The following is a 144,179-nucleotide window of genomic DNA, read 5'->3' as shown; positions in this document are numbered from 1 at the left end:
TAAGACTCAGTACGCAAGGGCGCACTAGAGGTTTGACAAGAAGTAGACTAGAGGCTTGGGGAAGACGAAGGCCTGAAAGTTGATAAGGAAACTCGTCAAAAAGAATAAGAAAAAAGGAGAACAAAAGCAAAGAAATAAAACCATAATTCACTTACCCAGCTATCTTCTTCTTCATAAAGCCAAAAGAAGACCTCGCAGGGGGAACCACAGCAACAAAAACATCACTGCCACCCTGCGACAAGAGCGGCGTAGCCGGTACTAGAGCCCTAGAAGAACTCAGTAACGAAGCTACAGAAGAACTCAGCGCTGGACCTCCAGAAGAACTAGTACCCGACAACCGATTACTACAAAGAAATCAAGACCAAAGTCAGAACAAAGGAGGGTTTCAACAACAGGAAGACGAAAAAAGAACTCACCGACGTGCAATAAGAGGCACATCATCAACCTCGTCCTCCTCACTCTCAACCAAGGCCACCATGGCTCCAGCTGAAAAAGGACTAAAGTACTCGATCAAAGATATAAGCAAAAAAACAAAAGCACAGAGCGTATTAATATGCTCACCTAAGAGCATGCTAGCTACGACTGGAGTACATAGATGAGTACTCGTCTGACAGGACTTCTTAGCAGCAGATGGAGCAGAAGAAGAACTATCCGCTCGCCCCGCTTGCCGACACTGTGAGGGCCTCGAGGAACTAGACAAGGAAATACTCTTCATATACGTCAGAAAATGTGAAAGAAACACTAGGAAGCATTATGGCGGTTTGACTTACTAGTTAAAGAAGCCCCAGCAAGACTACCCCCAGCCCCCATGATGGCAGGGAGGTCATGAAGGGGAATCGGGTCAACGAAGTTACGCCCCAATTCCTACAAAAAGAATAGAAAACAAGACAAGGAAGATTAAGCGAAATAGATACAACAAAAAGAAATACAAAAGTACCCACGCCAAGAGAAAACAATTACAGCTAGAGGCGGGTTCTTCGCACAGAACTCGGAGATAGTAAGCGGGACAACGCTTGCTCCTTTCAGCATCTTCTGAAGACACTCGAGTACCTCCTCGTCGGTCAACTCAATGACAGGGACCATGCGTGAAGGATCCTCAGCCCTAGAGTACTCGAAGCCAAAGTTCTCTCGCTCCTTCAGAGGCTGAACACGATGGCGAAGAAAACTCGAGACGATTCCAAACCCGATCAAGCCCCGCTGCTTCAGAGTGCTTATTCGCTTAAGGAACGGCTGGATAGCCTAGAGCTCGTCCGATGTCAGGGAGTTCTTTTCCCACCGGTCGTTAACCGAGGGACCAGATCCAGAATGTACAGCGAGAGAAGGAATCAAAATGGTGGCATAGAACCAGTCTGCATGCTAATCCCTCACAGAATCAACTAGGTCATAGTCAAAGAACTTGCTTTTAAGACCCTGGTGAAACTGAATCCTGGAGTCGCCAAGAACATTGGTGTCTTTATAGTGGGGTTAAGGCTTCAGACGAAAGAAGTGATGGAAGAGAGAAAGAGAAGGAGGAATTCCAAGGAAAGCTTCACAGAGATGTACAAAAACAGAAAGATGGAGGATGGCATTGGGAGTTAGATGGTTCAGACTAACCCCCAAAATATCTGAGAAATTGATGAAGGAAGGCAAAAGCAAGAAGGCAAAGTCCAACATGGATAAAAGAGACAAAAAGAATAATCTCACCAGGAACTGGAGCAGGGACCCGATGCTCGCCCGAAACTCTCCATTCAGCAATGCCCTTGCTCTGGATCAGACCATCGCCGGCAAGCTCGCGAAGCTGGTCTTTAGTCATTGTCGGAGCTGGCCAAGCCTTCTAGGCAGCCCTCATGGCCACAAACTCTTGGTTCTTGATCATGGAAAGAGACGACTCCTCATCCATGAAGGTTGCTTGGGACTTGCTCATGGCTTTCTTCTACCCATGAACTAACGGAGGCAAAAAGGTACTAGGGAAACAGAAAGCTCGGACGACAACACTCAGACAGCGGCGGCAATGATGATGACGGAGGAGCAAAGGCTAGGGTTTTGAAGGCAAAAGGTAGGGTACCAAAGAAAAGGAGGAGAAATGTGTTTAAATAGATTTTACACCGGTAAAAACACGGCCCACCAGGCCCATTTTAACATGGCATGAGGATGCAATGGTTCATTTACCGATGCAGCTAAAATGATGGATGGCTCAAATCCACACAACGGTACAGTTCAATGGGTAGATTTTGGACTTATCCATCCAACACCACGGCATAATTATCATATCACCACAAAAGAACTCATCAACAATGAAGCAAAGAAGGGTAATCGCACAAGGAGCGCAACAACCCGGTCCTTACAGAAAGAACTCAGAAATCTCATCAACAACCAGGACAACAGGAAAATAAGGAATTGCAACTTAGAAGACAAGATTCTTTCCATTATAACTAGTTTCAAAATAGAAGATTACACATCTTATAAGACCCAGCGAACTCGGTACCACGAAAAGCAAAGTAGCAAAGAGGAACTCGGACACGGCTAGGCTCTGGAACGACTACGCGTTCCAAATTGCTACTGGGAAGGACAAACCACCCTTGGCTACACTATTTTCTTCAAAGGACGGACGCAGTGCATCCAAGGTGGAAATCAGCAGCAAGGCGGGACAACATAGAGCAGAGAAGGCCAGTAGGCATCTGTCTACCCAAGACCGATGTGATGCTGGATATGGTGGTGATCTGCACCGAACAGTCTCAGGACAGGCGACGAGGATCAACCAAGAACTGCCAGATGAAGGAACGAAGCCCACATCACAAGACTTCCTCCAACTACCACCACATACATCCTGGTACATTGCTGCTGCAGGATTAGCCTACCTCTAATCCCTATCACAAGACTCCCTCCAGCTATGGCAAGACATACAAGAATTGCAAAATACACCCGGGGGCTGCTCTACTTCACAAACTACCATATTCATGACTACAGAGACTTCAGAACAAGCAACAAAATGCTCAATGAATCAAACAACACTCTAGGAGGGTATTTATAGACCGAAGGAGCGGTGCACGTGGACCAGGAGCACAAAAGAAACAAGCCTAACAAAGGACATAGTGAAAAGACAGAATTCAATGAAAAAGGACTCAGAGATGAAGGAACAGTACTCAAGGACAAGCATATTCAAAAGGATATACCAACACTGTACAACTCGTGAACAAACAGCATTCACACTCAACCACCACCATACGACTACATCTGACAACAATAGACTACCAGAGAATATGCTAAGACCCTGCATCTAAGTTTTTCCTGAACAAAACAACCCGGATAAATGCTCGGGGGCTTGCAACAGGAGAAGTTCTCAGTTCTTTTCAAACAACACAAGATTCAAGACCCTCCAACTTTTTGTTTCAAATAGCAAGAGGCTCGGGGGCTACACTCAGTGAGTGCACTTTTTCCTTCAAAAAGCGCACATCACTCAGAAGACTTCTTCAAGACAGATGACTTCAAGACCACATGATAAAAAGAACCCGGACATAACTATATCCGAGCTCTTTTCGACAAAGAACCCGGGTATATGCTCGGGAGCCTTTCGACGAAGAATCCAGACGATTTCAAGAAAAGACCCTCAAGCTCCTTGTGCCAAACAGCAAGAGGCTCGGGGGTTACATCCAAATGGGAGTATTTTTTTTCTTCAAAAAGGTACACACCACGCAAAGATCTCACAAAGCGCTACACGGTTTCGCTCAAGAAAGCACTCAGACGACGCTTGTTCCTGCTCGACGAGACTTGAAGGAACAAGATGAGGCTTCCAGAACTCAACCATGAAGTGCTCGGGGGCTTGTCAGTGTGGGACCCATGGGATACCCCGCAAGGAAGGGAGAAGACCTAGTCTAATTAGGATTCTTCCCCTATAATCTTAGTAGCAGTATTACCCGGTAATCCTACTAGGAACTCTCATTGTAAACCGACTAGGACTCTAGCCTCCTGACTATATAAAGGAGGGCAGGGCTCCTTGGATCGGGGGTTCAGAGGACAATTGTACGACACAACACTTTACGATCAATCCAACGCAAAGGCTAACGCCGATTGGACGTAGGGCTATTACTCGATCATCGATTGAGAGTCCAAACCAGGATAAATCAACTGTCTCTTGCGTTAACCATCGAGTTCTGCATACGCTAAAGCCCAAACATACTGTCCTAGGGACCCCCGTACGCACGACGATTTCGATGACCTAATGAAGTTTCTGAAATGCTTTTGTAGATGGATTGTTGTGTTAGAGTTTTCTATAGAGAAAGTGTTAGGAGAGAATATGGTATGTTTGAGGTTATGGAAGAAGAATTGGAATGGTTTGATGAACCTCCTAGCTTCAACGACCCTTGTGTCCGTTTGAATGCAAAGTTTGACAGTGATTTCACACTTAAGGGGAGGTTTGATACTAGGAAGACTAGGGCACACTATGTCCTAATGCCCTTGCATGACCCTGCTCACTGGTCTCGCTACAATAGGGTGCTCTAAGGTTCCAATGTGCCCATAGCTGAGGTGGTGGTGGAGAATGGGTATAGGATGCATGGTGTCATGGACAGGCCATCCATTGACGGTGTTGGAGGCAATGAGCAAGAATTGGGGGTCGAAGGGGAAGCAACTCAGGGTAACATGGATTTGGATGGTAGTTTTCATTCAAGTCAAGTAGGATGTATAAGCAATGACTTCGATGTGAACGAGTTCAATCTGGAAGAGGAGTATGCGGAGGAGGATAGGATCGATGATGTAGTTAGCAGTGATTCGAACAATTTAGATGATGACAAGGGAGGTAGACATGCTATGCCAGTACCTGTTCATGGTATGCCATTACCAATACCAACTGAGGTTTTGCATGCTATCCAGGCTCAGGGGAGACTAGTCACAAATTTGCCATCAGATGATACCCCCTATGATTCATGGGGTAGAATTAGTGAAGCGCAACAGTATGTTTCACCACCACCTTACATAGCGACTGAGCTTGAGCAACTAAGGTCAATGAACATACCTTTCAGGGGCGTTCCAAACTATAGGGGTGTCAGCATGATAGATATGGCAGTTTGTGATACCGGTCTCCAAATATGTAGGAAATCATTGTATGACCTTGAGAAAGAAATCCTTAGGAAGGGGATGATATTCAATACAATGTCACAGATGAAGCTCTTCCTTTAGGACTATGCTATGTATCACCATAGGCCGTACATCGTCACTCATTCGGACCAGGAGTTGAGGTACCACATGATATGAAAAAATGGTTGTATGTGGAGGTTAAATGCATGAAAGAGACAAAGTGATGGCAAATGGAGGATAAGTAAAGTGGTCGAACCCCACACTTGCCTAACAAATAGGGGGAAGGAAAATCATCAATAGCTCACTACACATTACCTTGCCCATCGTACATTGGGGCTCGTTGATGACAATAACGACATTTCAGTGTCTTCTTTACAACAGTCCATATCTAGATTCGTTAAGTATGATGTGAAGTACGGAAAGGCTTGGCGTGCTAACAAAATTGCCTTGGCAATTCATTGGGGTAGTTGGGAGGAAGTGTACAACAGGGTGCCCCGCATCTTATGTGTAATGCATTACTACAACCCTGGCTTGAAATGGTTTGTGGACATCGGAGGGATGTATTTTTGAGACCCATCGAGGCATGTCCTCTATCATGTGTTCTGGTCGTTCGCATAAACGGAACATGCATTCTAGTTTTGTCAGCCAGTCATACTTGTTGATGGCACTTTTCTAACAGGAAAGTATAGGGGCACCTTGATGTTGGCTACTGCTATTGATCCTGAGGACCAGATAGTACCCATGGCATTTGCTTTAGTAGGGGGAGAGAACAATGAATCGTGGTCATGGTTCATGTGGCTCCTACATGTACAAGTGCTTGGCCCATCTTGCACTATATGTTTGATCTCAAACCGTCACCTAGGGCTTCTTAATGTTGTAACTGAGCATATAGATGGGTTTTCGCCTCTAGTGCATAGATGGTGCATGAGACACTTTGTCGCTAATTTCTAGTGGCGTCAGAGGAAGGAGGTATGTGACAAGGTAAAGGCTCTATGTTGTGTACGTACAGAGCACCAGTTCAAAAAGACAAAGAGAGAACTAGACAAGATGCTAAATGAAGTAGGAAAGGCCTAGTTAGAGGCACAGATGGAACAGAATGCTAGGTGGGTGTTAGCATATGACGATGGGGGTTTCAGGTATGGCATCATGACCACTAACTCCTCAGAGTCTTTCAACTGTGTATTCACTGGAGTTCGATCGTTGCCTGTGTCTAGAATTGTTGAGTTCTCCTTTTATAAGTACAACAAATATTTTGTCAAGAGGTGGGAACTTACGCAGAGGAATATAGCTGAGCAGGGGCATTTTGGAAAGGCCAAAGCAAAACTTTTGAAGGAGGCTGAGGAATTAGCCACGCAGCACACCGCCGAGTCGTATGGACCCTGTCGCCATATCTTTAGTGTATGGGGCAAGGGTGGCACAAGCTTGGGCGGCGAACATTATGATGGACAAAACTACCGAGTTGATCTTGAAAAAGTAGAGTGCAGTTGCAACGTCCCTCAGATCATGCATGCCCCTTGCTCTCATATGATCATGGCCTGCAGGGTTTGCGGGTATAACTATGAGGATCTGCCATATATGTCACCCTTGTATCTCTGTTCGAACACCGTTAGTATTTGGAAGAGGAGCTTCGAGCCATACCTTGACTCGACACAGTGGCCACCTTATCATGGTTATGACTACGTGCCGCATCCGGATCTAATGAAGGTAGGCAAGGGTAGGAGGAAGAAGAAGCGACTCAAGGGGGACATGGATGCTATGAGAGGGTACGACGAAGACATGTACAGAGGGGGAGACTTCAACGAGACCCGTGGTAGGAATCTTTGCTCCGTTTGCAAAGAACCTGGTCACAAGGCTAGCAGGCATAGAAGACAAGGGGGGCAGCAGGTGCATATAGCATACATTATATTATATTAATGTTAATTGTTTGCTATGCTATTTAAAACTACTATGTTAGTACATTGGAACCTTGGAGCTATGTTTATTATGATATATGTTTATTCTCTAATTTTGCATAATACTCCCTCCGTTCCTTAATATCAGCCATATAGTTTTTAGCACCAATATTAACGCACAGCTTGGGGAAGGATGTGAGACTGAGGAAAAAAAGGAAAATCAGGTCATCTTTTCTCTCCCAATCAGATTGCTTCCTAAATCTAAGGGATTGGTTGGGGCATGTGCTATGTACGGTGGGAAGGTTTCCAAACTAATCAGCGTGGGAGCTGATACGTACCTATATTTTGGAATTTTCTTTAGAAATTTATATGGCTTATATTAAGGAACGGAGGGAGTAGTTTATTCCTTTTACATTTACTTTGTTTTTATGCACTAATGTTCCATCATATTATAGTACTCTTAATGTTTGTTCTAACATATCGATTTGAAATTTGAACCAGGATGGGGGATCATTATCCGTAGTACCCCTTTCTTAAGGTGCACTACGATAAGGACCACTGAGCCAAGCGCCTATCAGAGCTTTCAAGAGGACTTGGAACCTCTTAGACTACGCACGCACCAGCCGCACCGCTGGGACAAGTGATACTGGCCGTACATACAGCGTGCCGGCTTCCTTGAGATCGTTCGGGTCTTCAACACTAGGCTATCGATCCTCGACCCTACACTTCTCACTGCTGCTATTGATAGGTATGATTTGATACATGTTTGTGATAGTACAAAGCATTGATTTGTCTCATTGTTTGAATTAAAAAAAATTTGTATTGAATTAAAAACCAACAGATGGAGGCCAGAGACCCACACCTTCCACCTTCCGTGCGGTGAGATGACTATCATAATGCAGGACGTGAAGATGATTATGTGTCTGTGATTGGGGGGGTCTTCCAGTGACTGGTGTTGTGAGCGATGGCCAGTTGGGAGGCCCATTGTTCATGGTTTACCTATAAGTGCATTGATTTTTTATTTTCCTCAAACTTGATGCCACACTTATGACTGACTATCCTATTCAATGCAGGCATGGAATCACGTGGACATAGGACCGACTACTCTGTACGTCTGGCAAGAAAGCGAATAGTTAGAGGGAACCCGAAGCAGCCATACAGGTAGTACTTGGACACGCTAGACGTCTTGACATAGCACCAGGTAACGACCACTTTGATACTGCTAGTCGGTGTTGTTGCTTTTTTATTATTCCAAAAACCTAACTATAGTTACCTAACTTTTAGGTGAATTGGTGTCCTTGGTCTAGATTCGAGCTAGAGGGGTACCTGAGTCCTCGCACTGAGGAAGAGTTGGGCGAGTGGCTTTTTAATGGGCCACTAATTTTCTTCCATGTGGTCGAGATACACTACCCTATAAGGGTGTATAAGCAGTTCGGAAGATTGCAGCCAAGCCCACCACCGTTGTACACAACCAATAGAAAGTTGCACGGGTGCGGCAACTAAAACATAATAATTTAGCAGTCATGTGCATACATACAACCACTAACTTATGTTAAACTTGTAGGTATGATTGAAGGAACAGGTACAAGCTGAAGAATTGGGCCATGACGCACACCATGTTCATCCACTAATGGGACAGTCGACAAAGGGTCCTGATCGTCGAGATACCACCGCACGACCAATGCAACTTTGACCGCCACCTCCAATGGTTGCATAGGAGTATCCGCACACATATGCATGCCCCCTACACTAACAAGCCAATTGATGAGGACAAAGATGAGGATGACATCACTAATGCATACGACGAGGCGACAAGGAAGGAGACACAGCTTCAGAGAGCCCCGCTACAGAGATACGTGGTAAGAAATTTGAATTTCAATACAACTGCACGTTGGCGTTCCTATGAATTGTAGTGATACGAACTTAGCTAACTTGTGTATGCAGTCATCACAGTTGACAAGTTTGTCCAACGAAGCAGCCATGCGACTTCACGAGACCAGAGGGAAGCCGCATGACATTCTACACGTCTTCGTCGATGTACGTTCTATTCTCAAAGCCATGACAATGGTTAAATGGTTCCCATGACTCATTCATCCATGTTTTCTTTTTTTGTAGAAAGTGAGGAGGAGCTGCAAGAAGCTAGCACAGAACCTCAATTGCGTGGATACTCCATGGGAGATGCCCTATGACTGGACCTATCTAGTTCCTTACGCTCGAGCACTATGCCGACATGAGCAGGTTCCTCCAACATGATGGCTGGTGGGACCTCTTATGTTTGTACTCCTGGTAATGTAGGCAATGGTCCTATGGAGTACGACGTTGAGGAGGACGAGGATGAGGACGAGGAGGACGAGGATGAGGAGGACTATGATGAGATTGGGATGTCTCAGCTTAGTGATGCACCATTTCCTACACAGTTCAACGAACAGCTACTTGAAACAACCCTTCATCATATACGTCACAATTACTTAAACATTGTGAGCAATGATGCCTATATTATAATTGCAGGGTCCTAGTTACACTCAGCAGTATCGCCGGGTGTACCGCTAGCGAGACCGTACCGACGTTGGGTTCACCCCTAACGTGCTGCCTTCACGTCCAAAGAGGCAGCGGCATCCGCGGTACCCATATACTCCTGGGTCGTAGGAGTTCTTTAGGATGACATGATGCACTTGTACTCGGACACCCATATACTGATGGAACATGTAGTATGTCGAGTAATGTCGAACTTATGTATTGATGAACTTGTGTCGTAGTTATGACTTGTTGAACTTATGTCGAATAGTGGTATTGTCGAACTTGCGATGAACTTAGGACGTGTACAAGTTAGTATTGCTAAACTTGTGTATTGATTATCTTGTGTACTTAACCTTCCTGTTGACCTATTCATTAAACCGACACGACAACATAACAGAAGTGCCTTGTTCCATTTGCTGCCACTTTGACCGCCGTGCCATGGCTGGGGGCGCGTCAGCCTTGCCACGCCATGGCTGCTAGCACGTCAGCCTTGCTGCGCCGTCGATGGTGGTGTGGCAAACCCATGTTGGGCGCTGGCCAGACTCCCTTCTGAGCGCATCATCAGCAGCAGGATTTTGATGCATATAATTTAGGGGGTTTCGAAAGATCGCAATGGTGAGAACAACTTTTTATTTATCTTTTAAAAAACAGAGCATAAACATGACATAAGGTCATTAGTGATTGGTATGGTCTTCTAGATAATGTTTGGACAAGATGGGCACCAAACTAAGACCCAAAATTAATACCCGAATGTGTGACAATGACAAAAATAAAAGCATTATATACCGAGAACGTAACAAATACATGCAAATTACAGCATTGTAACACCATTTTTTGTGGCAAAAGTTTTATGAGATAACACAATGTCCGTAACAAAAATAAAACAGTGTTTGTTACATGGGTACAATACATAAATAGTTTAAATGAAACACAATGCAGCACCGAGAAAGTTCTACTATAATACAAATACCAAATCTAAAACATTGAACTAGCAAACATGTACCAATCCTCAGTCTAAAACATACTAAGTAAGCAACTCGTCATCCGAGTATCAGTCCTCTACCACAACCTTATTGTTGTGGCTAGGCTCACCTACATTGCCCTAATCTGCCTGTTGCCTGTAGTAACTTGCCTCCGCTTCACCTATGGCCTCTGCGGCCTGAGACAAGAATGTGTCCTCCGTCTGGCTCATGTGGCTAGGCTCACCTACATTGCATTGATCTGTCTATCGCTTGTAGTAAGCGGCCTCTGCTTCATCTACGGCCTGAGTGAAGAACATATCATCATCCTCCTTCGCCTGCAAGCCCGCCTCTGCTTGAGCGATGAGCTCGCTTAGTCTGCTAGTGTCGTCCTCAGCCTTCTCCACCTGCAAGCCCACCTCAGCAAGAGCGATGAGATCGCTCAACCCAGCAGTGCCATCCTCATCCTCGTTCCCTTCATCAGACAACACAATCAGAGATTGAACGGTGCGACCAGCTCGTGTTCTGTGCTCATGTAACTTCTTTTTCTCAAATTTTGCACTAGCCACCTCTGTGGCATGGTCCTTGCTACATCCAATCCCTTCATGTATGAAATGCAACAAGTTAGTAATGCGATTATATTACATTTAAAAAGTAGGCAACAAAAATAACAAGGCTTCTAATGACTCACAGACACACAATGCAACAACATGGTCATTCAAGACCTACATCTATACTCTTTCCTCCTCCCTTGCCTCCTTCCTTGCCCTCTCCTCCTCTAACGCCCTCCATCTCTCCAATCCCCATTTGTCAAGCCCAACATCGATCAGGTTACGAATACCGTGTTGTCTAGCAAACTGGCGCATCTTATTTTTGTGATGTTTAATGAATAGGTTGACATAGTCAGGTCCATATCCCCTCTTCCATGCAATTACTTGCCTCCCCTTCAGTTGATCCAAGAACTTAGCTTGGCCATCATAACATTCCCACCTGCATTTCCTAGTGCTCTGTTCAAACGAAAAATTATATCATTTATGTCTTAGCAAAAGAAACAAAATACGATTTCATGTTTACCACAAAAATAACCAACCTCATCATAGTCAACCATATGGCCACAATAGTGGTTTATTCCAAGCTCCAAAGGGACTAGACCGTAGTTGGATTTAACACCACATTCGCACTTGACTGGAGGTGCTTTGTAAATTAACCTTTCTTCTTTTCTTTTGCCTTTGGTGGCTCCGGCCATTGATTCTTAGGACCGTAGAGCCACTCATTGAAATGACACTCACAAATCCATAATGCTACAAGAGAATACATTAGTACATGCACACATATAGAGATAAACATTTAAATAGATACACTTTCCACTTACTTTGTGTTTGTTGAGACACACAAACTCCAACGTATTCTCAGGGTTTGTCACAGCTCGATCTCCACATTCGCATAGAGGAGGTTCCTCGAGTCGTCTAACTACGACTAGGTGCTTCTCCTTAGCCATCATTGGTAGGGGTTAGGGGGGTGGAACCCACCGCTGGAAGTGCTCATGTGGATGTATCCCTCTACACCAATCGTTGAAAAGGAGGCACCTAGGGTCAAACTTGTCTGCACCGTTGATCCACTAAAAAAAGCACCTCTCATGGGCCTACACAACAAGATTCCAAAAAAATATTAGTAGCCTACTTACACAAATGAAGAAAAAAAGATAGTGGAAACAATTACTTAAATTAAAACAACTACATGTATAGAAGCAACGCGCCGTTGTGCCTAGATGGCTCGATTGAAACACTCGGCTGGGAAACCACAGTCATAGTTAAGGACAGGAAGGTGAGGAGGGACAGGGGCATCTTTGCTAGATGCGTCGGGGTATAATTCTCGAGGATGACCCCATTTTCACCATGAAAGGATCAAGATGCCCAAGAGGGGGGTGAATTAGGCTAATTACAAATTTCTTTGCAATAATCAAATTCTATGGTTAGCCCAATTAACCCCTTATGCCTAGAAAGTGTTTCTATTGATCTAACGCACAAAAGTTTAGCACCCTAAGTTCCAATCCTACTCTAGCATGGCAATTCTAGGAATGTAAAAGACAAATATTGAATTGCTCAAAGTAAATGCTTAAAGTAAAGAGAGGAGAAGGAACACGGCGATGTTTTGCCGAGGTATCGGAGAGTTGCCACTCCCCACTAGTCCTCGTTGGAGCACCCACGCACGGGTGTAGCTCCCCCTTGATTCGTGCAAGGATCAAGTGCTCTCTACGGGTTGATTCTTTGACACTCTGTCACGGTGAATCTCCCACAACTGCTCACAACTTGAGTTGGGTCACCCATAAGCTCCGCCGGATGATCACCAAACTCTCAATCACCACCAAGCCGTCTAGGTGATGGCGATCACCAAGAGTAACAAGCATGGACTCCCACTTGACCATGACAAGCCTAATGAGAAGGGTGGATGCACACTTTGCTACTCTTGATCTCACTAATGAGGGCTCTCTTTTGGATTCTCAAATCTCAATCACCTCACTAGGACTTTGCTCTTATTGGCACTCTCAAAGGTGTTTCTCAGCTGTTTGAATGAGCAAAAGTACCCCCACACACGAATGGAGGTGGTATTTATAACATGGGCTAAAAAACGAACCGTTATGTGCCTCTGTGGGGTGACTGGATGCTCCAATCATGTTGACCGGACACGCCGGTCAGTTTACCCTGAACTCCAGTGTTTACAGTGTGACCGGACGCTGGCCAGCGTCCGGTCGCAATTTTCCCTCACTGGAACCTTACTAATGTCGACCGGACACTAGACCTCCAGCGTTCGGGCACTTGCTAAGCAGCATTCGGTCAGTAGCCGACACCTGACCAACATTCGGTCAGCACTGACCGGACACGTCCGATTAGGATTCTCCCTCTCTAGGACCTTACTGGAGTCAACCAGATGCTGGCCCTCAGCGTCCGGTCACTTCACTTCTCAGCGTCCAGTCACTTCTAGACAATTTCACCTTGATCAAATGAACTGACCAAACCCTAAACCAGCATCCGGTCGCACCGAAGCCAGCGTTTGGTCAGTATTTAACCCTCCATTCACTTCCAACCTTCAAACGTACGTGAATGAAGTTTGCTCCATTGGATCTAAGGACTATTTTGGAGCTAACTTGTGCTAGTTTTAGCATGTGTGTACCACACCTAACCCACTAGACTCACCTAGGTCAAGCTACCCATTCGTACCCCTCTTAATAGTATGACCAAAGGAAAAACAAAGTCCTAAACTACTCTAAGTGTCACTCCAACTCCAATCGATACTTAGAACTAGTCTATCCTTATCCTTGTCGTCCATCATTTGAAAACCAAAACGATTTCCATCGTAGGGGCATGACCACCATGATAGCCCAATCGATCTCTATTATCGTGACCTAACTTAATTGCCTCTACAAAACACATGTTAGTCACAGTAATCATGTATTGTCATTAATCACCAAAACCCAACTAGGGGCCTAGGTGCTTTCAATCTCCCCCTTTTTGGTGATTGATGACAATACCACCTTGAGTATGTGAAAGAGATGAGGTTTTTAACATGTTTGGTTCATATAAGCTTTTGGCAATAAGAACAAAAGTGTTAGGCAAGCTTATATGACCCAAGCCAACATGATGTACTCAAAAGATATGAAATAAGCATGAGTACAAGTAATAAAGCTCATTCGCATCGGAGTAAAACGTGGAAGCAAAGCAAATGAGCATAGCACAAGTGATATGACATATAAATAATTCAAAGTAGAGAGCACACATGTCATATATCATGATCACGTAGATATCACTATCACATAGATATAGTTTAATGCATAGAAGTAAACACACGACGAATGCATAAAAGTGTATCACACATAAAACTCCAAATGTACTAGATAATAAGCTACTAAATAAGCTAAGCTCCCCCTAAATAGTCGCTCCCCCTAAGACTATCATACTCAAACCCTCTCCCCCTTTGGTGTCAAACACTAAAACCTAAGGGTCGGTTGACGAGGGCTGTAGTGGACGAGCCGGGCGCTGAGGTATGAGGAGCGAGCTAAAACTGGGCACCATCATCATCAGACCCTGAGCTCTGAGTAGTCTGACCCTCTATAGCTGGTAGTGAAGCTAAAGCAATCTAGGTCGGATCAGGGACTAGAGTTGCTGTAGACTCTACAGGGATAAGTGTAGCAGCTGGCTCTGATGATGCCACTAAGAAAGGGAGCGTCTCTGTAGTCCCGGTAATAGGTGCAACTATAGAAGGACCTGAGACATGTAGATATGGAGGAGTAGACTGCCCTATCAACTCACTGAAGGATGCACCAAGGCTCCTAGACACTATAGTCTCTAGCACTAGCAGCGAGGACATCTCAGCCGATGTGAAGCCCATCTAAAGAGATGTGAACTACGGGGCTATCACTGGCGAAGCAAAATACTAGGACACCTGCTCTGTAGGTGAAGCAAACTATGCTGGTGGTTGTCCCTGACTCTAAAGCCTACTAAGCTATAATACTAGAGTCATCGAAGTGGTGGCAGGCTGACCAAGCTGGGACAAAGGCTGTGGCGATGGAGCCCCAATAGGTATCACAACATGCTGCATAAATCTAAGTAGCTGCTACTGCATGAGGATCTGTTGTTGATGCATGGCCTGCTACTGCTGCTGTAGAGCCTACGTTTGCTGCTGAATAGCCAGCTGCTGTCTCTAAAACTCATCCTGCTGAGTCTGGAACTGTGCAAAAGTGGCAGTGATCTCCTGAGCCTGGCGTGCCTGATCCTGCCTCATCCGCTCAAGTATAGCAAGGAGAGCGGGGTCTATCTATGATGCAGGTGGAGCTAAACTAGAGCTATCGGCCTCATGATCATGTTGATGTGCAGGCATTTGAGGAATGTCCCGGTAGTCCTCATTTGAGCTGTCACTAGGGTCACTCTCGACCATCCCCTCCTACCGAGCAAGCTGCTCCTCCTCAGTTGCTATAATACCCCTGATAATAGCATCCTACTGGGCTGCAGTCTCTGGTACATCTAGACGACGGCATGACTGACTAGGTGCCTGTGGTGTACTATGGCGGATCATCTGAGTTAGGTTGTATGTAGGGAACTCTGTAGTAGCACCACTGTACTCAGCTAGCATCTCAGGCGGCCTCACTGTAATTGCCTTGTGAATAAGAAATGTGATCCAATGGGCATAGGGCAACTGTCGATGACCTCTGAACCCCTTAGCAATAGTATCCTCCATCTCTGAAAGAAGGAGATCCCAAATGTCAAACACTGTCTACTGCATCAGAGAGTTGAGAAGCCATAGCTATAAGCAAGTCAAGCCCTCATGATACCCCATCCTCGGAATCAAGGTCCTCCTCATAATGGCATCCAACACTCTAGCTGTAGGAGTGAGATCATTGGGAGTCCTGCTCGACCCCTCGCCAAAAGGCTCCTTGAAACAGTGACGAACCAAATCTGTGGGAGGCACCATACCGCCATCAGGGCATCTGTGAGGCGCTGTCTATCCATAGCAAACATCATGTAACCCGATGGGCTGTTCCTGAAGCCTGAGTATCTCCCTGACCCTAGTGCTCGTTAGCCTGTAATCTCTGCCTCTAAATGCAAAGTGAATGTATCTGTGCTATGGGTCAATCCATAGTGTAGCATAGAACTGATGGACCCAAGATGGAACATATAATTCTGTCCATCCAATCAAGTCTATCAGCCCTGGCAGATATGTAAGGTAGGGGCGAATATGCTCTCCAGCTGCTGCAACTATAGACTCAATGTTGCACACCCTCTGAGGTCTAAATACAGCTCTACTGTTAAGATATGTATTGTAAAAATCCTCCTAGAGTGGTGTGTAGAAGTCCTCTGATGCTTTGTCATCCCTCCTCGATGGGAACCACTGCTCAAACTCCATAAACATGAGCTGCTGCACCTGCTTGGCCGTGGCGGCCCTTAGATCAAGATGTGTCACTAGAGGTGGATCCTATGGTCTAGGCGGTGGACGAGAACCCCTCCGCTATGTATCTATCCTCGGCGTGACTGGAGCACGGGTACGACCAGAGCAGCAAAGCTGTGGCTGAGGTGCCTGCTCTGTCTCCTCAGCCTATTGTCCCTCCTAAGTCTACTCTGCTAATGCTGTCTACTGCTATGACTCCCCCTAAGGCTGACCCTCATTGATGGCAACACGTTGTCCTCCAATCATGAGAGTCCTAGCTGGACCACCATGAAGGCGCTCAACCTACTCAAGTGTAGCCCTCGCTTCTGGTGAAAGTTGATCTGCGATCCAGACTCCACTGCGAGCACCTCCTCTCTTAGCACGCTCTGTAGCCTCTGCAACTACGGCTGCTCTAGCTGTCTCTAAATCTAGGTACTTGCGCTTCTTTGTTGTAGTCTTCTTTGTTGCCTTGCCTTTTGGATCTGTAGGCAAGCGAGGCGGACGCCTTGGATCCTCATCACCTGGACCACCTCCGATGTTCTTCACATGGGCCATCTGGAGGATCTAAAGAGAACAACTACCACTGACAAAGATCAACTGTCACTTCCGAGGCTTGGCCTCGACCCGTACTCATGAGCTTGGCCCCGAGTTGACTGACAACTACCACTAAGACCTCAACGGCACCGACTCGCTGCATGATAGAATAGATAGGATATACAAATAATTTTAATTATTCATCTAGAGATACAAAACCCTAAGAAAGCAAGCAATTAGGTACGAAATTGGAATCGAGGGCTTACTACATGACGAACCAGCGATCCAAGGAGAAGAGAAATGAAATGGGGAACACCGGATTACGAGGCTAGGGTTAGGATTAGTGCTGTGCAGCGAATCGATGATTAGGGTTAGCAGGGCTAGGGCACGGTGGTGTAGGCGTGCTAGCCGTGGTAGTGGGTGGTGTTGGAACATGTTGGTGCGTCGGCACTGGAGCAACTATGAGCAGGCGACGCCGATGTGGAGGTAGGGCGGCGCTGTGGTGGTGCACGGGAACGGCAGTGCGGCGGCTCGGCGCGAGCAGGGCTCAGTGGCTCAGGCACGGGAGTTGGCAGAGGCAGTGCACGGGCACGACTGCGGTAGCGCAGGGAGCTAGGCTATGCGGTGGTGCTCAGGCACGGGTGCTGGGCGGCGTTAGCGTGGGCGCAGCAAGCTTGCGGCGGCTAGGGCACGGCAATGGAGTCGGTGGTGATGACGGTGGAATAGATCAAAAACATGCGGCAGCATCCAGTTATATGAGAGTCCCCCGTGGGATTGAATAAGGAAAGAGGAAAAGAGTTCATATGTCGCATGAATCCTATTGACCGGACACTCCGGTGGCAGTGACCGAACGCTGCCACCCAACGTCCGGTCAATTCCAGAGAGGTCCAAATCTCCTAGAATCATGACCGGACGTGTCCGATGGACACCAACCGGACGCAGCCAGAGTTCGGTCACCTTGCCTTGAACGCCTTCATGCTCGACCGGACGCTGAACCTCAAACTAATTGGACGCTGAAACACAAAGTCCGGTCACTCCTTCGTAGCGAGTTCACCTCCTATGAACTAACCGGACGCTGGACTCTAGAGTCCGGTGCAGCGCCCGGTCACTCTTTTTCCAGCAAATCTTCAAAGTTCTTCGTGCTACCTGTTCCCAATCAAGTTCCAACATGAATAAGATCCAAATAAACCTCAATTAGGACTAATGTGAGTGACCTCTCTCAAACCCTCAAATTTTTCAAAAGTATTTTGCCTTAGGCTATGATTCTTTTTAAGAAAATAGGCAATAAGAGGGCAATTTGAAGACAAACGACAAAACAACATTCATGCATATGCAATGCAATACTTGTAAGTAAATCTAGTTGCTTGTCAAGTTTGATCCAAGGTTAAGCTTCTTCACACGCTTTTCGGTAGTTATCTTAACCATGTTAGACAAGCCCTATATGCATTACAAAACATTAAACATGTTGTATATTACAATGCAATGCAATGCAATGCAAGGGACAACACAAGCTCATTTTTTAGTGAAGTCAGTAAAATCAAGCACATTGAGCTCATTCCGCAATCTACAAAATGTTGTCTCATCTAATGGTTTAGTGAAGATATCTGTCAATTGATCCTCGGTCCTTACACCTTCTAGTGAAATATCATTCTTTGCAACATGATCTCTAAGAAAGTGATGGTGGATATCTATGTGCTTGGTGTGAGAGTGTTGAACCGGATTATTTACAAGTTTTACCGCACTTTCATTGTCGTACAAAAGAGGTACTTTTTCTAGAACTACACTATAGTCTAGCAAAGTTTGTTTCATATAAAGTATTTGTGCACAACAAACACCCGTGGCAATGTATTTCGCTTCGGTGGTGGACAAAGCCACACTATTTTGCTTCTTGGAGGACCAAGGCACAAGTGATCTACCAAGCAAATGGCACCCTCTGGATGTGCTTTTTCTATCAACTTTGCAACCGGCATAATCCGAATCGGAATAGCCAACTAACTCAAATATTGCTCCTTTGGGATACCAAAGGCCAATGCTTGGTGTGTGCTTAAGATACCTAAGGATTCTTTTTACAGCAATTAAATGAATTTCCTTAGGATTAGCTTGAAATCTAGCACACATACACACACTAAACATGATGTCGGGCCTAGATGCTATCAAATATAACAAGCTACCAATCATAGAACGGTAGAGAGTTTGATCAACCGTGTTACCTCCCTCATCTAGGTTGAGATGTCCATTAGTTGGCATTGGTGTCTTGATTGGCTTACATTCATCCATCTTGAATCTCTTAAGAAGATCATTTGTATATTTCTCTTGAGAGATGAAAATCTCTTCTTTCATTTGCTTGACTTGAAAACCAAGAAAGAATGTAAGCTTTCCAATCATTGACATCTCGAACTCCTTCGACATTAATTCACCAAACTCTTTGCAAGATTCTTCATTTGATGATCCAAAGATGATATCATCAACATACACTTGACAAATAAAAATATGCTCATCAAGCTTCTTGGTGAATAGTGTAGTATCGACCTTCCCAATGGTGAAACCCTTCTCAATGAGGAAGTTCCAAAGGCGCTCATACCAAGCTCTTGGGGCTTGCTTAAGCCCATATAATGCCTTGGACTACCTATAAACATGATTAGAATATCTAGGGTCTTCAAACCCGGGAGGTTGATCAACATAGACTAGTTCATTACTAAAGTCATTTAAAAATGCACTTTTCACATTCATTTGATAAAGTTTCATTTCATGATGTGATGCATATGCAAGGAGGATACGGATGGCTTCTAATCTTGCAACCAGTGCAAAGGTCTCTCCAAAATCCAAACCTTCAACTTGAGAGAACCCCTTTGCCACTAGTCTTGCCTTGTTCCTCACAACAATGCCTTGATCATCTTGCATATTTCGGAACACCCACTTTGTTCCAATGACTCTTGCACCTTTTGGCTGCTCTTTAAGAGTTCAAACTTCATTGCGGGTGAAGTTGTTCAACTCTTCATGCATTGCATTTATCCAATCTGGATTTTGAAGAGCTTCTTCTACCTTAGTAGGCTCAAAGCAAGAGACAAAAGAGTGATGAGCAATAAATGAAGCAAGTTTTTGTGAGCGAGTCATTACACCCTTTGATGGACTCCCTATGATGAGATCTTGTGGATGATCTTGTAGTAGAGGTGTATTTCTTCTATTGACCACTTGAGAAGGAGGTTGTGGAGCATCAACATCTTGTGCTTGTACCACCATTTGATCATAGGAGACATGAGTGTCTTCATTTTCTACTCTCCCATCTTTATCACCATCTTGTGGCACACTTGATGAAGAAGGTGGATCAATCACTTGTACATCATCTTCATCATCTTTAGGCTTGATGTCTCCAACCGGAATGTTCTTCATAGCCTCTCTCAATGGTTCATCACCTACATCATCAAGATTCTCATGTGCTCCTTGGGAGCCATTAGATTTATCAAATTCCACATCATATGTTTCTTCAACCAAGCCGGGGGCATGATTAAATACTCTATATGCTTTGGACTTTGATGAGTAACCAACAAGAAAACCAATATCACAACGTCTTTGAAATTTCTCTAGGTATTGCCGCTTCTTGTAGATGTAGCATTTGCAACCAAATACCCTAAAGAAGGAGACGTCCGGCTTCTTCTTATTGAGCAACTCATAAGGTGTCTTGCCAAGGAACTTTTGAAGGAATAGGCGGTTTGATGCATAGCATGCGGTGTTGATAGCTTCCGCCCATAGAGCTTCGAGGGTGTTGTACTCATCAAGCATTGTTCTTGCAAGAGTGATCAATGTCCGGTTCTTCCTCTCAACTATACCATTTTGTTGAGGAGTATATGTTGCGAAGACCTCATGCTTGATCCCAACTTCATCACAACAGGCTTCTATGTTTGTGTTGTCAAATTCCTTCCCATTGTCACTTCTTATCTTCTTAAGCTTCACTTCAAATTCATTTTGTGCTCTCTTGGCAAACTTCTTGAAATAAGATGCAACTTCGGATTTGTCATGAAGGAAGAATACCCATGTATACCTTGAATAGTCATCAACAATCACAAGACAATAAAGATTTCCTCCCAAACTCTTGTATGTTGTTGGTCCAAATAAATCCATATGAAGGAGTTCTAGCACTCTTGCAATTGACATGAAAGCTTTTGTTGGATGGGTATTTGCAACTTGCTTGCCGGCTTAACATGCACTACAAAGCTTGTCCTTCTCAAACTTCACATCCTTCAATCCTCTCACCAAATTATTCTTCATTAGCTTCTTGAGTGAGCTCATCCCAACATGAGCAAGTCTTCTATGCCATAGCCACCTAAGTGTTGTTTTGGTGAATAGGCATGTCTTCAAGTTTGCATCTTCAGAGGTGAAGTCCACTAGATATAGGTTGTTGTATCTAAATCCTTTGAATATCACATGATCATCATCCTTCTTGGATACAACAACCTCCTTCTCGGTAAACAAGCATTGGAAGCCAAGATCACACAATTGTCCAATGGATAGCAAGTTGAAACTCAATGAAACAACATATAGCACATTGGAGATGGAATGATCATTTGATATAGCCACTTTGCCCAATCCTTTGACCTTGCCCTTTGAGTTATCTCCAAATGTGATTCTTTCTTGTCCATCTACTTCTTCATCTAGTGAGGTGAACATACGAGGATCACCGGTCATATGTTGTGTGCAACCACTATCAATAACCCAATGACTTCCACCGGTCTTGTAGTTCACCTACACATAAGAGATCAAGCTTTAGGAACCTAAACTTGTTGAGGGCCCTTCACCTTCTCAATAAGTGACTTTGTAACCCAAATTTTCTTAGGCCTATTATTGTTGGGAGGTCCTAAGAACATCACTTTCATCTTTCCACTAGAATCCTTTCTAAGCATATAGTGAGCATTGAAGGCAAAAGGTCTAGCATGCTTGGGCAAGGGTTGTGGTGGTGGAGTTTGGCACTCATGAGAAAAGTGGCCTTCTTGTCCACACTCAAAACATCTCTTTGACTTTGGCTTGGACTTATGTTGTTGTTGAGCTTGAGCCTTCTTTTCTTGGTTTGCCAAGTACCCAATGCCACTTCTATCAATCTTTATGACGGTGTTCATTAGTAGCTCACTTTGAAGATGCTTGCCTCTAGTGAACTTGCTCTATCCAATCTTAAGATGCTCTTTTTCCAACTTGAGCTTCTTGTTTTCTTCCTTGAGAGCATCATTGTTTTTCTCTTCTTTGAGCTTCTTGTTCTCATCTTTGAGCTTCTCATTCTCAAGGATCAAACCATCATCATAAACAATAGTTTCTAGCACAATAGACTTGATGGTTTTGAGTTCTTCAAGATCTTTCTTGAGCTTTTCATTGTCATTCTTAAGCTTGACAAACTCATCATAATCATCGGCTTCAACCACTTGCTTGCCCTTGCTACTAGAACTTTGCTCAATGCTCTCAATAATCAAGTCATCACATGATGTAGCTATATCAATCTTAACAACATCGTTAGTAGTATCATGTGGCTCATTGGATAAGAATTCTTGAGCAATAATAAGATTATCATGATTAACCTTAAGAGTAGTATATTCTTCTCTTAGCTTGTTGTGGCTAGTGATGAGCTCATTATGTGTCCTCTCAAGTTTATCATGTTTTTCTTTAAGCTCTTTCTTAGAAGATTTGAGCTCCTTGAGTTTGGATGATATAGCATCATTTGTTTCTTTAAGCTCAACACTAGTCTTTTCCGCTATATCACATTTGGCTAAAAAAGAATCATTTTTAGCTTCTAGCTTTTCATTTTTAGCTCTAGTTATTATAATGATCTTAGTGTATTGTTTTAGCAATCTAGCAAGATCATCATAAGAAGGTGATTCATATTCATCATCATCACTATCGCTATCATCATCACTAGCATGCTCATCATCACTACTATCATCATTATTAGATACCTTGCAGTCACCCTTGGCCATAAGGCATAGGTGTGTAGAGGATGATGGCGGTGGTGGTGGTGAAGATGATGAAAAGTCGATAACAATTGCGGCCACCTTCTCGTTATCACTATCATCATCAGATGAGGCACTAGATGAATCAATGTCCATGAGCCAATCACTGACAATGTATGCCTTTCCACTCTTCTTCTTCTTGTGGAAGTCCTTCTTGTCATCTCTCTTCTTGTATGGCTTGTTCTTCTTCTTCTTCTTCATTACTTGAGTCATCTTTCTTGCCCTTGTATTTGTTCTTGAACTTGTCTTTCTTGGGCTTAGTGCATTGGTGTGCTAGATGACCAAGTTCTCCACAATTGAAGCAATCCATCTCGAAGACTGGTTTCCTTCTAGAGCTAGTGAAGAACTTTTTCTTCGTGCCATCAAACTTGATGCCACTCTTGTTGAGCTTCTTTAGCATCTTGGCGGTCTTTTTTACCATGAGAGCAAGACTTTCATCATTAACTTCATCATCACTTGAGCTCTCATACTCAAGTCTTGCTTTACCATTCTCTTGGCTAGCTTTGAATGCTAAGTCCTTATCTTTCTTCTTGGTAGAGGATGAGCCATCTTGTGGCGTGATGTGCATGTACATCTCATGAGCATTGATCTTTCCCAAGATTTGTGTCGGTGTAGCGGTGGAAAGATCACCTTGATGAAGCACGGTCACAATATGCCGATATTTATCAATGGGGAGGACACTCAAGATCTTTCTTACAACATTGGATGGTTGCATTTGAGTGAGTCCAAGCCCATTGACTTCCTCTACAAGAACATTCAAACATGAATACATCTCATTAGCACATTCTTTAGGAAGCATTTCAAAAGAGTTGAGCTTTTTCATGACAAGATGATAGCATTCCTCACGCTCACTCTTAGTTCCCTCATGGAGTGCACAAATGTCCGACCATAGTGCATGGGCGTCTTTGTGGTTCCTCACTCGATTGAACACATCTTTGCAAAGGCCTCTAAAGATGGTGTTTCGAGCCTTTGCATTCCACTTCTCATAATTCACCTCATCGCCTTGTAGGTGAGTAGCATCCCGAGGTTTTGGGAAGCCTTGTGAGGGGCTCTAAGAATACCAACATCTAGAGCTTCTAGATACGCCTCCATGCGAATTTTGTAATAAGGAAAATGATCTCCCTCAAAGATAGGAGGAGGTCCATCCCAGTGAGACATCTTGCTCTAGGCGGTTAAGCCTAAATACGTGAGCACAAGACTCTGATACCAATTGAAAGGATCAAGATGCCCAAGAGGGGGGTGAATTGGACTAATTATAAATTTCTTTGCAATAATCAAATCCTATGGTTAGCTCAATTAACCCCTTTGTGCCTAGAAAGTATTTCTATTGATCTAATGCACAAAAGTTTAGCACCCTAAGTTTCAATCCTACTCTAGCAAGGCAATTCTAGGAATGTAAAAGACAAGTATTGAATTGCTCAAAGTAAATGCTTAAAGTAAAGAGAGAAGAAGGAACGCGGCGATGTTTTGCCGAGGTATCGGAGAGTCGCCACTCCCCACTAGTCCTCGTTGGAGCACCCGCGCAAGGGTGTAGCTCCCCCTTGATCCGCGCAAGGATCAAGTGCTCTCTACGGGTTGATTCTTTGACACTCCATCACGGTGAATCACCCACAACCGCTGACAACTTGAGTTGGGTCACCCACAAGCTCCGTCGGATGATCATCAAACTCTCAATCACCACCAAGCCATCTAGGTGATGGTGATCACCAAGAGTAACAAGCACGGACTCTCACTTGACCACGACAAGCCTAATGAGAAGAGTGGATGCACACTTTGCTACTCTTGATCTCACTAATGAGGGCTCTCTTCGGGATTCTCAAATCTCAATCACCTCACTAGAACCTTGCTCTTCTTGGCACTCTCAAAGGTGTTTCTTAGCTGTTTGAATAAGCAAAAGTACCCCCACACACGAATGGAGGTGATATTTATAACATGGGCTGAAAAACGAACCGTTATGTGCCTCTACGGGCTGATCGGACGCTCCGGTCATGTTGACCGGACGTGCCGGTTAGTTTACCCCAAACTTCAGTGTTTATAGTGTGACCGGACGCGTCCGGTCACAATTTTCCCTCACTGGAACCTTACTGATGTTGACCGGATGCTGGACCTCCAGCGTCCAGTCACTTGCTGAGCAGCGTCCGGTCAGTAGCCGGCACCAACACTGTCCGGACGCGTCCGATCAGGATTCTCCCTCTCTAGGACCTTACTGGAGTCGATCGGATACTAGCCCTCAGCGTCCGGTCACTTCACTTCTCAGAGTCCGGTCACTTCCAGACGACTTCACCTTGATCAAATGAACTGACCGGACCCTGAGCCAGCGTCCGGTCACACAAAGCCAGCGTCCGGTCAGTATTTGACCCTCCATTTACTTCCAACCTTTGAACGTACGTGAATGAAGTTTGCTCCATTGGATCTAACGATTATTTTGGAGCTACCTAGTGCTAGTTTTAGCAAGTGTGCACCACACCTAACCCACTAGACTCACCTAGGTCAAGCTACCCGTTCGTACCCCCCTTAATAGTACGGCCAAAAGAAAAACAAAGTCCTAAACTACTTTAAGTGTCACTCCAACTTCAATCGACACTTAGAACTAGTCCATCCTTAACCTTGTCGTCCATCCTTTGAAAACCAAATGATTTCCATCGTAGGGGCATGACCACCATGATAGCCCAATCGATCTCCATTACCGTGACCTAACTTAATTGGCTCTGCAAAACACACGTTAGTCACAGTAATCATGTATTGTCATTAATCACCGAAACCCAACTAGGGGCCTAGATGCTTTCACGCCAAAACTCCTCCCGATACATTTCTTGCATCTAACAAAACGGTTGTAATTTAACAAACAAAAATCAAAATATCACAAATTAATGTTAATGAGAACCATTTGCATTACAACAAATAAAATATAACCTACGCTTTGGTGCAAACTCTATCTTAGATGCAAACATGAAAACTATATAAAAACTATACTTTGGTCAGTAAAAAATAAAATTTGGTATATCAACAGTGTGTTCATATATTTATTCACATATAAAAGTTGAGATGCAAACTCAAACAAGCAAAACTCATATAAAAATTGACCTTAGAATACATGTTAATCATAATTCTAACTAACCAATTAACCTTAACATTGGCAATCCTAATCCTAATCCTTCAATCCAACGTTCTAACGAACTCATATTTTTCTCCATACTCTAACTACGCATTCAAATCCTTCGATCTACCGTGGAGGCCGAGGAGGAGCTTCGTTACCTTGACAAGTCCGAGGAGGAGCTTCGGGGAAGGTAGGGAGGGGCCCGGCAAGGGAGGAAAATTCGGCGGCCGGCCGTGGGGGAGCCAAAGGCAATGGCGCGGCAGTGCGGGCTGGGAGGCGCGGCGGTAGGGGCTAGGCGGCATGGAGGCGGCTGCTGTGCGGCGCGGAGTGAAACAGAGAGGGAAGAAAGGGACTGGGCCGCGGGCCTCTATTTGGCTCTACCGCGCCCTGACGGGTGGCGCGTCACAGCTGCGCCCTGACGGGTGGTGCGTCACAGCCGCGCCCTGATCGATGGCGCGTCACAGGCGTGCCCTGATCGGTGACGCGGTAAAGCCTGCCACGTCAGCGACTAGCAGGCAAGCCGTTGCCACATACACACCCCTGTCGCGCCGTGCAAATAATCTCGTTAAAAAGTGTTAGTTTTGAAAAAAAATAAACATTGTCAATTTTTAAAATAGTTTAAAAAAAGTGTTAAAAATAATAAAAAATTCTCTACTGCAGGTCGGCAGCATGGATGGCAACCATGTCTCCTGGTTTTCATCACCCGTGTGAACTCTCTCCATGTATTCCCTTTCATATAATGATATAATCTGATGGGGGGTGAGGTAGAATACCTAATTTTGCAGATCAAAGGTAAAGTAGACACATTGCTAAACGTCACGGGTTATATAGACTTTTTTCAATATAAATAAATAAAAGGGAGAAGTTTTTAGCATTGCTAAACATAAGGAGTTATATAGATTTGTTTCAATATAAATAAATAAAAGAGAGAAGTATTTAGGGCACCTCCAATACCGGCCTAATCGATGGGCCGTTCGATCCCAACATCATCTTTTGAGTTTCTCTCTCCACCTTTAACTCTCTTTCCATCAATGTGTTACACCTCATCCTAACCTATTTGAGTGTCGAACCAAAAAGTCTTTTATTTTAATTTGGTTGCTCCAATGTGAAATCGACTTTTATTCTCTTTTATCTCTCCCCACAGTTCGATTTTGGACTGGAGCTGCTTTTAGATGGGCACTCACAACTGCCTCATTCATCTATAAATAGAAGCCAAGATAGGAATCAAATATTTTTGTATTCTCTGCTCCATCCATCTTTATTTTCATCTCGTGCTCTATGTATGTACACTCATAGAACGGTATTTCAACAGTTCTATTTTAGTGGTTGCGTGTGCTGTACTGTGCTTCCTTTTTCTCTCCCTTGCATGCACTACTGCACTGCATCCTTCTGATTGACATCTTACGATTAGTCCATTGGGTGCATTTTTTTCTACTCCCAGGAGTAGTTACTCCCTTCCTCAATCAACTACATTGCGTATGTGTACATACTAATTTATCAGTTTGAATATATTTATATACTTAATTTAAGATATTTCAAATTTTACTACAAGAATTTTTGTCAAGAGACCATACTTTCTAATATATTACTAAAATGACACTATAGTAGTATATAAAATAAGTATACTCTCTGTATACTTGCATACTTGATATACATGTTACTCTAGATGGTCTAGTATGATCATATACTTTGGCTACATACACTTCATCGGTCCATATACACCCTAAATCTATATATATATATATATATATATATATATATATATATATATATATATGGAAATAACTACTCCCTTGGGAGTAAGAAATAATTTTCCTTACGTGTTTGTTAACAGACACATAAAAGATATAGGCCATTCTATTAACAGTGGCAGACTGCAAACATGATTAGGATGGCGACCTCTTCAGCTCGGTCAGCCAAAATGCCATCGAGGTTCAGGAACACTGTAAGCTCGTGTTGCCACTTGTTCAACCAGGTGTCTAGGTGCACGAGGACAAATATTTCATCCTATCTGCTCCCTCCTTTCAAAATTATAATTCACTTTGACTTTTTTTTTTTGCATCTGGATGTACCAAAAATATCAAAACAACTTATAATTTGGAACAGAAGAAGTATTACTTATCCATTATGTGACTCTCAAATGATGGATAACACCATGCCGTTTGTTCAGAAACGAAAGTCATCAATGTCCTGTTGCAATTTAGAATATGTGATTTGAACTATGCAGCTGCCTAACAAGAGCATCAACGAAATTACCAGACAGCAGTTATACCAGATTTCTGGATCTTATTACATACTTTTAGTATAAAATAAAACCAAGGTTGTTTCTTACATAATTGCACATTTCTAAGTTGCTCTTATTTTTGCGGAGTAGGTTCACAAATATCCAGACTGGCATATCCTTGGTTCGAAAGTACAGTCCTAGTAAACAGTGCAGTCTTTCTCACAGCATCCTAAACCCTAGCCTAAAGAAGTTCACCAGCACTCGAGATAAGGCCGTCCAAACCTGATGTCGGGCCTTGAAGCTCAGGGCTCTTACTTATTCCCCAAGTTCTCAATACTCTATATGCCAACACACTGGACCTTACATAAGATATGGAAAACAATAATGATGCTTGGTTCACCTCCATATCTAGAGTGTGGTCATTCTTACAAGACTACAAAGGCCAACCTTTTATGGTCCCGAAATAAAAGGGATCTCAGCCAGCGAACTGGGAAGGGATAGATGGAGATTTTGAGCAGCTAGGTAAGAGATTATACCAGCTGCATAACCTGCAAGGGCAAAACCGCTCACCTGCAAACACAAGAAACATGACAAGATGAACAACATGGAATGACACTTGAACTAGGATAAATGTGTGTAGAGACACACCTCACACCCAATATGGGGGGTGACCTTCATATATATATATATATATAGCCAATATGGATGGATATACAAGGAATACAATCAAGTATACATAGTAGGTGCTAATTATAGCTAATCACACATAGACCTGCCTAATACCCGCCCGCAGTCTAAGCGGGAGGATCCCGGACGCATAGACTGGACCTAAATTCAGTAAATAGCTGTACAGGAAGGCCCTTGGTCATAATGTCTGTGAACTGGTGAGAGGACGACACATGAAGAACTCAAACTTGTCCCAAGGCGACCTTCTCACGAACGAAGTGAATATCAATCTCAATGTGCTTCGTGCGACGATGATGATCGGGGTTGGTTGTCATGTAGACAGCGCTGACATTGTCGCAGTAGACAACCGTCGCCGAAGCAATGGAGACGTGGAGCTCCTGCAGGAGCTGGCGCAGCCAGCAGCACTCGGCCACCACATGAGCAACAGCACGGTACTCTGCTTCTGCACTGGAGCGGGAGACCGTGGTCTGACGCTTGGAGGACCAAGAAATCAGATTGTCGCCGAGGTAGACACAATAGCCGGAGGTGGAGCGTCGAGAATCTGGGCAGCCAGCCCAGTCAGCATCGGAGTAGGCGACCAGTAACTGAACAGGGCCGACACCAATGTAGAGGCCGGAGGAGAGAGTGCTCTTCAGGTAGCGTAGAATCCGCTTGATCATCGAGAGGTGCGGCTCGCGGGGATCATGCATGAAGAGGCACACCTGTTGGACGGCGTATACCAAGTCAGGATGACTCAGCGTGAGGTACTGGAGCGCGCCAGTAAGGCTCCGGTACGCGGACGGATCAACAACAGGGGCACCGGCGGTGGCGGATATCTTGGCATGAGTGTCAACATGTGTCGTCGTAGAGTGACACTCAGCCATGCCGGCGCGTTGAAGGAGTTCAACGGCGTACTATCGCTGTGATAAGAACAAGCCGCCGGCGGAGCGAGTGACGGAGATGCCGAGGAAGTGATGGAGTGCGCCCAGGTCAGTCATGGCAAACTCAGAGTGGAGGCACCCAATGATCTGCTATAGAAATGCCATCGAGGACGCAGTAAGGACGATGTTGTCGAGGTACAGAAGCAGGTAGGCGATACTGGTCCCGTCTTTGTAGACAAAGAAAGAGGTGTCGAAAGTCAAGGCGACGAAGCCGAGCTAGCGAATGTATGTCGCAAAACGCTGGTACCAGGCTCGGGGAGCCTACTTCAGGCCGTAGAGGTAGCGCTGCAACAGACATACATGATCAGGAAAAACAGGGTCGACGAAGCCTGGGGGCTGCTGGCAGTTGACGGTCTCCTCCAGACGTCCATGGAGAAAGGCGTTCTTAAGGTCTAGCTGATGAATAGGCCAGGTGCGTGAGGCAACAATGCTGAGGACAGCCCGGATGGTTGCTGGTTTGACCACCGGGCTGAATGTCTCGTCGTAGTCGATGCCGTGGCGCTGGGAGAAGCCACGAACCACCTAGCGAGCCTTGTGGCGGGCGAGGGTACCGTCGGAGTGGTACTTGTGCTTGAATATCCACTTGCCTGTGACCACGTTGGCGCCGGGTGGCTGGGGCACGAGGCGCCATGTCCCGTTGTCGATGAGCGCCTTGTACTCCTCAGCCATGGTCGTACGCCAATTTGGATCAGCCAAACCGCTACGGTAGTTGGCGGGAAGTGGAGACGGAGTGGTTGTCGCAGAGAGCCCCACATACCGCATAACCAGTATGGCCCCGGACTGGGTCCGTGTGATGCGTCGTTCCTGTTGTACGGGAGGTGCTGGTGGAGCTGCGGGCACCTGTGGCTGTTGTACAGGGGCAAGAGGCTGCTGAACAGGTGCAGGAGCCGATCCTGGTGCTGTAGAGGACCCGTCATGCGCCCGGTGACGCTGGCTGTAGACAAGCCGGATGTCCCGAGCTGGTGGAGCGGCGTGAACAACAGCTGGAGCCGAGGCAGCCGCTGGAGGAGCAGCAGGCAGTACGGGTGAAGGGTCGAGATGGCGACTAGAGGGGGGGTGAATAGTCTTTTCTAAAACTTAATCGCGTCGGCTAACCGATATAAATGCGGAATTAAAACTATCGGTCTAGCCAAGACTATACCCCACTATATATGTTCACTAGCACCTTGCAAAGATACTAATTATGCAACTAAGGTGCCGGGCTAGCTAGAGCTCTCCTAAACAATTCTAGAAGCAAGGTCACACAAACTTATGCCACTAGTACTTTAAGCAACAAGGGAGCTCCTACACATGCTAGTAAGCAAAAGCACAAAGCTAACTAAGCTCACTAGCAATGCTTAATAACAAGGCAACCAATGCCTAATTAGAGAGCGCAAATACTTAGTTACACAAACTAAGCAATGTGACTAACAAGGTTACTAAAACCAAATTAGCCACGCAAGGGAGCTACTTCTATGCTACACAAGCAAGAAGGTAATTAGCAAGCTACACAAGCTATCTAATTACAAGAGCAACTACACAAGCTTAATATGTATAAAAGTAATTGCCAGCTTGTGTAATGGGGATGCAAACCAACGGGAAGAACAAGGTTGACACGATGATTTTTCTCCCGAGGTTCACGTGTTTGCCAACACGCTAGTCCCCGTTGTGTCGACCGCTCACTTGGTGGTTCGGCGGCTAATTAGCATCACCCGCTAAGCCCACACGTCGGGCGCCGCAAGAACCTACCCCTTGAGTGAGGGTAGCTCAATGACACGCTTTACTAGAGTTGCTCTTCGCGGCTCCCGCGGGGCGAGCACAATGCCCCTCACAAGCACTTCTCCGGAGCGCCGCACAAGCTTCTTGCGCGCTTCGACGGAGACCACCACCAAGCCGTCTAGAAGGTGGCAACCTCCAAGAGTAACAAGCACCACCGGCTTGCAACTCGACCACCTAGTGCCATTCGATGCAACCTCACGATGCAATCGCACTAGAATCGCTCACTCACACAATCGAATGATCACTATCAAGTATGTGTGTGATGGAGGGCTCCCAAGCACTCACAAGCATGGACACTAAGTCCCTTGAGGTGCTCCACACCAGCCATGGCCGAGGGCCACTTCTATTTATAGCCCCAAGGGCTAAACTAGCCGTTACCCCTTCACTGGGCAACGGTCGGGCTGACCGGACGCTCCGGTCGAGTTGACCGGACGCTGGACCTCAGCGTCCGGTCGCCCATAGACGACCACGTGTCCCGGTTCCAACGGTCACTTGACCTGACCGGACGCTCCAGCTTCAACTGACCGGACGCTGGACCCTCAGCGTCCGGTCATTTCCAGTAAGCTCCCGAGCATGACCGGACGCGTCCGGTCGAATGCGATCGGACGCAGCCAGCGTCCGGTCACACTCCAGCGACTGCTACACTCCACGTCAGCGCGACCGGACGCAGCCTGCCAGCGTCCGGTGCATTCAGATCCAGCGTCCGGTCAGTTGACCGACGCCAGCATCTTCTCCATTCTCTTCACCCTTGCTCAAGTGTGCTAACCACAAGAATTTGCATCCGGCGCAATAGAAAATAGACATTCCATTTTTCCGAAAGCGCCGCCTTTGTAAATGTGCCAACACCATCAAGTGTACACCACCATGTATATGTGTGTTAGCATTTTCACAATCATTTTCCAAAGGATGTTAGCCACTCAACTTGCCACGCCACTCGATCCTAGCGACAATGCAAAGTTAGATCACTTGAGTGGCACTAGATGACCGATATGCAAACAAGTTTGCCCCTCTTGATAGTACGGCCATCTATCCTAAACCCGGTCATAAACTTCTCTACACACCTATGACCGGTGAAATGAAATGCCCTAGGTTATACCTTTGCCTTGCGTATTCCATTCCATCTCCTCCAATGTCGATGCAACACATGCACCAACACGATCAACAATGATATGATCCACTTCATATCATCACATGATCATATTGGTTCATCGATCTTGACTCTACTTGCTCTTCACCGTTGCCATCGTCCATCGGCGCCAAGTCTTGCTCAAGCTTCACCGCCACGCGGTCCATCACTCCAAAGCCTTTGACTTGCCCTTCACGCTTGCAACCGGTCCATCAAGCCAAGTCTTGTCTTGATCTTCTCCACCTTGATCACATGACTCAATGTCATGTCTCATGTACATTTAAGCTCCTTCATCGTCACATGTGTGAGCTTTGCAACATCTCCAAACCATTTTCACCTCCATGGCATATGTTGCTCACACACATGTACCTGTGGACTAATCACCTGTGTATCTCACATAAACACAATTAGTCCACCTAGGTTGTCACTCAATTACCAAAACCAAACAAGAACCTTTCAACGGGGCCGTAAAACAAGATCGCGGGGTCGTCCGTCAGCTCCTCAATGAAACCTTGGTGTGACTGCCCAGTAGCAGAGGGCAAAGATGCAGGACGCACCGGCACTGTAGTACCTGCAAGCAAAAAATCCAGGTCGTTTGGCGAGGACCTGGAGGGATAAAGCCCGAAGGGAAAACAAGTCTCATCGAAGACCACATGGCGAGAGATGATGACGCGCTTAGTGGCCATGTCGAGGCAGCAGTACCCCTTGTGGGAAGAGGGATAGCCAAGAAAAACACAAGCTGTGGAGCGAGGGGAGAGTTTGTGGTGAGCTGTGGCGGTCAAGTTCGGATAACAGAGGCACCCAAAGACACGTAAGTGGGAGTACTCGGGAGATTTGTTGTGGAGGAGAGTGTATGGAATGTTGTGGCGAACAGCAGAGCATGGACGCCTGTTCAGAAGGTATGTGGCTGTGGCGAGCGCCTTAGCCTAGTACTGAGCAGGCATGTGTGCATGTAGGAGCATCGTGCGGCTGATGTTGTTCAATGTGCGAAGAAGGCATTTAGCCTTGCCATTTTGTGGGGAGGTATATGGACATGAGAGGCGTAAATGAATACCACGGGAAGCAAAGAGAGTATGAAGGGTATTGTTTACGAACTCAGTGCCGTTGTCGGCTTGGACAACTTTGATGGCAAGGCTGAATTGAGTGTGGACATAATTGCAAAATTTTGCAATATGTGTGGAGACTTCAGATTTGCGAGTGAGGGGAAAGGTCCAACAGAAATGAGTAAAATCATCAAGTAAAACGAGATAATATTGATACTCGGATACACTGGCAACCGGGGATGTCCATACATCACAGTGAACAAGTTCAAAAGGCATGGAAGTATATAAACTGGAATCTGAAAAAGGAAGGCGCACATGTTTGCCAAGCTGACAAGAATGACATAGCAGTTGCTCTACTTTATTACAGATGATGGACGCATTACGACAAAGAATGTCAATGGTGGCGGAGCTGGGATGACCAAGACGGTGATGCCAGAGGTCAGTGGAGATGGCAATGCTGGTGTGTGGAGCGGAAGACGCAGTAGGGAAGGTGTAAAGATCACCAGCACTATTGCAGCGAAGCATCACGTGTCGGATCGAGATATCCTTGACAGAAAAACCAAGAGCGTCAAATTCTATAGAGCAGTTGTTGTCCCTAGTAAATTGACGGACAGATAGCAGATTGCAGACTAGAGATAGGACAACTAAGACATTATTTAGATGAAAATTGGACTCTGGTGTATGAAGAACAGACTCGCCACGACATGAAATAGGAAGATTTGCACCATTGCCAACTGTAATGGAAGAGTGAGGAGGATGGCGAGAGAGGAGTATACCATCCGAGGAGCTCATGTGGGAGGAGGCGCCGGAATCTAGGACCCAGGGATGCTGGCTCTAGAGATGCATCTGATTGAGTGCAACGACAAGACCATCCTGGTTCCACATGAGAGCTTGTTGGGAGACGTGGAGCGGCGCAAATGTCGTCGGGGGCTGCGTAGGCTCGAAGGCCGTGTGAGCCTGAGGAGGAGGGGCGCCAAGCATGCCTGGGCGCCAGCCACCCTGCTGAGCCGAAGGAGGGCCCTGTGGCGCCCATGGATTGTAGCAAATCTAGGGGCCCATGGGTCGGTATTTGACCAGTCTGGCCAACGCCACCGCGCTGCTGCGCAGAGCCGCTGTTCCAGCCACGCCGGCCCTTGCCCTTGCTGCCGCTGTTGTTGCCACTGCCGCCGCCCTTGTTGCTGCCGTAGCCGGTCACGTGTGGGTTGTGTGGACCTCCAGAGTTGGCTGTGGCAGTGAGAGCACGACACCCGCCCGGGCTGGTGCAGCCAGAGTCGGCGGTGGCGAGGAGGACGATGCTGGCGACCGTCTTTTCGTTGTTGGCGAGACGGAGCTCCTTTAGTGCCAGCATGTCGTGGGCTCTGGCGAATGTGGGAAGTATAGCGGAGTTGGCGATGTCGTCGGCGGTGTTGGAGAAGCGAGGATTGAGGCCACGCAGAAGGGCGAGGACGAGCTGCGAGTCCTGGACAGGATGGCCGCCGTCGCGAAGAGCGACGGCCTTGATCTTCAACCGCTGGCAGTACGCCGATATGGTGCTGTCACCTTGCACCATGGAGTGAAATTCGTTGAGGAAGATGGCGCGCGGCTCCCGGTTGGCGCGGAAGATCCCTTCAATGGCCACCCACAGATCACGAGCGGTTGGATCAGCACCGTCCATGGCGAGGTCGAGGACGGAGTCGTCGACGGAGCCGAAGATCCAGTCCCAGACGCAGCACTCCGCAGCATCCCACTGAGGATCATCAGGTCGAGGGGGAGCAGAGCCGTCGATGTGCGAGCGAAGGCTGAACTTGCCGCACAGCGACTTGAAGAAGAACGCCCACTTGGAGTAGTTGGATTGAAGGTCCAGCGTAAAAGGGATGTGGGACTTGACATTGACTGTGGCGTAGTTGTGAGCCACGATCGAGGCAGCAGCACCGACGCTCATGGCAGGCATGGTGGGAGTGCCTGTCGTGGGCAAGGTGCCGGCACTGGTGGCCGAGGAGGAGGAGGCCGAGGTGTCCATGGGAGAGGAGAGAGGGAGGACAAGCGAGAGGAAGTCTCGTGCGATCACGGAGTCGCGAGGTGGAGGGAGGGAAAGACCGGGAGAATAGGATCTAATCGGCTGATACCATGTAGAGACACACCTCACACCCAATATGGGGGGTGACCTTCATATATATAGCCAATATGGCTGGGTATACAAGGAATACAAGTATACATAGTAAGTGCTAATTATAGCTAATCACACATAGACCTGCCTAATAATGTGCATACTGCAGGCTGGATTTCTGAATTGCCTACAGTTGCTATTGCAGAAAAATACATAAAGGAACATGCTACCAGGATTTATATTATTTTACTGATGCTAATAGGATTTGGTATCCTGAGATGTGCTTGCGTGACACTGAAGTTGTAAGTTACCAATTGATGTATCATCAACATCACATTCCGAGAAAAAAAAAACATAGGTGCCCAGAATACCAGAATACAAGCCTCAAACTGATTACTTGAACATGGGTGAGAACCACCAGGAAAAATAATTCAAGAATGAAATGAAACGAAAAGTAATTCACAAATAGTGTCCTAAGAATAAGAATGAATATTTATGGAACATGGATGTGAACTCATAGTTGGCAGTAGGAAGCAAGATATATTCGTATAGTTACCGTTCAAACTGTAGGTCAGCCTACATTTGCTAAAGCATTTTTCACTTGAAATTTTTAATTTATGTCGCCATGCTTGCAAAAGGTAGACAAACCATAAGTAGCAGCACAGTAACAAGAAAATAGAGGGAAAAAAATCAATGATACTAAACTGAACAATATTTACACAAACAACTGCAATGATCAACTAAGGTAGGTGCAGTCTGAAACAAAAATTGTATTCACATTTCTCGAACACGCAGGAGAGCTGCGTATCATTATATTAAGAAGATAAAAAGGGGGTTAGAGGGTTTAAGCACATGAGTTTTAGTTCCGGCTGGTATTTAAAGTTTTATTAGGCGCGTGAGTTTTAGTTCTACCGAGTGTTTCGTGTGTGGGTGTGTGATCTATTCACAACACTAGACTTCTAAAAGAGAGAAAATCAGCATATACAGATTAAATTCAACAGTTTGTCTGGGAAATATATGGAAATGCAGTTAAATGCACATGACTGATACCATAATAAAGAACTTCACATTGCTGTAATATATCTTTTTTGATAGTTTCTCTTCATATTGGGACAACGGAGCAGTTTACCTTGCGAAAATACCAAAAGAAATCCACCTTCTCCATTCCCATAAAAGCAACGCCTGCTGCGGAGCCAATGATAAGCATTGAACCACCAGTACCCGCACAGAATGCAACAAGCTGCCAGAAGTCCGAGTCTTGAGGGAATGAAGTCAGGTCATACATCCCCATGGTTGCAGCAACAAGTGGAACATTGTCTATAATTGCTGATGCCACACCAATTGCACTAGCAATAAGATCAGCATTTGGAATATTGGCATCAAGATAATTTGCTAACTGCCTCAAAATCCCTGCAGATTCCAAGCTAGTGCCAAAAGAGAGAAAAACTATTAGGAAATGAACATCTTATTGGTAATGGACTGGACTGCAGATAACAGGACATGTGTTTTCTCATCACACTAACGTCACGAAGGTGTACCAGTTTATAAATATAAATGTATATTACATAGAAAACAATTATTCAATACCATATTGCAAACAGAATCTTGGCCATCACTGACATTTAGGGTAGAAAAATAGTGCAACAAAAGAAAAGGCTTCTCTCTCTTTTTTTGAAAACACAGGAGAGTTGCGCTTCATTGTATTAGAGAAGAAAATGGTCCCCATACATCCCACTTATCTCATACGGGGACCAAATATGAGAGGTGGTTTGAGCAACAAAATAAAGACGGAAAACTTGAGCCAAAAAATTAACACGACCCGACTGAAGCTACAAAGAAAACTAGATTCTATGAGCTTCTCTCCATATACTGCAAAACTCGGACATGCAAATATTTTGTTCCTCTTTACATGTCATATCCCTTGTACTAGTTCTGGGGAAGCTGTTCCCCATGGCATCCTTTAACTGAACTACCACGCCAGGAAGAGCACAGTAAGTCATGTTTTTTTTTCTTGAACCAGCAGGAGAGCTGCACGTCATTATATTATGAAAAGAGATGAACAAATACAGCAAGCCCAGCAGAGCTGAACACACCCAGAAGGACACATAAGTCGTGTAAAATAGAGGATTAGAGGGAAATGGTGTAGGAATGTAATAGCGAGAGCTTGAAGGTAGAACAGGGCTTAGACAAGAGTCCCGTTGAAAAAAGGGCTTAGAGAAGATGCACATGGCTGCAGGAAGAGAAAGACTATATATAGTTAAAGATGATGAAACTTTTGCTTACCAAAAACAAGTCAGCCCCTGGCTCTCTTTCTAAATAAAGTTCACCAGTTTGACTTGAGAAGCACCCAATCTAAGAGCTAGAATGAATCTCAATGAAATATCGTATCCAAACTAATTTCATTTTTAAGCCATGCTCCAACAGATCCTAATAATCTAGCCATGCTTGTAGTTGTAGTTCTACAATCTGCTGTGTGGTTGCTAGCATTCAACAGTAACCGTGCCACTGCAGTAGACAGACTTGTAGCTACAATAACCCTGAACATGACAAAATCATTGGCAGCTATCACAAACTTTGTTGTTCCCTCAAATAAAACAAGAAACTACTACATTCCAAATATATGTTTAAGCTTCCTTCTTTACAAAGATAAGTCCACAAGCCAAGAGGACTTTTCATTCTCTGTCCTATTTTGCCCCAATTAAGATGCATCTTAATCAAAAGCATATGACCCATCTCAATTATGACAATGATGGCTATAAGTTGTACTCCAGGGTGATGGAGGATTGCAAGGGTGCTCTCTTGGGCGCTGTAACCGCCATAGTTACTGACTCAAATTCTACATTATTGTTGGTACAAGTGCGCCGAATTGTGGTCCACCTTGAGGAGGCTCCAAGTCATGTGTCTTCCTTGGTGGCACCAGTCAGGAGCATGAAGGATCTGTGGACACACCTTAAGGCTGTCAACAATCAAGAGTTGAATCCTATGGTCAACGGGCACATGATGGAGAGGTGGGATCCAATGATCCTTGAAGCTAGTATGCCATCAGTACCGCCCCTGCCTATGCCTGCTAAGGGTTGTGGCTTGTGACACCGCACTGGATTGTGAACGGTTGGAGGTGACTGTTTTCTTTTATTTAGGTCGTGTTGGTTCTCCTTTGAGGTTTTGTGTCAGTCGTATGGGTGTTTTGTCGTGTTAGGCAAGCTTGGTTATTTGTTTGGTCCGCAGAATGTCATTGCTTGATGACTTGATCGTTGTTGGTGATATTGTGTAAGGTCATGTTTGGTCGTTGTACCTGGCTATTTCGGCCACTCTCTTAATGCAATGACATGCAGATCTCCTGCATATTTGAGGGAAAAAAGTTGTTTTGCAAATATACTTATATCTAGTACAAGAAGTAAAAATAAATGTCTGCCTGAAATGTTTTGCTCATTCATTATTAACAATATTGTATACCAATCATATACAATTCTCAGTGGCGCATTTGCGTTTCTGAAATATTCTAGTAAAAGAAGGGAGAGGAGAAGAATTACCTGCCAATTGATAAAAGAATACCTAAGAAGAATAAAATTCCCTGTGTATCAATCCGTGATAGTGCTTGTGGAACTTTCAGTCGCTGCCTTTCAGAGTCTCCATAATGTATTGCATCTGTCAGGATCCAGAGAATCCCAAGACCAAGTAGCATACCCATGAAAGGTGGCAGGCCAGTGAGAGCTTTAAAGATGGGAACAAACACTAATGCTCCAACTCCAACACCTAATACAAGTTGTTCCCGAGGAGCCATCTGCTCTGATGACAGCAAGTTGGAAGATTTCTGAGACGACCCATTTGCTTCACTGTTCGCAATGTATAAAAATTGTTAGATGAGACACTGTTAACTGTTTCATTTTGTATAGCATAGTTGTCACTGGTTAAGAACCTGGTGAGGGACATCAGAGCCAGTGGGACTGCCAACGAAACAGCTGAGGGAATAAACAAGCCCTGCCAGATCATAAAGTAGCTCATTTAAAAAAAAATGACATAGCATTTTGCTGGCATGCATAAAATAAACCACAAAACTCCACAATATTGAGTTGCATGCACCGACCAATTCAACCCAAAAGCTTCAGCTGATGGAGAGAGGTGGGCAATTCACTTATATTCCAACACTCCCCCTTACGTGGAGGCTCCCTCAGGCCTCAGACGTGGAAATAGGAGCGAGCTGCAATTATTTTATTTAAATTGTACTAACCAGGATTCGAACTCGAGACCTCTGGTTCTGATACCGTATTGAGTTGTATGCACCGATTAATTCAACCCAAAAGCTTAAGTTGATGGGGAGAGGTGAGCAATTCACTTATATTCCAACACACAATACTAGGCCAAGTTCTATCTCACTTGACTACAGAGCGAAAGTGGAAAACTGGAAACCATATCATAAAAAGGTATACATCAATTAGCTTCCATATAAGATCAGACATAATAAAAATAAGCCTTATGTATGATTAACCACATGGTGCATGCTCCATGAATGAGACCAGAAATGCCTACCATATTTTACATGGTGCAAATGCTTACTGACTTTTTCAAACTTGAGTCGCCAAGCATACAGACCCCACCAAAGGATGTCATAATGAATACATGCATTGCACATGTAATGCAATTGTAGCTAGGCCTTCCATAAAGCTACAAAAGTCCACAATATGTTCTTCTAGGACCTTACGCTGACCAGTCCAAAAGGAATGGGGGCAGGGAGGGGGGGGGGGGGGGGGGGGGGGGGGGGGACTAGATGGGTCTTTCCACAAAACAATGTATCAGTAATGCAGATTAGAGATAAAATGAACATTGTTAGTCACTAAACGTTTTGTCTTAACATTTCATATACCGTTTAGCATAGCATTTCATTAGTTAAGGCAAGAAAGTAGAGCCTTGACAATATCATAAAAACAAATAGAATCTCTGCAGTCTACACTTTATATTGTAAACTAGGTAGCGTACCCGTGTGTTGCTACGGGACAACTAAATCTTTTGTACTAAAAACACACGGATCGCACGATAAGATAACAATACTGTTAAATTTAATACTGATGTCAAAGTGACATTTAATTCAAAAAGCAAAGTTCGTGAAATTAACACAGTCACGGAGAGCGCGACGTCGTAGGCTCGCAAACTCTACTGTATAGACTTTTTCGTGATACGGCTAAGATAATATTTTATATCAGCAAAAAGAATTCTACGATATCCATTTCTTTCATGCGCCAATAAATCCATGAATAAGTTCCGCTGCATCTCCATATAATCATGTACACACAGGTTCGAGTATATATGCAAATAGGTTCGTGCCCGTGCGTTGCTACGGGATAGCTAAACTTTTGTACTAAAAACACACGGATCGCATAAGATAACAATACTGTAAAAGTATATGACCGACGTTAAAGTGACATTTAATCCAAAAAGCTAAGTTCGTGAAATTTACACAGTCACAGAGAGCATGGCATCGCAGGCTCACAAACTCTACTGTGTAGATCTTTCCGTGATACGGCTAAGATCATTTTTTATACCGGCAGGAAGAGATTTCCGATATCCATTCTTTCGTGCGCCAACAAATCCACGAATAAGTTCCACCACATCTCCATACCATCATGTACACGACTCTGACAAGCGAATTAGCCACAACTTATGTAATTAGTTTTATAATTAGCTTATGTTTAGTCCTCCTAATTGATATCTAAAAATTCAATGTGACCGGGACCGCTGGTGATCGATTTATTTCATTCAAAGCAGGCGTTTCCTTCCATGCATGAATTGACCGAGCGAGAGAGGGGCACCGTATGATTGTTTCCTTCCATGCATGATTATTGTTTTCTTCCATGCATGTGGCCTCAGGTGATCGATTTGTTTCCTTCAAAGCAGGCGGGGATCGCAGGGATGGCAGTTTCTTTTTCTATCGCGCGGGGTATCGCACGGCCGGAAGGGAGGAGCGACCCCAAAAAAAAAGTCGCACAAAAAAATTGTCTTACTTTTGTTCTTTTAGTTGTAGGAGATATAGTGACAGCATGCATTTGCTTTGTGGAGGCCATCCTGTTAAATAATTTTCTAGTTATTATAAGATACTAACACCCTTCGCCAGACCCCGCACAGAGCGGGAGCTCTCTGCACTGGGTACACCCTTTTTTTTATAAGATATATTACAGAAAATATAGACTCCGCGCCATCTACAGTCAAGTATATTGATTTAATCCAGACTCATGATGTTTGCAACGTAGAACACATACATACATCTCTACCGTGTACTCGGTAAAACATGATTTAATCCAGACTCATGATGTTTGCACCATAGAACACATAAATCTCTGTGTGTACTCGGTAAAACATGTATGAATAGAGCATTTCTGATAAAAGAGAAATAGAAAATGTAACATTACCCTTTATTAAATCTGACATGTTTAGATATTTTTTGCACTTCTCCTTCAAGTAAATTTACTGAATTGTATAACTTCCATACAGAAAAAGACAGCCAATATTTTGAATTAATAACAGATATGAGTACGAAAATCTAGATTGCTACATTTCATACCAACTAAGGAAAAGAACAACATAACATGAAAAGTTAATTAAAATTTTCAAAACAATTCAGAGAGCACAAGACACAAGGAAATATTTGCATAAGCATATCGTGGAAAACAAGCAAAAATTACAAAAGCTAACCTGCATTATTTTCAATGTTGTAATCTGACCATGAATCCACAACATAGTGGTTGTCACATCACCAATTGGTGTCCATGCACCGCCAGCATTTGCTGCTATTACAACAACAGCACCTAACAATCTGTCCCAATAAGTCAATGTTTAACTCCTCCAAGATTGTAAAGAACATTCCACCAAACTATTTATTGTTGAATTTGGAGAACAAAATGTTCTTTAGACTGCTATTACAACAACAGCACCTGACAATCTGTCCCAATAAGTCAATGTTTAACTCACCCAAGATGCTAGTAAATAACATTCCACCAACTATTTATTGTTGGATTTGGAGAACAAAATGTTCTTTAGACCAATGGACTGGCATGTGATGGAACCTAACTTAAATGCTGTTCCATCTCTAATGCCATTATCCTAATAAGCTTTAGAAGAAAAGACTAGCACTAAATGGTGAAAGTACGCAAAACACAATCTTTGGCCTTGCCCCAACACGAAAAGAATAAGTCAAAACTCCTTATTTGCCACATAGTGTCCCCTCAACCCCCAAGCCACCACCAAAAAGGGCATCAAGTTAGGTTGCATTATTTTCAAATCATACCCTCCTTTTTATTGGTCGTCCTCCCATGAGTTTGGTGTTAAGTGCAATGCAAAAGACCTGTTTTTTGATCTAGTGTCTTAAAGAGTTACAACTATAGCAGGACCCTGTATATGCCACCAAGCATTGTGGATGCACAGGGAAGATTTAAAAAAAAATTGTTACTCAGAGAGTTTTAGTTGTGTGCCTTTACTCTTGCTGCCACCTGAGATATGCATTCATACACCCTTGTAAAGTAAGCCATGCTGGAAGCTCATAGCCACCTGTATCCTGGCAATTGATCAATGGGAAATCCATGGGGCTAGAGTGGTAAAATCTGGAGGTGGAAGATAATAGAATGGATTGTCCTTATCACCAACACGGCTTGTCCCTGCAGCAGGAGGTTCTGATCATGCTGAAATTTGGGTGGTAGGGTAAACTTGGTTGACTTGACCTCCTTTATTTAAGAGCCTGACCGAACAATCTTAGCTAACATCTTTAACTAATCTAACTTGATATCCAAAGGCAGCTACAGATACACAGACCAAGCCAGCTACTGGGCCAATGCTACAGGCTATTAGGCCATTGTTACAGCATCCAAAAACACGTTGCAATTACCCATGTGCTATGCATCTAAAAGTAAGTTGAAGCTATGCAATGTTAAAGGCAACAAGAGCCAACAGAGATGGCAACAATTCTATACAACGGCAGGAACTTGTTCAGAACATTTTAGTGGCATTCAATTGTTAATTTTATGGTATCTAAGAATTTTTTCTCCATATGAAATCCCCAAACAAATTGTGAAGGTACTAATGGACTGACCTGCTAACCTCTGAAATAAATTGAAATGAGAAGTTCAATATGACTAGTAGTCATTACTTTTCTTCTAACTAGTTTATGCTCAAAAAATTTCAGACCCTGACTTAGTGAGGATCACAGCAGGAGCACAGGATGTCATGCTGCCATTTTTTTTTTTCTCGAAAACGCAAGAGAGCTGCGCATCATTATATTAAGAGAGAAAAGGGCAAGATCCCAAACAACCCCACAAACACCATACACACATGCACGCACACACGCATGCACTCATGCTGCCATTTTAAGGGCACAGAGTAAACATTGCTAGGTTGAACAATGGTCCATTCAACAATCTACTAAGCTGCTACAGGATAAATTCTGCAATAATTTTGATACTTCTAAGTCCATTTATCAGTATCAATGACTATATAATAGAGAAAGATGCTACACACTATATTGATCCTAGGAGCTATTCCTGTATACAGAGCAAGCGTATAATGAACACATGTATAGTGGTGCTAGGATGAGATCATTATGAGTAAAATGACGAAATAGTCTAGAAAATAAGTACTAGATAATGTGTAGACATGACAGGTGAGTTAACAGAAAACATACTTTCTGTATTCTGATGGAGGTACTAGTTTCCGAAGCAAAGACACCATCACAATAGTGGAAGTCAGGTTGTCGAGGATCGAACTCACGAAGAAAGTTACAATACCAATCTGAAACAGTTAAATAATTCATGTTTAAAAAATAAGACAAGATATTAAAAATATGCCATAAATTTTATGAAATCAAAGTTTCATGGTACTTGGTTGCGTAAAATGTAGGGTGTTTTATATTGTTCTAAAAGTACTAGAGTTTTCCCTACTTCTTTTGTACAATTCTTGTCGTTTTATTACCAATGCGCATATTTAAGCAATCATTTGTTGAGCAACTTTGAACAAAAATGACCCCATAACAATTAAAAAGATGTATTGGTGGGGCCGGGAAGCAGATGTGCAAACCAACACGTTGGGAGTTCAACTCCCCATTCTCACAAAAAAAAGCCACTCCTGTGCTATTTTCAGTTTTCCTTGCACTTACTTAGGCCTCCCACTCACAATCAACAAGCCGACCAAGGAATATCTGCTACTGTTGGTAGAGAAAGTTGCTGACAGTCTCCCTGGTTGGAAGGCCCCTCTCATGAACAAAGCCAGTCATTTGATCATGGTCCCCATCTACCGGATGATTGACATGGACCTGCCCAAATGGGTTATCAAGGAAATAGACAAAAGAAGAAGAGGTTTTCTCTAGAAAGGTGAAGCGAAGGCCACCGGTGGGAACTTTCTAGTCTTCTGGACATGAGTGCGATGTCCTCTTCATTATGGTGGCCTCTGAATTCATAACCTCGAAATTTTAGGATGGGGCTACACATCCATTGGTTATGGCTACAAAAAACAGATGCCTCTCTTCCTTGGGCTAGGCTGCCTGTCCATGTGCCTAGGCAGGCCCTTGATCATTTAGTGTGGCAGTAGAAACCATCATCTACAGTGGGGAATCAACTATATTCTGGTGTGACCGATGGCTGCATGGAAAAACAGTGGCTGAATTGGCCCCAGACCTCTTTAGCAAGATCCCTAAAAGAATTATGAAAAGGTGTACAGTGAGCCAGGCATTAAACAATCGAAGTTGGGCTGCAGACATAAGGGGAGCTTTAACTGTACAGGTGCTGGTGGAATACTTGCACATCTGAGAGTTAGTGAATGGAATTGCCATACAGCAGGATACCGATGACCAACATTGATGGAAACTGACCTCTACAGGTTCTTACAGCAGCAGTCAGCCTATGATGCTTACTTTCTAGGAACCATCAGGTTTGCCCCTTGGAAACGAATTTGGAAAAGTTGGGCTCCTATGAAGTGCAAGTTATTTATTTGGCTTGCTACCAACAATAGGCGTTGGACCTCAGATCGACTTGCCAAACGTGGACTGCCTCACCCGCCAGCCTGCCCTCTCTGTGATCAGGCTGCTGAAACCATTCAACATATTCTAGTTTCTTGTGTGTTTTGACAGGGAGGTTTGGACTTTGGTTCTCAGGAATTAAACCGAGCTGCAGTGGTGCCTCCGACCTCTACATGCTGTTTCCAGGGATGGTGGTGCCAGACAAGGAAATGCGCAAGGGATTCAGTTCTGTAGTTATTCTTGTTGCCTGGGAACTTTGGAAGCACAGGAATCCTGCTGTTTATGAAGGAATTTCTCCGAATGTCCAGTTTGTTCTTCAAATGGTAGAAGAGGAATGCCATTGTGTGGTGTTTGGCCGGTGCTTCTGGAAAAAGCTCGTATGCGACGGTGTCGCATTTTAGCATGTTGTGCAACACCGGCTCTCAGCTATGTGGAACGGTGGGATTAGCTTCATCTCTATGGGCCCAGCTATTATCATGTCATGTGGGGCCAACAGTACAGCCGCCGGCCTCGGACACGAGGGGCAGCCGGGGCAGTCCCCAAGGGGACGCATGGCCTGGCAGAACCCCAGGAGGTTTAGGCAGCTGGAAGGGCTGCAGTCTCTAAGACAATTAAGTAGTAGTAAAGAGTAAGGAATTAATTAGCCAGCTAGTAGTTAATGGCTGGCACAAGTAGCAATGGAGCAGAGCTCCTATATGTATCCTGTACCGTTGAAGAAAGGAATCAAGCAAGAAGTTATCTCCTAATCTCTCTCTCTGCTATTCTTAATCTCACCCCTGCTGTGGTAGCTAGGCAAAAACCCTGTCACCTCCTTTACCTAGTTCAAGCTACGAACTAAGAAGCCAAGGGCCTCCAACCCTAGGCGCCCAGGCCCTTGACAACTTGGTATCAGCTAGCCGGCAATCTTCTTCCACCTCCGCCCCACACTCTAGCCCAACAGCCACCTTGCCACCAACCCCTGCCTCACCCACCGCCTCAGCAGCCTCCTCTGCCTTGCCAATGGCTGAGCCGTCCACCGCTGACCTAGCCAAGATGATCCAGGCCCTCACCACCACCATGAACGCCACCATCAACGACCTTCAGCAGCAGGTCACCACTCTTCAGCAGGCACCAGCGTTCTCCGGCTCAAGCTCGCGAGGCTCGGGCCACTGTGTGACCACCACGGTGACTGCCCTCCTCGGTTCCAGAAGATGGACTTCCCCAAGTTCGACGGGAAATCCGATCCGCTGGCCTTCCTCAATCGATGTGAGTCGTATTTTCATCAACAGCGGATTGTAGCCGAGGAGCAAGTTTGGATGGCGTCATACAACCTTGAAGACGGCGCCCAGATGTGGTTCATCCAAGTGCAGCAGGACGAGGGTACACCGTCTTGGCGCCGCTTCTCTAAGCTCCTCAACCTCCGCTTTGGGCCGCCGATCCGCTCCAACCCCCTTGGGGAGCTGATGGCGTGCAAGCGGACGGGCTCGGTAGCAGAGTACCAGACCCGCTTCGAGGCGCTGCTTCCTCGCGTCGGCACGCTCACGGAGGCGCAGCGTGTACAAGCGTTCACGGCAGGACTGCAGCCGCCGCTCAGCCTCGACGTGGAAGTCCACAACCCGCAGTCCCTCGTCATCGCCATGAGCCTCGCGCGCAAGCTGGAGCTGCGCGAGCAGTACTACACCGCTGCTGTTCCAGCTCCGCCTGCGCCACGGCAGACCACGCGCGGCCTCTTGACAGGGCCACCACCACAGCTGGCCCTGCCAGCACCCCCACCCCGTCCAGCAGCCCCTTCCCTCACCATCGAAGGCCGTCAAGTGAAGAAGCTGTCCCAGTCCGAGATGGAGGAGCGGCGACGATTGGGCCTCTGTTTCAACTGCAACGAGAAATTTGGCAGGGGTCACAACCGCGTCTGCAAGCACATCTTTCTCCTCGATCTGGCCAAGGCCGCCGACGACGACGACTCGAAGCAGACCGACGCTGCGGTTAACAGCCCGCTCATCTCACTGCTGGCCATGGCGGGCGTCCGCTCCAGTGAGACCATGCAGGTCCACATCCAGCTGGGCGGGGCGTCCTTACTGGCCCTGCTGGACTCGGGCTCCACCCACAACTTCGTGTCCGAGGAAGCAGCGACACGCACCTCCCTCAGGCTTCAACCCCGTGGCAACATGAAGGTCACGGTGGCAAATGGGGAACGGGTGCCGTGTCCCGGCGTCTACCGTGCAGTTCCTTTCTCCATCGCCGGCGAACCATTCTCCACCGACTTCTTCGCACTTCCGCTGGCCGGTTATGACGTCGTCTTCGGCACCGAGTGGCTTGCCTCCCTTGGCCCGATTCTCTGGGATTTCGGCGCCCTCACCATGTCCTTCTGGCACCGAGATCACCGGGTGTGCTGGACGGGCATTGCCGAGGGCACCGGCCCTTCTCTCCGAGCATGCAGCGGGGCTGACCTCTTACCAGCCCTGCTGGACGAGTTCGCCGGGGTCTTCACCGAGCCAACCGGCATGCCTCCGCCTCGCTCTCGGGATCACTGCATCAACCTTATCCCGGGGTCCTCGCCGGTGGCGGTCAGGCCGTACCGCTACCCCGCTTCCCACAAAGACGAGCTAGAGCGCCAATGCACTACCATGCTGGAACAGGGGCTTATCCAGCGCAGCACATCGGCGTTCTCCTCCTCGGTCTTGCTGGTCAAGAAGGCCGATGGGACGTGGCGTTTCTACGTCGACTACCGGGCCCTCAACACGCTATTACAGTCAAGGATGCCTACCCCATTCCAGTGGTCGACGAGCTCTTGGATGAGCTAAATGGCGCTCGGTTCTTCACCAAGTTAGACCTCCGCTCCGGCTATCATCAGGTTCGCATGAACCCAGCCGACGTGGAGAAGACGGCGTTCAGAACTCGTGATGGGCTCTACGAGTTCCTCGTCATGTCGTTCGGGCTGTGCAACGCCCCAGCCACATTCCAAGGATTGATGAACGACGTTCTCCGCCCCTTCCTGCGCCGCTTCGTCCTCGTCTTCTTCGACGACATACTCATCTACAGCGCCTCCCTGGCTGAACACCTTCGCCATGTGCGCGCTGTCCTCACTGTGCTGCATCAACACCGGCTGTTTGTCAAAAGATCTAAGTGTGCCTTCGGTGTTGACTCCATCGCGTACCTGGGGCACATCATTTCTGCACAAGGGGTGGCCATGGATCCTGATAAAGTTCAGGCCGTCGCTGATTGGCCGCAGCCCCGATCGGCGCACGCGGTCCGAGGTTTCCTTGGGCTTGCGGGGTACTACCGCAAGTTCGTCAAGGATTTTGGCGCCATAGCAGCACCCTTGACGGCCCTATTGAAGGAGGGGTTCTCCTGGAATGAGGCAGCAGCCGCAGCTTTCGTCGCCCTCAAGACAGCCATCACTACAGCACCGGTACTGGCCCTGCCCAACTTCGAGCAGCCGTTCATCGTGGAGTGCGACGCTTCGACACGTGGCTTTGGGGCTGTTCTCCTTCAAGATCAGCACCCCATCGCCTTCTTCAGCCGCCCTGCTGCCCCTCGACATCACTCCTTGGCGGCATATGAGCGGGAACTGATTGGATTAGTGCTGGCCATTCGCCACTGGAGGCCGTACCTTTGGGGACGCCGTTTCCTGGTCCGCACTGACCATTTCAGCCTCAAATTCCTTTTGGATCAGCGGCTAGCCACCATTCCCCAGCACCATTGGGTGGGCAAGCTACTGGGCTTTGATTTTTCTGTGGAATACAAGGCGGGCAGCACCAATACGGTGGCCGACGCCCTGTCCCGCCGTGACACGGAGGAGGCAGCGATCTTGGCACTCTCGGGACCACGTTTTGACTTCATCGAGCGCCTGCGACAAGCTAATCTTCAGGACCCCGCGCTGGTCGCCATCAAGGAGGAGATCAGCTCCTCCCAGCGCGCGGCTCCGTGGTCCCTCGTCGACGGGCTGGTCGCGTTCCAAGGGCGCCTCTACATCCCGCCTGGCGCCCCCCTTCTCCAAGAACTCCTCGCTGCCATTCACGATGACGGCCACGAAGGAGTCCAACGCACACTCCAGTGCCTCCGTCGCGACTTCCACTCGCCCAACCTGCATGCTGTGGTCCAAGATTATGTGCGCGCATGCGCCACCTGTCAACGCTACAAGTCCGAGCACCTGCACTCAGCAGGCCTTCTCCTTCCACTGCTAGTGCCAACAGCAGTTTGGGCGGACATCGGGATGGATTTCATCGAAGCTTTGCCACGCGTGGGAGGCAAATCCGTCATCCTCACTATTGTTGATCGGTTCAGCAAATACTGCCACTTTATTCCGCTGGCCCATCCTTACTCCGCGGAATCCGTGGCACAGGCTTTCTTCTCCGACATCGTGCGCCTGCACGGTATCCCGCAGTCCATTGTATCGGACAGGGACCCCATGTTCACCTCCATCTTCTGGAAAGAGCTGCTGCGCCTCGCCGGAGTCAAGCTACACATGACAACGACATTCCACCCACAGTCTGATGGCCAGACCGAAGCAGCCAACAAGGTGATCATCATGTACTTGCGCTGCCTGACTGGTGATCGTCCTCGGTAGTGGCTGCGCTGGCTGCCACGGGCGGAATATATCTACTACACCGCTTTTCAGTCCGCACTCAAGACCACGCCATTTCAGCTCGTCTATGGCCGTGAGCCACCCTCCATCCGATCCTATGAGCCTGGTGAAACCAGGGTGGCTGCGGTGGCCAAGACCATGGCTGAACGCGATGAAATGCTTGCTGATGCCCGGGCCCGGCTGGAGCAAGCTCAGGCAGTCTACAAGCGGTTCTACGACAAGCATCACCACGACGTTCAGTACAACATGGGTGATTGGGTCTGGCTTCGTCTTCGCCATCGCACCCCGACCTCCCTCCACGGCGTCACCAAAGGGAAGCTGCGACCCCGCTACTATGGGCCGTACCGCATCTCTGCCATCATCAACAACGTCGCCTACCGCCTCGAGCTCCCTCCCCGCGCCCGGCTGCACGATGTCTTCCACGTCGGGCTCCTGAAGAAGTTCGTGGGTACTCCCCCGGCCATTCCCCCAGCTCTGCCTCCTATGCATCATGGCGCCACACAGCCGGTGCCAGAACGCGCCTCACGCACCAGGCTGGCCCGCGGCGTCCGCCAAGTCCTGATCCATTGGCAAGGCGAGCCCTCAGCATCCGCCACCTGGGAGGACATCGACAGCTTCACCGAGCATTACCCAAACTTCCAGCTCGAGGACGAGCTGCTCGTCGAGGGGGGGAGAGATGTCATGTGGGGCCAACAGTACAGCCGCCAGCCTCGGACACGAGGGGCAGCCGGGGCAGTCCCCAAGGGGACACATGGCCTGGCAGAACCCCAGGAGGTTTAGGCGGCTGGAAGGGCTGCAGTCTCTAGACAATTAAGTAGTAGTAAAGAGTAAGGAATTAATTAGCCAGCTAGTAGTTAATGGCTGGCACAAGTAGCAATGGAGCAGAGCTCCTATATGTATCCTGTACCGTTGAAGAAAGAAATCAAGCAAGAAGTTATCTCCTAATCTCTCTCTCTCTGCTATTCTTAATCTCACCCCTGCTGTGGTAGCCAGGCAAAAACCCTGGCACCTCCTTTACCTAGTTCAAGCTACGAACTGAGAAGCCAAGGGCCTCCAACCCTAGGCACCCAGGCCCTTGACATATCACAAGGGTACAAATTTCTTGAAGTGAGTACGTGTAGGTAATCTAGACGGTGTCACACAGCCTGATACATGTGGCAAGCCTAGTGTTCTTGTTTTTCCAGTTACCTACTATAGTTATTTACTATTCACTGTCATGTGTGTTTTCTGTTTCCTTGGCAACCAAGTTGATCATGGTGCCTTGGCAACCAAGTAGAAATCATAGCATCTGCTTTATTCAGTTAGAATATGCTAAGGAGTAGGTACACCACTTGCTTATATATGCAGTGGTTAGCATCTTTGTATCAAGAAGTTATCCTTCAATTCAATACAATCCAAACGGCCTGCTGGCCAAGCTGCCCTCTGGCGGCCCAATTCGCCAACAATTGGCATCAGAGCCCGGGATTGAGAGAAACAGAGAGGCATGGCCACCTCCGCAGAGAGAGCAGCAGCCGCCGCCGCCGCCGCCGCCGAGCAGCGTGCGCAGCGTCTGGCCGCGACAGAGGCTGCAGCCGTGCAGGCGCAGCAAGCCACGGAGGCCGCAGCAGCAGCAGCTAGGAACGCGGCCGCCACGGCCGCGGCTCTGCGTCGAGAGTTGGTGGAGGAGGATCCGCTGCGCGATCGCCGCCCGCCTCCGCGGAGGAGCCCGGAGCGCGAGCGCAGGCAGACGCAGTCGCACGATCGGGATCAGGATCGCCGCCGCGGATGGGCCAAGGGCCGCTCGCCGGTGATCCAGACCGTGTACAAGGATTCTGGCTCGAGCTCCACCTAGCCGATGCTCACCAAGTCCAATTACCATGAGTGGGCCTTGATCATGAAGCTGAAGCTCCAGGCGTGGCAACTCTGGGACGCGATCGAGTACCAGGACCTGCCATACCATGAGGACAGGCGCACGGTGGAGGCGATCATCGCCACCGTGCCGCAGGAGATGCAGATGCCGCTGTCCGAGAAGGGATCGGCCAAGGAGGCCTAGAACTCCATCGCCGCCGCACGGATCAGAGTCGATCGGGTGCGCCGCGCCACGCTCCAGCGACTCCGCAGCGACTGGGAGAAGCTCGCCTTCCGTCCGGGTGAGCAGATCGAGGACTTCACCCTTTGCTTGATGGCCCTGAAGCAGCAGCTTCTCCACGGCGACAACGACATCGATGAAGAGCGCGCGGTGGAGAGGCTCCTGCACGCCGTGCCGCCGAAGTACGCCCAGCTCCGGATCGCCATCGAGACGCTTCTCGACTTCCAGGACCTCACCATCGAGGAGGTGTCTGGGCGCTTGAAAACGGTGGACGACATGGAGGCGCTGGACGCGGAACCGGCCGCCATCGGTGGACTGCTACTGACAAGGGAGCAGTGGCGTGCCAAGGAGGAGGAGGCTGCCGCTTCCGCGTCGGGCAAGGAACCGCGACGTCGTCCATGCGGCGACAAGAAGCAGCACGGGAAGGGAAATCGCGGCTGAGGAGATAGAGGCGGTGGCAACGATCGCGGGGTGGACGACGACACCTGCCTCAACTGTGGTGATCGCGGCCACTGGGCGCGCGACTGCCGCCAGCCGCGCCGTGGTGGTGGTGACCGCGGAGGTGGTGGTGGCAGCCAACGCGAAGGAGGCAACCGCGTTGGAGGTGATCGAGGTGCACGGTGCGGTGGTGGGCGTGGCGGTGCTGCGCACGTCGCAGAGGCGGAGGACGATGATGGTGCTCTGTTCTTCGCCCACGGCTTCCTCGAGCTCGACGAAAAGACCGAAGCCGTCTGCTCCAAGGCCACGGTCTCCCTCGACATCAGCGAGCCGCGTGCGCGTGTCTTCCTCAACACCAGCGCCAACGAGGAGGCGCTCGATGGTTGGTACCTTGATAGCGGGGCCACGCATCACATGACCGGCCACCGGGAGCTCTTCGCCGAGCTCGACACCACGGCGCGCGGCATGGTGCGTTTCGGCGACTCGTCTCGAGTGGAGATCCAGGGGACCGGCTCCATCGTCTTCCAGGCCAAGAACGGGGAGCAGCGTGTCCTCCATGGCGTCTTCTACATCCCAGCGCTCCGGAACTCGATTATGAGTTTGGGGCAGCTCGACGAAGGAGGCTCCAGAGTGGAGATTGAACATGGAGTGCTCCGAATCTGGGACCGACGTGGTCGTCTTCTCGCCAAGGTACACCGCGGGCCCAGTCGACTGTACATCCTGCACTTGGAGGCCGCGCAGCCGGCGTGTCTCGCTGCCAGGAAGGAGGACGAGTCATGGAGGTGGCATGAGCGCTACGGGCACCTCAGCTTCGAGGCGCTGTACCAGCTCGGCAAGCAGGAGTTGGTGAGGGGGATGCCGGTGATCAAGCATGCGGAGCAAGTCTGCGACACCTGCGTCACCACCAAGCTCCGCCGCAAGCCGTTTCCGCAGCAGGCGCAGTACCGCGCGCAGGCGCCCCTGGACCTCGTCCACGGCGACTTGTGCGGGCCGGTGACACCGGCGACTCCAGGAGGGCGCCGCTACTTCTTGCTGATGGTGGACGATGCCACCCGCTTCATGTGGGCGGTGCTTCTGCCAACCAAGGATGCTGCTGCGGATGCCGTGAAGCGGGTGAAGGCCGAAGCAGAGAAGGAGACCGGCTGTGAGCTTAAGGTGCTGCGGACCGACAATGGAGGAGAGTTCACCGTCGGCGAGCTGGCGCAGTACTTCGCCGCCGAAGGAGTCAAGCAGCACTACTCTGCACCACACTCACCGCAGCAGAACGGTGTTGTGGAGCGGCGCAATCAGACGGTCGTGGCGACCGCACACGCGCTCCTGAAGCAGAGGTCCATGCCGGCCAAATTCTGGGGGGAGGCAGTGATGACGGTGGTGCATCTGCTCAACCGCGCGCCGACGAGAAGCTTGCAAGGCAAGACCCCCTATGAGGCCTGGCACGGACGAGCGCCGGCGGTGAGCTATCTGCGCACTTTCGGCTGCGTCACCTACACAAGGGAGCTCGGGCAGCTGCGCAAGCTCGACGACCGCGGCAAGGCTGGGGTCTTCATCGGCTACGCCGAGGGCGCCAAAGCCTACCAGGTCCTCGATCCGGTGACAGGACGCGTCAAGGTGAGCCGCGACGTGGTGTTTGACGAAGGGCGCGGCTGGGATTGGTCCAATTCGGCCGCCGGGACGTCTGCTTCCACCTCCAGCGACTTCGATATCGAGTTCTGGGGAGTCGACGCAGACGGAGCTCAACCGCGCACGCCGTCACCAGCTCCAGGGGAGCACGATCCACCGGCCTCCTCTGCTTCACCAGCAGCAGAGACCGAGCAGGCGGACCCAGTGGAGTTCGCGTCACCGCTCGAGGACGACGACGATGGCGAGCAGCTGCGGTACCGTACCATGCCCAACATCGTCGGGGACGCGCCCACACCGCCACCGGCTTCACGTCTCTTCGCCGAGCATCATCTCACGCACGCCGGCCAGCCGGCCAACTTCGCGGAGGCTGAAGGCGATCCTGCCTGGCAGGTTGCCATGGAACAGGAGATCAAGGCGGTTGAGCAAAACCACACGTGGGAGCTTGTGGAGCTTCCTCCCGGTCACCGGCCCATCACTCTGAAGTGGGTCTACAAGCTCAAGAAGGACGAGCGGGGTGCGGTGACCAAGTACAAGGCGCGCTTGGTGGCGCGGGGTTTCGTCCAGCAGGAAGGGATCGACTTCGACGACACGTTTGCTCCCGTGGCGCGCATGGAATCCGTCCGAGTCCTCCTCGCGCTGGCGGCCCAAGAAGGATGGCGCGTCCACCACATGGACGTCAAATCAGCCTTCCTCAACGGCGACCTCAAGGAGGAGGTGTATGTGAAGCAGCCGTCTGGCTTCACCGTCGCCGGGAAGGAGAAGATGGTGTACCGTCTGCACAAGGCTTTGTATGGCCTACGGCAAGCTCCGCGAGCTTGGAACGCCAAGCTGGACGCCACCCTCAAGGAGATGGGTTTCCAGCAAAGCGACCATGAAGCTGTGATGTACAGGCGAGGAACAGGGGAGGAGCTGCTGCTGATCGGTGTCTATGTTGATGATTTGATCATCACCAGTGCCAGCACTCAAGCCATAGAAGGTTTCAAGGCTCAGATGAAGAAGGTCTTCGACATGAGCGACCTCGGCCTCCTGTCCTTCTACCTGGGGGTCGAAATACACCGAGATTCAGCTGGGATCACTCTGAGGCAAACCCATTATGCCAAGAGGATCCTTGAGCTAGGAGGTATGGATGCCTGCAACCCTGCCCATACACTAATGGAGGAGCGGCTGAGGTGGAGCAGGCAAAGCACGGCTGCAGAAGTTGATCCTACCCAATACAGAAGATTGGTGGGCAGCCTACGCTACTTGGTCCACACAAGACCTGACTTAGCCTTCTCAGTGGGCTTTGTCAGTCGATTCATGGAGAGGCCGACTGTAGAGCACCAAGCTGCCATCAAGCACATCCTGAGATATGTGGCTGGTACTCTGGAGTTCGGACTTCACTACACTAAGGCTCCAGGGAGAGCAAGGTTTGTTGGGTACTACGACAATGACTTGGCTGGGGACATTGACACAAGCAAGAGCACTAGTGGCACTCTGTTCTTTCTGGGAAGCAATCTTGTGTGCTGGCAGTCAGTGAAGCAGAAGGTGGTGGCTCTATCTAGTTGTGAAGCTGAGTACATTGCCACTACTACAGCTGCAACACAAGCTATTTGGCTATCCAGGCTGTTGGCAGACCTTCTTGGAAGGAATGTGGAAGTGGTCGAACTGAAGGTTGATAGCAAGTCTGCACTTGCTCTAGCCAAGAATCCAGTCTTTCATGAGCGCAGTAAACACATCAGAATCAAGTACCATTTCATCAGAAACTGCTTGGAAGATGGAAGTATCAGGGTTGATCACATATCCACCACTGATCAGTTGGCTGACATTCTAACCAAGTCTCTTGGAAGATCAAAATTTGAAGAGATGAGGGGAAGAATTAGGCTCAAGCACATCGCTTCCAAGGACCACAAGGTTAAAGGGGAGAATTGTCAGTAGTTAGCCTAGTGTTCTTGTTTTTCCAGTTACCTACTATAGTTATTTACTATTCACTGTCATGTGTGTTTTCTGTTTCCTTGGCAACCAAGTTGATCATGGTGCCTTGGCAACAAAGTAGGAATCATAGCATCTGCTTTATGCAGTTAGAATATGCTAAGGAGTAGGTACACCACTTGCTTATATATGCAGTGGTTAGCATCTTTGTATCAAGAAGTTATCCTTCAATTCAATACAATCCAAGCGGCCTGCTGGCCAAGCTGCCCTCTGGCGGCCCAATTCGCCAACAATAATTTTGTTCCAGTGCTTCTGCTCTTCAGGAGCTTATTCTGAGGTTGTTTGCTCCAAGCCCTTAGTGGCCTAGTATGGCAAATTGGTTATGGTCGGGCTTTTTATTCTTTTTTTTTTGCAGTATGTAGTGTGAGTTGGGAAGGTTTTTTCTAGGCATCCCGTTTTGTAAAGTTTTCCCCTTTTCCCCTTTTTTAATGAAATGACACACAACTCTCCTGAGTTGTTTGAGAAAAAAAATGTGTGGTCCACTAACGATCGCAGCATGACACGTGCCTGCATAGCACATGGATAGCCAGGTTTGTGGCCTTTTTTCAAGCCTGCAGAAGAGAATCTTCTTCCCCAGTGGTCGAGTTTTTTTAAAAACCTTAGATAATAATGAATATGTAGTTTTTAAATCGCAAAAATTTCACTTTAGGGCTTTATATTTCATCCGCTAGGAATGTAATTAAATGCAAGTTGAATTATTCGAGAAGGTTAATTTTACTGATGACCAGGAGGTCCTAAGAACACCCAGAACTTCAAGCATTTCAAATCTGTAATTCGGGGTAGCTAAGCAAAATAAGCTCTCCTTGTTCATAATAAATAAAAGGAAAAGATGCATGAACTTTTCAACATACTACACATGGATAGCACAAATCCCCTGGCCCTGATGGCTTTAATGGGCTCTTCATCAAATCCTGCTGGCACATTATAAAGGAAGATGTCTACAGCTTGTGTTTTGACTTCTTCAATGGCGATTAGAACATTCAGGCCATCAACAATTCCTTCATCACTTTGATTCCTAAGGTCAACAATCCAACAAATGTAAATGACTTTAGACCCTTATCTCTGATGAACTGTTGAAAGCTCTAGTTTGGTTTTGGTGAATTGATAAAACCCTAAGTGCTAACCTAGTTTATCAAAGTGATCATGAGATATGTAGCCCTATTCCAAGTGGTGGAGCAATGGTGAAGATCATGATGATGGTGTGGTGACCATGGTGATTAAGTGCTCGGCTTGGAAAAAGAGAGAGAAACAAAAAGCTCAAGGCAAAGGTAAAACTTGATAGTAGCTTTTTGGTTTAGTGATCAAGACACTTAGCGAGTGTAATCACATTTAGGATCAATAGCTATACTATTAAGAGGGGTGAAACTCGTATCGAAATGCGGTTATCAAAATGTCATTAGATGCTCTAACTCATTGCATATGCATTTAGGATATAGTGGAGTGCTAACACCCTTGAAAATGTTTGTGAAAATATGCTAACACACATAAACAAGGTGATACACTTGGTGGTTGGTACATTTGAACAAGGGTGGAAAAGTTGGTGAAGGGAAGGAGGTGTTTTTTCACTGAAAATCAGTGACCGAACGTTGAACCCGAGGTGACCGGATGTGAGGTGGTGAGTCCGGTCATTTATAAAAGTGTTGGCGCGCTCGGGCTAGGTCTATTCAGCGACCGGACGCAGCACAGTGAAAGTGACTGGCCACGCAGGGCCTACGTCCGGTCACAGGTGACATGCTGACGTGGGTGACTTGTCGAGCGCGGTGAAGACCTGACGCTGGTGTGCGTCTGATCACGGGAAATCGGATGCGTCCAGTCGATGTTTTGGCGCTCGGGGACCTCTCTGGAACTGACCTGACGCTGGGAGGCCGAGTTGATCGGCACGTCCGGTCAGTTGTTGGCAGCGCGCGGTAATGCGTTGACTTGACGCGGCGCGCGAACGACAGGTGGCATGCCGGTGCGTCCAGTCATCACTAAACTGATGGCGCGGGCGAGACTAGCCGTTGGAGATCGACGGGCGTAGTTCACAGCAGGGGACATGTGGACGACATCCAGTGACCGGATGTTGGGGACCGTGCGTTCGGTCACTTGGACCTGCGTGTCCGATCGTCCCGAAGACAGTGAGGTGAAGGAGCCCAACGACTCTATTCGTGGGGTTCTCTATTTAAGCCCCTTGGCTAGCTTAAACTCATTCTCTTGGCCATTTGCATTGACATAACAACCTTGTGAGCTTAGCCAAAGTCCTCCCACTCATTTCCATCATTAGTTCATCATCTTTGTGAGATTGGGAGAGAATCCAAGTGCATTACTTGAGTGATTGCATCTAGAGACACTTGGTGTTCGTGTTTCGCTGCGGGATTCGCTTGTTACTCTTGGTGATTGCCGCCACTTAGACGACTTGGAGCAGCGAGGATCGTCAAGCAGAGGTTGGTAATTGTCTCCGGCTCCAATAGTGGTGATTGTGATGGGTTCTTGACCTTTCCCCGGCAGAGAGACAAAAGGTACTCTAGTGGATTGCTCGTGGCTTGTGCGATCTCCATCTTGTGTTGGTTGTGTGGCACCTGATTGCGGGTTTGGCGTGTGATACCAATTAGCGCGTGAACCTCTAAGTGAGTGAATCGCCACAACGAGGACTAACTTGCTGGCAAGTGAACCTCGAAAAAAAAAATCTTGTGTCATCTTGTCATGAGGATTTCTTGGTATTCATTGTGATTTATTGTGATTATCTTGTGATTGGCTCAATTCCTCGACACGGCAGTATAATCATCACCAACCTCTCGTGCTTTTACCTTTCTAGTGTGTAAGCAAGGCTCTTTAGTGTAACTAGTTTTGATAGCTTACTTACATATCGAGTCTTGTGGTAAGTGAGGCTCTTTAGTTAGTCTTTAAGAGCTCACTAACTTATTGTAGTGACATAACCATTGTGTGGATAAAGACTATAGATAATAGAATTGTGGTAAGTGGCTTACATTTTTAGTAGGCTAGCGCAACATTCGCTTCGCCTCATACTTGTCTAACCACTTTGTTTAGTGTTATTGTATAAATTTTTATAGGCTATTCACCCCCCTCTAACCATTAGGATCTTTGGTATCGGAGTTGTGGTCACCGTGATTTAAGGCTTAACAACCTTTGGTGTCAAAATGACTCAAATCAACAACACCAAGATGCCACTCCAATTTGATGGCTCCAACTATCCCTATTGAAAGGCTAAGATGACAACATATATCAAGTCAATCAATAGGAAGGTGTGGAAGGTGATGGAGACCAAGATTGAGATTGCCAATAAAGAGGCTCCCACCACCGCCGAAGAAGTGCTACTCCAAAACAATGGCATTGCTCTTAGTGCCATTCATGATGCTTTGGATGAGAGAACATTTGAGCAAATCAAGAACATTGAGAGGGCTCATGAGGCAGGGAAGAAGTTGGAGTAGTCATTTGAGGGCACTCAAAACATGAAGGGTGCAAAGGTATACATTCTCAAGGAGAAGTTTGCAAGCTTTAAGATGAAAGAATATGATTGTGCCGGAGATATTTCGTAGGCTTCAAGTGCTTGTCAATGATCTCAAAGCACTTGGAGAAGAGGTGAAGGACAAGGACTTCTTCCACAAGTTCTTGAGATGCTTACCATCAAGGTTTGGAATATTGGTCACCATTCTTGTAAGGAGTGGTTTGAACACCATGACACCAAACCAAGTGTTGGGAGATGTGATGACCGATGACACTTATAGAGATGATGATGAGAAGGAAGAAAAGAAGAAGAAGAATGATGAGAAGAAGAAGAGTGTGGCATTTAAGGCCACATCATCCAAGAGCAAGGCAAAGCAAGATTCATCAAGTGAAGATGAAGACTTGAGCTTTGATGAGATGGATGATGAGAAGATGGCTCTCTTTGTTAAGAGATTTGGCAAGTTCATGGTGAAAAAGGGCTACCGTACTAGAAGGACGAAGTCTTCATCCAATAAAAAGGAAGAGTCAAGAAGATGCTTTAAGTGTGGAAGTAAGAATCATCTTGTTGCTCAATGCCCATACAATAGCGACAATGATGATAATGACAAGAGCAAGAAGGACAAGATGGAAAAGAAAGAGAAGAAGGACAAGATGACCATCAAGAAGAAGAAGAAGAAGGGTGGTTCATATGTGGTCACTTGGGATAGTGATGCTTCCATAAGTGATGATGATGATAAGACCACCAAGAAGAAGGCTCTTGGAAGCATTGCTATCAATGAGAAGTATTCTCTCTTCGACACTTTATCATGTTTCATGACTAAGGCCACTAAGGTACAAACTTGTGATGATGGATGTGACGAGGAACATGATAATAAAAGTGAAAGTGACAATGATGATAAACCCACTAAAAATGAACTAATTGACATGTTAGAAGATGCTAAAAAATATTTTGACATTAAGAGAAGGGAATGCAAAGACTTGCGCAAGAAACTAAAAGCCCTTAAGCAACCTTTGATGAGCTCAATGCATCTTATGAGAGGCTAGAGAAAGGCCATGAGAAGATTAGTAAGGCTCACAAGAACCTTGAAAAAGCTTATTCCTCATTACTTAATGTGGAAAATGAGACGGAGCATGTTGTAACATATGACAAAGGCTTAACTTGTGATATAATTGATGAATCATTCTATGCGGCTATCATTGTTGCTCCCACTAATCCTTCTTGTAGCACATCTACTTCTACCTTATCTGATAGTGATGGTTTTACTTGTGATGCTTCACTAATGGTTGAGAATAAAATCATCAAGAAGGAGGTCAATAAGCTCACTTGCGTCTTAGGCAAAGCCTATGGTGGTGAGGACCACTTGGTTATGTGCTTGGGTAGCCAAAGAGATTTTCTCTTTAAAGAGGGATTGGAGACGGCCTTTGCTCTTCACAAGACTAATTTTGTAAAGAATAATGGTCGGGTTTTGCAGTAGTTGCAAGCAAGTTAATCATGTAGAACAAAAGTGCATGAACAAGAAGTCACAAGCTAATGTATCATCCATTAAGCTTGATTCTTTTTATTTGCTTACTAAGGGTGTAAATGGTGTGAAAGCTAAGTTCATTGGTGCACCATGGATGAGCTCAAGGAAGAAAGTCATTTAGGTGTCAAAGAACTTGGTCACTAACCTTCAAGTACCTAAGCAAGTTTGGGTACCTAAAAAGAATTAATCTTTTTTTTTAGGTCAATTACAAAGCCAAAGAAATGTATTAAGTTCTTAATAGTGGGAGAACTCAACACATGACCGGTGATGCAAGAATGTTCAATTCAATCAATACCATTGACAATGATGGTTATGATAGTATCACATTTAGTGACAATGGCAAAGGCAAGATCAAAAGGCTTGGTAAGATTACAATATCCAATGACATGAGTATTTCCAATGTGTTGCTAGTTGAGAGCTTGAACTTCAATTTACTATCCGTGGCTCAATTATGTGATCTTGAATTCAAATACATATTTAGGGTAGATAATATAGAGATCATAAGTGTAGATGACTCTAACTTGATCTTTAAAAGCTTTAGTTATGAGAATCTATACTTGGTTGATTTCAATGCTAGTGAAGCTCAATTGTCAACATGCTTATTCACTAAGTCTAGGATGAATTGGTTATGGTATAGAAGGCTTGGTCATGTTGCAATGAAACAATTGAATAGATTGGTTAAGAATGACTTGGTTAAAGGCTTAAAAGATATGTTTGAGAAGGATAAACTTTGTAGCTCTTGTCAAGCCGACAAACATGTTGGAAACACCCATCCTAAGAAAGCATGATGAGTACTAGTAAAACATTTAAGTTATTACACATGGATTTGTTTGGGCCAACACAATACACTAGAATCAGTGGAAACAAATATGGCTTCGTGATAGTGGATAATTATACTAAATACACTTGGCATTCTTTCTAGTGGACAAGAGTGATGTGTTTGCAACATTTAAATTATTTGTCAAGAGCATTCACAATGAGTTTGAAACAACCACCAAAAGAGTTAGAAGTGACAATGGTAGTGAGTTAAAGAACATAAGAATTGATGAGTTATATGATAAAATTAGAATTAGACATCAATTCTTGGGCATGTACACTCCACAATCAAATGGTTTTGTTTAGAGAAAGAATATGACCTTGATTAACATGACAAGATTAATGTTGAGTGAGTACAATATGAGTCAATCCTTTTAGGCCGAAGCTATCAACACGGCTTGCTATTGTAGCAACCGCTTGTATTATCACCCATGAAGGAGAAGATACCATATGAGCTCTTGAAGGTAGAAAGCCTAACATTGCATATTTTCGGGTCTTTGGTTGCAAATCCTATATCTTAAAGAAAGACACTAAATTGGACAAGTTTGAGAAGTGTAATGAGAGATTCCTACTTGGATACTGCACTACAAGCAAAGCATATAGAGTTTGAAATTTGAAAAGTGATACTCTTGAGGAAGTTTATGATGTTGAATTTGATGAAACCAAGAGTTCCCAAGATGAGAACAAGAATCTTTAAGATGTTAGAGGCATTCAACTTTCAAATGCCATGAAAAACATAGATGTCGGTGAATTGAGGCCAAGACAAGTGAATGATGAAGATAATCAAGTACAAGTGCTCTCTAACTCTAATGTGCAAGTTGACACAAATCAAGCAAGTTCAAGTGGCTCTCATGACAATGTGCAATATCAAATGGCTAGTACATCATATCAACCTAATGATCAAGCAAGTGAAAGCAATCAAGTGCAAATACTCCAACCAACTCATTGCAAGAGATCATACATTGGACACTATAATTGAAGATATTTCTAGAGGTGTGCAAACTAGATCAAGATTGACTTCGATTTGTGAGCATTTCTCATTTGTGTCATTCATTGAAACAAAGAAGATAGAAGAATCACAGAAGGATGTTGATTAGGTGAATGCAATGCATAAAAAATTGAACAACTTCATAAAAAATTAAGTATTGGAGTTAGTGGAAAGACCAAATGGACACAATGTGATTGAAAATAAATGGGTCTATAGAAACAAGAAATATCAAGATAAGATACTTGTAAGGAACAAAGCAAAATTGATAGCACAAGGTTACACTCAAGTGAAAGGTCTTGACTTTAAAGAAACATATTTTTCGATTCCTAGATTGAAAGCAATTAGAATCTTGCTAGCCTATGCTTATGCCCATAACATTAAGCTCTATTAAATGGATGTCAAAAGTGCATTTCTCAATGGCTACATCAATGAAGAAATGTAAGTTGAGCAACCTTCCGGTTTTGAAGATGGCAAGAAACCCAATCATGTGTACAAGTTGAAGGCATTGTATGGCTTAAAGCAAACACCTAGAGCATGGTATAAGAGATTGAAAAACTTCCTACTCTCAAAGGGATTTATGATAGGCAAAGTTGACACCACTCTTTTCACCAATAAGATTGAGAATGACTTGTTTGTGTTGCAAATCTATGTTGATGACATTATCTTTGGATCAACCAATCAAGACTTCTGTAAAGAGTTTAGAAAGATGATGGCTAATAGGCTTGAGATGTCCATGATTAGAGAGTTGAGTTACTTCCTTGGTCTTAAAATCAAGCAATTGAAGAATGATACATTTGTAAGTCAAGGCAAATACATCAAAAACATGCTCAAGAAGTTTGACATGAGTGATAGCAAAGCCATTAGCACACCAATAGAGACAAATGGCAACTTAGATAGTGATACAAGTGGCAATATGGTGGATCAAAAATTGTATCGGTCTATGATTAAAAGTCTACTCTATGTGACCGCATCAAGGCTGGATATCATGTTTAGTGTATGCATGTGTGTAAGATTTCAAGCCTCACCAACAGAAAGTCATTTGAAGGCTATAAAGAGAATATTTAGGTACTTGAAGCATATACAAAAGGTTTTACAAGCTAAGAAATTAGTTGAACATATTAGATTTCTCAAATATATGTTGATGCATACCTACACTTATATGATATGCCTCTCCTTCAGTCCAAGGTAAAAGTTGATTGGCATGGCATATATCCTTAGTAAGGACATGATTAGTGCATCTAATCATCTTTCACATTTAATAGGCTCATTCATGAAAATCAAAATAAATTTGATGCTTGTATGGTACCACTATTGTTTTTATGCTTGACTTGTTGTAGTGGTAGCATATGAAATGTTTGGGCTTGTGAACCTAGTGTTTAATCTAGAAAATAAGCTTCAAGTGTTTAACTCAACATGATACAAGATAACCCTTGAAATGAGGTGTGAAGAAGCTTGCTCTTAATCAAACCGAGTTAAATATCTTTGGCAAGTGTTCTAGATTGGACCAAATTTGATAAAATGATCCTCACCTCATTGATTGACATTGATAATCTTAACCTATCTAAAATTTAGCATTTATAGTCATTGATGACAAAGGGGGAGAAGTAATGCACAAAGATCGTGAAAAGTTAAAATAGGGTGAGAAATATGAGAGTAAGAGGATCAATTAAAATTTTGAGCACACAAGTAGGGGAGCAAGCTCGTAAACTTAATTGGTGTATTTGAATGTGCATTTCATATGTTTGCTTGCATGACACAAGTTTTAAATTAAAATATGCTTGGGCAAGCAACATGGATTCAAATAAATTTTAATTCATATCTTTGTGAAAGATTTGTCATCAATTACCAAAAGTAGAGAGATTGAAAGCTCTAGTTTGGTTTTGGAGAATTAATGAAACTTTAAGTGCTAACCTAGTTTATCAAAGTAATCATGAGATAGGTTGCACAATTCCAAGTGGTGGAGCAATAATGAAGATCAAGATAATGGTGTAGTGACCATGGTGATAAGTGCTTGGCTTGAAAAAAAGAAAGAAAAAAACAAAAAGCTCAAGGCAAAAGTGAAACATGATATAAGCTTTTTGTTTAGTGATCAAGACACTTAGCGAGTGTGATCACATTTAGGATCGACAGCCGTCCTATTAAAAAGGGTGAAACTCGTATCGAAATGCGGTTATCAAAGTGCCACTAGATGCTCTAACTCATTGCATATGCATTTAGGATCTAGTGGAGTGCTAACATCTTTGAAAATATTTGTGAAAATATGATAACACACGTGCACAAGGTGATACACTTGGTGGTTGACACATTTGAGCAAGGGTGGAGAAGTTGATGAAGTGAAGGAGATGTTTTTTAACTGAAAATCAGTGACCGGACGCTGAACCCGAGGTGACCGGACGCTGAGGTTGCGAGTCCAGTCATTTATAAAAGTGTTTGTGCGCTCGTGCTAGGTCTATTCAGCGACCGGACGAAGCACAGTGAAACTGACCGGACGGGCAGGGCCTGCGTCCGGTCACAGGTGACATATGCTGACGTGGGCGACTTGTCAAGAGCGGTGAAGACCTGACGCCGGTGTGCGTCCGATCACGGGAAATCGGACGCATCCAGTCGATGTTTTGGTGCTCGGGGACCTCTCTGGAACTGACCTGACACTGGGAGGCCGAGTTGATCGACACGTCCAGTCAGCTGTTGGCAGCGCGCGGGAATGCGTTGACGCAGCGCACGAACAACAGGTGGCATGCCGGTGCGTCCGATCATCACTTAACTGATGGCGCGGGCGAGACCGACGGCCGTAGTTCAAAGCGGGGGACACGTGGACGGCATCCAATGACACGGACGTTGGGGACCGTGCGTCCGATCACTCTGCGCGTCTGGTTGCCCCGAAGACAGTGAGGTGAAGGAGCCCAACGGCTCTATTCGTGGGGGTTCTCTATTTAAGCCCCTTGGCCGGCTCAAACTCATTCTCTTGGTCATTTGCATTGACATAGCAACCTTGTGAGCTTAGTCAAAGTCCTCCCACTCATCTTCATCATTAATTCATCATCTTTGTTCGTATTTCGCTGCGTGATTCGTTTGTTACTCTTGGGGGTTGCCGCTACCTAGACGGCTTGGAGCATTGAGGATCGTCAAGCGGAGGTTAGTGATTATCTCCGGCTCCGATCGTGGTGATTGTGAAGGGTTCTTGACCTTTTCCCGGCGGAGAGGCAAAAGGTACTCTAGTGGATTGCTCGTGGCTTGTGTGATCCTCATCTTGTGTTGGTTGTGCGGCACCGGATTACGGGTTTGGCGTATGATGCCAATTAGCGTGTGAACCTCTAAGTGAGTGAATCGCCACAACAAGGACTGGCTTGCCGGTAAGTAAGTGAACCTCAGCAAAAAAATCTTGTGTCATATTGTCCCAATGATTTCTTGGTATTCATTGTGATTGATTGTGATCATCTTGTGATTGGCTCAATTCCTCGACACGGCATATAATCATCACCAACCTCTCTTGTGTGTTTACCTTTCTAGTGTGTAAGCAAATCTCTTTAGTGTAACTGTTTTGAGAGTTTGCTTACGTCGAGTCTTGTGGTTAGTGAGACTCTTTAGTTAGTCTTTGAGACCTCACTAACTTAGTGTAGTGACAAAGTCATTATGTGGATAGAGACTATAGATACTAGAATTGTGGTAGGTGACTTACATTTTTAATAGGCTAGCGCAACATTCGCTTCGCCTCATACTTATCTAATCACTTTGCTTAGTGTTATTGTAGAAATTTTTATAGGTTATTCACCCCCTCTAGCCATTAGGACATTTCAACTGTGTGCTTAAAATAATCACCAAGCTAATGGCAAATAGAGTCCAATAAGTAATCACTACACTGACCCATACAAATCAATATGGATTCATTAAGTCTAGAACAATTCAGGATTGCTTAGCTTGGGCATATGAATACATTCACCAATGTCAGCACTCCAAAAGGGAAATAATCATCTTGAAGCTAGATTTCACAAAAACTTTTGACACTATAGAACATAACACCATCATTGAAATGATGAAGCAAATGGGTTTTGATGATAAATGGAGATTCTGGACAAAAAAAAAAAAAAATCCTGGCCTCTGGTTCTTCTGCTATTCTTCTCAATGGAGTTCCTGGCAAACAGATCCAATGCAAGCGAGGGGTGAGGCAGGGTGACCCTCACCTCTTCTATTTGTTATGGCTGCTAACCTCTTACAGTGCATAGTCAACAAGGCCCACTTGAAGGGGCTGTTTGAGCTGCCAATTCCTGCCTATAAGAGCGCTGGATATCCAATAGTTTAGTATGCATGAAAGCCTCTCAAAGGGAACTTTTCATTCTAAAGGGGCTGCCTGAATCCTTTTCTCAATCGACAGGTTTGAGAGTTAACTATGGAAAATCTTGCATGGTACCCCTCAACATGACAAATGACAAAGCTCAGCTATAGGCAGGAGTTTTTGGATGCAAGTTGTTGTCCCTATTTTTACATATCTCGGCTTGCCAATGGGAAATACAAAGCCAAGAGTGGAGCACTATCAATCATGAATAGAACTGAAAGGAGGCTCTCTGCAGTTTCTAATTTTCTAACCCATGCTGGAAGATTGGAATTAGTAAACTCTGTTCTATCCTCCCTCCCTACATATGCTGTGTACTCTTCAAGTCCCAATTGGTGTTCTTGAATATACTGATAGAGATAGACGGCACTGCCTGTGGAGAGGTTCTGAGAGGAATGCAAAAATGAAACCATTGGTTACATGGAAAAAATGTTGTAAACCAAAGAAGAAAGGTGGGCTTGGAATAATCAACTTGAGGAGCCAAAACTATGCTTTGTTAATGAAGCACCTGGATAAATTCTACAACCAGTTGGGTTAAGCTTGTCTGGAATGCTCACTATCAAAATGGTCAAATACCCCATGTTATCAGTTCGCCTAAACAGTCGTTTAGCCCGTTTACACACTGTTGTGGTACACCATTTCCGTTTAATCGGTTGTTTTGACCGTTTAAAAGACTGTTTTACCCGTTTAAACACCCGTTTTGCCCGAATAATGGGCTAAACGGCAAGTGACCGACTGTTTACCGTTTAGCGTTTAGGATAACACCGGCTACCACAGATAAAGGTTCCGTTTGATGGAGGGATCTTCTGAAACTTTGTGACATATTTAGAGGAATTTCAAGCTGCATAGTTGGAAATGGCTCAACGGTTCTCTTCTGGTCTGATGTTTGGAACAACCACCTTCTCCAAGAAAAATTCCCCAGATTATATTCTTATGCAAAAGATAAATGCATTTCAGTGGCTAAGTTTCTAGAGAACAACACAGTGATTGCTCAATTCCATTTACCATTGTCAGAACAAGCCCACCAGGAGTACATGGAACTCTAGGATCTACTGCAAAATATTCAAGTGCAGGAACATTCAAAGTGTTAGTCGCTGAATTCTCACTCTTGGTAGTAGGAGAATTCTTACTCTCATCGAGAGAGGATGACACTAGGAGTTGGGGCAATTTTCTTGTCTATTTCTCACACAAGCTCACACAAATGCCATACCAACCTGAGGGGTTGGGGTTACATATTTATAGGCTGCTAGCCAGCCAAGCATATGCCAAGATGCTAGTCTAAGATGCTAGTCTAAGATGCTAATATGCTGTCCTAGCTAAGATGCTGTCCTCTAGTCTAAGATGCTGTCCTCTAAGATGCTGTCCTCTAGTCTAAGATGCTGTCCTAAAAACAGAAAAACAGCCACAAGGACCATGACCATGTGAGCATCATAGCCCCACAAAGACCAGCCACACATGAGACTTATCCATCATTCTCCCCCTAAGTCTTGTGCGTCGTCTTGTGGGAGAGTTGAACCATCCCGGTCCTGGAGCAGAGCTCAAGGAACTTGATCCTCCCAAGGGGCTTGGTGAGCAGGTCCGCAAGCTGGTCCTTGGTGTTGATGTAGCTCGCCTTGATGCTCCCTTCCTCCAAACAGCCTCGGATGAAGTGGTACCTCACCCGGATGTGCTTGCTGCGTTCGTGGAACACGGGGTTCTTTGCCAGGGCCAGAGCGGACTTGCTGTCCACCCTGAGCTCCACCGCTCTGGTGTCTCTGCCGAGGAGATCACCAAGCAGTCGAGCGAGCCAGAGCGCCTGAGTCGAAGCGGTGGAGGCCGCTATGTACTCGGCCTCGCAGCTGGACAGGGCCACCACCTGCTGCTTGACCGACTGCCAGCTAACGAGGCACTTGCCGAGGAAGAAGAGGATCCCGCTCGTGCTCTTGCTGGTGTCGATGTCGCCGGCGTGGTCGCTGTCGCTGTACCCGACGAAGTGTGCCGCCCCAGGGCACCTCGGGTAGTAGAGGCCGTGGTCGAGAGTCCCCGCAACGTAGCGGATGATCCTCTTCACAGCCTGCTGGTGCTCCGTCGTCGGTCGCTGCATGAACCGACTAACGTAGCCGACGGAGAATGCCAAGTCCGGCCGTGTGTGGGCGAGGTAGCGAAGGCTCCCCACAAGACGCCGGTACTGCGTAGCGTCCACCTCCTCCGTCGTGCTGTCGCGGCTCAGCTTCAGCCTCTCCTCCATCGGAGTGAGAGCTGGGTTGCAGTCGGTGAGCCCAGCTAGCTCAACGACGCGCTTGGCGTAGGCGGTCTGTCGAAGCGTGATCCCAGAGTCATCCTGGTGTACCTCGATTCCCAGGTAGAAGGAGAGAGGCCCCAGGTCACTCATCTGGAAGGTGGCCTTCATCTCTTCCTTGAATGCCGCCACCTCCGCATCCTTGGTGCCGGTGATCACCAAGTCGTCGACGTAGACACCCACCAGCAGGGCATTACCTCCATTGCCCCGTCGGTAGATGGCCGCCTCGTGCGGGCTTTGCTCGAAGCCCATCCCCTTTAGCGTGGAATCCAGCTTGGCATTCCACGCCCTCGGTGCCTGCCGCAAGCCATAGAGGGCCTTGCGCAGGCGGAGCACCTTGCCCTCCTTGCCGGGGATCGCAAATCCCGGCGGCTGGTGCACGTAGACCTCCTCCTTCAAGTCGCCGTTAAGGAACGCCGACTTGACGTCCATGTGATGAACACGCCAGCCCTCCTGGGCAGCTAGCGCAAGGAGGAGTCGCACGGACTCCATCCGTGCCACGGGAGCAAAGGCGTCGTCGAAGTCGACCCCCTCCTGCTGCACGAAACCTCGTGCCACCAAGCGAGCCTTGTGCTTGACGATGGCACCGGCTTCATCCCTCTTCAGCTTGTACACCCACTTAAGGGTGATCGCGCGATGACCACGAGGAAGGTCAGCAAGCTCCCAGGTGCGGTTCTTCTCAACCGCATCCATCTCCAACTGCATCGCGGCGCGCCATGCCGCGTGTCTCTCGGCCTCTGCGAACGACCGAGGCTCGCCGTCGTCACACGCAAGGTGCAACTGCGCCTCCAGGTCCTCCAGGTCGTGAGGCACCAGTCCCGGCACCGGCTGGTCGCCGAGAAGGTTCTCCACCGTACGGTACCGCAACGGCTCACCGTCGTGGTACGCGTCGACGCGCTCCTCGTCGTGAGAGAGCGGAGTAGCGAGCTCAACCGGGCCGTGCTCGACACGAGCTGGTGGTGGAGTAGACGTGCCCGGAGTGGTGCCTGTCGGTGCTGGAGTGCGTGGCGTTGCCGGCTGTGGTGGAGCCGGCGAAGAGCTCATCGCAGCCGAGGTCCTGGCTGGAGAGCGTGGTGCTGTCGGAGTAGCAGGTGCCGGGGTCGGTGGAGGCTCGGAGACTGGGGTAGACGTGCTTGCCGAAGAGGAGCTGCCTACTCCCCCCAGTTCCCTCGAAGTGGACGTACTCGACAGTGAAGTCGTCGTACGTTGGAGCTGAGCCGTCGTCCACTGCCTTGTCCCACGCCCATCCTCGCCCTTCGTCGAACACAACGTCGCGCGCCGTGCGCACACGCTGTGTCTTCGGGTCGAGGATGCGGTAGGCCTTCGAGCCCTCCGCGTAGCCGATGAACACTCCCGGAGTGCTCCTGTCGTCGAGCTTGCTGATGTGGCCAAGCTCCTTGGCGAATGCGAGGCAGCCGAAGACCCGCAAGTGGGAGACCGCCGGCTTGCGCCCATGCCAAGCCTCGTACGGCGTCCTGCCGTCGAGCGCCTTGGTAGGCGAGCGGTTGAGGATGTAGACGGCCGTCACCACCGCCTCTCCCCAGAAGATAGCCGGCATCCCCCTCTGCTTGAGGAGGGCCCGAGCCATCCCCACAACCGTCTGGTTGCGCCGCTCGACGACGCCGTTCTGCTGCGGGTTGTACGGCGCGGAGTAGTGGCGCTGAATGCCCTCGTCAGCGCAGTACGACGCGAATTCAGCCGCCGTGAATTCGCCGCCGTTGTCGGTGCGCAGCACGCGCAGCTTGCGGCCGCACTCCGCCTCCGCAGCAGCCTGCGCGCGTCTGATGGCGTCCGCAGCCTCTCCCTTGCTGCCGAGGACCATCACCCACATGTAGCGGGAGAGGTCGTCGACGAGCAGCAGGAAGTAGCGTCGTCCTCCCGGTGTGGCCGGTGTCACCGGGCCACACAAGTCCCCGTGCACGAGCTCGAGCCTCTCCTTGGCTCGAAAGCTCGCCCGCTGGGGAAAGGGGAGTCGCCTCTGCTTCGTCAACACGCAGACGTCGCAGAGCTGCTCCACATGGTCGAGGCACGGCAGGCCTCGCACCATCTCCGTGGCACTGAGCCGCTTCAGGGCCTCAAAGTGAAGGTGCCCGAAACGCTCGTGCCACTGCCACGCCTCGTCGTCCCGACGAGCAGCGAGACAGAGGGGTTGTGCCACCTGGACGTTAAGGACGTAGAGTCGATTTGCGCTTCTGGATACCTTGGCAAGAAGGCGACGGCGACGATCCCAAATCCTCATGACTCCGTCCTCAACCACCACGCGCGAGCCGTTCTCATCCAGCTGTCCCAAGCTGATGATGGAGTTCCTCAACGCGGGGATGTAGTAGACTCCGGTGAGCAGCCTGTGCTCACCAGACACGGCGGTGAAGATGATGGAGCCGACGCCCTTGATCTCCACGCCGGAGGCATCCCCAAACTTGACGGAGCCTCGGACGCTAGAGTCAAGCTCGGTGAAGAACTCCCGTCGACCGATCATGTGATGGGTGGCGCCGGTGTCGAGGCACCACCCGTCAGTCTTGTCGTTGCCGGAGCTGTCGCCGAGGAGGGCGTGTGCTTTTGGCTCGTCAAGGTGGAGGAGAGCCGCTGCGGCCGGTGCCGCTGGAGGTAGCTCGATGCTGGCATGTGCCATGAACAGAGCCGGCTCCTCCTCCTCCGCCTGTGCGACGTGGGCCTGGCCGCGTCGTGGCTGTCGACAGTCCTTGGCCCAATGGCCAAGCTGGCCGCAGTTGCGGCAGGTGTCGTCTCGTGCCGGCTTGTGCCTGCCGGCGGCGCCGCCCTGGGCGCCTCCGCGGGCATCACCCTCGGCACGTCCTCGCGCCCCGGCCTGGGCGTCTCTGCGCGCCTTGCGCGGCTTGCCACGCTTGCGGCCGCCTGTCGCGGAAGAAGGCTCCCCCTTCCTCCGGTCACCTTGGCTGGCAAGCCACTGCTCCCGAGTGAGAAGGAGCTTCCCGCCAGTGGTGATGGGCCCCGAGAGGGACTGTGGCTCATCGCTGTCGACGACCTTGAGGCGACCTATCGCCTCCTCGATCGACATCGTGGAGAGATCCAGCAGAGACTCGATCGAGCGAGCCATCTGCTTGTACTTCTCGGGGACGCAGCGGAAGAGTTTTTCGACAGCTCTCTCCTCGCCGTAGGTGTCGTCGCCGAACTGCACCATCTTCTGCAACAGAGTATTGAGACGGAGAGCAAAGTCATCAACGTCCTCACCTGGCTTGAAGGCCAGGTTCTCCCACTCCTTGCGAAGTGCCTGCAGTGTGGACTTGCGGGCGCGGTCGCTGCCGATGCGTGCCGCAGCGATGGCGTCCCAAGCCTCCTTGGCAGTCCGCTTGCTGGTAAGCGAGAACTGCATCTCGGGCGGGACTGCAGCGATGAGAGCATCCAGCGCCCGTCGATCTAGGTCGTAGTCGACGTCGCCGTACCGGACTGCCTCCCACATGTGCCGCACCTAGAGCTTTACCCTCATCAGCGCAGCCCACTCGACGTAGTTGGTCTTGGTGAGGGTAGGCCACCCACCGCCGGGACCGACGTCCCTGACAACAGCCTGGAGCCCGTGGTGACCACGGTACCGATCCGGGGAGAGAGAGCCATGCTGCCTGTGAAGGCCGCGCTCTCCATCGACCCGTCGGTACCGATCCGGGGAGAGAGAGCCACGCTGCCTGTGAAGGCCGCGCTCTCCATCGACCCGTTCGCCACCGTTGCCGTGCGCGCCTCCTCCAGGAGCGCCGCCGCCGTGCGCGCCTCCTCCAGGAGCGCCACCGGTGCGTCCGCGCCTGTCTGGGCTGCCGCCGCGCTCGTGGGCGTGCGCGGCCGCCCCAGGAGCGCCACCGCCGTGCGCGCCTCCTCCAGGAGCGCCGCCAGCGCGTCCGCGCCTGTCTGGGCTGCCGCCACGCTCGTGTACGTGCGCGGCTATCCACTGCGCCGCCCGCGCTCGCGCTGCCTCCCTCTCTAGCAGCTCGAGGTCCGCGTCGGCGGTGTCGTCAGCGGAAATGGAGCTGCCGATGCTGCCGCGCAGAGCCTCGACCTCCGCCGCCGCCGCACGCGCTGCATTCGCCGCCGCCGCTGCTTCCGCCTCCGCTCTGGCTGCTGCCAGCTCCGCCGCTGCTAGCCTCGACGCCCTTGCCGCCGCTGCAGCGGTCTCTGCCGCCGCTCGCTCGCGTTCCTCTGCCGCGGCAAGTTCGGCCTCCTGCCGACGCCGCGTGCTCGAGGCGACCGAGCGCTGAGACTGCCCTGCGGACATGACGCGCTACCGGGGGGCTGCTGCGTGGGGAGAGGGCTGCTTCAGACGAGCTGGGAGAGGAGTGAACAGGAGCGGCCGGAGGAGCTGCTGCTGCCAACAGCTGGGGCTGTTGTGGGGCTGGGAGAGAAGATGAGCAAGAGATGCTCAGGCTACAGGATAATACGGCTCTGATACCAGTTGTTAGTCGCTGAATTCTCACTCTTGGTAGTAGGAGAATTCTTACTCTCATCGAGAGAGGATGACACTAGGAGTTGGGGCAATTTTCTTGTCTATTTCTCACACAAGCTCACACAAATGCCATACCAACCTGAGGGGTTGGGGTTACATATTTATAAGCTGCTAGCCAGCCAAGCATATGCCAAGATGCTAGTCTAAGATGCTAGTCTAAGATGCTAATATGCTGTCCTAGCTAAGATGCTGTCCTCTACTCTAAGATGCTGTCCTCTAGTCTAAGATGCTGTCCTAAAAACAGAAAAACAGCCACAAGGACCATGACCATGTGAGCATCATAGCCCCACAAAGACCAGCCACACATGAGACTTATCCATCACAAAGGACACATGGCACTATATATGGGGAACTAGCACACATGCTTCTTCTAAATTTTACAACTTCCCATACAAGAATGTGTCCCCCCCTGCTCCATTCCTGTGGATTTGGAAGTCCAAATGTTGCAACAAACCGAGAGTTTTCTCCTTTTTTTTGCGCATACAACAGAGAGTTTTCTCCTGGCTCTTACTAATGGACATACTCAACGCTAGGAACATCCTTAGGAGGAAAAAGCTCAAGCTGGAAGGCAACAACTACAACTGTGTCCTTTGCAATATGAATGTTGAAGAAACGGCCTTTCATCTCTTCTTGACTTGTTCTTTCAGCCAACACTGTTGGCAGTTCCTGGGCATTCAGGGGAATCTTATGACGGATTTCCTACAAATGATGATACAAGCCAAACAAGCTTTTCCATATCCTTTCTTCATGGAAGTGTTCATTATCTCTGCATGGCAAATCTGGAAGCAGCGCAATGACCTCATTTTTATGAGGACCTCCTTCCTTCTCTTCCTGGAGAAGATCTCTCAAAGATGAAGCTCAACTACAAGCGTATAGGATTTCTGAAATCAAGCGATCTGTTTTTCTCTCCTGGGTTGATTCTTGTGTTCAGTGGTTCTTTGTTTTTCTTCTTGTTCTAGCCTCACTCGGGTTTAGCTGAAGTGTTTTCCGTTTGTTTTGCTCAGTGTTTGTTTTTGTGTTTTAATAAAATCTAACAGTGGGGGCTTCCCCTGCTGTTTTCCTTGTTCAAAAAAAATACTACACATGAGATAAGATAAGAGATTCACAAGTGAATGAGAGTGTAGGAAAACCAAGAGCCAGGATAAGCGACAGAAATTTGGGTTTAGAGCATCTCCAACAGTCCCCCAATACTAAACGGTGGGCGAATTGTATTGGGGGACTGCTGGAGATGCTCTAATGGGGACGCTGCACACCGTGGACGCCAGCGCGGGCACACCGTGGAGGCTGTGAAGGCCGGGGCGGGCTCCCCGTGGAGGCCAGCGTGGGGTCGCCGTGGAGGCGCGGGCTCTCCGTGGAGGCCGGCGCGGGCTCGCCGTGGAGGCTGTGGAGTCGTCCAGATCGCAATCCGCCAGAGCCAGATCGCTGTGGAGCAGTGAGGTCATCTCCAGCTCGCGGCTCACCATGGAGCAGCGAGGGCATCTCCAGCTCGCGGTCCACCGGAGCCGGCCGGCACAGGCAGCAAAGTCGAGGGCCGAGGGGGCTGCAACGGGAATAAGAGGCAGTTAGGGGAGGAAGCCCCCTTCATTTGTGGGGAGCTGCAGAAGATATTGGTGGCCACAAAAAAAAGGGAGGGTTATTGGGGGACTGCAGGAGAAGGAAAAGTGGGCTATCTCCCCCAATGTGACAGTTTTATGGGGATTAGGTGTGGGATTGGGGGACTGCTGGAGATGCTCTTACTACAGCTAGAAGCTAGTTAGGAAGTTAGGGAGCAACTAGGATATGATTGGATCACAAGAACCATATAAAAACTAAAAAGAGATAACAATCTCAACAGACGAATCTGCAGATCACTGGAACTAGAGTCAATACAATTCGTGAGGTCAACAGAAGTATAACAAAGCAATTACAGTGAGAAAACCATAAGAGCAGAAAAAAAAAAGTAAGTGGAACGTTTTAATTATTTGGCAAGGATTATTCTGGATTCGGTTCAATATCAAAATTCAAAACATTGTTTTAAGTGACGCAGTGCTCATATTGGGTCAAGTCTTGCATGCTTTTTGTACTGAACAATTAAACAGAAACTGATCAACAGTAAAGGCCACTAAACAAAAGCTGGTTGAAACAAACATAACTAATATGAAGCTGCTGAACTATCTGGACCTATCATAAAAAGTTTCTCTCTGGACTGAATAATTAAATAATGATTCTTAATCCCAAAGAGCAAGATTAGAGTACTTTTATGCAGCAATTCTATTAAAAAACTACTGGCAAACAGTTCCTTTTGTCGACTATTTGATAATACTATACTAGGTACATATATCTGTCATGTTCAAACAAGTCTACACTAGGCGCCATAGGGCCCGAGATGTGCGCAGGGCCCAGGAACGCGCTGCTGTGCGCACGGCCAGCACCCAGGGGGCGTCCTCCAGCAGTGGCTAGGGGGGAAAGTAGGAAATCTATTAGCTATTTTGGTTAGTCCTTAATTAGTGGACTTTGTTACTCCTTTTGGTTGAGCCGGAGGCTATACATATCTTGTAACCAGACACTTGGCAATTAAGAAAGAATTACCATCTAATCTCTCTCCCTCTCTTCTATCTAAGCCGGCGGCTGGGGGCATAACCCACCGACGAGGAACGGCGGCAAGGGGGTATAACCCGGCCGGCCACCACGGACAGCGGCTACGATCTACGTAGCCGAGGTCCTCCTACCCTTGGGCTCACTGCTCTTGACAACCTGGTATCCCAGAGCCGACGATCCTCTTCTTCCCACCACTCCCAGTCCTCCACAGCCGCCTCACCACCCTTCCAGCCACCACCACCATCCCCTTCATCTCCGTCCACAGCCACGTCCGCGCTGCTACACATGGGTGACGCCGATCCGCCCACCATGGCTGACATGATGAAGATGCTCCAGACCCTGACCACCAACATGTCCCAGATGCAATCCGACATGGCGGGCATGCAGGAGAAGCTCAGCTCGACGTCCGAGTCCAGTACCCACCACGACGGCCAGCATCACACGGATCGCCCCCCGCGGTTCCAGAAGATGGATTTCCCGCGCTTCGACGGTAAATCCGACCCACTGATTTTTATTAATCGGTGTGAGTCGTATTTTCGCCAGCAACGCACCATGCCGGAGGAGAAGGTGTGGATGGCGTCGTACAATCTGGAGGACGTGGCCCAACTGTGGTTCATCCAACTCCAGGAGGATGAGGGCACACCGCCATGGGGGCGCTTCAAGGAGCTCCTGAACCTTCGCTTTGGCCCGGTGCTGCGGTCCACCCCGCTGTTCGAGCTCTCCGAGTGCCGCCGCACAGGATCGGTCGAGGAGTACTCCAACCGCTTCCAGGCGCTCCTCCCTCGCGCGGGCCGCCTCGAGGAGGGCCAGCGGGTGCAGCTCTACACCGGCGGGTTGCTGCCACCGCTCAGCCACCAAGTGCGCATCCACGCACCCGAAACACTGGCGGCGGCCATGAGTTTGGCGCGGGCCCTAGAACTCGTCGAACTGGACCGCCTCAACTCCACCCACGCCAAGACTGTGCCGCGCGCGCCTGGTCCACCGCCTGCACCGCGCCCAGGCGTCCTGGCGGCCCTGCCAGCGCCCGTCACCCCGACCCCGGCGCTCCAGACGCTGCCAGCTTCCCAGGCGCAACCCCTGGCCCTACCGGCGCCACCACCAAGGGCTGGGGCAAGCGCCTCTCCATGGAGGAGCAGGCAGAACGGCGTAAACTCGGCCTCTGTTACAACTGCAATGAGCCCTACTCCCGCGGCCACAACAGAGTATGCCGCCGCATCTTCTACATCGACGGGGTCGTGCTGGATGAGGAGGTACCCGAGGAGGAGGCGCCGATCTACTCTCTACACGCCGTCGCCGGCGTCCCTGTGTGCGGCACCCTCCAGCTTGAGGTGCAGGTGGGCGCGGCCACGCTGCTCGCCCTTATCGACACGGGCTCCACCCACTGCTTCATCGGCGAAGCAGCCGCGCAGCGGGCTGGCCTGCCCGTCGAACCTCGGCCTCGGCTCACGGCGACCGTGGCCAATGGCGAACGCATCTCCTGTCCGGGCGTTCTGCGCCAAGCGCCCGTTGTCATCGACAACCGGCCGTTCGCGGTCGACTTGTACATCATGCCCCTGGCCGGATATGACTTAGTGCTGGGCACCCAGTGGCTGGCGACTTTGGGCGATATTGTCTAGAATATGGCTGCAGGGACCATGGCGTTCAAGATGGCAGACCAGCAGGTCTGCTGGCGCAGCGTCGCTCCGCCAACACCACCGCGCCTCCACTCTACTTCGGTGGCCGAGCCCCTCCTGGAGGTTCTGCTCGCCGCGTTCGCCGACGTGTTCGCGGAGCCGCGGGGCCTCCCTCCAGTGCGTGGCCGCGCACACCGCATCCTCCTCAAGCCCGGCGCCGAGCCGATGGCAGTGCGGCCCTACAGGTATCCGGCCGCCCACAAGACGGAGCTGGAGCAGCAGTGCGCGACCATGATCGCGAACGGCATCGTCCGGCGCAACGACTCCGCCTTCTCCTCGCCGGTCCTCCTCGTCAAGAAGCCGGACGGGTCCTGGCGATTCTGCGTCGACTACCGCGCACTCAACGCGGTCACGGTGAAGGATGCGTTCCCTATCCCCGTCGTCGACGAGCTCTTGGATGAGCTCCATGGCGCCAAGTACTTCACCAAGCTCGACTTGCGCTCGGGGTACCACCAAGTGCGCATGAGGCCGGAGGACGTACACAAGACGGCGTTCCGCACACACGACGGCCTATATGAGTTCCTGGTGATGCCGTTCGGCCTCTGCAATGCCCCGGCAACATTTCAGGCCCTCATGAACGACGTCTTGAGGCCGTTCCTCCGCCGGTTTGTCCTTGTTTTCTTTGATGACATTTTGATCTACAGCAAGTCCTGGGCCGACCACCTACGACACCTCCGCGCCGTCCTCAGCGAGCTTCGTCAGCACACCCTCTTCGTCAAACGCTCCAAGTGTGCTTTCGGTGTCGCCTCTGTCGCTTACCTCGGCCACACGATCTCGGCGGCAGGGGTGGCCATGGACTCCTCCAAGGTACAGGCCATTCACGACTGGCCGGTACCTCGCTCCGCACGGGCGGTGCGCGGCTTCCTTGGGCTTGCGGGCTACTACCGCAAGTTCATCCACAACTACGGCTCCATCGCCGCGCCGCTCACCGCGCTCCTCAAGAAGGAGGGCTTCACCTGGGGTCCTGAGGCTACTTCGGCTTTCCTCACCCTGAAGGAGGCAGTCACCTCGGCACCGGTGCTCGCTATGCCGGACTTCACCAAGACATTCGTCGTCGAGTGCGACGCATCGTCCCACGGGTTTGGTGCTGTCCTCATCCAGGAGGGACACCCCATCGCCTTCTTCAGCCGGCAGGTCGCACCTCGACATCACGCCCTGGCAGCATATGAGCGTGAGCTCATTGGCTTGGTCCAGGCGGTGCGTCACTGGCGTCCATACCTCTGGGGGCGCCGCTTCACCGTTCGGACAGATCACTACAGCTTGAAATACCTCCTGGACCAGCGCTTGGCCACCATTCCGCAACACCATTGGGTTGGCAAGCTGCTGGGATTCGACTTCTCCGTCGAATACAAGCCGGGTGCAACAAACGCGGTCGCCGACGCGCTGTCTAGGCGCGACACAGTGGAGGGCGAGCTGCTGGCCCTCTCCTCTCCGCGCTTCGATTTCATCGCCAAGCTCCGGCAAGCTCAGCTGGAACACCCGGCACTTGTTGCTCTCCAGGCTGAGTTCGCAGCAGGCACCAGACCAGCCCCCTGGGCGCTGGTGGACGGCATGGTGCAGTTTGCTGGGCGGCTGTACATCCCGGCTGACTCCCCGCTGCTCCAGGAGATCGTGGGGGCCATACATGAGGACGGCCATGAAGGCGTACAGCGGACACTCCACAGGCTGCGCCGCGATTTCCATTTTCCTAACATGAAGCAAGTTGTGTAGGACCGGGTGCGTACATGTGAAGTCTGTCAACGCTACAAGTCTGAGCACCAGCACCCTGCGGGCTTCCTCCTTCCTCTGCCGGTTCCCCAGGGTGTGTGGACTGATGTCGCGCTCGACTTTGTGGAGGCGCTGCCACGAGTCCGCGGCAAGTCGGTAATCCTCACCATGGTGGATAGGTTCAGCAAGTACTGCCATTTCATCCCATTGGCACACCCGTACTCTGCTGAATCCGTCGCCCAGGCCTTCTTCAACGACATCGTCAGGCTCCATGGTGTCCCTCAGTCCATGGTCTCCGACCGGGACACGGTGTTCACGTCGTCGTTCTGGCAGGAGCTGATGCGGTTGATGGGCACCAAGCTACAGATGACCTCGGCATTTCACCCCCAGTCCGACGGGCAGTCCGAGTCGGCCAACCGCGTCATCATCATGTACCTCCGGTGCTTAGTAGGGGACAGGCCGCGCGAATGGCTTCGGTGGCTGCCATGGGCAGAGTACCTCTTCAACACGGCGTACCAGACGTCTTTGCGGGACACTCCCTTCCGCATTGTCTACGGGCGTGATCCTCCCTCCATCCGCTCCTATGAACCTGGGGACACCAGGGTGCCGGCCGTCGCCAAGACAATGGAGGAGCGTGCGACATTCCTAGCGGACATCCGCTATCGCCTGGAGCAGGCACAGGCATACCAGAAGCGCTTCTACGACCGCGTGCACCGAGAGGTCACCTATCAGGTGGGTGACTGGGCGCTGCTTCGACTCCGTCAGCGCACGGCGTCGTCTCTACCTCAAGCTGTGGGCGGCAAGCTGAAGCCGCGCTTCTTCGGCCCATACCGCGTCGTCGAACTCATCAACGAGGTTGCTGTCCGACTGGAACTACCCCCTCACGCCCGCATCCACAACGTGTTCCATGTGGGGCTGCTCAAGAAGTACCAAGGGACACCGCCGACCGAGCCTCCACAGCTGCCGCTACTTCACCATGGTGCCATTGATCCTGAGCCGGAGCGCGCGGTGTGGTACAGGCTGGCCCGGGGTGTGCATCAAGCACTGGTTCAGTGGAAGGGAGCTTCCGCCGCGTCGGCCACCTGGGAAGACGTCGCCACACTCCGCTCCAAGTTTCCCCAATTCCAGCTCGAGGACGAGCTGGCTCTCGACGGGGAGGGAGATGTCATGTTCAAACAAGTCTACACTAGGCGCCATAGGGCCCGAGATGTGCGCAGGGCCCAGGAACGCGCTGCTGTGCGCACGGCCAGCACCCAGGGGGCGTCCTCCAGCAGTGGCTAGGAGGGAAAGTAGGAAATCTATTAGCTATTTTGGTTAGTCCTTAATTAGTGGACTTTGTTACTCCTTTTGGTTGAGCCGGAGGCTATACATATCTTGTAACCAGACACTTGGCAATTAAGAAAGAATTACCATCTAATCTCTCTCCCTCTCTTCTATCTAAGCCGGCGGCTGGGGGCATAACCCACCGACGAGGAACGGCGGCAAGGGGGTATAACCCGGCCGGCAACCACGGACAGCGGCTACGATCTACGTAGCCGAGGTCCTCCTACCCTTGGGCTCACTGCTCTTGACAATATCGTTCATTCCACACACAGTTCAATGAGCAAACGATATGCTAAAAGAAACTCACCACCCACAGAAGAGTTTTTGGGTTTCGAGTAGATATATTATCAGTCACTAGCTTAAAACCTTGATGTGCATCAACAATCTCCACAATAGTCATTGCACCAAGCAAGAAAAACACAATTTCACTAACTTCAGAAGTTGTTTGACTCAACTCTTGAACAGCTACATCAGTCGAGGGAGCCTACATTCAACAAAAAGGCCGATCAGATACAATCAAGAGTTTTTAAATGGATAGTTTCAACAAAAATCAAAGTAGGAATTCCTCCCTATATTTGAACTTTGGAACTTCAAAGGTAGATTAACTAGGAAAAGTATGTCATCTTATTCATCTGAAAGCAATAATCCATTAACACGTGAATTTGCATGCAGCTTTTATTCCAAAATGACAATTTTATTTTCAGCACTAAGGCGTGATAGCAATTTTTTCCCATTTTTACTCTTTGCCATTCCAGGCTCACTTATCAATTTGATAACTCTAGGGAAAAAATAACTTTCCTTGGCTTAGTTTCAAAAAGGAAAGGTGTCGGCAACATTATTATTCTGAATCATACAAGGACCCATCAGACCATGAAACAAGCACTGCTCGTGTATTGCGACTAAGCACCTTACTCCAACTCTCTTGATGATAAGGTTGTGAAAGTTATACTAGACTGATAGACTTTAGCTGAAAAAAAATTCAGAACTATTATAGATCTTATTTTGAAGGGCGGGCCTGGTGCAAGCGGTAGAGTCTTACCGCCTGTGACCGGAAGGTCCCGGGTTCTGAGTCGCGGTCTCCTCGCATTGCACAGGCGAGGGTAAGGCTTGCCACTAACACCCTTCCCCAGACCCCGCACAAAGCGGGAGCTCTCTGCACTGGGTACGCCCCTTTTTTATTTATTTTTTTTACCGCAAAAGACTCTGGGGGGAGATCCCCACAGTGATAGATTTTGTATTTACTAAAAGGTAGAAAGTACTTACAAATAGGGATTAACTAAAAGCATCCAGCCAAACACAAAAGGATGACCGCAGGTCATCCTTGAATCGAACAGACTGCAAGAAACATTGATTTTTAAATTTTGCCAACCAGGCCGATGGAGTTGGATCACGCCTCTGAAAAACCTTGTCATTACGCATCTTCCACAACTCCCATGCTGCTATCAGGGCTGCCTCCGTGAAGAAAGGAACATTGTGAACCTGTCCTGCCTGTACCAATCTATCCAAAAGTTGCAGCATGTCATTCCAGTCAAAATGGATGATTGCCCAACATTCCTTCGCGAAGGGGCAGTCGAAGAATAAGTGATCAATGGTCTCCTCTTCACCACGGTTGCACATGACACGGATGTTATCATCCTGTATGTTCAGATGTCATCTATGGAGCATAGACTTGGTATTCAAACGGTCCACCAGGACAAGCCACGCAAAGAATTTCACGCGTGGAGTGCATCTAGATTTCCAGATGGCTTTGAAGATTGGATGTGCTTCCATGGTACTGAAGACACGAGAGTAGAGACGCCGTGAAGTATACACATTGCCCCAGGTGGGCAGCCAGCAATCCTTGGCATCAGCATCGTATGGCAGGTTCTGTAGTTGCAGTTGCAGGACTTCATATTCCTCAAAAGCTTGCTACGAGAGCGGGAGGAAGAAAAGTTCATCAAGGTCTGTTGCTTGCATGACCTCCAGCACTGAGGCATTCTCATTACTTGCAAAGGATGCTAACCTTGGAAACTCTTGGGATAGAACGGCATCAGACCACATATCATCCCAGAAACAGACTGTCGAACCATCCCCAATCTTACACTTGGCAATGCCTCGGAAGATGATGCTGAGACGAAGAACATCCTTCCACCAGAAGGAGCCAAATTCCCTAGATGCATGGGGTACTTTGGTGGTATAATATTTGCTCCACACAAGGTGCACCCATGGGGTGTCAACTTTGTTATAGAATTTGAAGAGATGTTTGAGTAGTAGCGCATCATTTTGCAATCTGAGGTTAAGAACTCCCAGTCCCCCTTTCTCCTTGGGCTGCATAACAACTTCCCATGCAACTAAATTCCCCCCTTTCTTTTGGGCATCATTACCTCTCCAAAGGCATTGCTTTCGTGCTCTGTCGATGTTGTCAATGACCCCTTTTGGTAGCTTGATGGTACACATAGCATATGTGGTGATGGGGGTTATAGCCGAGTTAACCATTTCCAAGCGACCCGAGTAAGAAAGCCATTTGGAGCACACAGAGAGCCTCCTCTCTATTATGTCCATCATCGGGGTGAAGTCCTCAATGTGTGGCTTGGTCGTGCCCATGGGCAAACCCAAATACGTGAACAGTATAGAACCAATATCATAGCCCAATGTGTTTGCCAGATGGGTCATCTTCTCCTCATTGACGTTGATGGAGTACATATGTGATTTACTGTAGTTAACTTTAAGCCCGGTTGACTGCAAAAAGCTGTGCAACAAAGCCTTAAGAAAGATCAGCTGGCTAGCATCGGCTTGCAACATCATCAACGTACTGAACTATTGGAAAATCCCCAGTTGGTTGTGGAATTGGAACTCTGAGCAAATTCATAGCAGCAGCCCGGTTGATTAAAATCTGCAGAAGTTCGGCCGCTATAACAAAGAGGAGGGGCGACAATGGATCGCCTTGACGGACCCCTATCTTGCACTTGAAAAAAATTCCTAGGACGCCATTGAGTAGGACAGCAGATGAACCTGAAGAAAAAATGGCTTGAACCCAATCCAACCATCTCTGTGGGAACCCCATGTGAGCCATAACTTGCACAATAGCTGAATGTTCCACTATATCAAACGCTTTCTCGAACTCTAATTTTAGGATGATGATCTCTCTTTTCGACTGATGGCACTGGTGAATGTACTCATAACTCCATGCTAAGCAGTCTTGAATCGTGCGAGAGCGAATAAAACCCTGCAATCTGTCAGCTAGAATCTTGGTGATGACCTTGAGCGAGATGTTCATTAGGGAGATGGGACGAAAATCATTTACTGTCTCTGGACTGTCCTTTTTAGGAACCAGGGTGATATAAGAAGTGTTGATGCATTCAAGATTAATCTGACCCGAGAAGAACTTTGAGCAAAGGGTGTAAAAATCACCTTTGATAAATTGCCAACACTTTTTTAGGAAACGGCCGTTAAAACCATCAAGGCCTGGAGCCTTGTCAGCCAGCATACACTTCACCACCAAATCCACCTCCTCCTGCAGAATTGGGGCAGCAAGAGAATCTAGGTCGTTCACTGGCGTGACAAGGCTAGAGAGGTCAAAAAGCATAGTAGGTGATGACGTGGGACCCATGCGATTTCTGAAGGAGTTCCAGAGAAGGCCTGCCTTCCCTTCATGGTCGTGGATCCAAATGCCTTGGTCATTCATGATCTGCGCAATGGAATTTCTTCTATAAGAAATAGTAGCCATGCCATGGAAGAATTTTGTACACTCATCGTCCTACTTTATTCTATTGACTGTGTAACGATTCCTCCGGTAGAGATTCTTGTATCGCAACCAAATTTGAAGTTGTTTCTTGACAACAGCCCGTAGATTTGCTTCTGCATTAAAAAGGCCTCTTATATCCTCCAAAGCATCTAGAAAACCAATGACTTGGTTGCAGTTGCTGATGAGCATTCTTAGATTTGATAAATGCTTGCTCCAGTTCTTCAGTCTCGCTCTTAGGGCCTTGAATTTGGAAGAGATGGTACGAGCAGCATCACTGTTAGCTGGCGTAGAGGTCCACGAGTCATATACTGTGTCTAGGAAATCATCTTGCTTTGCCCAGAAATTCTCAAAACGGAATAGATTAGCTCTAGGAATTTTTGTGCTAATCACCACCTTGCATGGAATATGATCCGAAGTGATCTGTGCTAAAGGGAGGACCTCTGTGTTGGGGAAGTCGATGGTCCAGTTGGTGGATGTGAAGAACCAATCAAGTTGCTCAAGCAACGGATCGGATTGCATATTGCTCCAAGTGAATGCCCGACCCTTCAAAGGCAGCTCAACTAAACCAAGATGCCCAATCGCATCATTGAAAATAAAAGTGTCAGCAAGATTGCCACCGGGTCTATTTCGGTTATTCAGAGAGCGGTAGAAATTAAAATCTCCCAGGAAGATCCAATTCTCTGAGTCAGATATAGCATGACTACGAAACCAGCTGACAAACTCTGAGAGGGCAGGATCATTACATGGTCCATAGACTGTGGTTAGTTTTCAGGTCTCGCTGGTGTGTGTCGCAGTGAAGCTAACCGTGAGACCAAAGCTCTGTTTATCAGTGACTATGCCTGAAAAAACTGCACTGTTCCAGAGAACAAGGATACCCCCAGATGCTCCTACCGAGGGTACATAATCAAAATGGTCAAAACGCCGCGGTGCAAATTTTCTGATAAAGGATATATCAAAGGTTTCTTTCTGATAAAGGATATACCAATTTTCTGATAAAGGATATATCAAAGCTTATCAGGGAAGAAGCTCGCCCACGACGTTGATGGTAGACAATCAGCCCGCCATCACCCATGCAAAGAATCCAGTCCTCCACGACCGGAGCAAGCACATCGACACCCGTTTTCACTTCATCCCTGATTGTGTCGATGGAGGACAGATTGTTCTGGAGTTTGTCGAATCTGGACGACAGCTTGCAGACATCCTCAACAAGCCACTCGACCATATTCGGTTCATGGAGCTGAGGACCAAGATTGGAATGGTGGAAATCAACCAAGAGTAGCAAGATTAGGGGAAGAATTGTTGAATAATTTGCTGTTGGTCTTGCACAGAAGTCTGCAACCGCAGACCAATTTCCTTGCTAGTGCAGTGCAATTTCCTTGCAACTGCAGAGCAACTTCCTAGCAAGTTCCTAGGACTGTAGAGTAGACTAGACATGACTGCTACAGCAATCAACCTTCACTAGCTACCTCTGTAGGACTGTAGAGTAGACTAGACTTGACTGCTACAGCAGTCAACCTTCACTAGTTACCTCTGTGTATATATATATGCAACTATGGAAATGTAATATTTAGTTCAGTTTGCTACACTTCCAGAGGCACCGGTGCGTAATGGAATCCTAAGCCAGGATAGTAACGTGAAGAGAGGCAGAGAAAGACCAAAGTTGACTTGGGTAGAGGCAATAAAAGGAGAGTTGAAAGGATAGAATATACCCAAAGACTTAGCCTTAGATAGGAGTGCTTGGAAAACAGCTATTCACGTGCCTGAACCTTGATTGCTTCTGCTGGGTTTCAACTCTAGCCTACCCCAACTTGTTTGGGACTTAAAGACTTTGTTGTTGTTGTTGTTGTTGCGTAAAATGGAAATACAATGCACTTCTTGAATAATTTGTAAGCTGCAGCAATCTAAGTGGCAAAATGAACTTTTTTTTGTGACTGTGGCAAAATGAACTTTGATACCGATTAAGATCACGGATACAATATAATTTTCTTTAGATATGTGCCTCAAATCTCAACCAATAATAATAAACAATAAAATACAACTGAGATACTCAGAAGCTGAGCTTTAAAATGTATGGTTCACAGATTAAATTTTGAAAATAGTCGCTGAAGTCTTGAGTTGATTTCAGAGAATAGCTTACCCCAATGCTTCTGATAACCCATAGGCAGACAGCCATCAATAACGCAACTCCACTTTTGTTAAATGCTAGTGATTCCTCAAAAATGATACCTGCATAGCCAATAGCAAAGACCAACACCATTGCAATGTCCTGCAGAAGGAAGTATTTGAATGATGCTTGTAATAATGATCCTTGTTGTGTGCATAACAAACAGAAAGAGGCAAACTACATAGTTAAAATGATAAATAAGGGAACTTTTGGACAGATGTAAGGAACCAGCTGACCTGATTAGCAGCTACCCAGGAATGGTTTATTGCGGCTGCCCCAGCCAAGGCTGCGCCAATGATAGTTAAAGCTTTTAGAAGATCATTTTTTGGTTTGTAGTTAGCTTCAAAGTACTGTGAGCTAACTTCATCAACCGAGCATAGAGGGTCACAATTCCCAGTCGTGTCCAATAGCTGAAATTTTTGTGAAAGGGAAAAAGCATTAGCAACTGCATAGATAGGAATCAGCAGCGATGGTGTAGGACAATAAAATATATTTTAAGGGCCTTTTTGGTTGCCTGCATCTAGACTTAGCAATTCAGTTTGTTCATGTTTGGTTACCCACAATGGCACTTATGCAGTCTTGCACAGTGCTCAAAACAGGCCCAATGTAGCATTAGCATTAGCTAGTACGTCAAATTTAGTCCTACGAGGGAAAGATTTGCACGAGCCGGTGGACACAATAAAAAATGAAATGGCCTCACGTATAGTACCTCTACTAGAAATACGTGACTTTTACTAAAACATGGAGGTGACTACATGCAACAATATAAACAATTCAAATATAAATTTACCAAACGCAGCTTGCCTATGCAAAACAGCAAACACTAAGACACGACATACATTAATACTGGCTTGGATTATGCTGCATATAAGGTATAAAATACAGGCGAAGGTTAGTGCAAGCAAACAATCACAACCTTATCGACGAATGGGAAGTTGGGAACAAACAAATTAGATGCCGAGTCCTACAGCTCGTGTTTGTGGTATGAGCCACCGCACGAGTTTTCTCTCTCGCATTAGTTTGGAGAGGAGAGGAAGTCAAGAAGAAGAAGAAGAAGTGCAGGTACCTCGTAGTCGTCGGGCTCCTCGGGCGGTGCCGGCGGCGTAGGTGAGGAAGAGGTGGAGGCGCAGCAGAAGCGGAGGCCGTGGCGCCATTGCTGAGAGGGCGAGAGCGGGACCACGGAAACGGTCAGGGGGCGGTGCTCCCGCCGGCGGATGGCAGCGGAGGATGGGAAGGAAGGGGAGGCTGCCGCCCGAGTGCCGGCCAGCAAGCAACAGGAGAGAGCCATAGCTGCTGGTGGTAGAATTTGGGGGCCGAGCTCACTCGAATCGGAATAGTCGAATGGAGCACGGATGAGGACCGTGAAGCCTGTAGTCATTCTGCTGCTGCAGGCCTGTGCAGTAACGTGTACTTGTGGGTGTGGCAGCAATCGTCCCATCCGAAATCGAAGGCCATGATCATAAGCTTTGTCATTTTATCATCAATCATGAGTTATTTGTGTATTCTATAGGTATATATTTTTTTACTGTAATCTAAATATACGCTATGTTTAGGACTATAATAACTTGTGGCAGCAATCACAGCCGTTAGATCGGAAGCTGACGGCCAAGATCATAAGCTTTGTAATCTTTATTTATATTTTATATTATTATTAATAATAATATACATGAGTATATACCCATATAAAACATGCTTTCTCACATCTTATAAAGTTATCACATGCACATCACAGTTAAGTGTATGTCGTCTATAGCTAAAAGAAAAATACTATTAAATGCTAGTATTTAACCCGAGTAATTATATTCCACCACATCATATCTAATCAACTCAGCTACGCCCAATTCAAAAAAAAAAGTTGTGATGTTGTTATCTTAACAAATCTAGTCGGCTTTAGTTCATGTGTAAGTGTAAAATACTTTCGTTTCAAATGATCTATGACCTTGTGGTATGTATAACCAAAGTAATTGTATTGCTCCAAGAGTTTGAACAGTTTTTTCTTCTCTTATTTTCTCTCTACGAGTAGATGCCTAGAGGGGGTAAATGGAAGCAAATTCAAATTTCTCTGATGAAAAATTGGCTTAAGTCCCAAACAAACCCCAAAGCGCTCTTTCCAAATTTAATCCACACATGTCTGACTGGATGAACTCACAAACACTTCAAGAAAAGGTAACATAAAAACACATAAGCAAATGCAGCAGAAGATGAACTGGAAAGCATGAAAAGCAATGACACGACACACAGTAGCTAACAAACCGACGTTGCCGGTTTTGAAACTAGCCTGACCGGTTTTTCTACTAGAACCGGCCAGAGAAACCAGTTTGGTCGAATTTTCTGCACAAATTGGTTTGGCCGGTTTCGGGAATCGGCCTGGCCGGTTTTTCTGGTGGGTAGCCCTGAGCCAATCTCTAAAAGGATGATTATTGCTCAAATCAACTCTAGATTCAAATCAAATTTTGCACAGAGGTTTCTTAAGATGTTATGAAACTAATCCCAAAAGCCCAACTATGGCAGAACTGTCCGAAAATGACACGCTTTCAGAGGCACTCGTCTTCCACTGGACACTAAGCACCCCGAAAGTTAGCTACATCGAACAGTTCCGTCAAGCACACCCCACGGGAGAACTCGAATCAATCCATGTTTTACCTTTAGAATCCAATAATGAGTACGAGCTTACAATACTTAGTCCATTTCATACAACAAGAGTTGTTGAAAATTATTTATTACAATACCAGGGTTCAAAGTGCAAAAATTAAACAGTGAAATAAAATAAACATCTAGCGGAAATGATACAAGGATCCGTCTGTGCCTGTCAGAAGAATCCTCTACACAAGAGTTACTCCTCAAGCTGCATCTGCAATAGGGGTAAAATAAACCCTAAGTACACAATGTACTCGCAAGACTGACCCGACTAGTGGGAATAGTTTCCTGACTCTCAAGGATATGATAGGCAATATGGGTTTACTTTTTCCTTTTTGTTTGCAAAAAGCATTACTAATAGTTCATCCTGACAGCCAAGTTTTATTAGCAGTTGTGATTACTTCATTAGCTAACCATCCTAGGTAAGCACATGTTCTACTTTCAAGCAATGGTTAAGCAATCAGAACTATTTCACCATCTTTCATCTTCTAGTTCTTACTATGGTGCTAGACCATAGCCAAGTCATACCGTCTCACGGAGACGGCGATTCACGAACCAATGTATCACAGTTGGGTACCCCAAAACACACGTCATGTTTGTACCCCAGGCAGAAACAAGACCAACCCATTTTACTCCGGTCACGGGGTTCAGGTCCCCGTCCAAACTTGGACTCCAAGCCCCACACTTGAGACCCAGTCTCAATATAGTGCTTAGACCTCCACATTTCCCCGCCTCCAATCAGTCGGTCCAGAAAGAGCCAGAACCCATGACAAGAGCGTAACGAGCCTTCCTGCTCCCATAGGTAAGTATGTGCTCAGGATAATAAGTTTGTGACCTGACTACCATCCACAGCAACGGACGGTCCTTAATCGGCACGAACAGGGAAAATAGTGTAACCAAGCTAAGCCCTGTTGGCCATGGGACACAACCTGTTACACCCACCAATACCCATACCATATTCCTGTCCGGTCTCTATTTTCTTTTCATCATTTTATTATGAGAGTAATAATAATAATCACCAATTGTAAGTAACGGCAAGTTACTCATGCTACCGAAAACCTAAGCATAATAGCTACTCGAACCTACACTAGTAAGACTCTTAGGACAAGTATATCTATGCATGTGATTTTCAAAAAAAATCCTGTAAGGTAAATGCACATAACATATATAAACAGTGATTATCAAAAATAAAGGGGTTATGCACCGGAGCTTGCCTTGAGCATGCGCGGTGTCAGCTGAGTCAGTCAGTGGCGGCTCCGGGACCTCCTTCTACATGAGAATCTCCTCCTCGTACTTCTCGATGATCTCCTCAAACTCATGATCGCAGGTGGTCACGATCTCTGTCAACTCGTTCTCTATATGCATACGATGATGATGCAACACTCAGCATTTAGGCAACTACAACTCTTAAACTAAGAATACGCATACTAAGCTACTAAGCTAGCTCTAAAGACTAAGGTACTAAGCTAACTATCATCTTTACTAAGCAAAGTGTTGGGTTCAACTAACAAACACCTAGCTTTACAAATTAAGGATATATCTTTATTTCTACTAATGATTTAATGTATATTGAAACAAAGAGCATTTAACTACCCTAATGTTTAGTCTATTCTAAGGCTACAAAAATTACCATGAGCACATAATAGTACAATGAAGCTACTATAAAAATTTTAGGACTAAAGCTATCACCAGTTTTACCACAAAAATTCCTACAATAATTATGCTAACAATATTAAACATTTTTAAATGATTTAATAGCTCCTGGTATCAATATGTACATATATGAACTAAATACACTAATAGATAGAGCACAATTTTAGAAACCTAATAAAATTTATTTCATAATTTTTAGACACCTACATGATTTTATATGATTTACCAAAGATCAGCTCAAAAATTAAATTAAAAAGTATTTCTAATTCCTTGGGAAAAGAAAAAAAACAAAATCTCCCGTGCGGCCCACACACGTGGCCCGCGTGACACAGTGCGCGCGTAGCGGCCCGCAGGCGTAGCCCACTCTAGGCCGGCCCGCTCGCAAGGCAGCCCACAGCAAGGGAGTCCCACTCACGTTGATGACTTTGCAAAAGAGACCTCGAACCCATCCTAATTTATAATTAAGTACTGACACTATTTTCTCATCTCTCAGACCTTCTCACTTAATCCCCTAGCCTTTCCCTAATTCACCCGCGCGCACCCCCCGGCAGCTCAGTGCACGGTGGCGCTGCAGGCGATGACACGGTGCGACCGTGCCGGCCACCAGAGGCACGTGCTGGCCTATCGGTCGGGCCGACCTTCAACTATGATCCAACCACCTACACCAAGTAGCAACGTAGGGCGGCGGGACGCGCTGGAGCGAGCTACAGCTAAGCGCAGCTATCGAAGTCGTGCGTCCTAGGGTCGATGGAGGGTGCCCTTCCGACAGGTGGCAGAATGAGTGCCTCCTCGCGGAGGTATAGTACGCCAAGCCGGTCGGCGATGAAGTTTAGGCTTCCGAGGAGGAAGACCTAGGATGGCTCGAAAACAGATGGAACCCACATCCCAATAGGTGGGAGCGTAGGAAACTCTAGTGAGCCAAAACAAACCAAATTGCTAGAGCCCGCCATGGCGAAGGTGGCGGAAAAGTGGGCCATCCGATGATCAAAAAGTGTTGAACGTACAACGTCCTTCCCACAGACGGCGCCAACTATCGGTGCAGAAAGTGACCAACAAGTAAATATTTGTAGTTTTGTCGTACGTTGTGATAGGAGGTGGCCTAGCACTCAATGATACAGGGTTTATACTGGTTTAGGCAACGTGCCCTATGTCTAGTTTGAGTCGGTCGGTGACTTTATTCCTAAGCCTAGGTACTCGAAGTTTGCAGTAGGGTTACAAACGATAAGGAGAAAGATGGGGGTACAAGAGGTCTAGTCGACTCCAATCGAAAGGGCTAAGAGCGACAGAAGCTCCGCTATGAGCAAAGTTTTCAAGCGTGTGCTTGAGGTCCAAACCTGGCGGTTCTGTGGTTGTGAACTAGTGAACTTAATCGATCTAATGAATCTAGAATGACTTTCTTGTTGGGAGAGAGTGCATCCCCTTTTAAAGATGAAGGGGATGGCCTTACAAGTGATAGGGAGAGAGTTTATATGCTTGTAAGACTTGTTGCCCACGCCGGTGGATATAGGATGATGGTAGGTGCCTACAACACTATTGGATGTCGGATGCATATGGGAGGTTCCGTCGTTTTGTTTGAGTATGTCAAATGTCGGTACCTGCTATATTATTGATGCCTAGAGGCATGTGAGGAGTTTCACCATGTTCACTTGGTACGGTAAATACTGGCGCCCATAACACTGTCGATGCCCAGAAGCGTGTGGGGGAGTCTTACCGTATGGGAGTTAATGGCGCCCACAATACTATAGAAAAAATGTCGGCACCTACAACACTGTTTGTGTTAGGGAGGTTGCAGAGTACTGTTTTCTGTAGGTGTATAGGATACAGTCCCTAGTATCATGGTTTGACTTATGCGCCTTGCCTTTCTTTCTCTATTTATTCCCTGGTCCCTTCTGAGCGGGTGTCCCCAGTCGGTTGGTGCTGGTCGGCTCTGATTACGTCAGTCGGAGAAGAGTAGTGATCAGGGTTTTGCGTGCTCTGGTCAGAGACGTGGGGTCAGAGTTAGAAGTAGCGCTTTGACTAGGCCTGCCGGTCGGAGAGGCCATTCGGAGGCAGGCTAGAGAATGAAGTGAGCCCCTCTAGTCAGAGAAGTGGACTAGATTTCAAAAAATGGGCGTCGCTCCTCCTCGACCAGACCTTCCGATCAGTGATCAGATCGCCCTTCTAGCTTGTTGTTCGGATGCTTGGGCTAGCCCATGAGTTGCGCGTTTGTCTGTTTGGGCTGAGCCTTTGTTGGGAAGCCGGTCCACGAGGGACTATTGTTATAGGAAAACTCAGCTAAAGTCAACCATTCGTCTCACTGTTTTGGATAAGAAATGGCACAAGCTCTTAACATGTCTTTAAGTACTTGATTGACCCTTTCTGTTTGACCATCAGTGTGTGGATGATATGCTAAACTTCTGAGAAGGCGAGTACCGAGACACTTCTGGAGATGCTCCTAGAAGCGAGAGACAAAAACTAACCCTCTATCCGAAACAATGGTAAGAGGAACCCCATGCATGGTTACAATCCAATCAAAATACAGCTTGGCATACTTCTTGGCTGAATACCTTGTATTCACCTGGAGGAAATGAGTAGACTTAGTGAGGCGATCCACAATGACTCAAATATAATCATACCCCTTTGCTGTGCGGGGCAAACCCACAACAAAGTCCATAGAAATATCCTCCCATTTCCAAATAGGGATAGGCAACGGCTGTAAAAATCTAGGTGTACGCATATGGTCCGCCTTAACCCTTTCACAAATGTCACATTCTGAGATGTATTTTGTAATATCTTGTTTCATGTTTGGCCACCAATACAAGTGATGCAAATCATGATACATCTTGTTACTTCCTAGATGAATGGATAATTTGGAGTTGTGAGCTTCATGCAAAATTTTTCTCCTAAGCTCATCACTTGAGGGAACTACCAAACGGTTCTTGAACCTCACCACACCTTGATCATCAATACTAAAATGAGGATCACGCCCTTCGGCGATTAGCTTCTTGATATGCGGAATTCCTGAAGCATCTTACCTTTGCTCTATAGTAATTTGCTCAAGTAAATCCAAGACTAGAGCAATATGGGCTAACACCTCAGAATGGTTGAGAGACAAAGATTCTTCTTCAACTTGATACGACTTCCGACTTAAGGCATCAACCACCACATTAGCTTTTCCATGGTGATAATGAACTTCTAAGTTATAATCTTTGATTAACTCAAGCCACCTCCATTGCCTCACATTCAACTTGGATTGAGTGAAAATATATTTAAGGCTCTTGTGATCCGTAAAAATGTATACTTTATTTCCCAACAGGTAATGTCTCCAAATTTTTAGAGAGTGCACCAATGCAACCAACTCTAAATCATGGGTGGGATAATTCAACTCGTGCCTTTTTAGCTGACGTGAAGCATAAGCGATCACACATCCGCCTTGCACAAGCACACATCCAAGTCCCATCCTAGAGGCATCACAATACACATCAAATGGCCTATCAATATCTGGTTGGGCAAGAATAGGAGCAGAGGTAAGAAACTTTTTCAAGGCTTGGAAAGCTTCTTCACAAGCTAGGCTTCATACAAATTTGACATCCTTCTACAGCATCTTGGTCATTGGTTGAGCTATTTTGGAGAACTCAGGGATGAAGCACCAATAATAACCAACAAGACCAAGGAACTGATAAATCTGATGCACTGACTTTGGAGATTTCCAATTTAACACATCATGCACCTTGCCAAGATACATAGAGATGGCTTTAGGTGTTAGGACATGTCCTAAAAACTACACTCAATCCAACTAAAACTCACACTTGTTGAATTTGGCATACAACTTATGTTCTTACAATCAGGTCAGGACTATCTAAAGATGTTGTGCATGCTCTTCATTGTTCTTAGAATATATCAATATGTCATCAATGAACACCACCACAAACTTGTTTAACTCTGGCATGAAGACTGAATTCATGAGATATATGAAGAATGTAGGAGCATTGGTGAGACCAAAAGACATGACTAGGTATTCATAAAAGCTCATACCTAGTAGAGAAAGTTGTCTTTGGTATATCTTGCGGCTGGATTTTAATTTGGTGATATCCAGAACAAAGATTAATCTTCGAAAACACTTTTGCACCAGCCAACTAATTGAACAAAGTATCAATATGAGGTAAAGGATACTTGTTCTTAATGGTTACCATGTTGAGAGGGCGATAATCCACACACATTCGAAGAGTGCCATCCTTCTTCTTCACAAAAATAGCTGGACAGCCCCATGGTGAAGAACTAGGACGGATGAATCCCTTCTCCAACAATTCCTCTAGCTGCTTCTTCATTTCTACTAGTTCCTTTGGAGCCATGCGGTAAGGATGCCATGAAATAGGAGCAGTACTAGGTTCTAATTCAATGGCAAACTCCACATCCCGGTCCGGTGGTAACCCCGATAGGTCCTCAGGAAAGACATCTAGAAACTCATAGACCATAGGAATAGAAGCAAGGTCAGGAGAAGCTTCAGCATGAGCAACAACTGGGAAGGTGGGGACTGAAGGCATAAGAAGAGACATTCTATCCTTAGAAGAAGATTCAACTCAACAATTCTCTGTCTAAGGTTCAGGACTACCCCATAAGTTCTCAACCAGTTTATTCCTAGAATTACATCTATGCCTTGCCTAGGCAACACCATGAACTAGAGACGATAAGAGTGAGTTGCTAGTACTAGTCTTACTATGTCCGTCTAAGTTTTAATGCACAACTACACACCTCGGGTTCTGATTCTATAGGCAATAGGAATATGCATAGTATATATATCATGCCTTTGTGCAAACCCCATACTCATGAATGAATGTGATGCACCAGAATCAAATAATACATATGCTGGGTGGGAATCAATGGTGAACATATCAGCCATCATAGGCTCTCCCTGTGGGATCTCCTCAGCCTCAGTGAAGTTAACCTATCCCGAGCGGCTCATGGGCACCTTCTTCCTGATGATAGTCCTCTTGACCAAATGAGAGTTGGCTGAAGACTAAGTAAGCTGGTTCTAGGGGCACTCATGAGCATAGTGGCCTTCCTTACCACACTTGAAACAAGCACCTAGCTTATTCCCTATCCCTGATGAGGTGGAACTTATTGTCCCTGAGGCTGCTGCACCTGCTGAGTAGGTGCACGGTACTAAGTGGGAGGTGCCTAGTGAGTCTGCTGAATCTAGTGAGATGACTATCCACCCGGAGAGGGGTAGGACACCCTCCTCACAACCTTTACCTTCTAAGACTGTGGGTGACTAGAAGACCTAGTGATCACCCTCTTACACTTCCACTTAGCCTAAGAGTCACGCTAAAGTCCCTCCATAGCAATGGCAGCATTCATCAAAGCACCAAAAGTCTGATAGCCCCTTGTATATAACTTCTCTTGCAAGATGCAAGGGAGACCGCAATTGAAACAATCCATCTTCTTCTCAACAGTATCCACATGAGTCCCAGCATACTATGCAAGATGGTTGAACTTGTTCACATACTCCATCACAGTCATGTTTCCTTGCTTTAGCTCTAGAAACTTGGATAGCTTCCTGTTCAGCAAACCAATAGGAATATAGTACTAACAAAAAGTAGTGGTAAACTCTGGCCAAGTCACATGGTGGTCCATAGGCTGCATGGTGTTGAAAGTGTCCCACCAAGCATTGGTAGATCCTAGAAGCTATTGTGCGACAAAGTGCACTTTCTGCTCATCAGTCACAATGAGAAGGTGAAACTTCTGTTCCAGAATACAAAGCCAATGCTTTGCATCTAGAGGCTCAGCAGTCGGTGTGAATGTGGGTGAGTGTGTTTCCAAAAAGTCCTGATAGGAACAGGGCCTCTCAGGACCGTGGACACCACCCCCATTCCCACCAATGCCACTAGGGCCTCCACGGGCGAAGCCACCAATAGCCTATGCTAGCATCTCTAGGGCACAGGCTGACTCGCGGCAAGCAACCATCATCTTGGCATAGGTCATCAGAGGTGGTGGCGGTGGCGAAGGAGGAGGACCAAGGAGTGGGGCCTCGTGGCTCTCCTCATTGGCATTGCCATGATCATCGCCACGACCATTTTTGCCCTAGTCTTGACCAAGTCCACGGCATGTCCTAGCACTGGTGCTCCCACGACCAGACCTCAAGTTCATTTGTAAACAAATAGGAACCCACCATTAGGGACAAGGCCTCCATATTTAGAAACAAAAGGCTAAAGAGATGATAGGGCCCAATAAATGGTTACACGCAAGAACTTTTCCTTAAGAGTTAAAGCATTTCTCTTTATTTATTATCCTATCAATTTACTATCAAAAAATTATACATGTGGGGGGGTTAGTTTAAGCAAGATTCTCTTTTTATGATGCATGGATCGACCTATTCATTCGCTCAAGCTAGAATATAGCGACATTCGTATATAATTTTTGGCACATCAAACACTCATTTCCTATACGCTAAATGATTCTTACATAGCGTAAGTTAGTTTATCTGTAGAAGATTGATTAGATGAAACTAGTGCCACTATCTTAGATAGACCATATTACTAGTGCTTATAATTATTTACGTAATTTATCGCATCCTACTTTTCGCAAAAACTTTTGTTTGTCAAATTTTAGGTTTTAAAAAGAGTTTTTAAACTCGTAGACTCATTATTGACTCTGATACCACCTATGGCAGAACCACCCAAAACAACATGCTTTGGGAGGTGCTCGTCTTCCACTAGACACTAAGCACCTCAAAAGTTTGCTACATCGGATAGTTCCGTCGAGCATACCCCATGGGAGAACTCGAATCAATCCAAGTTTTACCTCTAGAATCCAATAATGAGTACAGGCTTACAATACTTAGTCCATTTTATACAATAAGAGTTCTTGGAAATTATTTATTACAATACCAGAGTTTAGAGTGCGAAAATTAAACAATGGAATGAAAATAAACATCTAGCGGAAATGATACAAAGGATCCGTCTGTGCCCACTGGAAGAATCCTCCACATAAGAGTTACTCCTCGAGCTACACCTACAACAGGGGTAAAATAAACCCTGAGTACATAATGTACTCGCAAGACTTACCTAACTAGTGGGAATAGTTTCTAGACTCTCAAGGTATGATAGGCAATATGGGTTTATTGTTTTCTTTTTGTTTGCGAAAAGCTTTACTAATAGTTCATCCTTACAGCAAAGTTTTATTAGCAGTCATGATTACTTCAATAGCTAACTATTCTAGGTAAGCACATGTTCTACTTTTAAGCAAGGGTTAAGCAATTAGAACAATTTCACCATCTTTCATCTTCTAGTTCTTACTATGGTGCTAGATCATAGCCAAGTCGTACCATCTCACAGACACGGCGATTCGTAGATCAATGTATCCCAGCTAGGTACCCTAAAACACATGCCCCATTTGTACCCTAGGCACAAATAAGGCCAACCCATTCCACTCCTATCATGGGGTCCAGGTCCCGTCTAAACTTAGACTCCAAGCCCCCACACTGGAGAACCAGTCTTAATATGGTGCTTAGACCTCCACCTTTCACCGCCTCCAATCAGTCAGTCCAGAAAGAGTTGGAATCCACGATAAGAGCATAATGAGCCTTCCCGCTCCTATAAGCAAGTATGTGCTTAGGATAATTAGTCTATGACCTGACTACCAGCCACAACAACGGACAGACCTTAATCGACATGAATAGGGAAAATAGTGTAACCAAGCTAAGTCCTGTTAGCCACAGGACACAACCTGTTACTCCCACCAATACCCATACCATATCCCTATCTGGTCTCCATCTTCTTTTCATCATTTTATTATGAGAGTAATAATAATAATCACCAATTGTGAGTAACGATAGGTTACTCACGCTACCGAAAACATAAGCATAGCAGCTACTCAAACCTACACTAGTAAGACTCTTAGGACAGGTACATCTATGCATGTGATTTCTAAAAAAAATTCCTATAACGTAAATGCACATAACATATATAAATAGTGATTATAAAAAATAACAGGTTATGCACCAGGGCTTGCCTTGGGCAGACGCGGTGTCAGCTGAGTCAGCCAGTGGTGGCTCTAGGACCTCCTCCTACATGAGAATCTCCTCCTCATACTCCTCGATGATCTCCTCAAACTCATGATCACCGGTGGTTATGATCTCCTCCAACTCATTCTCTACATGCATGCGATGATGATGCAACACTTAGCATTTAGGCAACAACAACTCTTAAACTAAGAATACACATACTAAGCTACTAAGCTAGCTCTAATGACTAAGGTACTAAGCTAACTATCATCTTTACCAAGCAAAGTGTTGGGTTCAACTAACAAACACCTAGCTTTACAAATTAAGGATATATCTTTATTTTGACTAATGATTTAATGTATATTGAAACAAAGAGCATTTAACTACCCTAATGTTTAGTCTATACTAAGGCTACAAAAATTACCATGAGCACATAATAATAACAATGAAGCTACTATAAAAATTTTAGGACTAAAGCTATCACCAGTTTTATCACAAAAAATCCTACAATAATTATCTTAACAATATTAAATATTTTCAAATGATTTAATAGCTCCTGGTATCAACATGTACATATATGAACTAAATACACTAATAGATGGAGCACAATTTTAGGAACCTAACAAAATTTGTTTCATAATTTTTGGACCCCTATATGATTTTATTTGATTTACCAAAGATCAGCTCAAAAATTAAATTAGAAAACTATTTCTAATTCCTTGGGAAAAGAAAAAACAAAATCTCCCATGTGGCCCACAGGCGTGGCCCACACGCGATGCCCACATGCGTGGACCACACAAGTGGCCCACGCGACATAGCGCGCGCGCAGCGGCCCGCAGGCGCGGCCCACACGAGGCCGGACCGCTCCCAAACAAACCCTAAAGCACTCTTTGCAAATTTAATCCACACATGTCTGATTAGATGAACTCACAAACACTTCGAGAAAAGGTAACATAAAAACACAGAAGCAAATGCAGTAGAAGATGAGCTGGAAAGCATGAAAAGCAACGACACGACACCCAGTAGCTAACAAACCGACCTTACCGGTTTAGAAACTAGCCTGGCCGGTTTTTCTGCTAGAACCAGCCTAGGAAACCAGCTTGGTTGAATTTTCTGCACAAATCAGCTTGCCTGGTTTTTTCTGGTGGGTAGACTTGAGCCAATCTCCAAAAGGATGATTATTGCTCAAATCAACTCGGATTCAAATCAAATTTTGCATAGAGGTTTCTTAAGATGTTATGAAACTAATCCCAAAAGCCCAACTATGGCAGAACCGCCTAAAATGACATGCTTTCAAAGGCGCCCGTCTTCCACTAGACACTAAGAACCTCGAAAGTTAGCTACATCAGACAGTTCCATCGAGCACACCCCATGGGAGAACTCGAATCAATCCATGTTTTACCTCCAGAATCCAATAATGAGTATGAGCTTTCAATACTTAGTCTATTTCATACAACAAGAGTTCTTGGAAATTATTTATTATAATACCAGGGTTTAGAGTGTAAAAATTAAACCATCCTAGGTAAGCACCTATTCTACTTTCAAGCAAGGGTTAAGCAATCAGAACTATTTGACCATCTTTTATCTTCCAGTTCTTACTACAGTGCTAGAACATAGCCAAGTCATACCGTCTCATGAACACTACGATTCATGAACCAATGTATCCCAGCTGGGTACCCCAAAACACATGCCCCATTTTTACCCTAGGCATAAACAAGACCAACCCATTCAACCCCTGTCATGGGGTTCAGGTCCCTATCCAAACTTGGACTCCAAGCCCCACACTTGAGACCCGGTCTTAATATGGTGCTTAGACCTCCATATTTCTTTGCCTCCAATTAGTCAGTCCGGAAAGAGCTAGAACTAACGAGCCTTCCCACTCTCATAAGCAAGTATGTGCTCAGGATAATAAGTCTGTAACCTGACTACCATCCACAGCAACGGATGGTTCTTAATCAATACGAACAGAGAAAATAGTGTAACCAAGCAAAGCAATGTGGCCATGGGACACAACCTATTACACCAATAATACCCATACCGTATCCCTATCTGGTCTCTATTTTCTTTTCATTATTTTATTATGAGAGTAATAATAATAATCACCTATTGTGAGTAATGGTAGGTTACTCACGATACTAAAAACCTAAGCATAATAGCTACTCGAACCTACACTAGTAACACTCTTAGGACAGGTATATCCATGCATGTGATTTCCAAAAAAATTCTACAACATAAATGCACGTAACATATATAAACAATGATTATAAAAAATAAGGAGTTATGCACCGGAGCTTGTCATGGGCAGGCGCGATGTCAGCTGAGTCAGAATCAGCTTTAGGACCTCCTCCTACATAAGAATCTCCTCCTCATACTCCTCAATGATCTCCTCGAACTCATGATCACCGGTGGTCACGATCTCTGCCAACTCGTTCTCTACATGCATGTGATGATGATACAACACTTAGCATTTAGGCAACTGCAACTCTTAAACTAAGAATACGTATACTAAGCAACTAAGATAGCTCTAAAGACTAAGGTACTATGCTAACTATCATCTTTACCAAGCAAAGTGTTGGGTTCAACTAACAAACACCTAGCTTTACAAATTAAGGATATATCTTTGTTTCTACTAATGATTTAATGTATATTGAAACAAAGAGCACATAACTACCATAATATTAGTCTATTCTAAGGCTACAAAAATTACCATGAGCACATAATAATACAATGAAGCTACTAAAAAAATTTCAGGACTAAGGCTATCACCAGTTTTACCACAAAAATTTCTACAATAATTATCCTAACAATATTAAACATTTTCAAATGATTTAATAGCTCCTGGTATCAACATGTACATATATGAACTAAATACAATAACAGATAGAGCACAATTTTAGGAACCTAACAAAATTTGTTTCACAAATTTTGGACACCTACATGATTTTATATGATTTACCAAAGATCAGCTCAAAAATTAAATTAGAAAAGTATTTCTAATTCCTTGGGAAAAGAACAAAAACGAAATCTCCTACGCAGCCCATGTGACATAGCACACATGCAGCGGCCCACATGAGGCCGGCCCGCTTGCGAGGTGGCCCGCTGCAGGGGAGTCCCGTGCGCGTTGACAACTTTGCAAAAGAGATGTCAAACTCCTCTCAATTTAAAATTAAGTACTAACACTATTTTCTCCTCTCTCAGACCTTCTCACTTAAACCCCTAGCCTTTCCCTAATTCACCCGCGTGCACCCCCCGGTGGCTCATTGCACGGTGGAGCAGCGAGCGATGACACGGCGCGACCGTGCCGGCCATTAGAGGCTCGCGTTGGCCCGTCTAACGGGCTGACCTTCAACTATGGTAGAACCACCTACACCAAGTAGCAATGCTAAGTGGTGGGATGCGCTGGAACGAGCTGCAGCGACATGCGGACATCCACAGCAACAACGCAGCTACCTCGATGAAAGCTCTAGTTTGGTTTTGGTTAATTGATGAAACCCTAAGTGCTAACCTAGTTTAGCAAAGTGATTATGAGATAGGTAGCACTATTCTAAGTGGTGAAGCAAATGAAGATCATGACATGATGATGGTGATTCCATGGTGATGATCATGTGCTTGGACTTGGAAAAGTAGAAAGGAAAACAAAAGGCTCAAGGCAAAGGTATAAGTGGTAGGAGCCTTTTTGTTTCGGTGATCAAGACACTTAGCGAGTATGATCACATTTAGGTTCGATAGCCATACTATTAAGAGGGGTGAAACTCATATCGAAATACAGTTATCAAAGTTCCACTAGATGCTCTAACTCATTGCATATGCATTTAGGATCTAGTGGAGTGCAAACACCCTTGAAAATGTTTGTGAAAATATGCTAACACACATGCACGAAGGTGATACACATTGTGTTTAGCACTTGGGAGCAAGGGTTTGAAACTCCACCGGCAGAGTGTCCACCCATAGTGTGTGGACAGTCCGACGGTGCCACCGACACTCTATACAGAAATGATAGGATTTCACAGAGTGCTCCGGACGCTGGGGTCCCATGTCTGGTCAGTGGAAGTAGGGAAGACACTGGCATTGGTCTTTGATCGAACACTGATGGGGTGCATTCAGTCCTACTAATGTGGTAGCACATAGTGAAGAGGGTGACTGACCAGACGCTGGGTAAGTCCAGTCAAGGGTGACCGAACATGTTCGATCGTGAAATATTGTCTCTAGATGCTTACTGGAAACGACTGGACGCTGAGGTCCTACGTCCGGTCACTTCAAAGCAGCATGTTTAGTCACAACTTAAATGTACTGATGACCATTGAGATTGGGCGATCAGCGTTTTAAGCAGGGGCCACGTGTCATGCATCGCACAATCGAACGCTGGGGTCTAGCGTTTGGTTGTTCTGACCGACACGTCTGGTCGCCCTATTTTTCAGTGGACTGAGGAGCCAATGACTCTATTTCATGGGGGTTTCTATTTAAGCCACATGGCCAGCTCAAGCTTACTCTTTTGTCCATTTGCATTGACATAGCAATCTTGTGAGCTTAGCCAAAGCCCTCCCACTCATCTCCATCATTGATTCATTATCTTTGTGAGATTGGGAGAGAATCCAAGTGCATTGCTTGAGTGACTGCATCTAGAGGCACTTGGTGTTGGTGTTTTACTATGGGTTTTGCTTGTTGCTCTTGGTGGTTGCCACCACCTAGACGACTTGGAGCAGCAGAGGAGGATTGACATGAGTTGGTGATTGTTTGTGGCCATCTTCGGTGATTGTGAGAGGACTTGTACCTTCCACGGTGGAGCGCTGAAAGGTAACCCTAGTGGATTGCTCGTGTCATTGAGTTACCTCACTTGTGGGTAGGTTCTTACAGTGTCCAATTGTGTAGATGAGGTTTGTGAAAGACCTCTTAGACGTCGAACCACCAAGTGTTGGTCGACACAACGGTGACATAGCGTGTTGGCAAGCACGTGAACCTCAGAAGAAAATTGGTTGTCTCTTGCCCTTTGGTATTCTCCCAGTGATTAATTTAGTATTTGTCTTATGATTGATTCACTCCTCTACATGGCGGTATAATCACTCTACTCACTCATTTATATTCTTGCAAACTAGTTGTAGCGAGCTCTTTAGTGTAGCTAGAATTGAGAGCTTGCTTTGTAGTTTAAGTTCATCTAGTGGAACTCTTTAGTGTAGCAAGTGTGAGAGCTCTTAGTGAGTAGTGACATAGCATATTATGTGTTTAGTAATCATAGCAACTAGAATTGTTGGATAGGTGGCTTGCAACCCTTGTAGAGCTAGAGCAAGTTTGCATTTTGCTATTTGTTATACTAATCAATGTAACACCTCTGGTGTTTTAAATCCTAAAAGATGCCATGTCATCATATGCATTGCACATCATTTCGAGTTAATGAAAACTTTAATATGCATTCACTAAAACAAGTTTATTGTATGATTATATGTGTTGACTTGTATGGATGAATCAAGTTCAAAACTTTAGCATTGAATTGGAATTTCCAAAAACCCTAATTTCCACATTTAATATTACCCTGGAAAACCTAATTCAAAATCTAAGCACATTTTGGGGTTGAGCCTAAAAGGAAAAGTGTAGAGTTTATCAAGGTGTACAAAGTTGGTTTTTGGAGTTTTCAAAGTTGTTATATAAAATTTGAAGTAATTCGAAAAGGCGATAAGTTCTTAAAGTGTCCCCTTTTGATTTCAAACTTGCATTTTCAAATCTAGATAGAATTTGGGTATGGTTGTTAAATCAAAGTTGTAGAACTTTGAATTTGGAACAACTTTTATTTTTGGAGATTTTTGAGTTACCATACAAATTTGGGAGTAATTTGGGAATTAAAGCGAGTGGCAATTTGGTAATTAGTTGGAACAGTGGAAGCAGGCACACTCTCGCCGTCGGTGAGCTTCCACCGGCTTCTACGCGTGCCCGCAAGTGCCACCTTCGGCTTTGACATGTCCGCATCATCGTGGCATGTCAAGCGCACCTTCACCGCCGCTCTTCGCTCGCCGATATGACTGGGAGTGCTCTCCCATCGTTCTTTCTCCTTCCTCTGCTTTTCCTATCACCACTGCCGTTGCTCCGTCGAGCTCGCGTTGTCGCCGTAGTGTCCACCTAGTCACAGCAAGGCTAGTCATAGCTCCATCTACTCCTTGCAAACCCAGCCAACTAGTCCTTGGCGTCTGACTCCACGGGGGAATGTCGCGCGTTGCCTTTCTTGCTCGCAACCGGCAGCATCGCCGTCGAGTGCGCGTCACCGTGGCTAGCACTCTACGGTGCCTCCTTGCTCTTGCTTAGCATAGTTCCAACTTTGCCATGTTGCCATGATGCTTTGTGCCTTGTTGATTGATCCTTTTGTCCACCGCAGCCACCGGAACACCACCATCGACGACAGCCTATGCCGCCGTGTTTGCTGTGATCGATGACCCGCTCCTTCGTTGCTCCTCCGGTCCATCTTTCAGCTCGAGCGTGTTTGGGGTGAGCTCCTGAGTCTTCCCGAGCCTTGTGTTTAACCGCTACTGGCCTCCCTTCACCGGCGTGCCACAACCGCGCCGTCGTGGCCGCCATGGCCGGCGTCGTGCTCGGACCAAGCCATAATTGGTCTAGCTAGTCCCACCAATCGATGCGTTGTGATGTGGAGAACGTGGTAGTACCTTAGCCGTCATCGGAGACCTCGCCGTCGATGAGAAATCGCCAGTTAGCAAGCCTCGCCGCCGTAGTCAACGCGGGAACACTGTGCTGACATGTGGGACCCGATGTCAGTGGCCATGGGTTTGAAAATGAATGTTTTTCTATTTTGCATAATTGAATGAATATTGCTATGATTTGTTATTTTTGTGTAGAATTAATTAGAGCTCCAAAAATTATGAAAAGTTTTGTGTGACCTCTCCGAGATGTAAAGTATTTAGGAAAAATATTAAATGTTACTTTTTAGTACATTTTGAATGTAATAAAAATTGCTCAATTTAATTAATAAATGGGTTTCCATGATTTTTCTAGGCTTAAATAATTATCCAAAAATTATGAAAATTGTTTTGCCACTTAGTTATCAGATGATGAGTCTTCACAAAAATTTTGAGCTCATTTGGAAGAAGTTGATTTATTTCATAATTTTGAAATAAATAATTAATTCATAAAAGCAAATAGTAAACCCTAATGACTTAGGTTTTGTTTGAAATTTTGGATTGAGTGATGACCTTAGGTCATTAGCATATAATGATCCTTGGCAATTAAAGTGAGTGTTTGAGTTTATGAAAAGGTTTAGTTAGTTGTTGGTTTGCAACTGTACCACGAAGGAAAGTTGTATTCAAGTTATTAATTTTTGCATCCATTGCCAAGCATCATGTTTTATATCTCGCATCTGGCATCGTTACCTTGTGTAGTGAACGAAAGCGAGAATGTGGTAGTCAATCAAGTTGTTGAGGAAGTTAATCCATCTGTTGAGGTTGGATTTGATATCTATGGAACATCCGTGGAACCTGACTTTTCCGGCGATCAAGGCAAGCCCCGGATGCATTTAAACCTACCTTGTGTTTTACAAATTTATATCGCTTTTGCTTTTCTATACTGCATTAAGTGATTAGGAGTTGAGTGGAAACCTAATTGGTGCATTACCAACCTTGTTGTTCCATATCAACCTTGTTACCCGTTTCAATACGAGAATGCCTATTTATGCTTAGCCATGCTTAGAACGATAAAAGTCAGGTGATTACCGGTCACCTACGAGATATAAATGGTTTTTTGGATACGACTGGTTATTTATGTTATCATGAGATATGAGCATATGGAGTAATAAATCTAGACCAGGTAGACTCAGTGTATGGGAGCCACAAGACATGGATGTCTTGTGAGCAGGTTCTTTCTGCCTGTGTCGATTAAGAATCGTCCGTTGTTGAATTGCATGAGGTAAGACTTTGTAGTACTAGCCACATACTCCAGTAAGCCTTAACTCAGCTATTCTATTATGAGAATGGCTACTCATGCACTGGGAGTGGAGAGATGGCGAGAGTAGCGTGTACCCACGTGGCAATGGGTTGGATTGGTGGAGTACTGTATTCTCGAGTGGCGCGGACCTGTTCTTGTTTTAGAGGATCTGAGGGTGGGTTGGTATATGTAGGTTGGGGACCTGCATATGTCATGTGGATGGGAATCCCCAGCTGGGTTATAATCGGTTCGAATCATCATTGCTCCTCGGTTATGAAGACTCAACTCACTGTTCATCATCGTAGTTAATAAGTGAAACTTGAGGAAGATTTGAGAAAGGGTTTGATATGAAGTTCATGATCTCAATACGGATCATGGTAGATTCATATGTGGTCTTGATGAGAGTTATATGTTGAAAGAAAGAATATTATGATAGAGCTTTTACGCAAAAAGGACTTTGATTCTTGCTAAAGCCTTACCTTGAATCCCTGAGCCTGCATTCCTAAGTATTATCTTTTGTTACTTTGGTTAAGTCTTGTTGAGTACTTTTGTACTCAGGGTTTGTTAACCCTTGTTGCAGGTGAGCCTCATGGGCAGGTCTGTCTTGGACCATGCTGCATGACGGTTGTTCAAATCGATGATGCCGAGTAAATGTGTGGCCCTTGGGCAGGGCACTTTCTTTGTGTGTTCCATTTATGTTACTAATGCCACTCCACTACTATGGTTTGTAATAATAATCGTACTTAGTTTGTGAAACAACTATTTTGTAAATTAAGTTGTTGTAAGGCTTCCACTATTTTACTCTGATGTATATTAATGAATAAACTATTGTAATACTGCAATGACTCTGTAATGGGATCCTGCTCGGAAAATCATGGATGATTCAGGGTTCTTCGAGGACACCCGATAGTCTTCTTAAGTTACCGGGAACATATGCATAGTCGTCAGAGGTCATTGGATAGTGACAGGTGCATGTGGGTCCTATAATTTAGGAGGTTCTGCCACAGAGTGGTATTAGACCGACCATTACAAAGTTTTTGTAGTATTGTTTTACAAAAACTTCAAAACGATTTGGGGCAAATAAATTTAATCTGTTAATTTGGTCCAAATTGCTTCTGACTTATCTTAATTCATTCTCGCCATTCCTTATTTGATTAAAAAGGTTTTATATGGTGGAGTAGTCATCTTATTATGCCCTATATAATAAGAAATATTGTTTATGTACTTTAGGAGCTTTGATTCATGCATCATGATTAATCCACATGTTACTTACTTTCCCTCTTAGTCTGGGTTGAGTAGTATAAGTCCCATTCTTACTACTCTTTAGACTTTTCTCAGATTGTCTTATTGTTATTAAATCTTGCTTTCTACAGTATGGCTCGTACCAAGGTAACGCCCCATAAGTCCATTGGACCCAAAAGAGTTCCTCATCACCAGCTTGCCCCTAGAAGTGATGGTGCTAGCAGTAGCAGCTTTAGGCCTAATCCCTAGGCTAAGGTATAGAGGCTTTCAGCAGAGTTAGCATAAGCTACTAGAGATAGGGCCTTGGATGCCATCTAGGTGGGCAAGTTATAGGATCAATTGAGGCATCGCACCACCGCTCATAAGAACTGTGAGCGTATGTTAGTTCACATGGTGGAAGGAAGAAATGAAGCTTGACATAGAGAAGATGTAGCTAGAGCCTGAGTTCATGAGTTAGAGTTTTATGTAGAAGACTTAGAAGAATATTATACCAATCTGCATGAAGAAGTTCATAGGCTGAACAATCTTCTGAATCCAAATCATGAGCCTCAAGCTGATGCAATGGACCTAGGTGTCATCATAGCAGATGATGATGAGCCTGAAGAGGAGGAGGAAGAAGATCTAGAAGAAGTAGTGATGGTCAATGAAAGTGATAATGAAGGCGGAAATGTTTTTGGAATGGATACCGATCACGAGGTTTGATGTGATCGAGGAGAAGAGTAGAGTTGTAATATAGTGAGTTCTAGTCTAGTTGGGTAGTCTTGCTTAAGTGTAGACTTGTGTATAAATAAGTAAACCCAATGTAATGTGTTTGTAGTAAGCTCTTTTAATATTTCAATAAATGCTTGTGAGTAAAGTTTGGCTTGTCATGAACAGATGCCTCATACTCGTGCCTCGGATGTTCTTAGTTCTTCGCAAGATGAGGGTGGTGTTCCTAATCCACCACCAGTTCCACCAACTTTGGCTGATGCTATCGTGTGGTCCATGTGACCGTAGATAATGCTCGTTTGCTTCGAGAGTTAGCTCAAAGCAATCAGAATATGATGCAAGGGAATCATGGTCATAATCATCCAAGGCAGGAAGCTACATATGTTGACTTCACGGATACATGACCACCAGTATTTACCATGGCTGACAAACCACTTGAAGCTGATGATTGGCTTCGTACCATAGAGCAGAAGTTCAACCTCATTCCATGCACTGAGTTCTAGAAGCTAGTTTTTGCTGCCCAACAGCTTAGAGGTGCAGCAGGTGCTTGGTGGGCGAACCTTGTGGCCATGCAACCAGCCGGTACTCGGTTAACTTAGGCCAAGTTCCATACTGCTTTCCGTGCCCATTATATTCTAGAGGGAGTTATGGCCATGAAGCTGGATAAGTTTCTTGCTTTGAAGCAAGGTGATCAAACAGTCATGTAGTATGTGGGCAAGTTCAATCACCTTTCACAGTATGCACATGAGCATGTTAACACGGATGTTAAGAAGAAGTGGTTCATGCATGGTCTTAGTACCAAACTTCAGACCATGATGACTACCTGCACAAATGTCACGTATCATGAGGCAGTTAACATTGCTATTACTTCAGAGGAGAAATATCGATAGCATAAATAAATTAAGAAGAAAAAGAGTGTGCCATCTGGGTCTTACTGTGGCAATCAAAAGAGACAGAAGATAATTTATCATCCGGTGAATCACAACTGTCCTCCTTATCATCCGCCATAGTTCCAAGCTAGGCAGCGACCAAATGTCTTTCCTGCTATAACTTACCTGAACTCACAACAGACAAATGTTCCTGGTATTTGTGCTCCAACACCCCAAGGCCACAACTACCCATGTTTCAATTATGGGAAGTCAGGTCATTTCTCTAGGGAATGTCCGTATCCTAAGCAGTACAATCCAAATTTTTAGAAAGCTCCTAGAAATCAACAATAGGGTCAAGCTTAGGACAAGAACAACAACCAAAATGCTTAGAAGGGCAAAAATGAAAAGAAGATGGGGCGGGTTTTCTATACTCAAGCTAGGGAGATTCCAGAAGGGGAACCCATGATGTTGGGTATGTTTCCTATCACCGATCATCCTGTAGTTATGCTTTTTTATTCTGGTGCATCTCATACATTCATCAATATAACCTTTGTCATAAAGCATGAAATTCCGATTGGGGAAACAAAGGAGAATTTTTATATACAGTCGCCCGGGGGATGTCTGTGTACTAAGGAAATGGTGTACCAGGTACCCATAAACCTGGGTGGGCACATTTTTCCCACTACCATGATTATTTTAAAAGATCAGGATATAGATGTGATCCTGGGTATGAACTGGATGTATCAGCATAAGGCTATTGTAGATACTTTGAATAGGACGATAAGGTTGAGTTTGCCAGACAGTAATTCTTAGCTTCTTATCCAACTTCCAATCTTAAAGAGATCAGTGGAAAAAGTTTGTGCAACTTCCATCAAAGAGATTAGAAATATCCCTATAGTCTATGAATTTCTAGATGTTTTTTCCTAAAGATTGACCCGGTCTACCACCTGATAGAGATGTTCAGTTTGGAATAGATCTTAAGCCTGGAACACCTCTGATCTCTAGGAGAGCTTATAGGATGCCTCCTAAGGAATTAGCTGAGTTGAAGACTCAATTGCAAGAGTTGATTGATAAAGGTTTTATCCAACCTAGTTCATCACCTTGGGGATATCCTACAATTTTTGTGAAAAAGAAAGATGAGACCCTGAGATTGTGTGTTGGCTATCGTCCATTGAATGAAGTGACAATTAAAAATAAGTATCCCTTACCTCGGATAGATTTACTTTTTAATCAACTGGCTAGAGCTAAGGTTTTCTCCAAGATTGATTTGAGGTTAGGATATCATCAAATCAAAATTAAGCCTAAAGATATTCCCAAAACGGCATTTACCACCAGATATGGATTATATGAGTACCTGGTAATGTCTTTTGGTTTGACAAATGCCCCAGCTCACTTCATGTATCTGATGAATTCAGTGTTCATGCCTGTCGACGAAATATGGTCGGCAGTCTACCTAGGATTATGCCCAAGGTAGTAGATTATCGGTAGACAGATGCGCAAGCCACAAACAAGATGGTAACGCAAGACAGACACGAGGTTTTATCTAGGTTCGGCCACCCAGAAGGCGTAATACCTACGTCCTACGTCTGATTTATATTGCTGTATGTCAATGAGAGATGTTTTTTAGAGGGATCCCCTGCCTGCCTTATATAGTCCGGGGGGTAGGGTTACAGATCTAGAAACTAATCCTAGCCAGTTACAATTACCATATGTGGCCAGATAAGGATTCCTATTCTAACTGACCAGGATCTTGCTTGATCGCCAAATCTGCCTTGACTCCTTGTGCGGGACTCTGATCAAGTTGGCTGGGCCGCACGTCATCTTTTGGTGGACCGGACCCATCGATCTGGGCCAGCCCAAGCTTAGCCGTAAGGGTATAGGGGTTAATACCCCCACAGCTAGTCCCCGAGCACCATGTATTATGCTACGACACGCCATTTTAACCTTCTCCGACAAGTAAGGCTTGAGTCCTTGACATCTCTGACCACCATCATCGCCGGAGAAGTAAGTTGTCCGAAGAATGTATGGTGCTCTTAAGAAAAAAGAAAAAGATTTCCGTCCTGAGAAGTGTGCCCACTTGTATTTCTGAAAAGAAATGTAAGTGGTCTTGAAGCATAGTGTCCTTGAACGTCAGAGGCGTAGGGGTCAAAAAACAAACACATTCACCGCAAGGTGAAGTGTGCCCACTTAGTCCCTGAGCCTAGTAGTAGGTGACGTAAGCATGTGGTGCCAGGGTCTAAAAAGAATTCCTAGTTAAGTTGAGAACCCAATTGTCGTACAAACAAAAACGAGATGCATCGGCAGGTGCATCGTACCGACATAGTCCCCGAGCTTGCTAAAAGGCGAGGTATGAGCCTTGTAGCAAGGTCTAAATAAATGTCTCTCAACTGTATGTGAGTACAAAGCACTTGTAGTCGAGGAGAACCATTCTCCGAGCAGTGGTCGGGACAGTCCCTGAGCACATTAATAATCCTTACAATCATTCAAAGCACAGGGGTCGATTAAAACATATTCACTGCAAGGTGAAGTGTGCCCACTTAGTCCTCGAGCCTGGTAGTAGGTGACACAGGCACGTGGTGCCAGGGTCTAAAAAAAATTTCCACTAAAGTTAAGAATCCAATCATTGTACAGACAAAAACGAGATGCACCGGCAGGTGCATCGTACCGACATAGTCCCCGAGCTTGCTGGAAGGCGAGGTATGAGCCTTGTAGCAAGGTCTAAATAAAAGTCTCTCAACTATATGTGAGTACAAATCACATGTAGCCGAGGAGAACCATTCTCCGAGCAGTGGTCGGGACAGTCCCCGAGCACATAAGTTGTCGAAGCAGTCCCCGAGCATGGCAGTGGTCAGAGCAATCCCCGAGCACGGCAGTGGTCGAAGCAATCCCTGAGCATGGTAGTGGTCTGGGCAGTCCATGAGCACGGCAGTGGTCTAGGCAGTCCCTGAGCATTGTAGTGGTCTAGGCAGTCCCCTAGCATTGTAGTAGTCTGATCTATCCTTGAGCACAAGACATGCAGCGAAAATACAAACACCGCTTGTAATATTATTTGGTGTATTTATTTATCTCCTTTCTCTGTCAAGTCCAGTCTGATACATCTAGTAAAAAAAGCAGACGGGTATAGTACGTCACTCTATCTTCTTGCTCTTTTCTAGCAAACAGTCGCTTGGCACCTGTATGGAGGTGCGTCAGTGTGGGCCCTCTTACACTATCAACGAAGAGGCGCGTACACTAGTAACGATGGGGCGCATTTATTGGCGTAGATCTCGAGGTTGTGTGAACAACCATATACGGCGCATGCGCACATCTCCCAAGAATCTCGGGCGGACAAAATGGCAGAGCTCTTTGTTATTTATAATATAGATCTGGTAAGTTACTTTTATCGATCCCCATTATCATTCGCCGCCGCAACCTTCTTCTTCCTCTTGCCGAACCCTATTCCTCCAAAAATCATCACCAATCCCCTCGCCACCGCATCCACCCCCTTAGTAAGGATAGACTAATGGCGAAGAGAGACACCCAGAAGAAAGGCGGAGTCATGGCGAAGGAGTGGTGGAAGTCAAGGAGCGATGAGCAGACCATCGAAGACCTCGTCGCCATGGGAGTGCTCCACAACAAGGCACTCGCGGGATGGCATGTGCCGGAAGGAGAAAGCTTCCCCGATCCACAACCAGGTGAGATTGTGGTTTTCGAGGATTTCTTCAAGTGGGGTTTTGGGGTTCCAGTGCACCCTTTCCTTTAGGGTCTCTGCTTGTATTACGAGATTGGGATTTGCAATCTGCATCCCAACTCAATTCTTCTTGTCTTCACCTTCATCCATCTCTGCGAGGCCTATGGTGGCTTCCAGCCCCATTTCGACCTCTTTCGCCACCTGTTCTGTCTATGGAAGAAAGGGAGCGGTGGCTCGAAGATAGCCGGAGGCGTCTACCTCAATCTGCGCGACGGTATGAAAGCCCAATACTTGCACTGCCCCTAGAACACCTCACTGGACGAGTGGTACAAGAAGTGATTCTACATCCACGAAGAGCCGAACACAATCACCCTATGCGATGTGGGGCTGATTCCGGAGAAAAAGAACAGCTGGTTGGAGAAGCCCGAGAACTTGGAGCAGATCGTAGAACTGCTCGGGATGATCCCGTGGGGAAGGCTAGATGGCCCAAGCATGGTCGGGAACTTTATCAGCCAAAGGATCCAGCCCTGCCAGAAGAGGGTACATCCTGGCTTCGAGTACCAGGGAAGCGCAGATCCAACAAGGACCAGGAAAGAGGCGCTCGACAAGATAGAAATCAAGGCCAGGATTGGGGAGCTATTCAACCTAGCTGATCCCAATTATGTCAGGTTAAACGACATCGAGCACGCCTTCAAGCTGGCCCAACCTCCCCCAAAGGTAAATGATACTTCCTTGTACCTGTAGAATCATGTTGTAAAAAGAAATTGACTGTTGTCTCCTTTATGTTTCTTAGAGTAATGGTCATGACCGGGCAGCAGTGTTCGTGTCTTCGCCCCCTGGCATGGATTGGCCGCAAGTTGCTGGCCCAGCCGCCTAGACCAGCGCCAGGACCAAAGACGTCCACTAGGTGGCACTCAAGGCTGTGGAGGATGCATCGACTAGAGCTGCTGGCAAGCGACCGGCTGCCAACAAATGGCGCCAAGCCATCTTCCCCCTTTCAGACGACAAAGTAGAGGATGCGGACATCTTCCGGCTCATCCCTCGAAAGAGGAGGAGATAAATGGGGTCGATGGAGCAGGGTGGCTCCTCTATGCCAGCAGTGATCGCATCACCAACCACTGCAACACAGAGGACTAGCGAGGGAAGTGTCGAGCATCAAACCCCGGCGCCAGTACCGGTCATCAGAAAAGACCCGGTGGAACCCACCGAGCACGTGGAGCAGGCGCGATCAAAGAGACGCTCCTTCGCCACGTCATTCCATGCTTCAAAGCTGTAAGTATCTGTGACTTTGATGTAAGCTTATAATTTGTATTGAATATTATTGTCTTCTGAACTTTTCCCTGGTGTATCAGGTCAGCGTCCACCGAAAATCCTGACTAGCTAGCCAGATGCGGCATGGCTTCACTAGTACTAGCGGAAAGAGCTGCCCAGCGGCCAGTTGTGGAGGAACTTGAAGAAGAAATTTCACCAGAGCCTCAGCAGGCGGGCGACCAGATGTTAGTCCCCGAGCAGCTAGTCGAAAAGGCAGTTGAGCAAAGTACAAGTGCTCCGAGCACAAACCCTGCTGATGCAGGTACCTTGGCGCCAAAGGAACCAGTCCAAGCCGAGGAGCAGCAACCGGGGTTGGTGCAGAGCATGCTAGTCGATGCTACAGCTCGTGGGAAAGACATGGTGGTCACGGTGACTGTAGACTCCAGACCGGTGCCGCCCCTTGAACAAGAGGCCAAAGAGGATGAAGTAGAAGAAATCCTAGGCCGTCCCCAAGATAAACGACAACATGTATATGTGTCGCACTGGCGGAACGACGAGTGGGTTATGCACGAAGAAATCCCAGAGGTCGAAGAGACCCTAAGAGTCGAACAGGTGGCAAAGCGTCTAGTGACAGAAGTCCAGGTATGTTTGGCTTGACCACTTGACCCTATTATGTAGTCGATCTGTCTGACTTAGCTTGTTTATATGTAGGACTTGATGAAGACCGCGAAGTACCGAAAGAGGTGCTTCGACTAGATTGAGGGAATCACGGCGAATAATAAAGAACTGGTGGCCGAGGTGGAACATTTGCGCCACCAACTTGAAGCCACCGACCAGGAGAGGGCAGAGCTAGAGGCACAAAACCAGAACCTGGTCGGCCAGCTTAATAACAAAGAGCGAGAAAAAATAAGTAAGTTGTCACTTTATCACAGCAGGTGTGTAACACGTATTGTTGCGTTGTTGGTAGTGATAGCTGTAATGCAGGCTTAGAAGCTGAAGTAACCCGCCTCCAAGAGGGGAATAGCCGCATGACCGTAGAGTGTGGTTGTCTGAAGGAGGACAACAAGAAACTGGCATGCAACCAGTCTCAACTCCAGGACCACACCACCAAAATGAAGGAGGAACTGAAAAGTAAGTATTCTAGACCGCCTTTCTCATTCTGTTGCCCACCTTGTCTTGTCGTGCCATTACATTTGATGTCTTGTGTGGTGTTCAGTTTTAAAAGTCAATGCCAAGAGGCATCTAGAAGCCGTGATCAAAGAGCGTGACGGCTGGAAAGCAAGATGCCTCAAGGCCACCGAGGATCGGGACACATGGAAGAACTGATGCCAGGAAGTGGCCACTAGCATTGTGCCCATCCTCGACCTTATCGACCCGGCGCTCACAGAGGAAGAGCCAAGGACACCCTAGCTTGAACTGGTCGAGAGATGCAAACAAGCATGGGGATGGTTCCAAGAGTTTGTGAAGGAGGTGGGTGAGTACACAGGTGCCCATATGCTAAGCATGGTGCATGCCCACTACTCCCTGATCGATCTCAAGCGCCTAGAAGCTAGATACCTAAAGGAGGTAGACCTAGACAAGGCGGAGGAGCTTCGGATGGCGTAGCTAGACCTGTTGTCAAAGATAATTGGCAACATTAACCTATGTGGAGGTGGGACAACACCTGTACAGGGAACGCCATCGACAAGTCAGCTGGAAACGCCATTAGTTGCGAGCCAACCGACGAAGCCTGTGGTCTCGACCAGCCAGGCATCGATGGGGCCATCCCCTTCAGCTTGACCAGCACAAGAGTCCTCAAGACCCGAGTAGGGTATCGGAAGCAGCGAGCAGTAGGTGCCACGTGCCCCGACCAGCCAATGTAATAGGCTTAGAGCTGTAGAAGGGGGAATAGTTGTGTTATTGTAAACTTAGGCCTCTTCAGGCAAGCTTGTAATAACGTAACTGTATATCATTATAAGCTTGTTTGCTTTGTATAAAACATTTTTAAGCTTGAAACTTATGCTGGTGTAACTAAGTAAGAACATGTTAACATTCTGTTTAGTTGTACCATTTTGCTCGACACATCATCCCGAAAAGTTTGTGTGGCCCTAGTTTGCCATGTGGTCGGAGTGTGAGGTTTGTGACCTGTGCACACGTAGACGCGGACAAGTCAAACCAAGGGGGACCTGCCGATCACCCGTAACATAGAGAACGGATCCCATGCACGTGTTGGGAGGAACCGGAGACAGGGCCTGCTCCGAAAACCATAGAAGGAGTGGTGGTCGGCTTTTACTGGCTAAGTTAGAATAACCATAAAATTCGAAGTGATGCATTAGAGTGGTCGAAGAAATCATAATAGCTTTATTGAAGTAAATCAAAAGTATAAGAGGGGTACATATCTCAGTAGTTAAGCATAGAAACATCTAAGCTTATCGATGTGCCACGAGTTTGGTACGTCAGTACTGTCTAGGTGAGCTAATATATAAGACGTTGGTCGTGTGACCTCCTTGATCATGAAAGGGCCGTCCCATGGGGTTACGAGTTTATGGACACCAGCCTGGTTCATCTTCCACTTCAGGACCAGGTCCCTGACCATGAAGAATCGCTCTTTAACGTTCTTGTTGTAGTACCTACGCAAAACAGCAAGGTATTTGGTCGTACGTACGCAAGAATGGAGCCATTTCTCTTCTGCGGTGTTCACTTCTAGTTCCCATACTTCATTGACCCTTCCTTCATCGAAGTTCTCTACCCGTGCTGATCTAAAAGCTATATTGCTGGAAGGACTGCCTTAGCGCCGTAAACCATAAAGTACGGTGAGACACCGGTGTTACGACTGGGCTGAGTTCTGAGGCCCCAGACCACGGCTGGTAACTCTTTGAGCCATCTTCTGAGAGCTTTGTCATTTTCTTTGTACATCCTCTTCTTCAATGCATCCAAGATCATGCCATTTGCTCCTCGACTTGTCCATTAGCTCTAGGGTGCACCACCGAGATGTATTTTACTACTATGCTCCTTTCATCGTAGAAGTCCCAAAAAGCATTCCCGGTGAACTGAGTACCCAGATCGGTGATGATGCTGTTGGGTATGCCAAAACGGTGGATGACCTGGTCAAGGAACGTGACAGCCTTCTTTGAGGATGCCTGTACCAAAGGCATGTATTCTATCCACTTAGAAAATTTGTCGATCAGCACAAAGACGCATGTGAATTTCCCTAGAGCCAGTTTGAAGGGCCCGATCATATCCAGTCCCCAGCATGCGAAGGGCTAGGAGGCTAGTATTGTTTGGATCTCATGTGCTGGTATGTGGATTTTCTTAGCGAAGAACTGACAACCCTCATAGTGGTGGACTAGCTTTTCTACGCTGGCTACTGCTAACGGCCAATAGAACCCTGCTTGGAAAGCCTTGCCGACCAATGTTCTTGAGGCCGCGTGGTTGCCGCAGGAGCCAGAGTGGATTTGGTCTAGGAGATGTTCACCTTCTTCCTGGGTTATACACTTCATCAAGATTTCCTCTTTTGCGTTTTTGCGCCATAACTTGCCATTGATGAGCACATACTGCTTACTATGACATATCAGGCGCTCGTTTTCTGTCTGATCAGTATAACCGCTGCCATCTGTTAAGTACTTGATGAAAGGTATTCTCCAGTCGGGCTCATGAGTGGTCAGAGGCAGCTTGATGGTGCTCGACGCCCGAACCATAGCCACCAATTGCTGGTCTGGAGGCTTGTCTGTCATGGAATTTTCCTCTTCAATGGAAGGCGTGAGCAGGTCTTGGACGAATACGCCATGTGGGATTTTGGCTCGAGATGATCCTAACTTTGACAGCGCATCTGCTGCTTGGTTCTTGTCCTGGACCACATGTATGTACTCGATGCCATAGAACCTGCCTTCTAGCTTTCTTATCGATTTGTAGTATGCGTCCATCTTTTTGCTGGTCGTGTCCTAGTCCTTGTTGAGTTGGTTGATGACCAGAGCTAAGTCTCCATAGACATAGAGATGTTTAACACCAAGCTCAACCGCAATGCGTAAACTGTGTAGGCATGCTTCATACTCGGCGGCGTTATTAGATGCTAGGAAATAAATCCTGAGGACGTACCAGAGCTGCTCCTTGGATGGTGACACGAAGAGGACTCCTGCTCCTGCACTGCCAATGTTGAGAGAGCCATCGAAGTACATCGTCCAATACTCATCGAATCCCAGGGAGGCAGGCGTGCTTAAGTCTGTTCACTCAATGATGAAATCGACGAGTGCCTAAGACTTGATTGTAGTACGGCTTGCAAATTCCAAGGAGAAGGGGCATAGCTCCATTGCCCATTTGACGATGCGCCCGTTCACATCCTTATTGCGAATGATGTCCCCCAAAGGGTACTCGGTCATGACCACCACATGATATCCGTCAAAGTAATGTCTCAAATTTCGGGATGTTATCAGTATGGCGTAGAGCAGTTTCTGAATCTGTGGGTACCTGGTCTTGGATTCGTTGAGTACCTCACTGATGAAATAAATTGACCGTTGTACCTTATAGGCGTGGCCCGACTCATCGCGCTCGACCACCATGGCAGTGGAGATCACCTGATTGGTTGCCGCAATGTAAAGTAGGAGAGTCTCATCTTCTCTAGGAGTAGTGAGGACCGGTGGTGATGTAAGGTATTGTTTTAGCTGCATGAAGGCAGCGTCTGCTTCATCCGACCACTCAAACTTCTCGGATGCTTTGAGCAGTTTGAAAAATGGTAGTCCTTTTTCTCCCAATCTTGATATGAAACGGCTAAGAGCAGCCATGCATCCGGTAAGCTTCTGGACATCCTTAACCTTTTTGGGGGGCTTCATGTCTAAGATAGCTTTGACTTTCTCTGGATTAGGGCGTATGCCATCGTAACTGACGACATTGCCTAGCAATATACCAGAAGGAACACCAAAGATGCACTTCTTTGGGTTTAACTTCCATCGGAATGTATTGAGGGCTGCCAAGGTGCGTTCTAGGTTGTCAACAAGGGTATGTGCTTCCTTGGTTTTGACAACTACATCATCCACATAGGCCTCTACAAGGTCGTCTTTTATCTCGTCTGTGAGGTAGGCTTACATGGTGCGTTGGTATGTAGCCCCGGCATTCTTGAGCCCGAACGACATAGTCATGTAGTAGTAGGCGCCGAAGGGCGTGATGAAAGACGTCTTGATCTGATCGTCATTTTTGAGAGCGATCTAGTGATAACTAGAGTAGCAATCGAGAAAGGAAAGGAGCTCGCAACCGGCGGTTGAATGTATGACCTCGTCTATGCAAGGTAAGCCAAAGGGGTCCTTAGGGCAGTGTTTGTTGAGATCAGTGTAATCAACGCACATTCTCCATTCATTATTCTTTTTGCATACAAGAATCGGGTTGGCTAACCACTCTGGATGATACACTTCTTTGATAAATCCGACTGCCAAAAGCCATGTAACTTCTACCCTAATCGCCTCCTTTTTGTCGCGAGCGAACCGTCATAGCTTCTGCTTGATAGGTTTGGCCTTGCTGTTGACATTCAAGGAGTGCTCAATCAAGTTCCGAGGTACACCGGGCATGTCGGCACATCCACGTTGCTCCTTAAGAACCTGACAAGCGCGTCTTCCTATTTGGGATCCAGGTTGGCCCCGATAAGGGCCGTTTTGCTAGAATTGCCGTCGACCAGCTAGATCACCTTGTGCTCCTTTGACTTGATGTTCTTACGTGGAGCCTCGAGCTCTGAGATCTCCAGGTGGTCGGCTGAGGTCTTCTTAGCGTCGAGCATGGTCTCGGCCATGCGAATAGAGAGGTCGTGGGCCTCTGCTATTTTGAAACTATCATCTTCGTAGGTGTAAGCTACGTACACGTTACCTCGGAGGGTTAGGACTCCTTTCTCGATAGGCATCTTGAGCACCAGATACCTGTAATGAGGTATGGCCATGAACTTGGTGAGCGATGGTTGACCAAGAATAGCATGGTAGGTGTCGTCGAAGTCAGCGACCACAAAGTTGACGTAGTCGGTGCGGAAGTGGTCTGGGGTCCCAAACTGTACAGGTAGCGTGATCTGCCCAAGAGGTGTAGAGCTCTGTCCAGGGAGAACACCCTAGAACTGTGCCTCATTTGGCTTGAGATCCGCCTGAGCTATCTTTAGGGCGGGCAGACTGTTCTTGAACAGTATATCGATGGAGCTGCCACCGTCGATCAGTACTCTGTCGAACTGGACCTTGTTGATATAAGGATTGAGGACCAGGGGAAAACATCCTGGCTTAGGTATTGCGGCCCATTGGTCCTTTCTGCTGAAAGAGATTTCGCGGTGAGACCATGGAGGGAGCCGCGGATCGGCGAGGAGGTTGTCGGCGTTGGCCACGTTCAAGCAAGCATGGGCGAGCAGCTTGCGTTCCTGCTTGGTCTCGATGGACACTTTGCCTCCGATGATGGTGTGCACGCGATCGGTTGGCTTGACGTACTTGTGACGAGGGTCTACATCATCGTCGTCGTTATCCTCGTTGCGCTATTCCCCTGCGTCGTTAGGCTTATCAGATGTATCTAGAACCTGTTGATGCGTATAGATAGACTTGAGAACGTGGCAATTCTCCATGGTATGGTTTGACTTAGGATGGAGCTGGTAGGGCCCTTTCAATGCTTTGGCGTAGTCGTCTTCGTAATTACGACGTTCGCCACCCTTTTTAACGGTATTGACCTCACCGTCGTCTTCCCGAGTATGCTTGCTCCTGTAATCATCATGGCAGTTACGCTGCTGATTACATTGGTCACGGGAGTCGTTGCGCTGGTTGCGGCGGTCAAAATTGTCATTTCGACCATGGTTGCTGCAGTAGTCGTCGCGGTGTGGGGGGTGGTCGAAGCGTGGAACCCTTGCTGCTTCTTCAATAATTATCTTCTTAGCGTCGTCGGTGTCCGCATATTTCTTAGCAGTGGCTAGGAGCATTGTGACCGATTCAGGTCTCTTCTGGAGGGGCTTGTCTCTTAGGGTGTCGTGGAAGCGGAGGCCAGTGATGAAAGCCTCGATTGCCTTGTTGTCGGAGATTGATGGGACCTTGATGCGCATCTTCGAGAAACACTGGACGTACTCGCGTAGTGGCTCATCTTTCCGATCTTGGATCCATTGCAGATCGTACTTGTTGCCTGGTTGTTCACAAGTAGCAATGAAATTGTCGATGAAGGCTTGCTTAAGCTCCTGCCAAGAATCAAAGTAGTTCACCGGCAAGCTGACTAGCCATTGGTGACCTGCATGGCCAACAACGACTGGGAAGTAGTTAGACATGACGTGCTCATCAGCCATGGCTGATCTGCACACAGTTTCATAGAGCATGACCCATAATTCGGGGTTTTCCTTGCCGTCGTACTTCTGAAGTTTCTCGAGCTTGAAATTCTTGGACCATATAACTTGGCAAAGGTGTGGAGTAAACTGCTTCAAACCTGGCAGACCGTGGGTAGTGTCATACTCCATACGGCGATGGCTTTCGTAGGATGCTCGATTGTTGGCTCTCTAGTTAATGCGAGCGCGCAGATCACGTCCACCGAGGTAATGGCAGAGATCGTTATTGCCATCATAGCGATCTCGATTGCCATCTGGATTAGCTCTATGACCATGGTTATCGCAGTGATTGTCATAGTTATCTCGGTGATTATCGTCCCGGATGTCGCGACGGTTGTCCTCCCGACGGCGATTGTCATCCTGACCACCATCATGGCCACCGTTTCTGCCTTGACGGTTGTCTGATGGGTCGTTGTTGCGTGAGCCACGTGGGTTGAGTGGCTGTGAGTGACTTGGGAGCTGGCGGCTATGGCTTGACTCGACTGAGATGGATGGAGCCTGGACTTGATTTACAATCTCTATGGTCTGGGCCATGGCAGCCGTCAGATAGGCTTGTATTTCATTGTGAAGCGCTTGGGTTTCTGGGGTGTTGGGTAGCCGTTGCATTGTCACCATGGTGATGGCTACGTTGGCACTTGGAGTCCTAAAGACCTATTTGTCCCCCACCCTGTCGAAAGCATCATTGAGGTCGCGTGGCTGGACCCTTATGCATCGCACCTCCTAGTCTACTTCGGCTTTGATTTGTCAGTGATTAAATCAGTCAATATTGCATGCTTCATGCGTAGTCCTTTCTTGTTCTGTTTCACCAACTACTGGCGGTTCGTCATTGCTGACAATATGGATCAAATCCCCTCGTCTTGGTGGGAAAGACGGGAATTGTGAAAACCCCGAGGCATGGTCTGGCAGATCTAGATCGTACTTGGCACCGTCGTCTTCGTGATGCTGAAGCTCAGTGTGGATAGATGCATTAGATGCGATGGTAGACGAGGAGCTGGAGTCACCCTCTTGGACTATGTGGACAGATCCTTCTTGATAATCTTCAGTCTGGATCATGTTGATGAAGTTGCACGGCTTTGGCCGAGGTTGGTGCATAAAACACAGATCCAAGCGGCGTTGTAGGTTATATGCGTAGCTGGAGGCAGCATTTTGCAGGCCGTAGGGCTGGACCTGGTGGTTCTCCATCGAGGCTTCGTACTCGGAGAGCCGGAGACCCGTCGCGGAGGCTGGCCGACAATGAGCGGAGCGCCCTTCAGGAGTAGATATGACCATGAGATCTGTACCAAGTTGTGCAGGACGACTGGTCTGGGCTGGTTAGGTAGATCTATTGTGGAGAGCGGTTACCTGCTCGTTAGGTTGACTTTGAATCGTACTTACCAGAGCTAGGGTTTCAATGAGTTTGGTGCCAACCCGATCGATGGAGTCGAGCAGGTCGGTGTTGTCGATCTGCTTCCCTTTATAGCGGGGAAGCGGACAACGAGTTGTCAGCGTGGCTAAAGATGATGCAGGCATGGTTGGAGCTAGATGTACCATGGTCAGAGCCAGATCCATTGTGGTCAAAGCCGTACTCGTCGTGGTCGGAGCCATAGCCGATGCAGGTGAAGTAGTGGTCGGCGCAGACTAAATCCACGCCTCCTCCGTGGTCATGGCGATGAAGTCGTCGGAGCTGGTGGTCTAGGTGATCTGGCCGATGGTGAACGTGAGGCCGTTCGGCATAGCCATGGAGCCAGAGACGATGACCATCTTATTTGCTTGGAGAGTAGTACGCACACCCCCTACCTGGCGTGCCACTGTCGACGAAATATGGTCGGCAGTCTACCTAGGGGTATGCCCAAGGTAGTAGATTATCGACAGATAGATGCGTAAGCCACAAACAAGATGGTGACGCAAGATAGACATGAGGTTTTATCCAGGTTTGGCTGCCTAGAAGGCGTAATACCTACGTCCTGCGTCTGATTTGTATTACTGCATGTGTCATAGAACCGACCAATTTATAAGAATACAAGTATAATGGCAGCCCGCAAGCGGTCGCACTATCATACTTGAAGCCATATAAACCCGGTAGTCCGTCGAGTACCACGACGGGTCTCGATAAACGATTTACAACAACCAAGATCGTATAGGATTCAACATACATGCCACATATTACATAAAGTTCACAGATACATTTTGTCATTAGAGTATGAATAAAAGTTATTACAAACCAAGTTTGATAAATAAAGCGGAAGCAAATAAGTTTGAAGATAAAGTTTCCAACATAGTTTGATACAGTGCCAAACCAAATCACGGTCCACAAAAGCAAAGATAGGAATTACTAAAGAAGCCTACCCAAGGCTTACTCCTCATCCACAGTGGGATAGAAGCAACTCTTGCAATACCCATGATACACAGTGCCATCTGCAACAATGGGAAATAAAACCCTAAGTACGAGAAGGTACTCAGCTAGACTTACCCGTCATGAACCAGAAATAAAATGACTCCAAGGATTATGTAAGGTAGTAAAAGTGGACGTAACTTGACAACATTTTTGCATAAAAGCAATTAAATCCTGGTACAGTTACAAATTCTTTACCAAGTTATTTATAACTATCCATTTCTAGGTTAGCAACTATCCTGTGCCAAACATGTGGTATATCATTTAAAAGCATACAATAGTAACCATAGCAGGTATTGTAATTCCCTTTTTATCCAAACCATCATGTTTCATAACACAGTTGCTACAATGTTGGGACTAGCCAAGTTTCTCACTATCCGGGAGAGATGGCGATTCGAATCGATTTCAACTAGCTGAGAATTTATTCCTAACACAAACCTAGGTCTACTAGCCACGATAGCCTTAGGTCACCTTTGGTACAACTCCGGTACACATTTCGTGGGTCCGTACTACACCGCACAATCTAGAACACTAGATGCCAAGATGCTCAGGCCAAGCCTGCCCTTGGGCTCAGTCTGATCGTTCCCCGGAAGGAGCGCACAACAGAACGGTTCCCGCCCTGAGTTGAATTACTCGGCTTCGCGGTCGGAATGAGTTATCCGGCCAGCTAAGTGAGAGGCATGTGTTCAATCTTGTTAGAAGCACCAACAATGGTACGATCCTTAATCGACATAGACGGGGATAAATCCACACCCAAGACCTCCATGTCTTATCGCTTCTCTATCGACTTCCTGTTCGGTCTCGATTTACTTTTACCCCATGGTTCTTGTTCCACGATAGCAAATATAGCCAATCGTGCTCTGGTATCCATCTATATCTCATAGGTGATAGGACATCACCCGACTTCTACCGGTCTAAGCATGGCAAAGCATATATTCGATCCTGGACCTATACCGGTTAAAGGTGTAATATTTGGACAAGGAATGTACGTGCATCAAGTGGTTCCATTCAACTCGTATAACCTAATGCAGCAATCATAAGTACTTAAGTAAACATTTGCAAATTACTGGGAAACTTATAATGCTCTGGGGCTTGCCTCACAGAAAGGAAGTAGGGTGATGGTCAGGGCACTCCGAAAGCTCTTCAGGGTTCTGCTCCATGCCTTCGGGAGCTACGGCTTGCGGATCCTCCTGCTGATTCCCTTCCTCTGCTTCTTCAAATTCCAGCAACGTGATCTCTTCCTCCGATCCTAGATGCATGAGTATGGCATAAGTATTATGAATGCATATATGTTAACAAGTGCATCATGTTGATTGAGTAGGTGCATATCTCTTCTCGATTATTACTTAACTACTTCTACAATGCATCGACTATGCCACAAATAGTAGCTACTTGTTTCACTCATAATTGGAGTTCTACTAATCCAAAAATAGTGATCCTGGACTTTCTGGAAAGCTTATCAAATTCTCTACAACTTTGTTATTAACCATTTTTACAGTACACATCAGTTTCAACATGCAACTCATCACACTCTAGAATCAATCCGGAAACTATTTAATATGCAATATAAAGTAATAATACTTCTACTTCATGTAATCATTCAAAATTTGACAACCTAGAATCTACCAATAGTTTAAGCATACCAAATACATTTAAGGTAATATAATGGTGAAGCCCAAACTATTTATTTAATTACCTTTATTATTTTATTTAGATATCTAGGTTAAATATTAAACATATATCAGATATACTTAATAAATTCTTAAACATTTACAGTGCCCTACTAATGCTATCAAAGGACTACTATAAAAATTTCATGTCATTTTATCAAGTAGAACATCCTATACAAAAATGACAAGGAAGCAAGGCTTGAAATAGCATAAATGGAAAATCCTATTGAAAAGTGTCAAGCAATAGATTTCCTATTTTTCTTAACATCCATATGGTACTAGGATTACCTCTGACAAATTTCATGAATTTTGGACTCATAATTAATTTATAAAAATTCATGCAAGGATTGACTATCCATAAAAGAAAAATCTATAACTATAAATCTACCCATGCACTGGTCCGCAAATTTTTACCAGAGCTCATATATGCTAAGACTAGCTTACCACAAAAATTTCATAATTTTTGGAGCACAGGAACTCTAGATATAAAATAAATAAATTTGAATGCATTCAAAAGCACATTTCAAATCCCTATTTAATTCTCCAAAAATTTCTACATTACAAATCAAGAACATATTTTTCCTAAATGCTACACTTCCTAATGAACACTACAAAATTTATTTCACAAATTTAGGAGCTACCAAACTGAAGATACAAAAATAACAAAACACAAGAAATTAGGATTTAAATCTATAAAATTTGAACTAGCTCTCTCTCTTCTTGTGTCGCTGACAAGCGGGACCCACTGGTCAGCGAGACATAGTAGAGCACGGCGGCGCTGCTTGACTGACGCGGCTAGAACTCGATGGCAGCGAGTTCGCCGGCGGTAACATCTTCACTACGCGATCTACGTGACCTAGCGGATGTACTGAGCCAGATGGCCGGACCTATTGCCGACTCTAGAGATGACGGCGGCGGCAATGGCAGAGCGGCGGGGCTGGACCACGACGGTATGCCAGTGGGGGCTATGGTGGCTCGAATGAATGCTGCATCGAGCATCACCGAGCTATGGTGGAGCTATCTAGTGCCCTAACGCGGCCTGGGATGGACGGTGGCGACGTGGCCACGGAGACGGGGCTCACGGCGGAACTCCGGCGAGCTCGCATGCGTTGTGGTGGCTTACCAAGCGCTCTCAGCAGGCATAGGAAGAGGCAGTGCGCTGCTGGGGTGGTGGTGGAGTGCTGCGGTGGTGATGGAGTGGCTAAACGTGAGCTGGCGCATGGTTATGGCGACGGCGGAGCTGCGGGAGCTCGGCTGCTGCTGCGGCGAGGAAGAGAGGCCGGGAAAAGCAAAAGGAGGGCACGGGAGGGCTCGGGCAGACACTGGTGGGGTTAAGGCCGCACCCAAGCGTGTTGTGGCCTACGTGGTCAGGGCATTGGCGACGCGCGGCCGTCGCCGTGGACACGCGGTGTTTGCGCTCTGGCGCCGGTCGGCCACCGATCGGCTTCAATTCAGTTCGTCAGTCGCGACATGCCGAGCCTGACGATGAGTTTTGACATTCATCTAACTGCTAATCCATTGCTCCTAGGTAGAAATTGTATGAATACGATTTGTAGAACTATGTACCAGCTACAAAACTTGTTCAAGGCACTTGTTCTAATTCGCAACAGAAACAGAGAAAAATCGTGCTCAAGGTTGGCCTGTCAGGCTGTCAGTTGAAAAAGACTTGGTGAAATTTGCTAAGTGTTGAAATCAATGATTTGATGATTTTTGTGAGACCAATTCAAGCATGTTAGAAGCTAAATCAGTCCATGACCCAAAATAAAAGTTGTTCCTTATGTCAAACACTACAACTTTGCTTGAGTGAACTCCTCCATGCAAGGTCTCTAACACCTAGTTCCAAATTGGTCAAACATGTCACATTTAAAAGATGAAACACATCAAAGCATGGCTTAATGACCTATTTACCCCTAACCATGAATATCAAAGTTGTTTATAATGATACTCTAAACATGTTTAAGCAATTTGCAAGGTCATTTAATCATTTCATGTAGTAGTCACTCATAGAGTTAGTTAGTGCAATCACATGAAACATGCCTTAAAGGCTTGATTTAGAAAAGTGACTTTCATGAACAATGTTCTAATTGCTAACCCAAGTGTGGTTACATGTTTTTGTGACTCACTTCTACCAAGCACATGTTTTCATTCATGATCATTTGCAGATACACATGGAGACATGAAATAATGAGAAAGATTGCATATGATAATGAAACATGCGATAACAAGTAAATGTTGCAAATGTTTCAATCAAATGTTTCAATTGTAAATGCTTGTTTATGAATGCGTAATGATCATGCTCATGTTATGCAAGTCAAGTTATGCAAGGCTAACACCTGAGGTGTTACAGCCCCTCCCCCTTATAAAAATCTCGTCTCGAGATTTGCAAGACCTACCATTCTTGGAAAAAGGCGGGATAAACTTCTCGTAGATAATCTTCTCTTTCCCACGTAGCATCTTGTTCACTATGATTGTTCCACACCACCTTATAGAACTTAATAATCTTACTCCGTGTTACTCTCTCCATCTCCTCTAATACTCGAATTGGCTTTTCTTCATAGGTCAAATCCGATTGAAGCTGCATGTTGGTGGGTGCAATCGCTTCTTCAGGTACTCGAAGACATTTCTTTAGCTAAGAAACATGGAACACATCAAAGATTGCACTCATCTCTGGTGGAAGTTGTAACTTATACACAACCTTCCCTTTTCGTTCCAAAATTTTGTATGACCCTACATATCTTGGTGAAAGCTTCTTTTTCATACCAAATCTTTTCACACCTTTCATGGGTGATACTCTCAAGTATACATAGTCACCCACTTCGAAAGTCAGTGGTCTTCTTCTTCTGTCGGCATAACTCTTCTGTCTTGATTGAGCTGCCTTCATATGTTGTTGGATGATATGTACTTGCTCTTTGGCTTCATTGACAAAATCAATACCAAAGTATCTCCTTTTATCGGGCTTAATCCAATTCAATGGAGTTTTGCACTTTCTGCCATACAATGCTTCAAATGGAGCCATTTTGATACTCGCTTGATAACTATTGTTATAGGAGAATTCAGCTAAAGGTAACCATTTCTCCTATGAACCTTTTGAAGATATAACACAAGCTCTAAGTAAATCTTCTAGGATTTGGTTCACTCGCTCTGTCTGTCCTGAAGTTTGCGGATGATAAGCTGAACTTCTGATTAGCTTGGTTCCCAAAGCCTGGTGTAAGTGCTCCTAGAAATGAGCTATGAACTGTGGTCCTTGATCTGAGATTATAGTCCTAGGTACTTCTTGCAGTCTCACGATCTGGGAAACATATATCTCAGCGTATTTCCCAACTATATACCGTGTGTTCACGGGTATAAAGTGTGCTGACTTGGTGAGACGATCAATAATGACCCAGATTGCATCATGACCTTTCGGCATCATTGGAAGGCCTGTGATAAAATCCATGCTGATTTCTTCCCATTTCCATCCTAGAATAGGCAATGGCTGAAGTAATCCAGCAGTTTTCATATGGACGGCTTTCACTCTACTGCAGTTATCACACCTAGCAATATAGGCTGCGATCTCTTTCTTCATCTTAGTCCACCAAAAACGGGTTCTTAAATCTTGATACATTTTACTACTACATGGATGGATAGACAATTTGGATGAGTGAGCTTCTTCCAAAATTTGATTCCTTAGCTCACAGTCTTTTGGTACCACCAGTCGGTCCTCAAACCATAATACACCTCTTTCGTCTAATCTAAAATATTTGGTTTCTTGCTCTTGCATTTTTCTCTTGATGTGACTTATTCCTACATCTGTCTGCTGTAGCTCTATGATTTTGCTCTCAAGTGAACAACTGATTGTGATATTGTGTAGTACAGCAGGATGTAACAAGTTGAATCCATCTTCCAACAATGCTTCCACAGTGTTGCAATGGGACTTCTGACTAAGTGCATCGGCTACTACATTTGCTTTACCCGGATGGTAATGCACTTCCAAATTGTAGTCCTTAATCAATTCTAACCATCTTCGTTGTCTCATGTTCAGTTCTGGCTGGGTAAAGATATACTTGAGACTTTTATGGTCAGTATAGATATGACATACATTGCCCAAGAAGTAATGTCTCCATATCTTTAATGCATGAACAACGGCTGCAAGTTCCAAATCATGTGTAGGGTAGTTGACTTCATGTTTTCTCAATTGCCGAGAGGCATATGTAATTACTCTCCCTTCTTGTATAAGCACACATCCTAAACCTATTCTAGATGCATCACAAAATACATCAAAAGGCTTTTCAATGTCTGGTTGTGCCAGCACAGGTGCGGTAGTCAACAAAGTTCTGAGGGTGTGAAAAGCTATTTCGCACTCTGGTGTCCATTTGTACTTCTCATCTTTCTGAAGTAGTCTGGTCATAGGCTTAGCTATCTTTGAGAAATCAGGAATAAACCAATGATAGTACCCTGCTAACCCTAGAAAACTCTAAACTTCATGAACCAAAGTTGGGGCTTTCCAATCCATGACCTCTTGTACTTTTGATGGGTCTACTGAGATTCCATCTCTTGATAAAATGTGACCTAAGAAAGGTACTTTGCTCATCCAAAATTCACATTTGCTAAACTTGGCATAAAGCTTATGCTCTCTCAGTCTAGATAGGACAATCCTTAGATGCTCCTCATGATCTGCCTCATTTTCTGAATAAATCAATATGTCATCGATAAACATGACCACGAACTTATCAAGTTTGGGCATGAATACCGAGTTCATCAGGTACATGAAATAGGCTGGAGCATTTGTTAGTCCGAAAGACATAACCAAATACTCGTATAAGCCGTACCCAGTAGAGAAAGCAGTTTTAGGTATATCCTCCGGTCTGATCTTTATCTGATGGTAACCTGATCTCAAGTCAATTTTGGAGAATACCTTTGCCTTTGCTAGCTGATCGAACAAGATGTCTATGCGGGGCAATGGATATTTGTTCTTGATGGTTACAGCATTGAGTGGTCTGTAATCTACACACATTCTCAGTGACTTATCCTTCTTTTTCACAAACAAGGCTGGACATCCCCACGGAGATGAGCTAGGTTGGATGAGACCTTTGTCCAATAGATCTTGCAATTGAACCTTAAGTTCCGCTAACTCATTAGGTGGCATTCTATAAGGCCTTCTAGATATGGGTGCGGTACCTAGCACTAATTCAATCTTAAATTCCATATCCCTATCTGGTGATAGACCTGGTAATTCTTCTAGGAATACATCCGAGAACTCACAAACCACGGGGATATCACATATGGTGGTGGTTTGGATAGCACAGGCTAAATGTTGGGGTTCGAAATCATAGGAGAGTGGGACTAGAAAAGCATTCCCTCCTGTGGGTTCTCTCAACATGATAGTATGGGTGCTGGTGTCAATAAGAGCACCATGGTACTTCATCCAATTCATGCCTAAGATTACACTTATCGACAACCCTGGCAATATTATCAAATCTATTGTGTACTCCCTCCCTTGTATCGAGATGAGTACATTTTTGACTATCTTTTTGGTAGTAACAGTTCCCCCTACTGAACTTATGTTAAAACCCCCTTTGCTTACTTCGATTATTTCTTGATCATGTCTAGATGCAAATGCTTGACTCATAAATGAATGAGAAGCTCCTAAATTGAATAAAACAACAGTGGGATGCTTGTTGACAAGAAACATACCAGCCGTGACAACTTCTCCGGCGGGCACCTCTTCTACAGCGGTATAATGCACTTGTCCCTGGCGTGCCCTGGCATTCACCTGCCTCTGATTTTTCTGATTCTGGTTGCTATTCCTCTTGGGGTGGGGGCATTCCTTGGACCAATGACCCAGTTGGTTGCAATTGAAACATGGTTGATTACTTCTGAATCCAGTGGAGCTATCCTGATTGCCATTTCCTTTTGGTAAGGCAATAGTGAACGCCTTACGGAATGGTTTCTGTGCCCTGTTATTCTGAGCTTTAGGTGGTGGAGGCCTAAACTTGGGTGCAGGTGGACGGAATTGTGGCCTAGATGTGATAGGTGCTTTTGATTGGAAGGATCCGGATGCACTGGCCTCATATGCCCTCTTGCAACCTTTAGCAACTGCATGCATGTTGTTGTGGTTTTCTTGGGTCAAGGCATCACTAATAAACTCATTGTACGTAGCACATTGAGAATTTTCCATAGTCTTCATCAGTTTAGTACCTAAACCTCGCTTGAAACTCTCTATCTTTTTCTCCTCGGTATCCATGAAACTAGGAGCATATCTTGACAAGTTGTTGAATGCGTGCATATATTCTGTGAGTGACTTTGTTCCTTGAGTGAGCCTCGTAAATTCAGCTGCTTTCATGCGCATCAGGCCCGGGGGAATATGGTGTCCCCTAAAAGCCAGCTTAAACTATTCCCAGGTCACTCGCGCATTAGCAGGCAGAGACGACAGGAAGTGTGTCCACCAGATCCCTGCTAGTCCTTGCAATTGATGAGAAGCATACTCTGCTTTTAGATGCTCCGTGACCCTCAGCAGACGGAATTTCTGCTCAACAGTATTTAGCCACTCATCGGCCTGCAGTGGTTCCTCAGCCACCTTGAAGATCGGAGGCTTCGTGTCTAGAAACTCCTTGAATGTACTGTGCTGATTTGGCTCGGCCCCTGGTTGATGTGGGTGGCCACGAGCAGTGTTTTACGTGATGAGGCGCAAAGCTTCCTCCATTGTCCTTTGGCTCCCCAGGAACTGGGTAAAGAATTCCTGAGTAGACGATGGCGGGGGGGGGGGGGGTGGCAAGTCATCATGGTTGCCATCCTGGCTGCCCCCAGCTCCAGCACGGGTGCGCGTCATCTGCGAATTTGCAACAATAAGCAATTATTGGTTGATGTCAAGAGATTGCAGATGAATTAGGTACTCATGCCAAACTGAAATTACTGGAGAAAATTCTCAAAAGCAAAATAAAAACAGAGGCATAACAATTCATTCTCGCAACATGGCATCACCAATTTGACCACTTATCGCGCTCATAACGCATGTAAATTTAAATCGTAATTACCGACAAAGGACTAGAATTGCATTGATGTTCATCCAAACGTGCGATTAACATTACATGATAGTCTGGTTACTAATGCCAACTTCGAACTACAGGTCCATTACATGAATAAAGGTGATACATTAGTCTTTCCACTAAGTGCTAAGCGATCTAATCCTCATCATGATCACTATCGAGGTTAGACGTAGGATCATCTCCTTCCTCAGGTTCTACTTCTTCTTCAGGCTCCACTTCTTCTTCTCCTTCCTCGTACCCTTCTAGATCCATTTCTGTGGCTCCAGGTGGGACATAAGGGTGGAGCTGATTGTTTAGCAGATGAACCTCTTCATGCAGATTATCGTTGTATTCTTCCGCATTGGCCAGCTGCTGTCCCAGCTCAAACTGTTGAGCTCTTAGGACATCTTCCCTGGACCAAGCTGCATTTCGCTGGTGAGTTAACCGAGTCATCTCTTCAGTGAGCCTCACAATCTCGGCGTCGTGCTCCCTCTGAAGCTGACGTCGATCCTCTACATTTAATGCTCCATGCATGTATCGCAAGATTCGATGTGATGGATACTGTAGCAATTTTTTGGAACTTTTTTTGCAACTAAACACGGGCTAACTTAATTAGACACCACTGATGTTATATATATCGTGTTCACTTTGTGCGGCCATATTCGGCCTGTTCATTGGTTGATTTCTGAGCTGGTTTGAGCTGTTTGGTGCTGGTTTATTATGAGAGAAAAATACTGTTGGCTGGTTGATTTGGACTGGCTGAAACCAACAAACGAATAGGCTGATTATCATTAACATGTGGTCAGCTGACTAGGAATATATACGATGTTAGTGGCCTTTGCCCTTGTTTAGTTTGTGAAAAGTTTTCTCAAAAAATGCTGCAGTATTCATCACATCGAATCTTGCGATACGTATATGGAGTATTAAATATAGACGAAAAAAACTAATTGCACAGTTTGGTTGAAAATTATGAGACGAATATTTTGAGCCTAATTAATCTATGATTGAACACTAATTGTCAAATAAAAACGAAAATGCTACGATAGCTAAATTTCTAGTTTTTCACCGACTAAACACGGCCAAAGTTAGAGAATAAAAGATTCCTTTACTAAATTATCTAGTACGTGCACGCGCATCAGAATGGTCATCTCGTCTACCGGAAGCTAGTCCTTTTATATGAGTAGACTTGCTGTAAACACAGTGCTAGTAGTAGCCCTGATACGTGTTTTTTTTCATGAAACTACGGTTAGCCCCGGTTTAGTCGGAGGAATTTGGATTTTGGGGCTACTGTAGCACGTTCGTTTTTATTTGGTAAATAGTGTTCAAACATGGACTAATTAGGCTCAAAACGTTCGTCTCGTAATTTCCCACCAAACTGTGCAATTAGTTTTTCTTTTCGTCTACATTTAATACTCCATGCACGGGCCGCAAACATTCGATGTGACAGGTACTGTAGCAACTTTTTAGAAGTTAGGGTGAAACTAAACAAGGGCTTAGTAATATATCACTGTTTAATAGCAAAAACATTTATGACAAGGAGTCATCAGAGAAATTAACCAGTAAAGGCAAGACTTTGCTTGTCAACTAACCTTCTTAACTGAGCACACAGATCTATATTTTATGCTCTATATTACCGGTAAGTTGTGAAATTAAAGATGGTTCATAACTGAGCTGATATGGCACATAAAATGATGTCGTCACCATCTGGGTAGGTAATATGTGCACTCAGCTTGAGACAACCAACCCTGACATAGTGATGCACAGGCAAGCTATGGTCCATGTGAAGGATTCACACAAGTAGGGTGTCTGGTAAAATGGTTCTCATAAGAAGGGTAACACCATATAAAATATATTATTAGCAGAAGATGGTGACTATAAGCATCTGCACTAATTATTACTACTAAAGCATGGCTCTTCTTATATTTATTTCTCTCATGTGTTATTCTCGTTATTATTCTTGCTGAGTATGTGTAAACATACTCATCTAGCTCTTTTTGTTGACATGCGTAGAAAGAGGGAAGTAGGGATGAAAACGGTACGGATATTTTCCGACCGTATTCGAAACCGAATTCATTTAGAGGGGTTGAGATCTGTCCGTATCCGAGTCCGGATATCCAACATCCGATACGGTATCCATATCCGAATACTCAAATCACATATTTATGATGTCGATATCCAATCGTATCCTATCCAACATAGTTGACACTATCCGTATTCGAATCCAAATCCGGACAAAAATATGAAAACAAATATAATATCGGTGATATCCGTCAGTATCCGATCCGTTTTCATCCCTGGAGGGGAGTAGTGTTGATACTACTAGGCAGACTCACAAGGACATGCATGCATAGGGTGGGCATAGCCGTGACGTCTAAGGGGGAGTAGCTTTGCTACGCAAAATAAGGCCCCATTTAGATTAAAAAATTTTGGATTTTGGCTACTGTAGCACTTTCGTTTGTATTTGGCAATTAGTGTCTAATTATGGACAAATTAGGTTCAAAAGTTTCATCTCGTGATTTCTCACCCAACTGTGTAATTAGTTTTTTTTCGTCTACATTTAGTACTCCTTGCATGTGCCGCAAGATTCGATGTGATGGATACTGTGCAAAATTTTTTGGAATCTAAACGGGGCCTAAATAGAGTAAGGGTAGCTACTATGTGTGAAGATGTAGACTCCAATAAGTTATAATCGTGACACAAAAGTATCAATAAAGTGTGCTTACAGTACGGAGATCTTGATGCCTCTTTTTGCCTTGTGTGTGTATGAGAATTTTAAATTTTCATACACATACGACACTTTCATCGTCTTATTTTTTGGGTGTGACAGGGGTGGGCTGAAAGGAAACTTCTGTAGGTACATGTGGGCGGTGCTTAACTCACATTTCTAACCGCCAACTTTTATATAAAAACTGCTAAAACAACACCAAGCTTAGACATAGTGCTTTAGAACTAATAATTTTTACAAGTTTTGGTGTTTAACCATTTGCATGAGGACATTCATAGAATACATAGAAAATACATTCAAAATGCGCAATAAGACAAGGCATAACATCACCTGTCATGAGCTCAAGGGGAGAAGGCCCACCTACTAGGCAAATCAAGGGCCAGTCACATGGAGTAAAAAGGCCAAAACCAAAGCAAACCACCTCCAAATCATGTCAAACTTCATAGGCCCAATCAAGAAACCCACAAGAAGACGCCCATCAAAATTGGGCTCAATCGGAGTCCGTTTGTGGCAAACGACCCCTAGGGTTGGCCGACCCCCACTGGCTCCGTTCGGCCCAAACTTTGGTCGGTTGGTTCTCACCGCCTCACGAACGTCGGTTGCATTGGTATTCATGAAGGGATTGGTCCAGAGGATGGTGGTTTGCTCAAGATAGGAAGGCATTCAAGGAAGCACAACTCTACCCCATCTTGACCATCCATATTATGACGGTTTGATCAAAGGGCTATGGTGGAGAGGCACACAGATCACTGACATGGCGCATTGAGTGGCCTCCATTCCTCCTCTCAACCTATAAATACCCCCTCACTCCCTCTATTCAAGACACAACACCACCACAAGGAAGAAGAGCACACCTCACTTGAGTGAGAGCAACACTCCAAAGGGGCTTAGGTCCTAGTAGCTAGCTAGAGTTGTAAGGGAGTGATATGAGGGAGAGCTCGGGAAAGTGCCAGACTTGTCAGTGTCTCCCCAACTTATACCTTGATGAGCATCTTACTTCAATGGGTTCTCTCGCTAAGTGAATGTTCGTGTTTTCTATGATATAAAGTCTTTTGATTAGTTAAGCTTTACTCTTACTTGTTTGCAGGTTTGTCATGCGCTCTCATAGCGAATACTCTAGTAGAGGGCCTTGATAAAGACTGATAACCCTACCGGAATGCTAGAGTAGTAGTCGACAGTGTAGATGTGTTGTGTAGGCTAGAGGCTACCTTCGTTTGCCCCGTACTCCATAGTTGAGGGGTAGGCGGCAAGTGGTGACAGCCCTATTCGTCCCTTGTAATCCCCCACATCTGGGTATGACATAGAGCTGTAGGCCGGCACTGCTTGGTAGACCAAGTGTTATCCGGTGCCTGAAGTAAGCAAGTGGAAGTTTAGTTTATCTATCCTTAGACCCTATAACCATAGGAGACCATCTCAACCTCAGCCAACTCTACCCTTGTGTTGTCCTTGGATGAACTAGCTAGAAGAGTACCTCCATTCCCTGAAAAAAAATACGATACCATAAATACTTCTAGGTGAAATGCTACAATGGTAATTTCATGCGCTTGTGGATTATTTCTGTACGTGTTAAGAAATACCAACAAGCATTTCTGGCGTCGTTGCCGGGGAATGGTTGCCGTATTTTCTTCAAACCTAGTTCATCCTCATATTTGTATCTTTTCTTTTTTCTTATTTGAAAAACACAAAAATATTTTCACCATGGAAACCACTCCTATCCAATACTTGTCCGCTTCAAAGGGCGAGTTCTCTGGACCACCACCAAAACCAAACTTTTCATCCGATTGTGAACTCTACCCTGGCTTAATAGCCATTGTTCGGGCACAACCCTTCTTAGGGCATGATAACGAAAACCCCTATCAACACTAGCATGAGTTCAAGGAGATGTGTTCGTGCCTGAATATCTTAGGCATGACATAGGAAACACTAAGGTGGAAATTGTTTCCCTTCTCTCTTATGGAGAAGGCAAAGCAATGGTACACACATGTCGTAGAAAGTACAAATGGAGACTGGAACGAGCTTAAGGACAAATTTTATCTTGCATTCTTCCCTATGTCCCATATTGTCTCTCTACCAAGGACGATCCTCGACTTTGAGCAATATGAGAAGGAGTCTATAGGTGTAGCCTAGGCTAGGTTTTCAATGTTAATACATGTTGGCCCAGACCTATCTTTACCCGACGGCGTATTGTTGCATCTCTTTTGTTTGGGAATCGACATGCATGCTGACCTATGCCTAGATGTGACTGTTGAAGGCCGGTTTACACACAAACCCATGACAGAACAAGTGAAATTCCTTGAAAACTTCCTAGAAAGTTACACTTCCTCCATCATGAGAAATAGAACCCTCCAAGCAAAAGTCATGTCGAGTGTTGAGGAATCCTCATTAGTCGAATCCAAACCTATACCATCCTTAGATTCAACTCGTGAGCCCTCACCTGAACCTCGAACATCGAAAGAAAGATTAATTCAACATTCAAAGTTTCCTATTGAATTCGAGGATTATGGCAATACCTCAAAATATTTGTGGCATGAAAAGCACATAAAGGAAGTTTCTCCCAAGGCAGAACCATCGAAGGAATGGTTAATGGAAGTGAAACATTCTTTTGAAGCAATTCAGATTCTTTCACCTTGCACAACCATTCCTTGTTCATTAAGGGGAACAACCATAGAAGCCATACACAACCCCATAGTTGGGACTAGTATCATGTTAAACATCACTTGGGTGGCTATGGCATAGAAGACTTGCTCATATTGGGATGAGCTCACTCAAGAAGCTTATGAATAATGAATTGGTGAGAGGGTTGAAGGATGTGAAATTTGAGAAGGACAAGCTTTGTAGTGCATGTCAAGCTGGCAAGCAAGTTACAAAAACTCATCCTACAAAAGCTTACATATCAACAACAAGAGTGCTAGAGCTCCTTCACTTGGATCTATTTGGACCAACAACCTACAAGAGCTTGGGAGGAAATCTCTATTGTCTTGTGATTGTTGATGACTACTCTAGATATACATGGGTATTCTTCCTTTATGACAAGACTAAAGTTGCATCATGTTTCAAGAAGTTTGCCAAGAGAGCACAAAATGAGTTTGTAGTAAAGCTCAAGAAGATAAGGAGTGATAATGGAAAAGAGTTTGACAACACAAACATTGAAGCTTATTATGATGAAGTTGGAATCAAGTATGAGGTCTTCGCAACATATACTCCTTAATAAAATGGTGTAGTAGAGAGAAAGAACCGAACACTTATCACACTTGCAAGAACAATGCTTGATGAGTATAATACACCTAAAGCTCTATGGGCGGAAGCTATCAACACCGCATCTTATGCATCCAACCGCCTATTCCTTCAAAAGTTTCTTGGCAAGACACCTTATGAGTTTATCAATGGGAAGAAGCCGAATGTCTCATTCTTTCGGGTGTTTGGTTGCAAATGCTACATAATGGAGACGGGGATCCCGATCTTCCATCAGGTGATGGTAACTATTGTTGTGGCGGAGAATGACACACCGATCTGGCTTTAGATCGAAAGATTGAACCCTACAATCTTAGCACCATAGCTCCTCTGGTTATCAACCGAGTCATGGACCAGGTTGACCTCACCAAGAAGGCTAATCCCTGCCTGTGCAACGAAGAACACAAGCAAGAACAAGAAAGAACGCAACCAAATTGCAGATGAATGATTAAACTCACGAAGTTGGGGTCTCACAAACCGATGAACGGCGAAACTATTTCTTGACAAAATAATATAAGCAAAACCCAAACCCTAATGGAGGGGCGGCGGCTGTTTATGAAGACTCTAGGGTCATGCAAGACCCCTAGACATGCCCCTATTGGGCCCAAACTCGATACATGGTCCAACGGACCAAAAGACGGTGTCGCAGCACCCTGGCAGATTCTGGATGCTAACTTGTTTCGACGATTCCAGTTTATTCTGAACAGATTTTTATGTGAAACCACTTGGATTGGCTTCCTTATCAAACTAGATTTCCATCCATATGTGGATCATCGAAAACGGAGTCCGGATGCGTCCTGGGTGACTAGTTTAAGGCAGACTAGTCCTGGAGGCTGAGGCAGACTCAAATTTTTGTTGGACTGGGCTTCCAGCTTGTGTTGGACGTCCTTGCTGGTCATCATCACCTCCACCACTCCCTCTAAGTCCTTCATGACCTTCTCTAATGTTCCTAAGCAAGATAACATTATTAGGTAGTAGTCTATTCTCAAAAGTATGAAAAGTATCACTTAAGAACGAGCTCACCTCTAAATTGAGTTGTTGCTTTCAAGCCCGGGTCATTGGACCTTGCATGACGGTTGGAGGATCAGGGGTATCTCTGAAGAAGTGATGTCCTCATTATCCTCCCCCTCTTGAATTGGAGTCATCCTCGACTCAAGCTCATCTTCTTCTCCTAAATAAGGTTTTAAATCTGCAATGTTAAAGGTGGGACTAACCCCGAACTCAGGTGGCAATTCAAGTTTGTAGGCATTATCATTTATTTTCTCAATGATCTTATAAGGACCAGCTGCTCTTGGCATTAATTTAGACTTACGCAGCTCAGGGAATCTATCTTTTCTCAAATGTAACCAAACCAAATCATTCGGTTCAAGTTTAATCTCTTTTCTACCTTTACTACCAGCAATTCTATACTTTTCATTCATTCTTTCAATATTTGCTTTAATTGTTTCATGCAACTTATGAATAAAATTAGCATGCTCTCTAGCATCACTATGTATTCTCTTAGTGGTAGGTAAAGGCAAAAGATCAATAGGAGCACGGGGGTTAAAACCATACACTACCTGAAAAGGACTTACCTTGGTGGTGGAATGTTCTGCCCTGTTATATGCAAACTCCACATGCGGCAAACACTCTTCCCACATCTTCAAATTGTGCTTCAAAATGGCTCTCAACATGGTGGACAATGTTCGATTCACAACCTCAGTTTGCCCATCAGTTTGGAGATGACATGTTGTAGAAAATAGCAGCTTGGTCCCCAATTTATTCCACAACGTGAGCCAAAAATGACTCAAGAATTTTGCATCGCAATCTAAAACAATAGTAGAAGGCATACCATGCAAGCGAACGATTTCTTGAAAGAATAGGTCAGCAATATGAACAGCATCGTCGCTCTTATGACAAGGAATAAAATGTGCTATCTTAGAAAAACAATCAACCACCACAAAAATACTATCCCTTCCCCTCCTAGTCCTTGGCAATCCCAACATAAAATCCATAGATATATCTGCCCAAGGAGAAGAAGGAATAGGAAGAGGCATATATAAACCATGTGGGTTCAACCATGACTTAGCTTTTTGACATGTGGTGCACCGAGCCACGTACCGCTCCACATCACGCCTCATCCTAGGCCAAAAGAAGTGTGTGGACAGCACCTACTCTGTCTTCTTGGCACCAAAATGTCCTATCAATCCGCCTCCATGTGCCTCCTACAACAACAAAAGATGAACAGAACCAACTGGAATGCATAGGCGGTTAGCTCTAAACAAAAACCCATCACTGATCATAAACTTATTCCATGTGCGCCCCTCCCTACAATTAAGCAACACATCCTTAAAATTAGGATCAAGCGCATATTGTTCTTTAATGGATTGATGACCAAAAATCTGGCAATCAAGTTGGGATAGCAATGTATATCTTCTAGACAAAGCATCAGCAATCACATTATCCTTCCCTTTCTTGTGTTTGATAATATAAGGAAAAGATTCAATAAATTCAACCCATTTAGCATGCCTATGATTCAGATTATTTTGAGAGTGAAGATACTTAAGCGATTCATGATCAGAATGAATAACAAATTCTTTAGGCCACAAATAATGACGCCACATCTCTAAAGAACGAACAAGTGCATACAATTCTTTATCATACGTGGAATAATTAAGAACAGGACCATGTAATTTTTCACTAAAGTAAGTGTGGGGGATATACTCCCGGGTACCACAAGATGGTACATGGGCCACACCATCCGAGGTGGCCTAGCCCGTAAGATCAAGGCATGCACATCAAGATTACAAGTCGTATTAGATATTGTAATAGTACCAAATTGGATACTTTACTTGTAACCTTGTCTCTTCGGAGTATATAAGGAGAGACAAGGGTCCCCTAGAGGATAGGTTAATATATATGCATCTCAATACAATACACCAAAGACACAGGACATAGGGTATTACGTCGATCAGATGGCCCAAACCTATCTAAATCGTTGTCTCTGCGCCTTGTGTCACCATCTGGTTCCTGATTATGCGCACCGTCTATCGATAATCTACCACCACGGGCACCCCCTCGATGGACTGCCGACCATATTTCATCGACAGTGGCGCGCTAGGTAGGGGTCCCCTTTAGGGGTTGTGCGTGCTAATCTTCCAGCGAATCAGATGGCGATTTTCTTCATCAACATCATGCATGACAACTTGGCTTAACATGGCGAGATCTTGCGGCGACGACAACAACAACCTATGGGGTTCCCGCAATTCTACTCGGTGCAAAGAACAACAACCCTAGTGTTCGGCGGCCTCGCTTTACATCTCCAACATCCATCGCTCCAGCTGAAGAATTCATCTCGTTCTATTCGACTTGAGGTGTCGCCTTCCCGGTTTCAACGACGGCAATAATGTCAACATCAAACGTCTGGAGATCTCAATCACGATCCCCCAGTTTCACATACGCTGGGCGTATGCGCGATGGAGTCAGAAGAACTATATAGATCCGATACGGTGTTACCTTGATCCAAAGGCGGGGTCAAACACGGTTCTCGATGCTCCTGATGTGTGATCCGAGCCGAGGCCTTGGCAGCGTTTGCTCACTTGGGCCTGCCTTTCCTACCTCTCGCACACATATGCACATGCACCAATTGGGCGGGCAATGAGTCCGTGCATACATGCAAGCCAATGGCAAGCAAGGAAGATGAACACGTGATTACATGTCTTTGAAGCAATCAATAGCACATACATACGCATCTACATGATCTAACCGTCCAAGGTGTACACGATTTTCTCGGCCATGCAAATAAGCAACAATCTTGAAGGACTCCGCGTGCTTCTCCTACTCCAAATACGAGGGCCTTTGGACGATCTACAAAGCATATACACGTGCTAATTAATTAGCCTTCATGCATGTGCATATATACAGCAGCCGATCGGCGACATCCGAAGCTAAGTCAATACTCATTTATTTTCTAATCTAATATCCTATGACTCCCACATACGCGTGATATATTTTTGGCAGGAGCTACGCAACCATCATGGGCATACACCAAAAGAAGCATCTGAGCTATTTAAATTAGCCACGTCGAGCCATCAAGTGAGCCGGCCAAGCCGCTGAGCGAGCCACATCGAGCCATCAACTGAGCCACTGAGCAGCTCCGCCAAGCTCCGACCACGTCGACCGCGACCCGTCGACCACGTCCCGAGTGGCTCCGTCGAGCTCCAACCCCTAGACCACATCGACCACGTCCCGAGCAGCTCCACCGAGCTCCGACCACCAGACCACGTCGACCACGTCCCGAGCGGCTCCGCCGAGCTTCGACCACTAGACCACGTCGACCATGTCCCTAGCAGCTGCGCCGAGCTCCGACCACCAGACCACGTCGACCACGTCCCGAGCAGCTCCGCTGAGCTCCGACCACCAGACCACATCAACCACGTCCCGAGCGGCTCTGTCGAGCTCCGACCACCAGACCACATCCCGAGCGGCTCTGCCGAGCTCCGACCACATCGCAATGAT

The 144,179-nt window shown here is 46.4% G+C and overlaps 2 protein-coding genes across 3 annotated transcripts; one reads left to right on the top strand and one right to left on the bottom strand.

The window, feature by feature from the left end:
- Positions 1–28,117: 28,117 nt before the first annotated feature.
- Positions 28,118–88,824, bottom strand: LOC136541761 (sodium/proton antiporter 1-like). 2 transcript variants are annotated; one of them, XM_066533841.1, is made up of 11 exons: positions 88,529–88,824; positions 87,699–87,872; positions 87,436–87,564; positions 81,882–82,058; positions 44,467–44,573; positions 42,489–42,609; positions 39,721–39,782; positions 39,335–39,637; positions 36,934–37,228; positions 28,632–28,754; positions 28,118–28,543 (listed from the first exon to the last, which is right to left on the bottom strand). In XM_066533841.1, the coding sequence occupies exons 1-10, from the start codon at positions 88,748–88,750 to the stop codon at positions 28,635–28,637; spliced, it is 1,710 nt and encodes a 569-aa protein (XP_066389938.1). In that variant the 5' UTR covers positions 88,751–88,824; the 3' UTR covers positions 28,118–28,543; positions 28,632–28,634. The 2 variants fall into 2 exon arrangements, with proteins under 2 accessions (XP_066389938.1, XP_066389937.1); XM_066533840.1 differs by having other exon boundaries at positions 28,119–28,754; positions 88,529–88,823.
- Positions 45,061–48,575, top strand: LOC136542895 (uncharacterized). Its single transcript, XM_066535522.1, has 3 exons — positions 45,061–45,136; positions 45,907–46,102; positions 46,823–48,575. The coding sequence occupies exons 1-3, from the start codon at positions 45,061–45,063 to the stop codon at positions 48,573–48,575; spliced, it is 2,025 nt and encodes a 674-aa protein (XP_066391619.1).
- Positions 88,825–144,179: the final 55,355 nt, after the last annotated feature.

The sequence above is a fragment of the Miscanthus floridulus genome, chromosome 3, assembly GCF_019320115.1.
Source record: "Miscanthus floridulus cultivar M001 chromosome 3, ASM1932011v1, whole genome shotgun sequence".
NCBI lineage: Eukaryota > Viridiplantae > Streptophyta > Magnoliopsida > Poales > Poaceae > Miscanthus > Miscanthus floridulus.
Note: the sequence above shows the minus strand (reverse complement) of the source record. Positions and strands in the feature narration are given on the sequence as shown.

Excerpts from the sequence above, each read along its gene's own strand:
- LOC136541761 (XM_066533841.1), bottom strand. The coding sequence starts at position 88,750 with ATGGCTCTCTCCTGTTGCTTGCTGGCCGGCACTCGGGCGGCAGCCTCC. Across the intron at positions 87,565-87,698 it reads CCTGGGTAGCTGCTAATCAG|GACATTGCAATGGTGTTGGT; the intron begins GTCAGCTGGTTC and ends TTCCTTCTGCAG. Across the intron at positions 39,638-39,720 it reads GCTCTGATGTCCCTCACCAG|TGAAGCAAATGGGTCGTCTC; the intron begins GTTCTTAACCAG and ends CATTGCGAACAG.
- LOC136542895 (XM_066535522.1), top strand. The coding sequence starts at position 45,061 with ATGGTCCCCATCTACCGGATGATTGACATGGACCTGCCCAAATGGGTT. Across the intron at positions 45,137-45,906 it reads AATAGACAAAAGAAGAAGAG|GGAGGTTTGGACTTTGGTTC; the intron begins GTTTTCTCTAGA and ends GTGTTTTGACAG. Across the intron at positions 46,103-46,822 it reads GGAATTTCTCCGAATGTCCA|CCAAGATGATCCAGGCCCTC; the intron begins GTTTGTTCTTCA and ends CCGCTGACCTAG.